Source organism: Dipteris shenzhenensis, chromosome 7 (genome assembly GCF_047967505.1).
Source record: "Dipteris shenzhenensis isolate YYH24624 ecotype China chromosome 7, Dip_SZ_1.0, whole genome shotgun sequence".
Classification (NCBI taxonomy): domain Eukaryota; kingdom Viridiplantae; phylum Streptophyta; class Polypodiopsida; order Gleicheniales; family Dipteridaceae; genus Dipteris; species Dipteris shenzhenensis.
In genome coordinates, this window is record NC_141602.1 from 19049295 (window position 1) to 19171190 (window position 121896).

At 44.7% G+C, this 121896-nt stretch overlaps 3 protein-coding genes across 4 annotated transcripts; 2 read left to right on the forward strand and 1 right to left on the reverse strand.

The window, feature by feature from the left end:
* Positions 1–7667: 7667 nt before the first annotated feature.
* On the reverse strand, positions 7668–29191 carry LOC147900053 (silicon efflux transporter LSI2-like). The gene is made up of 3 exons (XM_087377119.1): positions 27411–29191; positions 17599–17788; positions 7668–8306 (listed from the first exon to the last, which is right to left on the reverse strand). The coding sequence occupies exons 1-3, from the start codon at positions 28647–28649 to the stop codon at positions 8044–8046; spliced, it is 1692 nt and encodes a 563-aa protein (XP_087233245.1). The 5' UTR covers positions 28650–29191; the 3' UTR covers positions 7668–8043.
* A 30851-nt stretch (positions 29192–60042) lies between these two features.
* On the forward strand, positions 60043–105963 carry LOC147900054 (F-box protein At5g52880-like). 2 transcript variants are annotated; one of them, XM_087377603.1, is made up of 9 exons: positions 60043–60172; positions 60266–60391; positions 60837–60991; positions 61131–61265; positions 62266–62353; positions 73180–73376; positions 100153–100301; positions 105278–105425; positions 105544–105963. In XM_087377603.1, exons 1-9 carry the CDS (start codon positions 60123–60125, stop codon positions 105612–105614), a joined length of 1119 nt encoding a protein of 372 aa, XP_087233729.1. In that variant the 5' UTR covers positions 60043–60122; the 3' UTR covers positions 105615–105963. The 2 variants fall into 2 exon arrangements, with proteins under 2 accessions (XP_087233729.1, XP_087233730.1); XM_087377604.1 differs by lacking the exon at positions 61131–61265 and having other exon boundaries at positions 105544–105961.
* Positions 105964–119344: 13381 nt separating this feature from the next.
* LOC147900055 (putative GPI-anchored protein At4g28100) lies at positions 119345–121036 on the forward strand. Its single transcript, XM_087377306.1, has 2 exons — positions 119345–120383; positions 120545–121036. The coding sequence occupies exons 1-2, from the start codon at positions 119592–119594 to the stop codon at positions 120875–120877; spliced, it is 1125 nt and encodes a 374-aa protein (XP_087233432.1). The 5' UTR covers positions 119345–119591; the 3' UTR covers positions 120878–121036.
* Positions 121037–121896: the final 860 nt, after the last annotated feature.

Below are 121896 nucleotides of genomic sequence, written 5' to 3' on the forward strand. Positions count from 1 at the left end.
CTGTAAGTGTCCCTCCAAACTCGAAGGGACCGAGGTGGCCCCCGCATCCAACTGTCCCACATGATATGTGACCTCTCCCCCAGCTGAAGGCCCGAGGCATCTCTGACCTAATCGTTCCAGATGAGCTGCTGGCGGTCGATCTCCTCCTGACAGCTAGGAGGGGACTGGATGAGACTGAGACGGAGTCGCCTCCAAACCATGAGAAGGCTACGAATGAGCGGGGAGTGGGGGTGAGTGAGCGGTACAGAGGTGAAGATCCACCGGAGGGACGGTAGCCACTCTCCACCTCGGCGCGGGATGCAAGAACCGATCCCCTGCTGAAGTAACATCTTCCACGTTTGCCCCCCCGGGGTCAAACCGCGGATAACTAACTTGCCCAGTAGGGCCTGACTCTGAAGCTCAGGATCAATGACCCCCAAGCCACCCTCAGCATGACTGTCTGCCAGGCTACCCTGGCTCTGGTATCTCTGAGACCATCCCCCCCAGACCACAGGAAATTCCGGACCAACCTCCTGAGCTGTGCCACGCTGGATCTCGAGAAGCACCAACAGGAGGCCACATACCAGGAGAACCTGGTTGACTACAAGAGCACGACCTGCAAGAGAGAGCTTAGCAGTGCTCCAGAAAGCCAGCTTCCGTCGAATGGAATCTAGCACTGGGAGAAACTGCTGAGCTGGCGTGATGTCCAGGATGACCTGAAAGCCGAGATATCTGGCTGTCTGTCCCCGCGGGATCCATCTGAAACCCAAAAACCTCCCCCACTGTGAGCATGCCCCAGGGTTTGTGAGAAAACCAACTGATTTGTTCCAGTTGATTTTCGCACCGGCTGCCGAGTAGAAGACCTCTAAGGCCAGCCTCACCCTCTCCAACATCATCTCATCATCCTGAACGTACAGCGCTGTGTCATCTGCATACTCCGAGTCCAGGAGCTCCGTATCCTCCCTGATGGAAAGGCGAACACCCCGGATCCCGGTCAACCTCGCCCGAAGGTAGTATGTCATCGCCTCAGCGAAGAAGAGAAACAGGTAAGGAGCGAGGGGGCAACCCTGACGCACTGACCTCTCCAAACGAAATCGCCCTCCCATCCTGCCGCCGATGATGACCCTGCTGGAAGCTGTCCTGTATAACGCTGAGATACCCTGAATCCATCCTACTGGGAATCCTAGTCTCTCCAAAGTACCCTCCAGGAAGGACCAGTCCACTCGATCATAGGCCTTCTCAAAGTCGAGAAGTAGGATGGCTAAGTGCGACCCACTGTGCTGAGCCCACTCCGTCGCCTCTGAGAAGGTAAAGACATTATCCAGGATACTGCGATCCTAGACAAAGCCTGTCTGAGTGTCATGAATGAGGTCAGGAAGTAGAGGCCGAACTCTGGCGCTGATCATCTTGGCAAGGATTTTGTAGGCAGTGGTGAGAAGAGTGATCGGGCGCCACTGATAGATCTCCTGTCGGTCTCCTCCCTTCGAGATGAGGCAAATCAATCCCGAAGAGAGGCTCTCTGGCATATGTCCGCTGCTGAAAATCCTCTGGCTAGGAGGGGCTGATGGATCTGATCCCAGAAAGAGGTGAAGAAAGCGCGAGAGAGCCCATCCTCGCCAGGGCATTTCTGCCCATCGATGGCCATCAAGGCCTCCTGCATCTCAACAGTAGTGAACGGTGCCATCAACGTCGCCTGCATACTGGGCTGAACAAGGGGTGGAATATGCCTCCACACCTCCTCGCGGGAACGGCTAGTACAAGGGGCAAGCTGCTCCTGCTGGAAAAGAGTCCTGTAGAAGTCGGTAGCCAATCCCAAGACCTCTTCCGGATCTGTAACGATGTGCCCCTCCGCTGTCCTAAGACTCCGGAGCTGATCACCTGCTGCTGCCCTCTGGCCATGCGTCCTAAAGAACTCTCTGCTCATCCAGTCGCCCTTCCGAGCCCAGTAGGAGAGGGAGGCGTGATAAGAAAACTCTGAGCGGCGCTGGAGAGTCTCCTCAAGAAGGGCTCTGGCTCGAAGGGCTTGGATCCGAAGCTCCTCAGTCTCTCCAGGAGTCTGCCTCCTTCCCTACGGAAGCCCCACGAGAAGTCCAAGCTCCCGTGCCATTGGCGGAAGGACGGGTCTCTCCAGCTGTCCCTACCTCCTGTCGCGAAGATAAAGGAGTCCCAAGCGGACTGCTCTGCCTGAGCTATACCTGTAAACTCTAGTCCTCTGCCCTGCTGGTCCTCCAAAGTCTCCAGATTGTTGAAGTCACCTCCACCAACAATCCATGAATCCATGTCTGGGAGAATCTCTGTGAGTGTCCTCCAGAAAGTGGCTCTGCATCGGAGGTCTGTGGCTGCATAGATGTTGAGGATTCCTATTTTGGAGCCCTCCAACTCTAGGCCAACCCAGAGTGCACGGCCTGGGATCATCAACGTACCATGACCAAAAACTCCCTGGGCAAACGACTCGCAAACGGAAGTACAGACACCGCCACTCCTCCCCTGTGCACCGATCGAGGGCTCCCAATAAGTGTGAGAGCGTCCAGGGAGGATCTTCCCGCAGCTACGAGAATGGGCCACTGAAAGCTTATGCTCCTGGAGCAGGAGTATATCCAAGCGACCAATCACTGCTGGCTAAAGTTCCTGTCTCAAGATGAGCTTCCTAGGAGGTGCGAGAAGAATGAAAGCCGTTCACGTTCCAGGAGACAAGGTGTAAGCTCATGATGAGGACTGGTAGGCTGCGAACAACTGTCTGCTCACGGCTGATGTCGATGAAGAAGCTGGCATTTCAGAATGAAGGCGCTGACGCTTTTGAGAGGGTTTGGAGGGGGAGGCTGGGTCGTCCTGCCCGTTCTTCAAAACTTTTAGCAAAGGCGTGAGGCCTTTAGTGCCATGGACAAACGCTTTCTCGAGCCAACTCGAGATCTCTGAGGTAGTCATCCCGTAGAAGGCTCGGAGTTTCTGAGGAGTCCAGGCCTGACATCCTAGGGAAGGGGCCACGACAGAGGGGGCCTGAGGATCACAATCAATCTGAAGCGCTTGGCGGCGCAGCGCCACCGCAGGCGCACGTCACCCTCGGACCACTGAGTCTCGAGAAGCTATCCACCCGACGGGCCTATCCAGGAGCAAATCTGAGCGTGCGTCTGCTCTCTGAGAGCCTCCCAGACCGAGTCGTCTGTCCAAGTCTCGGTGCCGTCGCTGAGAAAGGTGAAAGCAAAGCTAGGGCCATCCCTCGGGGCCAAGGCTGCGATCTTCCCATCCGCCCCTTTACGGAGCAGGAAGATACTGATGTCGAGGCAAGCAGGGAAGGTCCTAAGGTCGGCCACATCCAAGTAATCCCAGGGACCAGATCTGTAGAAGTCGCGAGGAAGCTCTCTCTCCTGAAGCCGAGGCCCGCCAGAGTCTGCAACTGAGGGGGTCGGCCTAGCAGACAGGGAAGACTGCTCCAGGGGCGGTGTAGACTCGGGGTGCCCTGCCTGGGGTGCGGAAGGGGAAGGAGGCTAAGGGGTAGGCAACTCAGACTCCACGGAAGCGACTAGCAGGGGGGGCGGAGGAGGGGGAGTGGGGGCTGTCCGCGGCTGAGGAGCCATCGGTGCAGCTGACACTGCAAGAGAGCTGAGAGGGATGGGAGAGGGGGGATGGGCTAAAAGTGGGACTGGGGCTGAGTAGGAAGAGGAGGGAGCTGAAGAGGAAGAGGCGGGGGCTGATGCTACGGGTCGGGAAGAGGGGGCTGCGGCTGCGGAAGGGGCTGGGGCTGAGTGGAAGGGGGCTGGGGAGCCGAAGAGAGAGGGACCTAAGGCTGCAGAGGGCGGGCTACAGTCGAAGAAGAAGCTCTCCCAGGACCCTGGGGCAGCTGCCTGTCAGGTCTCTGAGGCGCTGCTGCAGGTTGGGTGACCTCTGCCTCCTTGCCTTTGTCAGAAAACTTCTTATTCTTTCCTCTTTTCCTTCTGACCTCGATCCAGCCGCCAGCCACCTCTGGACCGGACTCCGGCTGCCTCTGCTCCTCCTGACGTGGCTGCCCGGAGGGGGGGGAGGGGGCGGAGGGGGGGGGCGGGGGGGCCGAGAGGAACTGGAGAATTGTGGACAAGCAGTAGCCAGGTGCCCAAAGCCGTGACACCTCAGGCACTGGCCTGGCTGGCTGTCCTGTGACTACCATGCTCTGAGTAATGCTGCCAGCATCTGTCACGATCTCAATCACTGCAGGGTCGCAGGGTCTGCCACAGCCACACGGACTCGGGGAGCTCCTGCCGCAGTAACCGCGTCGACGAAAGTGTCATGCATCACCCAGCCAAAGTGGGAACCCAGGTCCCTAACTATCGGCCGCAGCAGCCGCAGCAGCAAGGTCTGGAAAAACTAGCGTCACTGGGTGGCGAGGTATGCGGAAACAAGCATCAAAGTCCGCTGTGCTGAATCCACGGTACCAAGGGACTATCATGATGATCTTTCCGTCCACAGATGTGGGGGAACCAGCAATCAGGCTGCTCGCAGCTTTCGCAGTGGAGAGTTTAAGCCAGAAGATGCCCCTTCCCATAAGGGCCACCTCCTCGATGTGGCTGTCCTCTAGCATGAGAGTGGACTGGAGCCAGTCCCTGATGGTTGATCTGGAGGGAGAGTGTCCAATGACTCTGCCATAGATGGAAGTAAGGGCAAAGTCATTGGCAACCTGTTGTACCCGAGACAACTGTTGCTCTGTCAAGATCACACGGTAGGCATCTGGAGAGGGAGGGTTCGGCTGGACCTCCGGTTCCGGGCAGGGAGCCCCCATACCGCCAAGACAAACTACGAGACCTTCGATGAAGAAGAGGCTGCCACCAAAAAAGGAGGGAAGATAGACGAGGGATGGAGCCTGGGTGTGACGGAAGAGGATGAGGCGAGACGAATCGAGGCGGGCGGGGGAAGCGGAGGCAAAGGCGGGGGCAGAGGCGAAAGGCGGAAGGGGACGGAGGGCGGAAGTCGGAGGCGAGAGCGGAGGCGGAGGTCGAAGGCGAGGGAGAGGGACAGCGGCAGAGGCGAGGGCGGAGGGCGGAGGGGCGAGGGCGAGGGGCAAGGGCGGAGGGCGGAGGGGCGAAAGGGGGGTGACGGGCGAGGGCGGAGGGCGAGGGGGGGGGGGGTGAAGGGCGAGGGGCGGGGCGAAAGGGCGGGGGGGCGAGGGGCGGAAGGGCGAGGGGCGAGGCGAGGGGCGAGGGCGTGGCGAGAGGCGAGGCGAGGCGAGGCGGAGGGGCGAGGCGAGGGGCGAGGTGAGGGGCGGGCGGAGGGGCGAGGCGAGGGGCGGGCGGAGGGGCGAGGCGAGGGGCGGGGGGGTGAGGGCGAGGGGCGAGGCGAGAGGTGAGGCGAGGAGGCGAGGGGCAGAGGGGCGAGGGGTGAGGGCGTGGAGGCAGGATGAGGCGAGGGGTGGGGGGGTGCGGCGAGGGCGAGGGGGGTACGGCGAGGGTGAGGGAGGGCAAGGGCGAGGGAGTGAGGCGGAGGAGGGTAGGGAGGTAGAGGCTGCGGGAGGGAGGGAGGGGGGCTCACAGGAGCTTGCTCAATTCTAATCTTTGGTCTTTCTTGACAACTAATGTCATAGATGGGGGGGGGGGCTCATCTCTAATTGTGACATTGCTAGCTCTATGACTCCATCATTGGTTCTACCGATTGTGATCTCATGTGGCTCTCGCAATCTCATAGTTTGATGTGTTGCCATATTGGTCATTCTAATTCTAACCCTTTTGCTTCTCATGTTGAGCCTTGCCCTTGCAATCCTAATTCTACTCTTTTGGACTCAATGGAAATCATATGTGAGAGATGCTTGACGCTCCCAAAAGTACTATGATCCAATCTTTGCTTGTATTCCAAGTGCATTTTCCCTTGGATATCTAACCCAAACATTATGAGAGCATTCAAGCAGGCATGAAGTCTAGGTTTGAAGAAGGGGAACATATAGTGTCTAGATATGTTTCTGAATGTTCATGCAGTTGTCCTTAGGAAGATCTAGATCAAGGTGTTATTCTTCTCCCATGATACCTATTCTACAACCCCACGTTACTCCATGTCTTTCTTATAAAATATGTTGAGGGATTCAAATCAAGAATAATGTCTTACGATCTTCATTATACTCTACTTCTCTAGACTTCTTCTCAACTAGAGACCATGGTCTACCTTCCATAAAGTGCAAATCATAGGTATTATCTATATTGGGGTGGTAGTTATGCATGTACCATGGCAAGATAACATTTGCAAATACATTCATTTTTTTGTCTATATTGGAGGAATATATTGCACAAACTATAAACATATTTAGAAACATAAGCCATGACTATTTTAAAAAAAAACTCTTTAAAACTCTAATCCTTTAAGAGAAAATAGGTTTCTTGAAGCATAACTATAGAAACGTACACAAACTAATCCTTTAAGAGAAAAAAAGTTTCTTAAAGCATAAATTTAGGAACATAACCAATAACTAGCTTAAGGAAACCTTAAGCTTTATTTATTATGTAAAGACAACTTTGATGTCTCACAATGTCTCAATAGACTGTGAATTTGCTCTATTTATAAGAGAAAAAAATGGCAACAATAATAATACCTAACGGTGTCTCGTCACAATGCCACGGGCAATAAAAGAGCTCTCTCTCTCTCTCTCTCTCTCTCTCTCTCTCAATGAATCCATAAAGCTAGTAAAAGAGACGAAGTCATAGGAAATGGTACTAGAAATGGAGTCTCAAGAGCCATTATATGTTGAGGCAAGAAAAGTTCAAGTCCTCCAAAGAAAACCATGTCATTCAATAAAAAGGAGTTTAAGAACCAACGGCGGCAACACGTGAGTTACCAGAATACAAAAACCTTAACTCTCATTATCTCTATCCAACCCCTCCCACACCTTTATAGAAACTAGTACTTGCCTCTAATGTTGGATGTAAGTGGTGATTGTTGCAAGCTTCTTCCTTGTGGATTGGGCAAGCCAAGAGTTGAAACCTGAGCTTGGAGTTCTCCTTTCTACTCTCTACCTTGTACATATGCTCTTAAGTCTTGCATCTAGATCCTGAGTTCATCAGTTTGGAAGGTGCATTGCACCTTGGTCTTGTATCTCCATTTTCAAGAATAAAGTGAGCTTGGATAAGGGAGGGGGGGCTGTCTTGGCCCCTCAATCATATTGCAATTTCCAATGATGTCACTTTGTGTTTAAGCTGTATTAAGTCTTAATTCCAACTTAATTGCAATCTCTTAAGTTTAAGCACATGTGATTGGTAACTCGCAATCATTTCATTCGAACGCCTCTGCAATATCTGTTGTCTGAATTGATAGAAAGCATCGAGTAGTTTACACAAATGGAAGGCCTGAAACACGCTAAACTTACATCTAGCAACTAGATCTTGACTGCCTTGACCAACTAGCACATTTGGGTCATTGATTGTTAAAAATCTATGTTTTCTCTGAACTTTAGCATTCCCCTTCCCTCCCACACTTCCTAGAAATCAGTCTTAAAAGGCATTTGCAGAAACACGGACAGCATATTAACATCAACTAGCTACTTTTTTTTCCAATGAAAAAACTATATACTTCTCAATTTGATCAAAACAAAAGCGGGACTAAAACTTATATTTTGCCCAAACTTTCAGGCTGAAATCAAAGGCAGAAAAAATGCAGAAAATGATAGGCTGCAACTACACGTCATGGTTGCCAAAGATTTCATTTGGCACCTCAGGATTGACTTACAAAAAATCTCTCAATAAAATGTAAATGTCTTTGAGTGATTGACCTTTGATCTCCGCTAACCTTGCCACATCTATTTTTCACACAAAAGGCAAAAGCATGATCTGTACTTGAGAAGTTTTTGCCAATTGACCTGCTGACTGAAATGAATGCGTATGCAAACTATGTGTTGTTGATATGAAATCAAATAGCATGTCAATATCAAGTACTAAGTCGATCATATATGATCTCAATAGTTAGATCATTGACCGACTATTTACCAGTGTCCTCTCTTTTTCTCAATGCTATAATCATCCTTTGCTTGTATGTACTTGCTTTCAAACAAGGACCTCTACATTCAATATTATCACACCACCTTTCAGTTGAAGTCACCAAGATAACAAATAAAATACTTCACCCTTTTATGAGAAAGAGGCCAATGGCAGCCACGATTAAAGTCGATGGAAAGCCAAAGATTAAATGACTCAAAAATGTGAGCTCATAACCGAGGAACTGTGCCTTGTTTGCTTGTTCGCTCACGATAAGGTTTGCAGCAGATCCAACTAACGTCAAGTTACCAGCGATCGTGCTTGCCCAAGCTAGAATGAGCCATGCCTTTGTCACACTTGCATGATGTAAGGCTGCTGATGCTGAAACTCGTGATCCCAGTAACAACACTGCAACATAAGATCACAAAAAATCAAGAGTTGCACATAAAAATTATGAACATTGTTAGAAACTACCTGTACAGAAGGAAAAGATGAAGGCATTAATCCACAATGAAGACCAGGGACCTTCTTGAAAGGCTTTCAGGTTCCTGTTAACTTGCATCACCTAATACAATAGATTGAATAAACTCTCAAGCCTGTACAAAAGAGCCATATAAATTCCTGTCGAATCTTAGTTCACCTCTATCTCAATGAGCAAAGCTTAGTAAGGCTTGTAAGATGTAGGGGATACCATGGTGGGAAGGATTTTAATAGCATAAATTTGATCCAAATTCTCACTAGCAGTTTGACAACTCTTGCAACTGCATATGGAATAGTCATCCAGTCTCCAGCTGCTGTATGGACCTTGATTACATCTCTCTACCAGGAGACATCTCTTGTTCTAGTGCATCTCCCAACATTTAGGAATTGATACAAGGAAATAAGGTATTAAATCGAGAAAGCAGCAGAGGTGGGTATTAATTTTTCCAGTAAAGATGCTAGAAGAGATTTTCTTTACTTCTTGTAGGGGTACTCTTTCAAAGAAGCTACGTACACGTCCCTCCGACTGCTAGCAGATGCTTAGGATTTGAGAGGGAAACAAAAGGATATTTTGGAGGGGATTACAGAGGTTCAGCCCATACTCTCAGTGCTCATGACTGGCTGCTTCGTACTACAACTGGTACCCTGTCCTGCTGTCCTCCTTACTCTCTCTCTCCCTCTCCCTCCGTCTCTCTCTCTCTCTCTGCCCCCCACACATTTAACACTATCTTCTCCCCACTCTTCAAATCTGTCCAGCTCCCCTCCTTGCCTTGATAGTGGAGGTATCAAAGCGGCCTCTGTATAACTACCATCCTTGCTCCTCCAGGATCCAACTCTACATCCATCAGTGCCACTTCAACCCCCTCAACTGTACCTTTGTTCCGTTAGGGCACTCTCTAGCATTGGGTATCATGGAAGTCACCTGCTACAGTTCCAACTACCACACTCATGTGCACAGCCACTCCACAAATTGAGCTGCATGCTCTAGTTATATGCTCGTCCACTCCAGCACCCTTTCACACCAACATTCACTTATTCATGTAGCAGTTCTAACTGTTTAGCACCTCTACTCAACACTCGCTCACACTCAGACAACCCCCCCCCAAGCTTCATTAAGAACAACAGTACCAAAGAGAGGGAGGGAAGAATATGCGACATCCCCCCTTGGGTCATCGTTTGTGAGTGTTAGCAGAGGATGCATGACAAACCCTACCAGGCTATTGCAAACCCTCACAATATCAAGGGTACAGCCAATTGAAGGGAGTAAGCTTGACCAACATGATACGCTGGCCTGTTATGCTACCACTTGTTCATAACATCCCTTAGGCAAGCGTTACACAAATGCGCAATGATTCTTGTGAATTGTAATGCCTTTCGATGTACTTGGCCATCAGTCTTCTGCCTTCATGAGTGCAAAGGGAGGCTAAGAGAGACGATCTGTCATTGAGTCTAACACTCAATAGTGTTATTACTTTACTACCCTATGAAATTGCAGGCCCAGTTTGTGGATGCCTTGTCCACAATGTTTCCGAAAATGGCCCAGACTCAAGCGCATGCATTTCAATAACCTGGCAATAGAATAGCCAACATATTGGGATGATGACCCATAATTCTCCAAGCTCACTGTTTGTGCATGAGGCCTTTGAGATAAGAAACTTGTGTCATTCAGGGATTGCACCCTTTTTTAGACTATGGTGTGAGAGATCATGAGCCTCCAACCAAAGCATGCCAAGGTGGATGAACCCAAGTACACTCACAAGCATAAATCAAAACTTAAGCAGAATACATGTGAGTACGTCCCCATGAAAAAGGATGATCAAGTTTCTGCCGGGAATGTTGGATACTTAGGAAACAGGGCTGCTATAGCCTTTGTCTCATGCCACTCAAGCAACCTGCCTATGCCAAGCCTTCTAGACAGATGTAAGCCAAGTTTGGCACAAAATCTAATGCTGTGGCATTAAACTTAGAAATTAAGAATAGCCATCACGCACAGAAGGAAAGGTCTAATTTATGCTTCAATTGGGAGGGACATGGTTAGGGTCAATATGATACTAGAGTTGCAGAAGGTGAGGAAGAGCTTCTGGAAACCCATCATATTCTTGAAATGAAGCAGAAGGTGAACAAAATGCAAGGCAATGTTCAGAATCTCAAGCTGGAAGCTATCCTATTCCTTTGACCATGTGGCACTACATGAGATCGTGATCAGGCATGTCACAACCTCACATCGAGGCTTGCAGCCATTGAGATTAACTATGGATTGTTGGCAGTTAAGATTGTCATGGACAGCACAAGATCAGTTGTGTTATCCGGATGCATGCATTCAAATCTCACATGATCACTAATACGTAGAAGGCTTGTTTGCATTGGACATGGACCACGTGTTGGATGAAACCATCAAGCAGGTTTTACTTGGATTTGAATATCATGACTCTCTGTTTCTGACACAAAAGCAAAACCGAGATGTTACAGGTTCTAACTAAATTTCCTTTAGTGACGATGTTAACATGCAACATCTAGCTTCAAATTTTGAAGATATATTTGCTAGTACGCCACATTAGTTGCCTTTAAAGAGAGATAGGGACCATAGCATTGTCCTAGAGCCTAGTAGCAAGCCACTTCAAAAACTCTAAGTCGACTCTCCAAGTTAGAAATGAAAAACGAAGCACAACAAGCCAAGAAGTTCTTGAGAAGGGTTTTGTCTCCAGTACATCTTTTTTTTCCATTCCACTGCTATTGGGAGAAAACAAATGGATCATACTCCATGTGCATCGTCTACATCAAGGCGCTTAAATTTCTTTAGATGGATCACAATTTATGAATTGCACGTGCAACCAAAAAAAGGTGTCTAGGTCATGACGGATAATGCTTTGAACTATTGGAGTATGGGGGGTCTTGTAATGCGAGAGTTTCCAACGATTGTTTGGACTCCACATGGGGAAGATCCCTCAAGTGAGCACAGTAGTGGAGGGTGCCATACACGTCGTGAAGTTCTTCAAGAAGAAACACAAGACATTGGCAATGTTCCTTAACAAACTCTCTCTATCCATCTCACATTGTATGTTATCCTCCCCCACATCCTCCTCATATGGGGGCTCACATGTGGGGAGGTGACCCTAATATCCCAACAATTGAGTCATTACCGTCATCGAGTTCAACATCCAAACTCTCTGCCGAAAACCTCCCCCGAAACCAAAATCTATGTCTATGGAAAGTCGACCACCTCCATCACAAAAACACTAGGTTGCTGGCCTAAATCCCTCTGAGATGCTAGACCACTTCTGCAACCTCACTACATGTGCTTACATGTGGTGGCTGGCTGTCCTTTTGGCTGCCCTATTTGGTGCCTTTTGTGCCTTTGGCTGGCCTTAATGCCCGTAAAATAGGGATTGCTGATAGCTGGTATGTTTGCCCCTAAAGTGGGGATTGTAGTTGCTTAACACCCCCTCTCAATTGCCAATTTGGAGGGGCAGACATTGTGTGCTTGGAGCTTTGTGTAGAGATGTCGACGTTGGTGGTGGCTATCCCTGCGAAATGCCCAAGAGATGCAATGCAAAAATGCAGAGAAGGTCACAAGAGGAGTGCCCTTGCAAGGGAATTGTTCACTTCCTCAAGTGCCTGAGTTACACGTATGATCAGCAAAAATAAGAACACTGTGAAGCTCGAGAGAATAAGCCACCCCCTCTCACCGCCGAAAGGTGGAGGAAAAACAAAAGTAAAGAACAAATATCTCGTAGCAGCACTGATAACCCAGAGATGGTGGGATTCCACCAAAGGAAGAGGTCGTAGCTGAACAGTGAGCCAGTGTGTGCCCGATCTTGGACCTCGGGAGAGAGGAGTCTATCCCCGCCTCCATGAATGTAGAAGATTCGAAACAACAGTCATCAAGACACATCTGAACAGAAAGGGTCCCGCCTAGGGAGAACTGGTAGATCCTGGAAGTCGATGCCGATGGAGATCTGGTAGAGGTGAAGGATCATGACCTCCTTGTTCGAAGGAATGGGAAGTGTCATGCCTGAAACCGAAAAGGGAGGGAGGGATGGGAGTAGAAGATGGAGGTTAGAAAGGGAGGGAGGGATGGGAGTAGAAGATGGAGTTCTCTCCCGTAGTGCGCAGTGGAATGAAGAGGAAACTGATATGTTCATAGGAGTGATGCTCCCCGTACCTATGTCCATGAAGAAGCAGGATCTTTAGATCACCAGAGATCTGGGGTCTTTAGATCACCATGGCTCTGATACCATATAGAGAAACGATAGGGTTTGTAGTGGAGCGATCAAAAATAGACGATACTCAGACACAACTGAAGAACGGAACTCAGAAAACATAGTGCCTGTCGGTAATATGAAAAACTGAATACAAGAACCTCAAGCCGTCGTGTCTCAAGGACCGTGGCTGAGGCGAATCAGAAAGATGATTCCATGTAGAGAAACTATAGAAAAAATAGCAGCAGAGGGAGCGAAACGCAGTCCTCCATGTAGCTCGATGATGAAGAAAAGGAGCTCATCTGGCTGTAGATTTGGAGGTGTATGAGCAGTAGAGGATGAGGAGATGTGGAAGCTTGCCAGGCAACAGTCAGGAGCAGATCTGGAGCAGCAGCTGGAGGTCCAGGGCTAGATCTGGAGGAGAGGAATAGAGAGACAGAGGAGTGGGGGCAGAACTGGAGCAGAGGAGGCAGAGAATGAGTTGGGGCAGGCTTAATAGCCAGTTCTGAAGCAGGAGGGGCTGCAGCAAAGGATGGAGGTGGTGAGGAGCAGCTGCAGGTCCTGTCACTGAGAGTGAGGGGGTAGGGAGTGTTTTATAGGCCTGACCCAGGAGGTCGGCCTGCTGGCCGGTCGGCCAGCTGGTCGGCCAGTTCCAGGTCGGCCATTTTTGTCCTTTCTGGCCACTTGTTTGGCCCTGCTGGCTGTCCTTTTGGCTGCCCTGTTTGATGCCTTTTGTGCCTTTGGCTGGCCTTAATGCCCCTAAAATAGGGATTGCTGATAGCTGGTATGTTTGCCCCTAAAGTGGGGATTGTAGTTGCTTAACAGGGTATTCCATTGAGGGATTTTCTGAATACTAAGTAATTCAAGAATTAGGGTTGATAGAAATTGCAACCCAAAAATTGGCCTTGAGGGGTTCAATTGATGGGGATGTTCGAACAATGATTCCTCGATCTCAACCTAAGATTTTGAGTTCAAGGATACTCAATAGATAAGGTTGATAGAATCATTTACCTTCAAGTACAGATTTTACCATGCTTGTGTACGCATGCTTGTGTACGGGATATGTCAACAGAACTAACTCTGAGGATTCACACGTTATTGGATTTCTCGAGGAGAATACTTGACGATATGTAACCTTGTTCAGATTGAGAGATTTACTTTCCTTGGGTTGATTATCAAAGATTGTGGCTTTGGCCTTAGATTTTCTTTGATTTGAATCTCATGGAAAGTATAGCACACTCAAACTGATAGTCAAACTGATAGTCAGAGTATAGTTATTGGCATGGACTCATCTTCACAGAGAGTTTTCGGGCTTTCTAGTGAACTCAGGAGTGAGTTCTTAGAGGAAGGGGAGCATGTCATGTGCATGGTGTACCTAGGGTTGGATACCAGGTTAACGTGGGTTACGGGATAGCATAGGGCTGAATGGCTATTTTTTGCCAAGTTTGCTATATATAGAGATTGATTCATATATAGTGCTCGCTTTATATGGAGGGAGCTATTCATAGCATTGTGCTGCTATCTATAGCAGGTTTCCTTCTATATAGAGGGAGGGCCAGTGCTATTGTGTAGATCAGTTGAGCGCTCCTCAACTGATGGATGGGGCTTGGACCCAGGCCGGGACTCTGGCCTTCTACATGGCGGATCATAGGTGGTGTATCGAAGGTCCTCTGGACAGGCTCAGGTGGTATGGGACGCTGGGTTAGATACGGGCCTATGGATGAGTCGAGCTGTAGCCCACGTGCTCAGGGGTGGTCGGGAGGATCGGGGCACCTGCACTATGATTCTGGTTGTATCGAGGACGAGATTCTAGGTCAATGATAGGGTCAGATCCTGTAGGGTCGTGTCACACGCTGAAGCCACCACAACACTGGACAATTCACAACGCCTTTCATGTGAGTTTGTTGAAACCTTTTCATGGAGATGAGCCTGAAGAGATGCTTGATGAGAAACAGCCTAAAGTGAAGGAACTCAATGAGATGTTGGTTCCAAAACACATCTTGGCACATTGTGAAAGGAAGTCAGAGGTAGAGTTTCCCGACAGAATCTAGTGTAAGTTTCAAAATATTCAGCACTGGATGCTAATTGGATGGAGGAAGGTGAATTGGCAGATTCACCTAAGGTATTGTAGCTCTACCTGGAAGCATTTCAGCTTGAGCCCACTACGGTGCAGGAGCAAAGGTCTGGAGCATTGCCTGATGCTTAGGAGGGGGGTAGCACCTCCACCCCTTCAAGACATCTAGAGGTCGCTTGGTGACACTACAGGTCTCACCCGAGCTGACAGTATTTCTTCCACGGGACTTCTATGATGAGTGTACTAGTCACTCCACACACGAGATGCATTGATATGTGGATGGACTCGCACGCTCTCCTAAACCATATTATCATTGCTCGTTGTATATTACAGATAATACCCAGTCTAATATGAGCTATTCATGCTTTTTTCCTTGTCGTTTATTTGCTGTAATTTTTTCAGCAACAAACCAGATAGTTCAATGCTTCAAGAGGGGGGTATGTCACAGGGACATGATTTTTGTTGTGCAAATAAACCCGAACACTGAAAACCCCTAAGGTTTGATGTATAGAGTAGGATCTAATCCTTAGGTGCACCCACTAGGCCCAAATGCTAGGGACGAGGCAAGAAGAATGGACACCAATTTGGGCAATAACAAAAGACATCCAAGTCAGCCAAAACAAACATCACACAATAACAAGAACACAATTCCAAACACAACTTGCAACTACTAGAACAATACATTGCTCGCAAAATCTAACATTAGATAGCCTTGCATACTATCACCTAAAAATCTCAAAGTAAATGCAAAAGTGCATATGGAAATGGTAAGACTATCAACAAGAAAAGCATAGAATCTAGCTATTCGAGAACTGCAGTAATACCACTTCTTGCTTTTAATTTTGCAAGGTTGCAAAGTTTCCTACGTATGTTATCTATGTACATGTGCTTGTGTTTTGAACATGTGATAGTACCGACTTTTTTGTTATAGAATTGGATCCAAATAATAGGAGTTTTCGTATATGTGTTTGTTCCTTTGCAAATGCCATCAAGTCCATTTACAAGTTTATCACTGATATCATAGTTACCAACACATAGCTCTATTATTGTCCCTATTTTAAATTGGAGCGTCTTATGGACTCTAGGTGTTTTTTGAGTGAGGGGTCATAAAGTTGGGCCCAAGGGAAACTAAAGTGTGTCATTCGTAAGAGGGTTAGGGGCTTTAATGAGCCACATGGAATCCCCTAAGTGCATGTGCTTACATGTGGTGACCTTTCTCTCTCTAGATTGAATCTCCTCTCTCTAGTCTTGGACCTTGGAAAGTTACGTGATCACGTACAAATGCTCTCTCTCTCTCTCCCGTTAAGATTGGCATGTGTTTTGAGGCTGCACACATCCCGAGGGCAATGATTGCTGGCTGTACGGACTGATTGCACACTCCCCTATGCACATTTATGAGTCGTATGGATTGTTCAACTGGTAGCACAAATTCCAAGGCACTAAATGGACAATTCTATGCAGACTGTACGGAAGATTCTACCTAGACTGTACGGCTGTTTGCACGTGCACGAATCTCAAGGCTGAATGGTTGCTTGTATGGACTGTGGTACGACTGAGTTCATGTTACCCAAGGCTGTATGGGCTGCTTGTGAGCATTGGCTCGTTTCCCAAGGATCTTTGGCTGATCGTACGATTCATTTGCCACACACTCTCCTACTCGTGATCCTCCTACATTCTCTCTGATTCCATCTCTCTCTCTCTCTCTCTCTCTCTCTCTCTCTCTCTCTCCTAGCTGCCCATTTCTCCTGCTAGTCTTTGCTCTGAATCTGCTGCCCTCTGGAGGTGAACTCTTCTTCATTTGCTCATGATTGAGGGTCACTGTGCACTGTTGGGGGCCTGGACTAGGGATAGGTGTGAGGGTAGAGCTCGCCCCTCTTCCAAGGACTGGGTACGGTTGTCCCTCATTTTGGTTTCCATTTGCTATTTTTGAAGCTTGTTGTTGCTTTTTGTTATTCGAAGTTTCCCCCTTGGCTCAAAATAAGTCTGCCTTGCCCACACAGAATTGCTCAAGTTTCTCAACAACATATGCCAAGCTCAAACTTCAAACTGCTTTGTGGAGGGATGCCTCTCATGACTTTACATGCTCTTCTCCCCAAATCTCCAAAGAAAGCAGCCATTGAACCGCCAGAGTAAAATAAAGAGTCGTGACACAGCCTTGACATTGGAATACCTTGGGGCTATCTGACCATATCGAATCTCTCTTTAATGATTGTTCTATGCTTATTGTTTCCCATTCTTGGAGATTGAAAGAGAGGTAGCCAACATAAAGAATACACTGGTAGGCTCTGTTTCATTTTGGCAATTCTTTATTTTCATTCAGATGTGCATGCTGTAATTATTTGAGGAAAACCTAGGGACTACCCTGACTCAAAGCTTTGTAACAGAATGTCGCCATATCCTTCCTTGGATCGATCTCATGTCTACCTCATTTCTCCTTAGTCTCTAATTTACAAGTGGCAAGTCAATCAATCCATGAACAACCAAGGATGCTCACGGTTTGCAAGGGTATCAACTGTCAACAGCTGCACATCCTAGTGTGCATGGTCTTGTTTATGGCACTAGATGTATCTTAGACTACACTCTTGGGGTTCAACAAGTCAAAGAGAAAGATAGAGGATCAAGCTCCATCAGTGGGGAAAAATGATGAAGGGGAACGAGATACAGATGACTGGTTTATGAAGGGTGCCTCAGCATCTCCATGGTGTTATCCCTAAAACAATGTCGTTGAAGGGCTTTAAGGCATAGTCCAACTGGAAACTCTGGGAAAACTTTGCTCATGACTATATACCAAGCCAGTCATCCGCAACTTTTATTAGCCAAGAATAGACAACACCTTTTCCCTCCAAGAGGTACAAATACATAATAAAAAGCAGAATAAAGGAACCACATTTCTCCTTGCTTGTTACTTGAATGATTCTATGAAAATCTCATTTGTTTGAAAACCCACCAGTCGGTACATTGGAGGCAACATTAGACAAAACAATCACAACCAGTGCAAGGACTATGATGCCACTAGTACTGGTGATGCGTGCATGTGGCTCTACAGCATTCCAGAATGTTCCAGGGATTCCTGTTGTGTTGAAACCATCCACAGTAATAAACATTCCTGCAAAAAAAACTAGAAGTGGGTATGACACCTGCATGAAATAAAATATGTCAGACAGCTTATGTTGATCTACTCTTCTCTAAAGATATGCCCCTCATATTTCTTATTTAAATGGCATAACTCTCTTACACTTAATCACTTTCTTTCCCTATTCTTTAAAGGCATGCCTCTCATGTCTCATTCGAATGGCATACCTCTCTTACACTTAATTATCTGCTTTCCCTATGAACTTTAATAACCTTTACAAGCAGTTTACATCATTTAAAAGTCTGAAGACTTGGGAACTTTAATTGCTTACAAGACAATTGTCTCCACCTAATTGATATTCACAGCACTTAAGTTTTTGGTAGCAAAAGGGTACAAAAGAAGCAGCCGTACACACCATTGTACCCAAAAAACAAGTGAATATCTGTTTCAATTGCTTATATCTGACTAAATGTTATGTATAGCACATAATTAACACAGAGACTACTACCAGAACATTACAAAAACATTATGTCGACCACGAAGTATATTATCGTGTCTGCTTCAAACCCAGCAAGAGTCTAGAGTGCCCAATAGCGAACCCAGGTAAAGAACAACTCAAAAGTCGGCCATCTAGGATAGATCCCAAACAACCAAAAAAGCTTGCCAAAAGAAGCCTGAGAAAATCTCATTCTCAATCTGTGCGGGAGGATGCCCAAGAAGCTCTGTGTCTCGGGGCAATGCCAAAAGATATGAGATACTGATTCCCTTGGAGCTAAACACTGATGACATATAAGCTGGAGCAATACGTCTGCATGATAAAAGCTTCCAGACGGAACAACCCCCAATAGAACAAGTCATAGAAAGACCTATTGGCATAGTGGAACCTTGGAGTGCCAAATCTGTTTTAATCTCTTTGTCCACCATTTGATAGGACGGTGTAAAGCCCAAATCTGATTGGCCCTGTCGGACACCCAGGGTGGTGATAGCAGAAACTTTATATAAAGAAGAGATTGTAATATGAGATAGCTTCAAAGGACGGATGGACGAGTATACGGGAAGAAGAGTCCAATCCTAAAGCATGTCTTGAAGTTCTAAAGGCGGTACAGGCTGAAATGGCTGAAGCATTCGAGTAATGACTTGCCATGACACTGAAATTTTGCCTGAGCAACATTGTCCCGCAAGGTCTTCATACAGCTTTTGTCATAATTATGAATAACTACTTGCATTCGTGTAACAAAAGCTTCCCAAGCAAAATCAATGCCAATGGCAGCCTATTGAGATAGTGGCTAAACCGCATCTTTAACCAGAGCCTTGTATGCTTCACGCTCAAAATAACTATTGTTAACAATAAGCAATCTTTTGTGCACAAGCATGTCATCAGGTATCTCATGCAGGCCAATCCTCAACTACAAAGGGGCATGATCAATATGTGTGAAAGTGTAATCCACCCATAAATTGACAGTGAGAAAATCATAGTGCTGAGGATCAATCCTATACCATTGGTCCAACCTAGCCCAATAAGTAGACTGAGCATTGTGTTGCAATGTGTAACCGAGCAGCATAGGCTATGATTCTTTCCACAGATCAATAAGCGGGCGCTGAGTCAATAAATTAGACCAATACTAAAGCTCAGAGGCTAACATGTGAGTGTGGCCTGAAGTATTGTCACCTGATTAAGGAGCATTATTAAAATCTCCACAAATGAAGACATGTTGCTTCCAGGGATGCATATCAGCCACCAGGAAAACCACACCTGAAAAAGTGTTCTCCTGCATAGCAAATATCATAACCAGAAAAATGCCCATGATGACCAGCATACATATGCTGATTATGCTCTTGCAATGCAACTATGTCAGGCTGCAATTGATGCAGGTATATCCAAACCAGCTTCCATTTCCTGGGATCACATAGACCCTGTACATTGAGAGTAAGACACTTTATGTATGACAACATATTTACAAAGTATTTACATGTGAGAACCCAAAAGATCAAGATTGCATTTCAACCTCACGATCCAACCCCCAACCCTGAGATGAAACTAATGTTTGTGGAGAAGATAAAAGAGCAGCCACTTCCTCTTCAAGAAAGAGAGTGCGGCTTGCCGTCACTGCAGCCCAAGTAATTCCAATCCCTGAATTTTCTTGTAGAGTGTTCCCACTCGAAGAGGACCATTCCAAGTACCTGAAGGAAGAGGTCTCCTTTTTGTCATAACTTTTCTTGGACTCTGCCAAGCTTTCTGCAAAGTTTTTTCCTTTACTTTCAATTGAGAAGTTGAAGGCATCGAGGCAGAAACATTTGCATTTAACGCAGCAGGAGCTTTCCCCTTTTCTTGAGCTGCATTTACTGGTTTGTTGGACGTATTCTTAGCTTAAGAGGAGGCAGGAGTATCCTTGGGATGCATAGCATCTAGAGGCATTTTGTGCAAGACCAGAGGGCATTGTGAAGCCATGTGCCCAAACTTCTTGCACTCAAAGCAGGCTCCTGCAAATAAACCCCATTTCAACTTGTAAAATGCACTGCCCATTGCAACATTATTAACCATAACAAGATATGAATCTGGAGTGGGATTATCTATATCCCACAAGATGCAAAACCTATTCGAGTTGCCATTTGTCCGTGGTGGACACACCACCTTCCCCAAAGAGGCTGCAATTTTTGGCAACAAGGAGGCAAGACATTGAGGGAAGTCCACATACAAGAAAGAAAGAAAGAAAGAAAGTTTATTAAAGTCTTCGGGAGACCGTGAAGGTCTATGAGACTAAAGATAACTGATACAATGAGCATAACGGTGGCGGTCTCAAAACGGGCCAGCCAACCATTTCTACAAAAAAGAGGTTATGAAGGACGGTGTGTCTAGTCCTGATACAAAAAATATGTGTCTACCTCCAGATGATACAAAAAAGAAGGGGGGGGCACCAAAAATGGGGCAGAGGGGGGAGATACAGTATATATGTGCAGGTGGTGATCGTCAGAGACCAATCATAGAGGGGCCGTCAAATGGGAGGTCGGAAAAAACCCTGCGATAGATGATTGGCCTCTGACGTCACGTGGCCTAGTCGAGCTCGGTCGTCGGGGGCGGCGGGTGGCCCTGTGGATGAGGGCAACGGTAACCCCGGTGGGGCGGGCAGAGAGCAGAGACGAGATGTCATGGGCCCGGATGTGTGAGTCTGTCCGCTGGAGCAGCTGTCGTGGCTTTGGCTCTCGCTCACGTCCGCGTCGTCGGCTAGATTGAGGAGAGGTATCCTGTGACTGGAAGAAATCAGTGATAGGCCGCTGGGTGTCCTCACGCTGTGTGTGCTGCTCGTGTCGCCGTGCTCGGAGAGAGGTATCTCGGTGGCAAGTCATCTTATTGTAAGAAAGTGGCTAGGCATCGCTGATCCAGGAACTGCAGCATGTGTGGAAGGGGGCCGAATCCCGTCGCGGAAGAGGCAGTGGTACCGGCCTCGAATGGCATAATAGATAGGACATCTGAAAGCAAAGTGCTCCTCCGACTCGAACTCCTGCAAGTCGCAAAGTGGGCAAAGGCGGTCCTCTCGTGGGATACCCTCTGCGCGTCCGCTCTCGATCCGTAATCAGTGTGACGAGACCCAAAACTGACCGAGGGAGATCCGGAGCGCATGTGGTAGATGAAGCTGTGTGTAACCCAGAGGTGTGATGAAGCCCTCCTGTGAGATCTGGAGGCAGTGTCGACGGTAGAAGTCGAGCTTCACAGGAAGCTCGGAGTGAAGAAACCATGTCCGCCAGGTGTGGAGCTGGAGCAGATTTGCTCGAATGAGCCAATTGATCTCCTGGTCAGTGGGGGAGAGGGGAGATGGTGGAGCGTCGAGGCTGTACTGAAAAGGAGGCAACCGGTCTAAGTCGAGGCCCAGTCGGGTGAATCAACTGGAAAGACAACTATACCAGCATCGCTGGTCCCCATCAACAGATGGCCATAGAGGAGGATAGGGCTAGCTAAGGTAGGCGGAGGCGACCGTCGGCGGAGGAGCTAAAATCCCTAACTCTGTGGAGATAGGTGATAGCCTGAAAAGCCGCATCAAGCTGTAGGGGTGAGGCGCCGAACTCTGCTAGAATGATCTGGTGTGGTACCGATGGTTTGCTACGGATCATCCGAGCAAACATCAGTATATCTGTAGGCGCTCGACTCGAGCCCACTCTGTGTCTGAAAGGTCGACTCTCCACCAAGGGCTACCGTATATGCCTGCTGGGCGGACCAAAGAATCAACAAGGAGAGACTTGGTCCGCGGGTCCTGGAAGTGGGAGTGGTAGCACTGTCGCTTCAGCCTGGCAAGAGCGGCGTATCCCCGACTGATCCTAACCTGCATGGCCGGGCGCATCGTGAAGATCGGGCCTGAGAAGACAACGCCCAAGTATATGTAAGAGTCAACTATCTCAATAGGATCGCCGCCGAAGAGGAACTGCTCTCGGTGCATAGCGGGTCTGGAAGTGTTGAAGATCATCACCTTGGTTTTCCCAAGGTTGACCTTTAAGTCGTGTGTATCACAAAACACCTGAAGTCCATCCAGGTGTCGCTGAAGACCAATAGCAGAAGAGGATAGTAGTACAACATCGTCTGCGTATAGGAGAATCTGGATGACAGCCTCCACAAGAGAGCAGCTTGCACCTCCGAGTGTCCTGATGGTGGTCTCGAGCTCGTCGATGTAGAGGCCAAATAGAGTCGGTGACAAGGGACATCCTTGTTTGACTCCGATAGTGCTCGTGATCTCTGGGGTCCAACTGGTGCCAATCCTGACCTGCCCCGTCACCTACTCATAGAGAGCTACTACTGCCCAGATAATCACCGAGTAGTAGCCTAACTCCTGCAAGCATCTCATGAGTCGGGCGCGGGGAACGGTGTCGAATGCCTTGCAGAAATCCACAAAGCAACAATATACTCTCTGTCTCCTGTGTCTCGCCTCCTCAATGATCCCTCTAAGTGTAAAAATGTGATCGTAAGTCGAGTGATCCGCCCTGAAGCCGGCCTGTCCGGATGCCCTGAGCCCCTGTACCTCTGCGCGAGCACTGACCTCGCCATCTAACACTGATGCATAGATCTTGGACATAACATGTCCAATCATGATGGTCCTGTAATTCCCTGGATCCATGGGATCTCTTGCTTTGTGGATGGGTGTGACAGTATTCAGGGTCCAGGCTCTGGGGAACCCGTGGCAGACAGCTTCATTGAACAGCGTTGCCAGGATGGGGGCTAGAGTTTTGATGCCATAGGCAACAAACTCTGTGCATAGGCCCTCATGATCCTTAGCTCGGCCGTTGTGAAGCTTATGCGCTGCGTGGGTGACTCCCTGGGTTGTGAAGAGGATACAAGAAGTGGGACGGGGGGTGGCTGAGAGGTCGGGAGGAGGCTGATCAGGGATATCATAGAGTGTACGTGCGTAGGAGTGTCAGAGGGAAGTGTCTGTGTGTGAGGGGGGAGGGGGATCGGCGTTCTAGGAATTTCCTCCAAAAATCCTTGGAGTTGCTACTAAACAGAATGTTCAATAGCGTATCCTCATTCTGGCGCAAGAAGGCTAGCTTCTTGCGACAGACTAGTCGACGATAATCCCTGGTGAGACGTGGGTTGGCCCTAGCGTTTCGCTGGGTCGTGAGTCGAAGTGTGCGGCGTAATGCTTTACACTCGTCATCATACCAACTGTTGCAAGGGGTGGAGTCAGCGGGTGGAGGGCGGGTGGACCAAGTAGTGGAAGGAAAAATGTGGCGGGCTGCATTGTGAAGGGAGTGGGTGATAAGGGTGGCTCGGTGATCTAGAGAGGGTATGGTATCTATGTGTCTGAGGAGGGAGGCTAGGTGGGCTGAGTAATCAAGTGAGAGGTTATGATCAAAGTGTATATCATGATAGGTAGTGTAGTGCGGGGTGTGGCTGGGAGGGGCTCGGGACGCAAGGATATGAAAGAACAGGTAAGTGTGATCAGCTCCTGGGGTGCAGTGCGGAAGTCAGTGATCTGTGGAGCTAAAGCAGGAGATCCCAGAATGTAGTCGACGACACTGGCTCCTCCGCCATGTGGGAAACATGTGAAACCAGAGGAGGCAGGCCACCAGTCTAGTCCATTGTAGATGACCAGATCATGTATACGTCCAAGGTCCAAAAGAGCCTGCCCATACCCAGTAACGGGAGCGCGACTGTCAGCCGAGGAACGGGGGAAGCCCGAGTCCTCTGTGTCCATCTCAGGTAATAGGACCAGATCTGAGAGGAAGTCCAGGAGTGATGTTTGATGTGCACCTGTCCTTGCATTGAAATCCCCAACTAGGAGGACCTTCTGGAGAACTCCATAATGTCTGAGTAGAGATCTAGATAGGGGGATACCCCCGTATCCTCACGAAGCATCCGTGCGAAATGTGACGTCTCAGGAGGAAAGTAGCAGACTGCAATAAAGAGGTCGCGTGTGGGGGGCATCGAAATCGGAGCCATAGGTAACGGGCATGGACATCCCGTCTAACCATGGATATCAAGCTCGTGAGCGCTGAACGAAGGAGTACTGTAACTCCGCCTGACCCTCGGACCCCCCAGTATATCTGGTCTCCTCACGGAATACTAACTCCCAGGTATAGCCACTGACCGAGGGGAGAGGGCGCTCGGGGCTCTGATGTGTCTCTGTATAGAAAACGATGTCGCATCCAGTGTATGACTCTGAGAAGTTCCCAGGATCAGACCATAGGATACCATTACAGTTCCATATGGTGCACGCCAAGGGTACTGTGTGCTGAGTCTGAATCTCATAGACCATGTCTCCCTATTTGGGGGGGAGTCTGCTACCATGTCTGGAGTACCTCGTGGGGCTCGACGGCGGGGGCCAACTAATAGGCGGCCATCTCGGACGACAGCCCACTTCCCCTCCTGACGGGCTACATCTCGTTGCTGAAGCAGGATGCGCCGCTCTTCCACCTGCATAGGTGTGAGATCCTCATCCATGAAGATAGTAGGGTGGTCCCGTAGTGTAGCACGCTGCCTGAGTGCTACAAGTCGAGCCTGAGTATCCCTAAATCGGATGATGAGTGACTGTGGGCGCGTTGGGTCCCGTCCTGTGCGCCATGCATGCTCGATCCCATGCTCGGCGAGGCCAAGGGTAGAGGTCACGAAAGCAATCGCGTCCGCTAAGGGGGTGAGTGAATCTGCGCAGGGGATACCTCGTACTCGGATGTTGAGAGCCTTACTGGCCCTCTGTTCCTGCTCGGCGATGGTGGCTGAAACTGCTGCTTTGGGTGCCCGTCTCGCAACGTCCACCCATCTGGTAGTCTCCGCAATAGCAGTCTGGATGGTAGCGATCCGCTCCTCCACCTCTGGTGTAGTGCGCGAGTGAGAGAGAACCTCCTGACGGAGGTGAGTGATCTCCTGGTGCATGCTCTGAATAAGCTGATCTTGTGCTACGGTATGATCCCGTAGTCAATGTAGCTCCGTAAAGATGTAATCTATCGTCTCATGTGAGACCCGAGAGGATGCGAACTGGGACATGACGTATGGCTGAGGGGGCGTGGGCGATAGGCTAGCTGTATATGGCAGAGGAGTGGAGAAAGGCTGCTGGGTGAGGGGAAGGGGGGACATAAGAGTGGTGGAGACAAAAGGGAGTTGTGTGGGGGGTGAGGAACTGTGACCCTCTCCTGTGGGGCACAGGCTGAGTGGTACACTGGTGGGGGAGGCAGTGGTCGGAGTGGAGATGATGGCTGCGGGAGAAAGAACTGCATTGGTGCCCATAGCACCCGATGTTTTCAGGACTCGTTGGCTGTCAATTGCTAATCCACTCCTGGAGATGCGCTTTGTGATCTCTCCCACAATTGGCTTCGGAGACTGTTTGGGTTTGTGGGCCATTGTAGGACTTGTTCAGGTGCACGATTTCCTGCAGAGGCAGATCTTGTTCAGCATTGCTGTAGGGGTGCGCAGTCCTGCGCAAGGCCAGTGGCAAGCCAAGGCTTGCAACAGACAAGGGCCCTCAGACCACGGGGCAGCAGGCCAAGCGCAAGCGAGGGTAGGCAGCAGGTCCCTACCTAGGCTGCGAGAGGGGGAGCGGGGCGAAGAGGCTACGAGAGGGGGGGTGGCGCAGAGGCTACGGGAGGGGGGGCAGAGCGGAGAGGCTACAGTAGGGGAGGGCACAACGGAGAGAGGGGGAGCGGGGAGAGGCTGCGAGAGGGGGAGGGAGAGCGGGGGGTGGCGCAGAGGCTACGGGAGGGGGTGGCGCAAAGGCTACGGGAGAGGGTGGGGCAGAGGCTACGGAAGGGGGGGGTGGCGCAGAGGCTACGGAAGGGGGTGGCGCAGAGGCTACGGGAGGGGGGGTGGCGCAGAGGCTACGGGAGGGGGGGGTGGGGCAGAGGCTACGGGAGGAGGGGGTGGTGCAGAGGCTACAGGAGGGGGGGTGAGGATGAAGAAAAACGGAATTCAACTGAAGGAGGCTGAAAAACCAGTCCAAAATCTCAACAAAGGGAGAAGATGAGAGAGAAAACCACACATGTGAAGTTTAGAAGGCCCAGGAAGGTCCAGGAATGGCAAAGGAGCATGTAGAAGGCACTAGAGCCACCTGGAACTCTAGGGGGGCCACTGAAGGTACATGCTAGAGGGCCCATTAAAAATGCCACATCATCATTTCCCAACAACCACTCTTTTAATTCCTTGGAATGCCTTGGACCTAGGGATTAATTACACTTATGTGCTAGGCACCATGCCGCGTTTAATTACACATTATTAAGCCCACGCTTGGACTTTTAAAACCAAAGTTGTCACAGTCTTGTAGTACATTAAAGTACTTAGAATTTCACGCCCCCCGTGGTGCAGAGGTACAGGAGCTGACAGCAGCAGACATGTCAGTCCTAACAGATCGGCATGCTGATGTGGCAGGTCGATGCAGGCAGCAGTTGGGGTCAGCAGCAGGTCAGCCAGTCTGTAGCAGCGATTGACATCAGCCCAGCCCTATAAGGAGCCATTTGCTCCTATTTCTGGATAAGGAAGTACAGCAGCAGTACCAGGAGCCTCTGTAGCTCCAGCAGCAGCAGACATAGTCAGTTCCAGAGGGTTTTATTAAAACAACTCAAATTTCACATACATACTTACGTACAGAAACACACAAATAAGCAATCTTAATCTGATTTTCACATAGTACCTACATGTGTATAATTGCGTACAGAACCACATAAATAAACGATAGATACATCAGTCAAATATGCCCACACAGGCACACACTCATATACACATACAACCCATGCACCCCCCACGTCCATACACGGACATGCACATATGATAATTACGTACAGAAAAACATAAATAAACAATACAAACTTGATTTTCACATACATACTACTTATAACTACGTGCAGAAACACATAAATTAACAATAGATACATACAGTAGTATATGCCCGCACACCCATGTACACACACAACCCCACCCACCCACACCCATGACCCCCCACAGATCTATGCATGGGCATACGCATGCACGCACACACATACTGACAGCAATAAGTGTTGAAAACAGTTTTACAGCTTTAATAGAAAGTTCTTCTCTAGTTGAAAACAGCAAGTAAACATCTGATTGAAATTTGGCAATACGTCTCAAGATTATATAAAAATAAAGAAACGTTGAAAATTAGAATAGGAACGAAAAAAAGTGGTACTCAGGCATTTCGAAACTAGGAATTAAAGTGCCTGAAATGTATATTTATTTACTTTTGACTGTGGCCGAGCACCTTTTCAAGGTTGGGTCCAGCATCCCGGAAATCGAGAGCCATGAGAGCAACTGCAGCTGTGATAGCACTCCATGATAAATTCAGTCCATAAAGAAGTGCTGCAAGCATGGCAGCTGTCACAAAGTACACGGCACCCTTCCAGAGCCTTCTCTTCCACTTCTGATATGCAGTCATTTTCTCTGGAAAAAGAGAACAAGAAGATTCACTCCTTGAAAGAGGCGTTGGGCGGCTCTGTTCATCAGGCTTCAGCGCAGGTGACTTTGATGCACATGTGATTGGTGAAGTAGAGTCTCCTAGGACAGAATCTCTTTGGTCATGTAGCCTGCCCAAGTTCACTCTTTGTAAAGCATTGGATTCGTGTGCTGGTTCAGAGTCTGGAGGAGGATAATTGTTGCTTTCTTTTGTGTTTTCTCCTGCTGGAGAACCAAGGCCTTGAACTGTAGCTTCTGAAGGTGGATAGTTGTCGTCTTCATCAGATGCATTCGCATGACAGATCTCTCTTGAGCTTCGAAGACTTTCGGTGTCAAAGGGTGCCCAAGGAGAGGCAGTCAGCTGGTCTTTACCTTCACTATTCATAACAGAGTTTATTGCTCCTCCCTCCAAGTCTTCAATTGGGCGGAGTTGCCTCCAATAAATCAAAAGTAAAAGAATTGTGTTTACCAAAACTCCCAGAATCATGGAAGGAAGTAGACCAACCAAAAATTTCCCGAAAGAAATACTGCTCTGCACTGCTATAACCAGGTTCTGTGGGTTTCCTATGGGCGTTGCTGAAGAACCGATGTTGGCACTGGTTGCAAGCGCTATAAGGAAAGGCTTGGGAGGCAAATTCTTCTGCCTGCATAGCTTCAAAACGAATTCTGTCAATACTAAACAGCAAGTATCGTTAGTAAACAGGGCGCTTGCAATTGCACTAAGCACGCAGACTCTGCACATGAGATCCTTCCCTCCTGTGCTTTTCCATGAAAGTACATTCCCCAAGTAGCGGAACATATCAGCTCTCTCCAGGTATACGCTCACTACCATTGTGCCAAACAAAAGGCCCAAAATAGAAAGATCGACAGAGTCATATGCCTCGCTTGGAGACAAGACTTGAAATACCACAGTAAGAACAGCACCAGAAACGGCTCCTGCGGTGCGTCCGATGGGAAGAAGTTTGAAGGATGGAAAGACAGCTAGCACCCAAAACACTAAAAAAGCAAAGGTCCCCAGAACCACCGTCCGTGTCGATGCTAGCCCCATCTGTCAAGAGTAGCCTTGACAGAAAATCTTGGAATGGTTCTCTCAGCAAGCACACATTCACAAACAGAAAGAATCTCCACAAAGTCTTTAATCAATCGCCGGAATGACACCAGTGCGAGAAGCAGGTTGAAAAGGCTAAGAACGGAGGGGAGCGTGAGGATTGCAGTAGACAAGGAAGCTAGAGGCCACTTTGTGGAGGCATGCAAGAACGTGAGAAGCTGCAACAGCTGAGGCTGTTACGACATGGACTCGTTTCGAAATGGGCAAGCTTCGCATGTGACACACAGCACATGCGCAATTGCAGAGAAGTTAGGAAGAAGTGGAAGAAGGTACGTGTGATGCAGCCATAAGCAATGAAGAGGAGGGATCTTGGAAAGGGACAGGTCGATTGAGAAGAGTAATTAATCACGTAGCAAGGGTGCGATGCGAAATGGCTGGAAGGCTGGCAAGAAAGGGCCGGACGAAGGAGGGAAAGTGCGTGCAGAGAAGGTGGGGAGAGGAAGAAAGTGAGTGCGGGCGAGAAAACTTTGTGAGGTGATATGGAGATGTGAGCAACCTTGAGTGTTCTTGAGTAGAGTATGTATACAGTTGTACGAAGAAGACGACGACAGTTGCTGCAAGTAGAATATCATCACCAAGAAGAAGAAGACGATGATGATGAAGAAGAAGAAGAAGAAGAATATATTGCATCAGCTCACTGTAACTCAATTCTAAAGTCTAACGTACCAAACGCCGTACTTCCACCAACAATCACCCAACTGTCCCATCCCTCCCTACAGTCCCTAGAGTCCCCACTTGTCGCCAGCACACTTCTCACACAACATTTTTCTCAACTCTGTTTTCACAGAAGCATGTTTTAACTTCACTCCACCAGTCGCGACGCCCTCACCCCGTCGATCCTAGTGAGCTAGCTGCCTCTCAGCTTATGCGACGACGAGTTGCCTCTTCGCCCGCATTCGGGGATGCTACTTGCCTATCATCACGAGCAGCATGCTCTTCTTGTAGCTGTTGAGAACAAGTGCACACCACCCAACCTCGCCCTTTGAGAAGCATAGCAGCAACTGCCTACCAACTTAGGCCTCAAGCAACGTGCCCTTCTATAATTGGCCATGCGTGTGTGTGAGAGAGGGCGGGTACACACTGCTCAGTGCAAGAGAAGGGGCGGCACTTTGGGGTTGCACACCAAGTGGACAACACTACGGAAGTAGTAATGACACTTCAAGACAATAGATAGCTTGTGGATGCTTCTTCTTAGGCAAGATCTCGATTCAAATCAGGCCATTTTATGCATGGGTCGGGGATGGACACGCAATTGAGGGTGCCCAATCTCCTAGGCACCCCCCATTTTAAGGAATGAATGAATCACAAGTGTGGACGTGGCAGCTACATCAAAATGTTTGGTGTGTAAACACCTTAGGGGAAAAAAAGAAAAAAAGAAAAAAAAAGATAACTAAAAAGTCTAGGAACACGCTGACAAGAGTCTTCTTTCCCTGGACACACCACCGGAGCTCCACCCCTTCCAAATTCTCGAGTACAGCTTCCATCTCCATCACCAATATCCATGTCACTTGTAAGCGGTGATGCAAAGGTCCAGATGCCACTCCCATAGCATAGCAAAGATAAAAGACATTGCACCCTCCTATTGAGGTCCCCATGGACCCTTGTATCACAAATCAAGCTTTACACATGTCATCACAAGCTTTACGCATGTCATCAACTCCCTTACAAATCAAACTTTACAAGTGTCTTTGCCACATTCGCTAACCTCTTCAGATTGGCTATTCCAATGATGGCGGCCTCACTAAAGGAGTCTACATAAAGCTTGGCACGGGATTGCAGGGTTCCAATTGGCTACCCTCTTCGATTGCGCTTTGAGGTTTTCTATTTATAGCGTCCAATTTGAAGCTATGAGTAAGCAAATACATTGGGATTTTCCTCTAACACCACATGCACGTAAACTCTGGCAACCAACCACACTTCAAAATGATGTGTGCACTTTTGCCCTTACCTTGCTTGCTTGTGTCACATGCTCCCTTTTATTTCTTGATCCATCATGCGTAGGAGCAATACACAATCTTGTGTTGCCGATGACTACTTGGCATGTGGATTAAAAAAGGCTATCTCGAACTCAATTCATCGAATCACTACTATATTTTCCACTATACAAAAAAAGGAAGTAATATCCCATACGAATGAATGATAGGTAAGTGAAACGGTTGCATATTTTCTTGGAGGGAACTGAAAAACGTAGCCATTTCTTTATCCATCACATGGGATAAACAAGGACATTAATGGTCGATGCAAAAGAAGTATTACACTTCCACCTATGAAGAAGGCTGTTTTCAATGTAGAAATAAGGAAGAAAGAAGTTACTTCTAAGTTTAAAGAGCCAAAAAGAAAATAGGAAAATTCCTACACTACACACATTATTATAGATTAAACATCCCGTTACACACTTGTCTTTAATATTTGCTACATTGTCAATTACATGCCAACATTTCTCATGTCAAACTAAGGGGCGTCTCACATGCACTAGAGCTCCCATTCATAGTGGCATTGAAGGGGCATAACTTTTTTTTAAATGCTAAGATGTAATTCAAGCTTACATTTTTGAGATAATGTTCATGAATTTTAAAGGAAGATTTTTAGTGTTGGGCTAATGAAGCAGGGATAGGTCTAGTTTTTAGTGGCGTTGAAGGGGCATGGCTCATTTTTAAAGCAAAGATATCCTGATCAGAAGTAAGAGTTGTCATCTCTTCTCATATGTTGAGGGAAAACCATAGAGAAAACATTTAAAATAGGAGGTATCACCCATAAGGGACCTACCAATTCATAAGGAATGGGGTAAAGAGATGCTACAAAAAGGATGTTAACAAACAACTAAAGAGAAAGTTTAAGGTCATAATGGTAGGGCATAATATGATAGCTTGCATAATGCAAAAGCTTAGAAAGTGTTGATCGGGTGAAAGTATCAAAAATTTGATATTATGGGTGTGATGTTACAAAAGAAAGATGGGTGGTTCAAAAGTACTTTGTCTATAATTTGTTTAATGGAATTGCAAATTCGAAGGGGGTATTGAACCATAAGAACAAAGAGATGAATTGCGTATAAGTTAAGTCAAGAATTAAAGCCAACATAAGAAAAGGAGTGGTAATGACATTTGTGCAAAGATATACAATTCTTGATATGTGTAAAACAATGACACACAACTACATGTTAATGACTTTGTATACGAATACAAAAAAAGTACTTATCACCTTGCTATAGTCAGAATCCTCCTAGCCCCATTATATGAAAATATTTAGGTACCCTCAAACTTGCTCTTCTTTCTTTATCTCATTGACTAAAGGTATAATGTTATCACCTCCTCCACACATGATATCTAAACCACTGATCTTGACTCTAGAGAGTAAAGACACATAAAATTAGAGGAGTCCATTCATGATAAACAAAATGCATCCAATTTACAATGTGTAAACCTTGTGTCCTTTGCATAAATTTCAAAATATTGTAAAACAAACAGATCTACAATAAAGAGATCTCATTCTCAAGGGTTTTTCGATCAATCATCAAAATTCGTTAATCAGTCACTTAGATGGTACCATTAAAACGATATTAATGGCACATGAGAAGCAACTCAACAATGCAAATAGAGGAGAGCATGATGATACCATCAGATGAGGAAGCTTCAGGCAACCATAGAGACATGTAAGAATATGAAAAGTTTTGACACTTGAGACTTTTACATTATGGTGCTTCCTCAAAATGGGCAAAGCTTTTCATGTATTGGAGCACATGTGCAATTGGATAGATTAGGAGATTCATGAAGCTAGATGGTGATGCCACAAGAAATCCAAATGCAAAAATCTTCAAAGACGATGGCTTGATTTGTGAGAAAGAAGACGTGATCAGCAATGCAACACAAAAAAAGTAAGTTTGAAGAAGAAAAAGAAGAAGACAATTATAACAATATATAATAGTAAGCTAGCAAGTATGTATGGCATATTGAAGTTATATAGTGAGGGTTTTCCAACCCTAGTAGCTAAGGGGCAAACTACCAAGATTTCCCTCACATCAGAGGTGCCATGTTAAGATTCTCAACATTGGATACAACATCCAGCTAGATTAAAAACAATAAAGTTTTTAATGTGACTCATGATTGCAAGTGGAGACACGAAAAAAAAATAGAGAATGAGGGGTTTCAAGTTGAGTTGGGCTCAACTCTTGCTGGATATGAGGGTTCGAGGGGTTCGCCCCAATCCGATGACCCATGATTGCTAGTTAATCCCCACCTACATTTAACCAAAAGCATGAATGACTCCCACAAACTTTACATTCTTGATGCCATTGCATAGCAGAGATAAAGATTTCACACCTTGTTCTTGAGTCCTCCATCCCACTCCATATGCTTATATAGCTTCCCCAAAAAATCAAGCTTTATACATGTCTTTGCCACATCACCTAGCATGTTTTTCCAATAAGAAAACCTCATTAAGGGGTTTGCAACAAAATTTGGTTAGGAATTGTAGGCTTCTTATTTGTTGCTCCCTTTAGATGCACTCTAAGGTTCTAATCTGGTGTTTATAGTCATAGTTCCAAGTTTTAAAGCTACATATGATTGCTCCATGACAAAGGTGCATTATGGTTTCTCTAAGGCCACAAGCCAAACATGATTCAAATAGAGTGTGTGCATAAGTGTGTGCATGGCCCATAAATTTATTATCTTGGGCCCTTCCATTTCTTGCTTGTGTTGCATGCAACTTCTCCTACATGTTTGTTTCCTAACCTATCAAACACACGAGGGGTATATAATCTTGTGTTTCCCGTAGCTATCTTCTTAGCACACGGGCTCAAAAGGTTGTGCTAATGTCATAATTCTCCATACCAAATATATTGATTTGTAACATAACAAGATTGGCATGTGCATATGATCTTATTTCCTCCTTTGCTAAAAATTCATCGAATCACCACTATGTTTTCCCCTACACATGAAAAGGAAGTAATATGCCATACAAATGAATGATAGGTAAGTGGACTTGTTGCATATGTTTATTCCAGTAAAGAGGAAAAATATAGTCATTTTCTTCATCAACAAGGACACTGTTAATGCAAAAGAAGCATACACTACCACCCTGTGTAGAAGCATGTTATCTAAATGTAAATGAGAAAGAAAGAAGCTACCTCCAACTAAGTGCCAAAAAGAAAATAGGGGGATTTCTATTGTTGTGGATTACAGGTCAAGATGCACCTATGTTTTTTATATTTGGTGCATCACCTATTAAATTGCAACAACACTTTTTGTGTCAAATTAAGGGCATCTTCACATGCACTGGAGCTTCCTTTTATTTTAAGATTACATTCATGAATTTTTTTTAAAGACATTTGTAAGGAAAATGCTAGGAAACTAATCAAGTAATGATAAGTCTAGTTTCTATTGGTATGGAAGGGGCACAACTCATTTTTCTTGAAAGTGCAAAACAATGACACACAAGTACATGTTACCCAGTTTGTGTACGAATACAAAAATAGTTGTTGTCACCTTAGTATAATCAAAATCCTCCTAGCCCCATTGTATGAATATATATAGGGAAATGTTGCAAATTTCCTCTCTTTATCTCACTATTTAAATGTATGAACGTGTCACTCCTTTGTAAATGATATATTTATCTCAATATTAAAAGGTATAAACCTATCACTCCTTCGTACATGATATCTAAACCAATAATCTTGAATCTTGATACTAAAGACACGCAAAATAAGAGGATTCCATCCATGATAAACAAATTGCGTTCACTTTTGCAATGTGTAAGCCTTATGTTTTTTTGTGTGATATTCAAAACATTGTGAAATGGTTACATCTATAAACAAATAAATCTCCTTTTCAAGTTTTTGACTTTCTAGGGCCATCACTCCTACAATAAAGGCCTTTTAATTTTTGGTAACTTCATGCTCAAGTAAGGGGAAGAAGGACATCAATTTAAAAAAGTAAAGGTGAAATCTTCACCTCACCCACCGACCCCTTCTTGTTGATGTCGCAAGTGGATTGGACCACAATCAATAATCATGGATTAAAGATTAGACCACATTGAATAAGCATGGATTTAACTACATGGGATTCGAGAAGAATGTGAGAACATCCAAAAATCAAACCATGGATTTTATATGATTATGCGATGATCAAATCTACTTCTCAAATTTTATAAACAAGGGATAACAAACTCTCTGGATGTGCCTCTATGGATATCTTGCAAAATACAAAAGAGAATTTCATTTTAAGCTTTAAAAATATGCTTGCATCAAGTTTTCAAAATATGATAATTAACTTCATATTGGTTATCTATTTGCATTTCAATTTTGCATGTTCTTCAAGTGTCCAACATTACCATCACTTAAAGTATAAAGTATGCCTTATACACTCACATCAATGCCCTTTACACTTGGTCGAAAAGCTCAAAGTGGAGCACCAAATTTATATTCTAGATTTTGTGGGATTGATATGAAGACTAAAGGCTAATGAACAAAATTTTGCATATTACTAGATCTCAACAACAAGAGCTTAATATTATTCAAACACGTTATAAAGGCTCAAAATATGATTTGTATAGCCTTTTTTAAAGCTTTTGTGAGTATATTTTGCATATGAGTAACTTGCAAAAGCCATTGGAATGAGGATCGATATTCAGGTTCAAACCAAACTTACTAGAGCATGAAAACCTATCTTCCTTTCATCCGTCTTTCAAGCCTTCACATATGTTTGGATTGCTTTCACAATTCTTTTGTCAGTTTGATATAAGCATTCATTTTCTTTTCTTTTCAAACAAGCTTTGGTGGATTTTGTCCATCTATAAGCTTCCTTCATGGGGAATGAGGTAATACAATAAGTACATTTGTATTGAATCCTAACTTTTGATGTCTAACATGATAATCTCTTATTAGTTTGACAGAGAAGAGACAGAGATTTGGATCCACCTACATTTACATGTTAATAAGAAATGGAATTGACTTTTGCAATGAGAAGGAGAATTAGACATGCATTTGCAAACCCTCTAACATAGCTTACAAATACACTAAGGTTGTTGATGGTTTGTGATGCATCTTTAGTACCAAAGCAATTGGAAGTATAGACTACAGAAACAATGATGTGTCACCAAAATTGAAACAATAGTTTTAAAATATGTCAAAATCAAGTGGAACTAATGTTAATTGAATCATTTTGTGCCTATCATGTGACTTTAGACCACTTAGTTTTTCATTTGAAATAAGGAGCCCTTTAAGTTATGCATGTACCCAGTTGGGGTTTTCATATCCATAATAATGCCCTTCACCCAGGTCTCTTCTACTTTTGTCAACACCCATGGTGCCATTGGTAAAATCACCTTGCTAGCATGGTTTTGTTTTGGATAGAAGGCTAAGTTTTCATCACTTTCAAGTCAACTTGTGCTTGTGGGTTGTCTCTATCCTTAGCCATAAGTTTCCACAAACTTTTTGACACGTTTTTTAATATATGCATTGGGTGCAACAAATATGTGACTTTATGTTGCCCTAGTAAGGAAGAGTGTAAAATATGGAAAGACGTTGAATGCCGAGTGGGGGTGTTTGGACTTCTGGATCATGCCAAAGCTGCTTCCAATCATCGAATTTCATGTTTGGAGGAATAGGAGCTATTTTTGCCTCCCCAAAAGATGGATCCAGACAATATGGATGATCTATATGAAGAAACTTCTTGTGTCTTGTGCTTCTCATATACACCTTTGAAAGATCTTTTGAGTACCAATTGCACAAACTGCTCACAAACTGGCTCCACAATTTGGACATGCAAAAGTATCCAAACATTTGGAGACTAAGAAGGAAGATAGTCCAAGGGAGGACAAAGGAAAAGTGAAGATTGAGGAGATCAATGTAGATGATAGTGACAATGACATTCTCTTCATGTCTAGTCTACCTGTAGTGCTGCTTACATTTCAGATGATGCATATTCCTAGGATTGGATTTCGGATTCTGGTGCCTCATTCCATGTTACTCCCCATAGGGAATGGTTCTCCATTTATGACAGTGGAAAGATAGGTTGTGTGCATCTTGGAAATAACTATGCATGTAACATAGTGGGAGTAGGTGACATAAAGTTTTCTTTTGCAAATGGGTCTGATTTTTATTTTGAAAAATGTGAGACATGTGCCTAACTAACCAAGAGTCTCATTTCAATGGGTCAGCTAGATGATCGTGGCTTTCTAACCACCTTTGGCTTTCAGAGTTGGAAAAATAAGAAGGGCTCTACGGTTTTGGCAAGAGGTGCCAAGTGTGGGACATTGTATCCCTTACATGTATCAGGGGTGTCTGATCATGCTGTTACAATAAGTGAGCAGTCAAGTACTTCTTTGTGGCATTGCCAATTAGGGCACATGAGCCTGAATGGAATGAAAATCTTATGCCGTTTGGGTTATGTACCGCATTTGAGTTTTTCAGATCTTGAATTTTGTGAGCACTGTCTCTATGGGAAACAGACTAAATTAGCCCATAAAAGAAGGGGAAAGAAAGAGCTTGAAAGGCTTGATTTGGTGCATTCAGACGTATGTGGTCCCATGCCCACGATCATTAGGCGAGGCTAAATACTATGTGACATTCATTGTTGATGCAACTACGAAAGTGTGGGCTTATGCTATGGCTCAGAAGAGCGATGTGTTTGAGGTATTTCAGAAATGGTTGGCTTTGGTTGAAAATTAGTCAGGTGGAATGCTTAAATGCCTACAAGCTGACAATGGTGGAGAGTATATCTCTCATGACTTTTAACATTTCTGTGATACACGTGGGATCAAGAGGGAGCTCACGTCCCCTCATACTCTAGAGCAAAATCCAGTTGCAGAATAGATGAACCGCACCATTCAAGAAAGGTTGCAATGTATGCTTTCCAATGCAAGTTTTTTCTGGTGGTTTTTGGGCTTAGGCAGTGAAGACTACATTGCATGTGATCAATAGATCACCTAGTAAGAGTTTGGATGGTGGTATTCCCTAAGAATAATGGAGTGGCAAGAAGCCCTCTTACTCTCATGTGCATATATTTGGGTGTGAGGCATACGTACATGTGTCAAAAGAGCTTCGAAAGAAGCTAGATCCTAAGTCTAGGAAATGCATCTTTCTAGGGTATGGTGAAAGTGGAGAGATTAGCTATCGTCTCTGGGATCCAGAACCAAAGAAGATCATACAAAGACATAATGTGTTCTTCAATGAGCAAAAGATGCATGAGACACCCATGAGGGATGTGGAAATGAGGAGTATCACTTTCCAGGATGTGAAACCACCCACATATATTGATGATAGACAACAAGCTATCCATGCACCGAATGTGCAAGAAATGGTGCCACCAGGTACTCCCATAGGTACACAATCAAGGGTGGATGATGCATCATCTATTGGTGTAAATGATGAGCCAAATATGGTTGATATGCAGGCGGGACAACAAGCTTAAATTCCCTCGAATAGATCAACTAGAATGTCTAGACCACTTGATAGATTTGTTCCAGGGGCAGACTATATGATGATTGTGGGGAGCCTTCTTGCTATAGAGAGGCTATGATGCGCAAGGATTAGTGTAAGTGGGAGTATTCTATGCAATCAAAGATGAGTTCACTCATGAAGAATTAGACTTGGGACTTGGTTTCTTTCCCACATCGAAAGAAAGCATTGCCATGTAAATGGGTCTACAAGATGAAGGTCACAGGTGATGATGTGCCTAAGTACAAGGCCAATTTGGTTCCTAAAGGGTTCAAGCAAGAGAAGGGTGTGGACTTTAATGAGATATTCTCTTTGATTGTGAAGATGACCACAATTAGATGCATACTTGGACTTGTGGCAGCAGAGGATATGGAGCTTATGTAGATCGATGTCAAGACAGCTTTCTTGCATGGGGATCTGCATGAGGAAATTTACATGGCACATTCAGAAGGCTTTGACGAAAAGGTCAAATAACATTTGGTTTGCAAGCTGAAAAAGAGTCTCTATGGCCTTAAGCAAGCACCTAGAGAATGGTATCAGAAGTTTGATGCTTTCATTCGGTCCCAGGGTTTCAAAAGAAGTGATATTGATCACTGCCTCTACACCATTAGGACTAAGGATAATACCCTGATACTCCTGGCACTTTATGTGGATGATATGCTATTGGCTAGCAAGAACACTTATGAGCTTATGCATTGAAGGCCAAGTTGCATGAGGCCTTTGACATGAAGAATTTAGGACCTGCAGGTCATATTCTTAGTATGCGCATAACACGTGACTGGAGTATGTTACAATTTACATTAGTGTTGTAGCATTTCAGGCAGTAAGTACTCCATTGCCTCCATATGTGAAACTGAGTCAGAAAAATAGTCCCAAATTAGATGAGGAGAGGGCCATGATGGCCAAGGTTTCTTATGCATCAATGGTTCAATGTCTTATGTATGCTATGGTAGCTACTACATTGGACATTGCATTTGTAGTAGGCGTTGTTAGCCGGTATATGGCTAATCTTGAAAAGAGGCATTGGGAGGTAGTTAAGTGCATCATGAGGTACATGAAGGGTACCAAGGAGATGTGCATCTGCTTTGGAAGAGGAGAGATGCATGTACTTGGGTACATAGATTCAAACTATGTAGGGCATGTGGATAGCAAGAGATCCACTTCTGGGTATGTGTTCACCTTTGCAGGTGGTACAGTGTGGTGGATGTCTCACACACAGAAGTGCATTGCTTTGTCTACCATAGAGGCTGAATATATTATAGCCACAAAGGGTTACAAGGAGGCTATATGGCTTGGATAGCTAGTGGGACGCTTGGGGATTCCTATAGGTATACCGACATTGCATAGTGATTCCATGAGTGCCATTCAGCTAGCACAAAGTCTGATCTTTCATGCAAAGACCAAACACATTGAGGTCAGGTACCACTTCATCAGGGAGGTACTTAAGAACAAGCGCATAGAGCTTGTCAAGCTTCATACTAATGATAACCCTATAGATATGTTGACGAAGAGTCTATCTAGGCAGCGATTTAAGTATTATCGTGTATTGATGGGCATGGGATAGTATGCTCATCGGTTGTTCTCCCTTAAAGGCACATTGGCCGAGGTTGTGGGGTTAAAGGCCCCTATGTCTAGGTAACCCTTATTATCCCTTAAAGGAACATTGGCCTCTAAGTGGGAGGTTGTGGGATTAAAGGCCCCTATGTCTAGGTAACCCTAGTTATACACATGTACATTATACTCAAACATATAAATAAGATCATATAGAAGTTTAGGGTGATCTTATACTTTGCTCCTTCTCTCCCTTCCTATAGGTCTCCATTGTGCTCACATCTTTCTCCCTTTGCACTCTATTGTGTAACAGGATCAAGGAAGGGAGAGATGCAGGCACACCTAGAGAGTAGATGATGCATGCCAGAGGAGATGGAAATAGAAGAGCATTTCTTGTATAACTTCCTAGGCTACTATGATATTTCGGGATGATACCACTACCTCTTTCAAGAGGGACTTGTCCTTGAACCACTCTTTTGCTGATTTGCTTACATGACCAAGTCTACATTGGCCTCTACTTGATCAAGATGTGATGGCATAGAGAGACCCTATTGAGGTAGATTAGGTAGTAACATAAGATGATAGCATTGTAGGAGACCAAGATAGACAAACCATATTGAGATGTCATGGAATTCTCTGCATTTGAGTCAACCCCAAGACATAGTGGAGTAGAGGAGGAGCTAGGCCTGACATGAGGGCAAGGTGGATCAATACGAAGAGATAACATGAAGCTATGGAGCCAAAGATGCAAAGGCCAAGCATGACATAGAGGCTAACTAGAACACACATCGTTGGAGCCAAAGTTTCAAGCTTGATATTGCTCACCAGACATAGAGATCCATGACCACACCTTCCACCACAATGAGAGATGAATAAACATGATATATCTTGCTGCTCATTAGAGAACTACCATGGCACCTGGTTTGTATTTTGAGTTTTGTTTTTGAGTCTTGACTTCGAGTATTGCAATTCTTAACTTAGCATAGCACTCAACAAGGTTCCTTAACTTCCATCCACAGTGGCTTGTATGAGTTACCCTTAGATTGTATTTGTCTCATAGGCCCACGAGGCCTTTCGAAGACATCTCTCTCTCTCTCTCTCTCTCTAACCAACGTGTAGGTTATTACGGGTAGCCTTATTTGAATTCATGATTTTAGTGGCCAAGGGAGATTAGAGATGCCATTATGCTAAAAAATGCAAATGTTTGTGATTCCTGGAATTAATATGGGCACATTGCCACCTTTTCTATAATCTTGAGGACTTAATATGGATCTCCACCTTTTCAAAATAATCTCTAGCCCAGATCTATTATGCTCACTTATCATGATCTAAAGCAGGTCATTTGGAGGATTTCATACATATCCCCATGGACACCACCAAGTGAGGTTTTGATGAAGCTGAGCTTTGATAGAGAGCATTGTCTATAACATCAATGGAGGATTTCATTAACCCTCTTGGCTACATCCACATCCATATTTCCTCCACATTTTGAGGATCTAGATCAAGCATCTTTTTGTTTCTTCTCAGAGACTATGCATTGAGACTAGATGGGTTGAGACTAGATTAGTTGACCACATCCCTTGGGAGGGCCGCATTTTGCACTTTATTTGACATGTAAGAGGTTGATTCAAAGGAGAAACTTTGTTTTAGGTGTCCTATGTACTATGTTATAGGATCCAAGGCCATCACCATTGTCTATTTAGAGATCTAAGGTCATCACCAATGTCTATTTACAGATGGATTTAGACCCCTCTGAGCCTCCTGGTTCATCCAAACCAATGAGATGGGTAGCAATTTTTCTTCATGAGGACTTACAACACAAAGACCAACTACTTAGGATATAGAGACAAGACATGAGGCCTAGTTTCTGTTAAGTCAAGTGGCATAGAACAACATTTCTAAGGGAGATGATGTAGCTAAGACTTAGAGGTGATGACATGACAATCTTGCTAGTGCATTGACCCACACATGAGCCTTGGAGGTCCTCCCTCTATGTTTGTTGACTTGAGGAAACTTTCCACAAGTGGTTTGACAGTGGCACTTGTTTGGCAATAAGCTACTACAAGGTAGCCACCACAAAGGACTATTTAGGTCGACTCACCAATAGTGCTCCATTATTAGGTTTTACCTCCCAACAATGCCAGCCTTCACCTAAGCCACTATCCATCTAGACCCTCTTGTCCATTGTTAGCTAGACAATAGACTTGGCCCCTCAAAGAGCATATAGAGGACTTATCACATAGGTGCACAGCAGGGATTTTCATCCCCATGCCTCCCCATAGCTCTCCATGGATTTTCCTCTGCTCACTGATATGATATAATGTGAATGCCATGTGTACGCCACACCCTATGGTGACATCATGTTTTGTATCTCCTTTCGATTTTTTTAATTTTATTTTTTGGGCAAAAAATATTTTTTGTATTAGCATAAACAAATGTACATGATTCTCCTGATACAACTCAATCTTGTGAAATGGTTCAACAGCATATAGAACCATTTCTAGATACAACTGAGTATAGTCTTTCGAGCATGCAAAAAAAAAGAGGAGTAAAATAACAGAAGTGGGAGAACATCGTGTAGAAGGGGCATCTGGTAAGGCCGATCATTTGACAAGTAACAAGGGTGCAATAGCATCAACATGGCTAGCAAGAAATGTAATAGAGGCATCATCAATTAAGGGAGGACATCAACCATTGGTTCACTTGGACTCTGAAGTAGATTCCAAAGATCCATTGGTACTCATCTTCGTGTCCATGGATCTTCGTGCAAAGTATATCTTGGTCTTGATTGTATAATTGAATGACTTGGGCTAATCTAGTCCTTTCCAGTCATTAGCCAATCCAACATCAATGATTCAGAAGATAATTGATCATGGTTAAAATGAAAGGCATTGTGGGCAATCCAGATGAACCAAAAGCACATTTGCTCTAGTTGCTATCCACATAGCCTGCTTAATTTTAGCTGCATCACCCAACAAAATAGATTTCCAATTAATGGGATCTCCTACTAGCATCTACGTGATTTTCCACACTTTCCTGGCATGTGGGCAGCCACAAAAAGGTGAAAGACATCTTCCTGTTTCCCTGAGCAACACCTGCATTGTCCATCCCCTTTACCAATCCTCAAGCTTTTGGAGTTAGTCCACATAGCCTTATGAATAATAAGCCAAAGCAACGTAGACATTTTTTCCTAAATGTCTTTATTTCAAATTTTGAGAAATCTGTGTTTCCAGTAGATTTGACCATCATGGATGTTCCAACATACATTTAGAGTCCTGTAAACTTCCACTATGTCATCGAAGGGAGTAGGGATAGGGAGCAAGTGGGTACAGCCAACCCAGCTGAACTCATGGTCATATAACATCACTGTTCCTCCCTTCCATTGCATATTAGCATACCACAAATTAATACGCTCTCTTATCAATCTGGCGTGTTGATTGGAAAGATGAAATTCCCATTTGATATCTACCCATGCTTTCCATCGTCTCTGTTCACCATGCTACAATTGACCCCAACATTGTAGGCCTTTCTTGAAAAGAGCCCAAGCTATTCTGAAGTCCTCATCACCCAGAGAAGCAAACCTATGCATCGAAGATACCCGAATGGAATCCAAGGCCATGAAAGATCCCTTACCCAAAAAATTGATCTGAGATTTAATTGTTTCTAAAGCCACCCTATGAGCCCAAAGCTAGCTGCCTTTAGTAAAGCATGGTTTCAGGTTAATGACTACATATAGTTTAGGGTAGTGCTTTTATCTTCTTTCCCTAAAGGGGCATACTTGGGAAAAAATCCTAGCAAGGAGCTATGCCCAATCTTGCTCTGGACTCTGACTAAAGGTTTGATAATCCACATGGTAGCTAGCTTCGCAGCAAATAACTAAATATTCTTGACACCAAGACCCCCTTCTACCTTAGGCCTAGTATAAAAATCCCACTTTACTTTGGGTATTATGGTACTACCCCCATAAAAAGAATCAACATTTAGAGATAAGTTGAGATAGGCCCTTACTACTAGGGTGCCAGCAAGACAGGAAAAAAATGGAGATAGGGTAAAGGCAGTAATTTAGAACCATCCTCTTGCCCACTAGGTTAGCCTAAAATCCCTTCCACTTTCAAGCTTAGTGCAAAATTTGTCCTAAACCCACTCCCACCTATCTTTCATGTTGATCCTGAATCCCATCAAGATACCCAAGAGTTTGAAAACTTTGCCATGAGTTTGAGTGTGACAACCAAGAGAATCAAGAAGAGGCTACTATTGGCCACTAAGAGTGGTGTATCCCATTTTGATATTATTAATGAGTGAGCCAGATGCAAAAGGTGTTTAAGCACTCCATGACTGCTCCAACCTCATGTACACTATTTGTGGGAGTCAGGCTAGTATCATCTGCGAATTGTTGACTAACTAGATGTTTTCTAGAGGGGAGCTCAATGCCTTGAATTGTGCCTTGTTCCACTCCCTCCACTAAGAGATAGCTGAGAGAGACTGCTACAATTCAAATAGGAGAGGAGCAATTGGACAACCTTGCCTGATAGAACATTTGAGAGAAAAAGGAGTGGACATTACCTCATTAACAGAGATTTTAGTGGATGCATTGGATAAAATAAGTTTTATAAATGATACATAATTTGGCCCCATACCCAAATCCTGTAGGGTAAGGACAAGAAAGTCCCAATCTAAACGGATAATACACCTTATCAAAACCTACTTTTATAAAACAGATGTCTTGCTTTATGTCCCTTGCATATTGATAGCCTTCCCACAGATTGATAATGGCTTCCAACAGGTGTCAATCTTTAATGAACCCTTTCTGCTGAGGTAGAATCCATCTATCCTTTTTCTCATGAATCCTAAGTGCTAGGGCCTTCACTATAATCTTATAGCTATAGTTAAGCATTGTGAGCGGGCACTAATTCTTAAGTAAATCCATCATGCCACACTTAGGGATGAGTTTAATGATGTTGCCATTGAGATGTTTAGGTAGCTGTTGGTTAGGAAGACTCTCCTGCCAAACCGCAAGGAGATGAGAACCCACAACCTCCCAGAAGGTTTTGTAGAACTCAAAGGAAGACCATCTTCCCCAGGGGTCTTCCCATCTTTCATAGACATGATGGCATCGTTTAGCTCTTTCTCGTCGGGGCCTCAAGCTGGGCATGTTCATAATTTTGGACTCGGGCCTTCCTGGTCCTCCTGCATTTGTCTCGAGCTAGGAAAATCTCTAGTGTGACAAGTATAGAAGGCGAGAGCAACTTTTGAAAATAAGAAGTGACGAAGTGAACATTCTTAGTCTCACTTTGAGCCCACTAGGAATCCATGACCTCCAAAAAAGGAATATCCTCCCTGGATTTCTTACATCTAATTAGATTGAAGACTTCCTTGGTTGGTCTATCCATTTTCCTAGCCCACCAATCTCTTAAATAGATCTCGTATCTTGCAATCTAGCACTTTCCAACCTTGGTAAATTAGCATTAGCTTGTAGCAATTTTGATTGAGCACTAACACATCCCTTTCTCACCTTTAGCTCTATAGCCTCAATAGTCTCCTTAATCCTGTCTAACATATGGGCCCTTATTGCTGCTCTGTGCTATGTTGCATCCTTTAGTATCTACTACGTTTCATTTACTACATGTTGCCAAAAATCATAAGCAGTTTGATCGCCATCTAGTTTACTCCAGATCTTACTGATTTGGCTTTGCACTGACTTTATATGAAAAAGGTTGGGATCAACCTTGAACCAAGATGATAATTTTTTACCATGGCCAAAATCACATTTAAGCATAACAAGTTTGTGATCAAAGAGAAAAACATTAGAAAAAGTATGGACATCAACTTTGGAAGTATTAAGTAAAAGAAAGTGACACGTAGAATCTGTCAAGGTGGGCTTCTCAAGTGACATGTAGAATCTGTCAAGGTGGGCTTCTCATCTATAATCTCCAACTTGTCTGTTGGACCAAGTGAACTCGCCAATAGAGTCAGGGATGTGACCAATTCGAGGGAGTCCTTAAGGTCATCCCATGTCTACAATTATGCACCCATTACTAGAGTGCCCATGTCCTTGCATATATCCTTTCTGAACTCTAACATATTGAAGTCTCGGATCAAGAAGGAATTTCCATCTAGCTCCTCTATTGTTTGCCAAGCAGAGACGCATCCTGAGCATTAGTGGGAGCATAAACTAAGACCACCTAGAAGCAAAAAACACTGACCATTTATTCGTAATGCAAAAGGATGCCAAAGGCTATGCATCCATTTCCAGCCTCATGATCCGTGAAAAACCACTTTCTTCTCTTATCTATAATTTTAATATAAACTAAAGGTCCATTTTTGTACATTTGACCTCTTGCAAAGATAAAAATGTGGGAGAGAGGAGATACTCTTTCAACCACCTAGAGATCAACCCCCCTCTAGTATGGTCAATTAGTCCACACTCATTGAGTGTAAGAAAGACATTGATTTATTTAACATGCTTCTTTTGCCCCTTTTTGACCCTGGGGATAGGGCTCATAGGAACTACAATAGGGTCCTTAGCATGAGTTGAGCCACAAATTTCCCTTTGACAATAATGTTCTGCTCTACGCTCGGGTGGGGAAGAATCTCCTCTTCTGAGTCTGCCTCCTTAGAAAGCATATCATCACTCTTCAGCACCTCATCCTCAAAGTCCTTAGACTAGCCCTCACCCATTTCACTCTTGGGTTTTTCAATAACCATATCCTCTAGTGGCGTGACCTCGAGCATTAAAAGAGTTGTTGACAAGTAGAGCAAGAACATCCGGACGAGAAAAATTTCTATTACCAACATGCGCTTTGTATATAGTGACCTCTTTTCTAGCCAACTTCTGGGAAGAAACAGAAGGATCTTGTTCAGTCAGGGGAGGGAAGGTATCTTTGGTGATCCCATTTCTAGCCAACTTCTAAGAAGAACCAAAAGGGGCTTGCTCGAATGGGAGAGGCGAGGTGCTCTTTTGCTACCCACTTATCCCATGTAGAAGTCACAAGTGGGTTTGTTGGAGTTTTAGATTTAGATTTCTTGAGGGGACATCTTTTCACCGTGTGACTTGACAAGCCCCACAGAAAACACGAATTTGAAAGATTTTTTTAAATCGGGGGTTGTTCTTTTACAATGTCTCCTCTTCTATTGAGTAGTAACAAGGTCTCTAAGAGGTCTTCAACAAGGTTGAGTTGCACACAAACTTGAGGATTTCTCCTCAGGTTAATAAATTGTTCCCTCTTGACACTTAAAACATTTCCCAAGGATTCGCAAAGCAATGCCGCTTGGTTGAAAAGAGAGAACGGTAAGTCTGGGAGTTCTACCCACACAAGCAGCTTGGTAGAATGGGGCATGTCAGAATTGAAAAAAGGAGACCACCTCTCCAAATAAAGAGGTTGGTTCCTTATAGTCCAAAGACCATGTTGACCTGACCTTAGACATGTCTTCTGGGCTATCAAATAGAAAGATGAAGTATCCTCTAGACAGAAAGCACACATTCAGGTTGTTCCTTGTAATCATGTGACCACCTTCATTTCCACCTCTACTAGTACCCCGCTCATCATTGGTGGGAGGTCATATTGATTGCATGCTTTTTGGAGCTTGTCAAGTTGTTTCTTCCATAGTTGGCATTTTCTCTTTTGATGGCCTCCGTTTTCGCAAACTTATCATATTGCATTAGTGCTCTTGAGTCTGTCCCCTTGGTAGGTCTTCAGATCTCCTTTTCTAAGTTGTGGATTTTGACCATTCTTTTGTGCTTGTTGAACTAGCGCTCTTTGGTGGTGTGGCTTGAGTAATTGCAAATGTTACAATACGTGCCTAACCTACACTCATTTGCTATATGGCCACCTACCTTACACTTGCGGCACCCTACTTCACCCTTTTCTTGGGTGCCTCTTTTAAAAGTTTTCTAGCTCCTCTTTTTTAAACTTTGTGTCTATTTTCATTACCTATTTGTCTTTGTCCTGGAATAGCTTTTTCTTCTTTCTTTAGGGTTTAACATTACCTTTCTCAAATGCAATCTCTCTATGGAGCAATCTTTCTTTAGGGTTCAACATTACTTTTCTCAATCGCAATCTCTCCAGGGAGCAATATGTTTATGTCTTCATTGGGTAGGTTACCTCCATCTCATGAAACTCTATGCCATTAATGAGGCACACTCATCAACAAGGATTGTAATGACCTTTCAACTAATGCATTTCTTAGATGATTGGTTAGCACCATCATTTGTGCCTCAAAGTCATACATGGTTCACCTGCCCATTGATTTCATTCGTTGAGCTTCAACATGCATCTTCCTTGTTGAATTCATGTTGCAACCTCTTCGAGAATGTAGCTTCCAACTCATCCCATGTTGCAAAGTGCTCATCAAGATACTAGTCATACCACTCAATGGATTTGTCACAAATGTGGTGGGGAAGTACATTAAATACCCCTCCTCTATATTGACTTACACAATTGTAGCCATTCATAAGAAACTTTGAAGATGAAATTGGGAATTCTCTCCTTCTCATCCCATGTATTTGTAGAATTTTATTTGTGTTTTGGTCCTCTTTCTACCTCCATATATCCTTGGTGGACTCGGAGGTGGCCTAGTTCCAAACATGTCGATTATGGCTTATGCTACTAAATTCAATCTTGCCCTTGTGATATTTGTGACTTGACAAAATTCACTAAAGGGTGGATATTTGACTCTTGTTAACCTGTCTAACCACCCCATCTGGGTAGGCATTCTGGTAACACCGACAAGTCTGACCATTAGAGTCACCCTACCTCTGACAAGCCTTTAAGGCATAGTCAAGAGGCGGCCATTGTTCAATTGTTCAAGAGGGCGGCCATTATTCAATGCAGCGGTGCCCCTAGTTATGATGGCACTGCCTATGTGACCATAGCAATTTTAGGATACGGTGAGCTAATTCAAGCCCCACGGCACCTTATAATGATCGTTGTGGGAAGTAGAAATTAAAAGGGGCAGCTTCCCCCTCTTTGTAAGTTGATGATTCCAAACTTCTAAAATACAAGTAACCTTACTCAGTCAGGACTCGTCGATTGAGTCGTAGCACTCCGCGTGGGTACTTTGAGCGTTATATTCTTCAAGTTCTGCATTCTCACTTCCAACCTTCTCTTTGTTTATTCTTGTTGTGTTTCTTTTAAGTACTATGATTCAAGCAACCTGATTTGATTCTGTACCAGTTAATGCCCAATCGTCGTTTCTCGGCTCACGATCATGGTTTAGAGAAATGCCAGGTTAACATAGGAGTCAAATCCCATTAGCACTTTGGCAACATGATCGTTAATCTTTCCTACTATGCTTTTGTGTCTGCATGATTACGCTTTCCTATAGTACATGTCTGCATGAGAAGATTGCTATCGAAACCGTGAACTGCATCACTCTTAGGATTTCCATGAGTCTATGGACTCTGAGGAATCCAATAGCAGTGCTCTCATAGTTGATGAGCATTCTGATGATTCTAGCTCTCTTCTCTCGCATTTTCCTACAATCACATCAAGTTGTATTCCCATTGTGCCTTTGTATCCTTCGCCGATCATCTTTCATTGTTTACCCATTCGTGTACACGCTTGATGCCCAATCATGACAATCAAGTACCCCAAGTTCTCTAACTTCCTTGAAGAGGATGCTGATGCTCGCATGATGTTTATTGCAAGTGTGTGGTAGGCCAATGTTTCAGTGGTGCAACAAACGGAAGCCGTCATAATGTCAATGTTCCTAGCTTTACTCCATAGTAGCGCTATGATTTGGGCTATGCAATATGCCATTACCCCATTCCTAGACTTTGATACCCTTCGTGCAACCTTTTTGCTTTGCTACTGCATTGAAAAGGTTGTGGTTCATGTCCTCATGGATCTTGGATGCATGGACTAAAGAGATCTCAGATTGGACGACTATGTCGCCAAGTTTGGCACCCTCTCTAGTTGTCTGCCACAAGCACAATGCCCTGCCCCAAAAATATTGAATTCATACTCGGTGCATGGGCTGAACCATAAACTGAAATAAGTGGTTGTGTCTTTAGACATGGCAGCATTGAACTTTGACTAACTTGTTGATAGTGCCCACCATGCTGATCCACACCAAGTGTGAACCATCAACCTAAATAGCTGACCACAACTCTAATGATAGTAGTGAAGAAGAAAGAGCTCGCAAACATTGTGAGTGCAAAAGATTGCTCAAGGAAACCAAGACATCGTCCATAGAATGTGGTCTCGCTAACCCCCACTTACTTGAAGATGACACTGAAGCCTCACCTCAATTGCATCATGGTGTTTAGTGCTCCAAATGACATAACACTAGCCATGGAGCAGAAGAATGTGGCCTCAACTAGTTATGGTGTGCCATATGCCAAATGGCAGCTCACATGATTGATGCATGTAGGTATAATGCCTGTTGTACACCACCCCTACCCCAGGCAAACCACGACCGTAGCTCCAATTCAACTAATGGCAATAGCCACCTCAAAGCCCACCACTGATGCCAGACCCTATCTCCCTCGCCAAAGATCCCCTCATGGTCCTCTAGGCTAGATCATTTGTTACTATTGTCATGTGTTGGGTCAAGAGCGAGTGTGAGCTGCTCAAGAAACACCAGGTAGAAAGAGCCACATTGCATGTGCACATTCCTATGGTTTTTGGGCTGAGGCAATGAAGACTGCAGTGCATGTGATCAATAGATCACCTAGCAAGAGTTTGGATGGTGGTATTCCTGAAGAGGCATGGAGTGGCAAGAAACCCTCTTACTCTCATTTGCGTATATTTGGGTGTGAGGCATATGCACATGTGCCAAAAGAGCTTCTAGATCCTAAGTCTAGGAAATGCATCTTTCTGGGTTATGGTGAAAGTGGAGAGATGGGCTGTCGTCTCTGGGATCTAGAAGCATAGAAAATCATATGAATGCATGATGTGGTCTTCAATGAGAAGAAGATGCATAAGACACCCATGGGGGATGTGGAAATGAGGAGAATCAATTTCCAGGATGTGAATCCACCCGCATATGTTGATAGTAGACAGCAAGTTGTCCATGCACCGAATGTGCAGGATATGGTGCCACCAGGTACTCCCACAAGTACATAATCAAGGGCAGATGATGGATCATCTATTGGTGGCAATGATGAGGCAAATGTGGTTGATATGCAGGCGGGACAGCAAGCTGAAATGCCCTTGAGAAGAACATCTAGAGTGTCTAGACCGCCTAAGAGATTTGTTCTAGGGGTAGACTATGTGATGCTTACTGATTATGGGGAGCCTTCTTGCTATAGAGAGGCTATGATGCACGAGGATCGATGCAAGTGGGAGTATGCTATGCAATCAGAGATGAGTTCACTCATAAAGAATAAGACTTGGGACTTGGTTTCTCAACCACATGGAAAGAAAGCATTGCCATGTAAATGGGTCTACAAGATGAAGGTGATGATGTGCCTAAGTACAAGGCCCGTTTCATTGCTAAAGGGTTCAAGCAAGAGAAGGGTGTGGACTTTAATGAGATATTCTCTCCAGTTGTGTAGATGACCACACTTAGATGTGTACTTGGACTTGTGGCAATAGAGGATATGGAGCTTATGCAAATGGATGTCAAGACAACTTTCTTGCATGGGGATTTGCATGAGGAAATTTACATGGTACAACCGGAAGGCTTTGAAGAAAAGGGCAAAGAGCATTTGGTTTGCAAGCTAAAAAAGAGTCTCCATGGCCTTAAGCAAGACCTAGAGAATGTTATTACAAGTTTGATACTTTCATTCGAACCCAAGGTTTCAAAAGAAGTGAGATTGATCACTGCCTCTATGCTAAAAGGGCTAAGGATAATAGCCTGATACTCTTGGCACTTTATGTGGATGATATGTTATTGGCTAGCAAGAACACTTATGAGCTTGATGCATTGAAGGCCAAGTTGCATGAGGCCTTTGACATGAAGGATTTGGGACCTACAGGTCATATTCTTGGTATGCGCATCACGCATGATCGGCGTAGGAAACTCCTTTGGCTTTCACAGAAGGAGTATGTTAGAAAAGTGTTGCAGCGTTTCAAAATGGAGGGGGGGGGGCAGTAAGTACTCCATTGCCTCCATATGTGAAACTGAGTCAGGCAGATAGTCCCAAATCAGATGAGGAGAGGGCCGTGATGGCTAAGGTTCCTTATGCATTAGCGGTTGCGAGTCTTATGTATGCTATGATAGCTACTAGACCGGACACTGCATTTGCATTGGGAGTTGTTAGCTGGTATGTGTATCTGCTTTGGTAGAGGAGAGATGCGTGTATTTGGATACACAGATTCAGACTATGCAGGGCATGTGGATAGCAGGAGATCCACTTCTGGTTATGTGTTCACCTTTGCAGGTGGTGCAGCGTCGTGGATGTCTCGCTAACAGAAGTGTGTTTCTTTGTCTACCACAGAGGCTGAGTATGTTGCAAGCCATAGAGGGTTGCAAGGAGGCTATATGGCTTGATCGGCTAGTGAGAGACTTGGGGATTCATACAGGTGTATCGACATTGCATAGTGATTCCATGAGTGCTATTCAACTAGCACGGAATTTGGTCTTTAATGCAAAGACCAAACACATTGAGGTCAAGTACCATTTTATCAGGGAGGTACTTGAGGACAAGCGCATAGAGCTTGTCAAGGTTCATACAGATGATAACCCTGCAGATATGTTGACAAAGAGTCTACCTAGTCAACGGTTTGAGTATTATCGGGTGTTGATGGGCATTAGTATGCTCATTGGTTGTTCTCCCTTAAAGGCACATTGGCCTTTAAGTGGGAGGTTGTGGGGGTTAAAGGCCAGTGTACCTTAACCCTGGTTATGTACAATACTCAAACACATATATATATGGATGACATAGAAGATTAGGGTGTTCTACACCCACTAAAACTTGTGTGACTCTCTCTCCTAGCTCTCCCTCTCTCTCTCTCACCTTCTTCCATTCCACTTCCATTGTTGAGATCTCTCACACCATTTACTATGCCTAGGAAAATGGCCAGGTGGGATCCTCCAACAAGATCATGATGACAATCCTAAAGAGAATTGTTAACAACGAGAAACACACAGATTTGGACCAAAAACTATATTTGGTCCTACAAGCTTTTCGAATAGTATATAAGGTAGGGATAGGCCTCACCCCTTTGAAGATAGTCTATGGAATTGAAGCGGTGGTGCCCATGGAGTACTTGGTTACAAGCCTCTGGATCACAGTCACGGAACGACAAAGCCCGAAGGAGTCGCTCACACACCGCATAGAATAATTGAAACAACTCAACAAGACTATATTCATTGAAGCGGTGGTGCCCATGGAGTACTTGGTTACAAGCCTCTGGATCGCAGTCACGGAACGACGAAGCCCGAAGGAGTCGCTCACACACCGCATAGAATAATTGAAAGAACTCAACAAGACTATATTCATTGCTGCCCATACTATCAATATAGTGCAGTGTCGTCGGAAGAAATGGGTCGACCGCCCTGCAAAGAACCAAATGTTCAATGAGAAGGACGCAGTGTTCTGTTCCGCCGATCGAGACAGGGCCCCTACCCTGGCAAGTTGAGGTTCCACTAAGCTGGAACGTACTGGAATGTGCATCACTACTATGCTAGCACGTTTTTGCTCAGCACGCTTCAAGGCAAACTTTTCAAAAATCTCATTAATGGATACCATCTTAGGCCTTATTTTGGCTCTATGCCATCATATCCCTTCCTTAAGAAATTGGAAGATGAGCCAATCATAATGGCCGCATGTGTGGATTTACTTTGGTCAAGTACTATGTCACCAAGTGATAGGACGTGCTCCAACTTAACTGCAATTCATGCCATCATCACCTGACATGCATGCAAACGACTCCTTGCCCTTGCATGCCCCTTTTTCCTTAGCGTCCCTCATTCTCTAGGTCATTCGTAACCCTGTTCATCACAATTCTTCTCTTCGTGATTTCTTGCACTTTGCCTCCAATCCTTCCAGCTCCAATCACGGTGACTTACACTCGCTATTGACGTTCAACACTCCCGCACATGTGGTTAATGACTGGCTCAAGGAAACATGTCTTAAAGGTGCAACAAAAGTGACAGTCTGCATACTATGGATAATAATGCCTCATGCAATCAGGCTGCTCTTCCCTACTTAGCACCACTTCCTCCACCAATATTGCTGATTCCACCAGCCATTGCGCCTTGCCAGCATGTGCCTCTAGTGCCAAGTCTCAGCAGCCCACATTGCAAAGCCAAAGATTGCCAGATGACACTTAGTCTTTTATGTAGTGGGTGTTGCAGCTTCTCCAACTACAGATAGCTGACATTGTACACCCCCTCAAAGATCCAAGTGCTCTTGGTTCATCTTCTGGCTACTTGTTGATAAGGCCCTCTTCAATTGCCTTGCTTGCTTCTTCAATGGCTTTGCAAGCTCTGGAATGATGCGAAAGAACATGCGATGATGTGTAGTCAGAAGCAGCCTCCTCCCCATGGGGTTAGCCCGAAGGGAAATGGTGCGACGCAAGAGCATCTTCCAAGTATTTAGGAGAATAGTGCGAAGGAGCACCTTCACATGCCTCCTGCATCGGTTCTCCTACATCAAGCATCTTCTGAGTCATTATTTGGGTTCTCAGCATTAGTTATGCCATAAATTGATGCCAATTCATTTTTCTATCAGTCTTGTTGTTAATATAGGTTTAGCTCCCCTTTAAGGCATCTAACTTCTCCCCGGGCCTTGTGGATTCTCAAATTTTTAAACTGTTCCCTTGGGGGTGCCAAAGAGGTAACTGGTCCAACCACCTTGACCAGGTAGGTGTTCCAGTAACACCTGCAGGTCCGACTATCATAGTCACCTAACCTAGAGCCGCCTCTAACAGGCCTTTAAGGCTCAGTCAAGAGGGAAAACATTGTTCAATGCAACGGTAGCCCTACTTATTATGGCACCGCCCACACAATCATATCTGTTTTAGGATATGGTGAGTTAAGTCAAACCCCATGGCACCTTACAATGGCCATTGGTAGGAAGTAGACTTTAAAAGGGGCACCTTGCCCCTCTTTGTATGTTGTTGATTCCAAACTTCTGAAATACAAATGACCTTGCTTAGTCAGGAGGACCCATTGCTTGAGTCGTAGCACTCTGCGGGGGTACTTTGAGCACTGTATTCTTCAAGTTCTGCATTCTAGCTTCTAACCTTGCCCGATCTGCTTGCTTCGTTTCCCAGCTCGCGGTTGTGGGGTTTAGAGAAATGTTGTATCAATATGACCGGTTAATATAGTAGACAAATCCCATTAACAACTCTCTTGGCCATCCCATTCTTCCTCTCTAGAATAGCCCTGAATAAAGCTCCATGTCTTGCAATTTTGGGTATGTTTGGCAAGCAACATCATACTTGGTGCTTGGATGTAGAGAATTGAACATTATCTTAACATGGGGTTGAGCTATTTTTGGCAAAACCATACAAAGATGGGTGATTGAGTGAGTGCATGACATGGCAAGTATTGCAAGGGAATCGATATGCAATCCAAGTACAAAAGCCAAACACTTGTATTAGAATAAAGTGGCTCAGCCCATTATAAATAGTCATAGAGGCAAAAGTGCTTGGGCAATGAGGAGTTGTATGCAATTCTCACAGTCACTCACCTCAGCCCGAGGCACAACTATCACTTAAGAGCAACACACTTCATCAAGGTCTAGGACTTCCACATAGACTCTCTAAACTAGACAACTTGAACAAACCCATTCTACATTGGTCTCCTCAAATAATCTATGACTCTCTCTAGACTTGGTGGTTATGTAAATTGACTTTATATTTCTTGCATGGGATCATAAATGAACCGTTGGCTCTGGTTGGACCAAATGCATGGCCTCCTTGAGTTTTCCTTGGCCATATGGAAACTCATCAGTTGGGTACATGGAAGGTGGAACCGTGGTGCTGGTTGCCTAGAAGTTGGGTTGGCAGTTGTGCTGCCCGTAGTCAACATTTTGCTTCAACTCTCAGCTTCCTCCATGTCCACATGGATGTGTAACAATGTCATCAGCTAGCATGAATGAGATAGTGTTCAAAACTTGGAGGCCAAAATTTCCTCATCAACTTTTTGATCTACTCTAAGGTCCACAACTTGTCCTAGAGGGCAACATTTTTTGCCCATAGCCTAACATTCGTAGCTTGCATCTAAGCAAGCTCTTCTAAAGATATAGGATCTATTGTTTCAATGGGGGTGGACTTGAGTTCCTTGATTGTTTGCCTTTGTGCTTTCATCCATTTGGGTGTTTTTGTGAGATCATCTTCAGCATTTTGCATGGAAGTCTAATTTTATTATAGCTAAATGACCAAAGCCATGTGCTTTGCGTGTAATCCATCATGGCTCTCAAATAAGGTGGCGAAGGTTACCTGCAATGGTAATACTCCAGTTGTATTTTATTGAAGGCCACCTGCTAGCTGGAGAGGTCTTGAGCTGGTGGGAACTACAAAACATTTGGGAGGGACCCAAAGCTTGACAACATGATGGAGGATACAAAGGACAATGCCTCCTTCATTTCGGAGTGTGCACCGAATTCTCCATAGTTCCACATGAGCTAACCCTACTTCTTTAAAGAAAAATAAATCATGATCCCTCACCCATTCTAAACCTGCTTAGTGGGAGGTTGTTGGGGTTGAGGCTTGAGATGCAAAGTCTCTCCATACTTAGGCTTAGACCCAGGGTTCTTTTGATTACTTGGCTAGTCAACAATAGCCTAGCCTTTATTTATAGGAATAGGTTGCTTGGAAATAGCCTCATTGCTTGTCAGCACCTATGTTATTGCTAGTTTGGCTACTCAGATGTAGCTTGTTCTTCTTCATGCTACTTGGAGGTAGTATGTTCTTCATCTCAACGTGGTGGTATCTTCCTTATCTAGTCACTTGGATGTGATTTCCTTGTCTCCCTCACCACCTTGGTCATCCTCGATAAGAGACTCTATTGATGTATGTATTGGGAGGTGGAGGATTGCAAAGGGATCAGCTTGTCTTGGCTTGATTTTGGTTCCTTGTGAATGGGCATATCTATTATAGGGGCAAGGTTGGTAGGAGTGGGCTTGGGGCCAAAAGTAGGAGGCACATCAGTGGATGAGGTTTGTAGGAGTCAGAATTAGAGGCAAAGGGTGAGAAGGGGAGGGGCCAAGAAATCCACGAGGGAGAGGTGCAAGACACGGTACCTCTAACTGAAATCAAGATGGTAATGAAGCATGCAAAGTCGAGGCCCAAGCTTGAGCTTGGCCTTTAGTGACCACTTGTAGTTGCATATCAAAGCTCTTGGCAAACACACACCATGGTCTTCCCATTTGGGGAATTTCTCTGCTGACATTATGTCTAGGAAATGTTCTTGACACTCTTCTTCGGCCCTATGAACTCCAATAAGAACATGAAGAATGGCTAAATTTGTCATCGAAGCAATGATCTCAATGATAACAACTCCCTATCCTCCTCTTCCACCTTTGCTAGGTGAACTGCTGTCAGTACCTCATTTATGGAATCCCGTTGATCCTTGGGTTTCAGCTATGCACTCGTGGCCACCTTACAAATATTCCTTGCCACTATGTGGCTCCTTTATCTTCACCTTCCAGTTTGGCTACTTGCTCCCATCTAGTTTGTCATTGGCCCCAACGATTGCGTAGGAACAAATGATGCATCGTATTGCCATTAGAGAAAGCCACCTACAGAGACCAATGATATCTTAAAGAGAGTAGAATGTGAGGGAGAATTGGCTATGAGGCCTATGGAAGAGATGACTCTTGCCCTTAAACTTGCAACATAAGCCACATTTTTTGCCTTGTAATATTTTTGGGACACCATGTGTCTGTCAAACCTATTGTAATAAAATTCTTGTTCAAAAATAAAATTATTGAGCTTGAAAGCATTTATAATTTGAAAAGATGCCATTTATGTTATGGATGTATAGCCATTTATATTATGGAAAGATTGCAACATTTGAAAGCATTTATCCAATATTGCAACATGTACATTTTGTTAAATTAAAGTAATTTTGTTATAACTTATTTTGCATAGCATATGTAACAATTTCCATCTTACATGGGATATGTAACATCTTCATCTTTCATCGAGCATATTGGATGTGATACTATCGGCAATAATATTGCAAATATTGTCGGTAATATAGTATTACCGCCGATTTAAATACCGACGGTAATATAAACCACTGAGAGAATTAATATTACCATCGGTAATATGCTTATTAGTGTCGGTTATATGAGTACTACCGGTGGTAGTTTTATCTGGTTTCTTGGTGATTTTTTCATGTAAACAATGTGATCACATTGTTTTCACACTACTTTAAAGAGTAATTAACGAACGCTAATAACCCATTAATGCAAACGTGAAAACGTGAACGTAATCCTTGATTGAAAGGGTTACTTTTGTTCTTCTTAAACAAATGTGAAACAGGTAAATACAAATGGATTAAGCTCATACAAGTGTGAAAAATCTGAACTGATACATACAAATGAATTAAGTTCACGAACTTGCCTTGAAGCATTCATAAGTATCTTTATTGATAATGGCATTTTCATATTGAACATAGGTGGTCTTTCATCCGAACCATTCTTATACAAAATGGTGGTATGTGCTCCATGTCGATGTGCAAAGTAAATTGGCTTTTGAAGAAAAAGGTGTGGATACAAAGATGCTTCAAATCGATGCATTATTTGCTAGAAAAAAAGGTGTAAGTCACGATTCATCACCTTATGAGGGAACCGTGAATAGGCGGTGGAGATGTGATCCGGTTGGCTGTGACATACACCTCACCATCAAAGAATAAGGTATTAGTTTCTACAGATCTTGATGCTATAGGAGAGCTAGGGATGGAGCTAGAGATAGACCTCTTTATAATTATGGACTTGGTTGAAGATGTAGGCCTTGAGGTAAATACGGCTTCTTCATTAATTTATCATGGAGAGGCCTTTTCATGGTTTGCCCTTTAACTTATACTTACACTATGTCAATTCATTTCACCGTTTGATTGAACATACAGAGGTATTTCAACTCAAGTTAGAGGTATTTCAACCCAAACTTGATGTGGAAGTGGTCACAATTTTTAAACTATCAAATGATAACAACTCCAGAGAAATATTTTTTGGGGTGTTTTTTAAAAGTGTTTTTAGAAAAGGATTTGGACTCTCAATGCTAGTAAGAAGCTAGCATTGCTCATCAATATATACTTTGGTATTGATGTCAAAACTATTGTTGGTACCTTGGTGTCTATTGAACATATTGATGGTGATAAATAAATCGACATCAATATCAAAGATATTATCATCATATATATGGGTGATATATCAACTACTATATAAAAGAATGTGCTTATGCTTGAGTTTGTCTTATAAACTATTTGAAAATTATCTTTCCACTATTGCATTGCATATGTTAGTAGGCTTTTGGAAAGCTTTAAAAAATCTTGGGTAGCCATCTTTAGATCCGTTTATTGCAACCAGAGGACTTGTGCAATTGTATGGATAATTGATCTAAGCTTTGAAAATCTACAAGTGTACTAATGAATAGTAGCATAGCCAGTAGATAGGACTGATAGATAGGTATAAGAGCACCCATTGTGTGTGATGGTGAGGAAGCCAAATTATTTGAGTCTCAATGGCATAAAAACCAATTGCCAAACGACACACAGAAGTCTTGAATGGACCATCATAGTCCAAAGCGCATTTTAGAAAGGTTCCAAAGTAACACCACCAACTAATGTGGACATTAGCTACCTAACTATGTATGTTTCTCCTGGGCCTTGGTTTCAAAAGTCTAAGGGTCTTTGCCACACAGCTTCATTCAAGTCCAAGGGTCTTTGTCACAAAGAGGGGACAAAGGTATTTCCCTTAGGTGTGCAAAATGTAGCATGGGAAATAGCACTCCATGGTCTAGACCTCAAAAGTGCTATTTCACCTACCCTTGACAACCATTAATTTGATGCTTCTCAACTATCGATGTGACATTTCATTATTGCCCTCTCTCATTCCCTTGGATTGTTATGTTCTGCATTGACGGAAAAAAGTTCAATATATGCTCTTCCAAGGGAAAAACATCCAAAAAAGCCATCCTTCCCCTCTTTTCCCCCTCAAGACCCTAAAGCCTTATGACATTGTGATAGTCTTGTGGAAAATAAGAAATCCAATGCCAAGGTGGCATATAGTCCCCAAACTTTCGTCAAGGTCGCTTGTCCGACCGGCCGATCAAGGCAGCCAGAAGTGCCTCCTCAAAAAACAGGTGGACTAGAGAGAGTGGGTACCCATCCCTCCCAGCTTCCCTTGACGGCCATAAGAAAGGGCCAAGTGTCGCCCTTTTTCAGATCACCCGGCCTTGGAATCGAAGAAGCTGATTGTGCCACGTGGCATTGCAAATGTTTATAAGTCTCCGTCTATTTCTTCGTTGTTCGTAGCATCATCCTCAGCATTCGCTCTTTTTTTTTTGTTTTTGGGAACAAGCATATCCCACATGCAGCAGCGATATCGAGAATTAGGGTTGGAAGCTGCACTCTCTCGCCAGTAAGTACCTCATTTCCTTTCTTTGATTTCTCCATCTCCTGTTTTCCACACTTTTCATGGCCAGTTTCTGCCTCCCTTCGATCGATTTTGCAGTCTTGACTATGCCTCTGCTTGCAACGAGTTGGCTGCCATCCTCAAAGGTGGCTACGCATTCGCTCCCAAGCAGCTGCAAGCCATCATTTTCAACGATGTGCTCGCCGCTATCCGCTTTTTGCCCGAGTAAGTTTCTGCCGGCCTTCCTATATTTGGGACGCTTTAATTCAAGTTTGTGTAACTATGGATCATGCCGATAGAGTCACACATCTCCCTCTCCCTGTTGGAATTACTTTTGTAGCATTTGATCTGATGCTTAATTTGAGGCTAACCAACTTATTTGAAAATAACATATGATCTGGCAAACAGGCGTATCTATTCCTAGTGCACCTGTATTGCGCCCTTGAGAAACTGGCTATCGTTTAAAGAACTTTTTGTTGCATATTGCAACGTTCGCGTCAATAAAGAAAATTTGGAAAGAAATCTAGTCTATGAAGGAAACCTCTACTTTTAAGAAGTATTATGTAATCGAAGCGGCTGTTCGTTTTTGCAGTTCTGTTGTGTTTGTGAATGGCAAGCCATTTTTGTGTTGAGAACGCGCCTTCAACTAGCTATCGTTTGTTTAAAACAGATTAGAGACAAACCAGCAATTGTCTGCTGCGAACTTAGTTGTGCAGGCGGCAGAGAATGTACTACCTCGGCAGAAGAAAGCCCTGGCTTTGAGCGAGTTCAAGCATGCTGCAGTTACACAACGGAGACGTTGCAAAAGTAGATCTGTTCAAGAAGGTCTGTCGTTACGCTCACAGTATAACTATGCATTTATTTAACGTTCCTGTGGGCTCAAACTCTCTGGTGAGAAATTGAAAGTTGCAGCCCAATTAACTAGCATTAGTTTTTTTAATAGCATTGTTTGTGGGAATTCCAGTGGGAACGCATACTTATGAGGAGGTGAATATCAAGTTGCACATTGCCATACTTCCAATGTGCAGGTCCCGGCACATTCCACAAAGTCCAATGTTTTCAATTTATGACTTCCTGTACTTTCAACAAAGGAACGCTGGTCAGGCAGTCATCTGACACTCTCACGTACTAACTGAACCTAGCCAGTCTTGCGTGCCACTTTTTACATCAATCTTGGCTACAGTTTTTTTTGGCTGCACAAAAACTGTCTTTCTCACGGAACCTTTTTGCAGACTATTTGTACTGATCTCCAAAATTCTGAGAGATGGAAAGGGAGGCAGGCACCGGAAAGAAGACATATTGGGTCGTAGGCCTAGAGATGTTAATGCCACCTAATGCGTATATACTTGTGAGATGATTCAATATACATGAACATGAATTCTCCTAAGTTATATCTTTTTTTTTTCCCAAGAGAAAAGTTCTAACTTATATCTTGCGTGAATTCGGCCCTTTGTTCCCAAACACTGGCTTCACCTTTTGGCAGTAGATCCACCACTCATCATCTTTACTACTACTTGATTCTGATTGTCATCATACTTCTCATCTAATATTTCAGCAACTCGTTTCTGTCGCAGCTAGCAGCTAAACAGACTACTCAACCGGGTTACAAAAGACAAAATATATAAGTAAAATCGATGACTAGCTCATTATGGTCCCCAACCAGGCTTGTTCACGGCTGGTCACATCATAAAACTAATTGGCTGCTCCAACACACAATCACCTGTGTAATAGATTTTGGAAATTCATAGAACATCTCCACAAACCTGCATGTCTTTCTTACATGTCACCAATCATCCTGATATTTGTCTAGTATCGATAGTCACCAATTCGCCTGATAAATGTTTAATATTGATTGTCACCAATTAGCCTGATAAACGTTTAGTATTGATTGCTTGGCCTCAAGCAGAGGTTTCAAGCCCTAGCAATTTATACATACAGGTGATTCAATATACTCAGTTCAATATACTCAGTGTGCCTGAATTGGTTTTTGAGATTTTTGTTGTGTTCTTCTTTAAATACATGTTTGTCAATTAACTTACGTATCACATCTCTTGAGCATGCAATTTTTGAATTTAATTTTCCTTTCATGTGTGTGTCAGGATGTTTTGAGTTTTCAAAGGACATTCTCATTCATGTTTTTGGGTTTTTGGATGCTCGATCCCTAGCCATAGTGGCTGCTGTCTCCAGGTATGTGAAAATACAAGGAGCTTTGTAATAATCAATTAAAATTCTGGCCACAGCTTTGCAACTCTCTTGATGTGCTGGTAGAGCTGTTGGTGCAACTCAACTGAAAGTTGAGCCAATAGAATTTTCATACTCTTCAATTCGGAGACCAGGAGTATTACAATAGAAAGCTTGTACTGTTATAAATTAATGCAGATTGAAAGTTGCTGTCTTCTTGTTAGTGTATGAGCTCCCCCCCGGACCCACCCTTCACTTTTTCTCCTGCTTTCTGCTATATCTCTATGAGTATTATGAAGAGCATGCTTGAGCAACATGTTGCGATGGAAGGTGAGCCCTAAATTGCAACTAGAAACAAATAGACGGGGGTAGGACTCCTGGGAATCACCTAACCCTTGAAGGCATTACCCTCCCACTTATAGGGGGCTTTAATTACCCTAAAAAATTTCTTTTGTACTAAATGAGGCAGGCCTTATCCTGAAATCTGTTTATGAGTTATTGATCATAACTATAGTCCTCTACCCCTTGTTGAGTAATGTACTTTCTGATTACAACTAACAGTCCTACTGCTGTACACTCGTTTGAGCAGTTAGAATACTACTGCTTACGTGGATTTAAAAAAGACGAATAAACGATTCCACCAGTGTTTAGTAGTTCCCAACAAAGAGTTCTTTAGGGACTGTACATCAGGACATAAAGTTATAGAAATACAGCCAGTTAATGGTAACATCAAAGGCTGCTATGGAGTAGGTAGTCCAAAGGCACTGCCTAGACTAACATTTCCATGATGCATGCAAAAAACAAGGGGTTGCCAATACGTTCCTTTCTGAAATAAAAGTCCTGGACTTCAGAGAGAATGATTGTCCCTTTTAAATATACTCAGGATCTGAGCCCCCGAACCAGGAGAGAACAGGGCTTGACCTGGATGTGTAGGTCCATATTAGGTTCGAGGGAGCAAATGCCTGTGTGCACCTTGTTGGGACTGTTTTGGATGCTTCTGATGAGGGCTTGACAGGCCATGTAGGATTGATCTTTTGGAAAAGTCACCTCCCCATATGTAGGAGAGCATTGTTGTAACATATGGTGGAAGAAGAGAGCGAGTGAGAAGCAAGGGTGAAGACACACTTGGGCACAAGATCTGTTGATGGTGATTAATGCAAGTATAAGTCTCTTTTTGTAGACTTCAGTAGCCTGTCCTACGTGAGGTCACTAGACTTTCACATCACATAGGAATCGAATCTAATCTAAGACTCGTTCAACTTCCCACTTGCTGAAGTGTCTTCACACCCACAAGACTCTAGTGAGGGACACTCACTCTAGTACTCTAAGGAATCGCACACATAGGATTTGATATCCAACTCCCTTCGAAGCTAGGGTGAGAAGACTAGGATGAGACCTTCATAAGGTTTAAGGTATGGGCCCACTATTGCTCCTCACTGAGACAACCCCTGCATTGTAATGACATGAGTACCTAGTAGTACCCAAATTAGTATGCTAATTGGAAAGTCCATCTAGCAAATGGGAAAATTTCTCCATGGACTCTATTATTGGATACCTAGGACACAGAGGGGCCATGACTCTGTGTGGGTAATTGTAGATTGGTTGACCAAGATGGCTTACTTTATTCCAACCAATGAAAAAGGTTAAAACTCCATAACTATCTGGGCTATTTGTGGAGCATATTTATATATTGTATAGGCTACTTGTCGGTATTGTTAATGATCGGGATAGCAAATTTAATAGCCATTTTTGGAGGGTTGTGTTTATGAGGTTGTTAAATTCTTTGAATATGAGCACTGCAAATCATCCACAATGTGATGGCCAAACTGAAAGGGTCAACCAAGTCATTGAGGATATGCTTCGAGTATATGTTAGTAAATGGCAAACTAATTGGGAACAATAAAGGACTCAAATGGAAAAAATATACTATTGAAGATGGCTACAAGGGTAGAGTATGTGTCCTAGATAAAATGACATTAGGTGCCAAATTCTTTTTGAGTGTCATGATAGTTTGAGTGCTGGACACCCGAAATTCAAAAGACGTATGTGCTTTTGAAGAGGAAATTCTTTTGGCTTGGAATAGATAAGGACGTCCAAGACTATGTATTGAAGTGCCAAAAATGCCAGGTCAATAAGGCTAAACGCTATAAGGTTCAGATGGCTCTGAAATCAGAGACATATTGAGTGAGATAGGAAGGAAAAAGGGTTATGTTAAGTTATAGGTCAATGCATAGGGGCAAAAGGGGATTAGAATAATTAAAGTGTAGGAAGAGGGGTCAAGGAACCTTAGAAACCCTAGTACCTAAGGTCTAAAGGTTAACCTAGGTCTTAGGGAGAATCGAAGGGGCACATTTAATGAGATGTGACCACTCGTATGGTCACATCCCATCTTCCACCCCTTCTATTGGAAGGAGGCTCCTGTCTCATAGGAAGAATAGTACGGGCACATAGGATAGGTCCTACGCACGTAGGTAGGTCAGCCTAGAGTAGGAAATGAATAGGATAGGGAAAGAAATACCCACCATAGAGGTCACGGGGGCGCTTACTACAGCTTCAAAGCTGTAGTAGGGCCTGTAACTCAGCCATAGAGTCATAGGATGGAGGGAAATTATAGATTTAGAGACGAACCTGGAAAATCTGTTTATTACGTGCACTCTCATGGCAAGCCGGTAAGAGGCTTGACCTTCACAGCCATACAACCACCTTAACAACCCCCTGTGGACAAATCCCTTTTGCTCTAGGCAGGGTATAGAAGATATCATGAAGCCTTTTGAGGGCAAGGCGCGCACACAATCATTTTTGGCACATACACAAAATATTCATTTCATGCTAATGCAAGGGCAGAGGATCATTATTGACAAACAGAGGTAAACTAGAAAGCCCAAAATCCAGGACCATCTTCCCCAGTAGAAAGATATGCCATGACAGAGAGAGCATTGTCTGGTGGGTGTTAGCTTCTTGGTTGGACTCTAGGTAGTGGCTTGCTTAGAATCTTTGCAATGTTTGTTGCTAGACCATAGAAGAATTATAACTCGATTGTGTGAGGCCTTCCCCACCTTAAGAATAGGTGAAATCGTGCCAATGAAGCCATTAAGGCCCAAGAAGGATCCATTGGACAACCAGCCCATCAGCATGAAAAAGCTTGTAAGACCAGAGTCAACCAGATGGTTGACCACGTGTCAAAAATCCAAGAAAGTCTTCAAACTTTAGAAAGATTAGGTTACAGAAATTCATCGCCATCGCATGATAGCCCGTCGAAGAATCCGGTCTTGCAGGAGTTAAACGACGAACAAGGGCTTTGTTGCAAGACGTCGCTTCTGATACTGATAGAAACTCAGATAGCAGCCAGTCGGCTCTAGATGACGAGCAACAGTGGAACGGCTGTTCTGGAAGGATGTCAAGATAGCATGTGTAAGTAGACGTTGAAACATAGTCGACTGCACATGAACAGCCCGATCAAGTCCAATAAATAAAAGCAGGTTATAGGTTAGCAACCGTGAGAAGATCGGCAGCTTCCAAGAGAGGGTTGTTGAGGCAGAAAAGCGATGGCATGACAATCTTCAGAGCAGCTAAGCATAAAAAAGATTGACGGGCCAGCGTACCTCATTTGCGTGGCTACCATTACGTTCAGAAATGTGATACCCCTCCAAAACTTTCAACACTAAGTGGCAAGAATCCTTAGCATCGAGCATGAAATGATACTGATGCTTGCTGCAGCAGAAGATGACTGCGTGGCATCTAGATGATGCTCCACGAGATAGACAAAATAATGCTTCCGAGTCAATATGAAATACAGGAAGATATCTCCAGCTGTAATGAAGGAGTCGCAAGCAAATCTCCTCCTCTTGCTGGTATTGCGATAATTCTTTCTATCTTAAATGGTGCGTTGCCCTATCAGCTAGATTTAGATGCTCGTTTGGGAGAGACTAAAATGAAATCGTTTAGACTTCACAAGCAGTTGTAGCTTGAATGAAGAGATTTTGGACTACTTTTTGATTAGCCTTCTCCTTTAGTGCTAGCCTTCTTCATGGCTGAGTCTGCCCTTCACCTCCGGAGTGCCGACAGAAACTCAGTACGAAGACTTTGTGTAAATGGATGCTCAAGTATGTGTGGGTGTGTGGATTTGTATGTGTGAGAGCATATTTTTATACGATGGTCTATCCCCATTGTTGGGCATTGATGATGTCAGTGGGGATGTCATAGTAGCTAGTCCCTGCTATGTGTGATGGAGTATATGGTTTTCAATCTTATGAGTGCTATCGTGAGATTGAAACTACACTATGTTGTTTTTAGAGGATGAGTTTGGGAATCTTCTTGGATTCGTCTAGGTATATGCTTCTGCCGTATTAGCGGACATGCAAATTTCACCTTGTGAAGTTTTCGTCCAAGTTGCGGCCTGTTGGTATTGCGATAATTCTTTCTATCTTAAATGGTGCGTTGCCCTATCAGCTAGATTTAGATGCTCGTTTGGGAGAGACTCAAATGAGATCATCTAGACTTGACAAGCAGTTGTAGCTTGAATGAAGAGATTTTGGACTACTTTTTGATTAGCCTTCTCCTTTAGTGCTAGCCTTCGTCATGGCTAAGTTTGCCCTTCACCTCCGGAGTGCCGATAGAAACTCAATACGAAGACTTTTTATAAATGGATGCTCAAGTATGTGTGGGTGTGTGGATTTGTATGTGAGAGCATATTTTTATACTATGGTCTACCCCACTGTTGGGCGTTGATGGCGTCAGTGGGGATGTCATAGTAGCTAGTCCCTGCGATGCGTGATGGAGTTTATGGTTTTCAATCTTATGAGTGACTATCGTGAGATTGAAACTGCACTATGTTGTGTTTTTAGAGGATGAGTTTGGGAATCTTCTAGGTATATCTCCTCATCTAGAACGACATCATAAGCTTAAGGTTCTTCTTCAAAGTAACAACGCAGCTTCAAGGTCAGTAGAAGTGCATAGCAGGTGATTTAGGAGCAGCTCATGGGCGATAGAATTTACTGAAAATTGGTGATGGCTCCTCCAAGCATGGCGATGATGCTCACGTAGAAAGGAATCACAACAGATTTTGGTGAAAGGTGTGTTGTAACAAAAAACTCGAACATCAGAAGTAAGGTGAAGTATATGATGAGAGGAGACATCATAGTAGGCTAGGGACAATCCACCTGCTCTGATACCATTTGGTGGAAGGAGAGAGCGGATTGAGAAGCAAGAGTTAAGAGACATGTGGGCACACTGGTACAGGTAAGCACAAGATCTGTTGATGATGCAAGTACAAGTTTCTTTTTGTAGGCTTGAGTAGCCTTCTCTTTGACCTCACCGGTGAGGTCACTAGACTTTCACTTCACATAGGAATCTACTCAAATAGGAAGTTGGTCTTCGCCATTTGTTGGCATCACTACATAGGGAAGAGCAGAAGCGGCCTACAGATGCTTGGATTCAGGAGCGCCTTGCTGCAGCAAGGGTTCATCAGCAGATAGTGTTAGATCAAAGAGATTTCAAGCACACGAGTTGGACTCAGGTGGGAGGTAGAGTCAATAAAGTCTTCTTCTCTACTCTAGGCATGAGACATAGTAGAGAGAGTGTCTCATAGCTTGTTGACTCAGAGTGGTATTGCAGTCCCATGCTGATGCCATAGCCAGTGAGATTTATGCCTCCTCATTTTGGGAAGCTTCAGATTGGGCTATGTAGAGCAACCAGAGGCTAGCCATTCTACTCTTGAAATTTGAGACAGCATATGACAAGGTAGAGTGGGATTTCTCGGAGGGCACTTGAAACCGGCCCTCAATAACAAAAGGGCAGTGATCTTCTGCTACTCAGTCATAAACTTCATAAATAGCCACAATGCAAGCTTCAGTCACTTTAACCACTTAGCACAACTTAGAAACAAACTTCAACAACACCAAAGGTGAGGCGAGAATGCCCCTGCTCAATGAAAATTGTACACAGTGCACCCACTGGCCCCAAATGCCTTGGCGCCCCTTATGGTATTCATTTAATGCTGCTGAATGGAAATGCTTTACAACAAGGGTTCAATCCTCCACTGTTCCTCTCTGCAATCCTCTACTTGTCTTCAAGCCATCTAATCCAAGTGCACCACTAGAATTCCCACTGGCAAGGCAAACTCAGGCATTTTAGACAGTGAGTTGGGAGATGACACTGCTGTTTTTTTGGATGCCACTTCTCATAATCGTCCGTCAGGGACGCCCTTCCAGCTCCTTGCCCGTTTTTATTTGTGGCTAAAGTCATGAGTATCTTTCTTAGTTCTCAAGTTGATATTTGTGGACTAAGGTTTTCCTTGAGAGGAATGAGGAGCTTTTAGACAGTGAGTTGGGAGATGACACCGCTGTTTTTTTGGATGCCACTTCTCATAATCTCAATTATTTTAGGGCATCCTTGGATTTATTTTTTACTCCACATTAATTGAAATAAATCTAATGTCTTTTGGATTAGTGACGAGGACACTCCGGATTGGGGAGCTAATTTTGGTTTTATGTGGATTTAGAGGTCATGTCTCCATCAGGTACTTTGGATGCCAGGTTAGTATGTGTGTATCTCTTCTCTTGTGTTGGAGAGCATCAGGAGGAAGAAACTCCCTTTTTGGAGTTCGGCCAAACTTGACCTTGCTTTCAGGGTAGGTTCTGTTGGTCATGGCATGGTTTGTCTGCTTCTTGTTGGTGCCGTTCTAGGGATTGCATCACTCAGCTTAAGAGGCCTATAAGGAAATTTCTATGGAGTGGACTAGATGGTACAACAGATGCTATAGCCAGGGTGACTTGGAAGATTTCAATTCTCCCCGCGCGGGAAGGGGTCTTAATATCATTGATCCTGACTTGCGGTGCAGGGCTTTGCTTTGCAAGGTTGTGGTCAGGGGACTTATTGCCTACGTAAGAGCCATGGAAAGATTTCTTTATTTGTTGCATATAGTCTTGTACTCCTTTGGGTACATGGAGTTTTCTTCCCCAATAGCTCGAGGAGGTTGAGCGTGGTCGCTCACTTGATAGTAGCATCAAGATGCAAGAGATTGAGGAGGCCATCCTAGAGACATGGTGAGAGGCTTGGTAAGATTCCAAATGTCACAAACCCTCTGGGCAGTCCTCTAGGATAGGAGTTCGTCTGAGAGTCTTCTACTTATAGCATGACCACGACGAGCCTTACTTCATCTTCTTAAGCATTGGATCGAGTGGATTACCTAGATGGAGTAGAGCATGGGGTTAGGGATCCTGAGGATGACGGAGTCTTAGATGTAGTGGTGTGGTAGAGAATTATAGTTGTTGGCGGTTGGGGTAGAGTTGGACCATCAACTCAACCCCCTTTTTGGTGTGGACAAGATTACTCTAGGTGGTGTCTCTGGTTATGGGGGGGAGACCCTTGCGTGGGGTGCAATGGGATCTGCATTCTCATGGACCAAGGAATTTGCTGGTTGTGTAGTCCTCTAGCTTGGTTGCTAGCAGTAGGATTAGAACTAATATCTTCAGGGCTCATCTTTGGTGGAAGATCAATGGAGTGCTTTCTATCCGAGTAAATTGAGGTGTGGCAGCTTCGACCGCGTTCCTTGTGGGGAGGACTCTAACTGAAGTTGTGTCCTTATACCCGATGCCATCTTGTTTGCATTTGGTTTCTTGTATTTGCATTGGTTTGTCTTTTGTTAGTACTGCCCTGTAGGCAGTGCTTTTCTGGCACTTTTGAAAAAAAGTGCCCCTCTAGTTGTGAGTGATCTCTCTCTCTCTCTCTCTCTCTCTCTCTCTCTCTCTCAAATCAACTTGTCCGTCTCTCTCCTTTAGGAGCCAGTACCTCTTCGTACCTCTGCGTACAGCCCGTTAGCAGCCCTTTGCCTCAGCCCGTCAACTTGTTAGCAGCCCTCCACATGTCAGCCCTTTGCCTCAACCAGCAGTTACCTCGGCTAGCAGCAAACACACTAACCCTAACCCCGAGTTGGGTGACACCCCCAACTCAACCCGGGGCGTTAGGTTAAGCTAGGGGGTTCAACAGACAGCCAATTATGGATTGGCCTACCCTCTCCTCCAAGTCCCCCTCAACTCCTTCAACCTCCATCAGGACTCGGTCTCTCCATATCCACCGAATTAACAACAAGAAGGCTCAGAACGACCCATTATTGGGCAACAAGATCAGATTTTTTATCTGCAGCAGGCAGTGAGAGAGCTACGATTGGAACTGACAGAAGTAAAGGCTCAACTTCACATTCTGGAAGGGCCTGGTAAGCAGGCAGTGCTACTCTCTACAGTCGAAGATCTTGTTCACATTGAAGTACAAACTGCTAAGAAGGAATTGACTGTGGAAGTGGACACCAAAGCAAGTAAGTCTGATATTCAAGTAGAGATTAAAGAACACGAAGCTAGATGTGATAATGCACTGAAGATTAGAATAGGGGGACTCCCAGAAGATTGGTACAAAGAGGACACATATAGTGAAATATTGACAAAGATCAAAGCAAGCTTGCCCAACATTGAATGGGTGGATGATGATTCGCAGGATGATGACGACTCCAGGCTAGCTTCTATAATGCACTATAAAGGTCATGCAATCCTTACACTGAAGTCAAAAGATATGCGGATCAAGCTTCTTTGACAATCTTACAAGTTGAAGGGTACCGGAGTATGGATAGCAGAGGAGCTTACACAAGCTCAACTCAAGAATAAGGCAACTGAATTAGCTAAAGTCAGGGCTGCCAGAAAGGATGGAAAATGGACAGTTTAATGTGAAGGCATAGCCCTAATCAGAGAGTTTAAATCAAAACCAAAAGACTCTTAGTCTTAAAATGATGTATGTGTGTTTACTCTTTCAGACTATTATGTAGGTACTCTAAAATAATGGGGGTTGCGTTTGCACTCCTTGGGAGCTGCCATGTGCCCTCCCTAAAGCAGAGGTACTAGAGGGTTTCTTGCTGTCCCATAGACCTTTTGGTCTCTAGTGGACATTAATAGACTCTCTTTCTTTCTCTCTCTCTCTCTCTCTCTCTCTCTCTCTCTCTCTCTTCCCAAATCAACTCGTCCCTCTAAGTATAGTGCTCACGAGTATTTGTACTCGCTTGTTTTCTTCGGTTGGCATTCGTTTTATTAAATAATTTATTGTATTAGGTTCTTTCAGCGAAACGGGATCCAAAGGGCGGTTAATATAACCAGCAAAAGCACTCTTTTGCAATTGTCCAGAAACCAGCCAACTGAATATCCAATTCATAGGCACTTCTGTCCTGCTATGCAATCAGTCCATGTCTCAGATAGACATCACAGTTCAGTGCAAAATTCCATGGCAACCCTTATCAAGTATCTGGCTGTTCAATTCTAACCTGGCAGCTCCAAAGGAGTCCTGGTAGGATAGAAACCAACCAAGTCTGTCCTGGAAGCTCTAAAAGCGTCCTGGCTGGATAGAAACCAACCAAGTCTGTCCTGGTAGGTCGAAAAGAGTCCTGGCAAGATAGAAACCAACCAAGTTTGTCCTGGCAGCTTGAAAAGAGTCCTGGCCGGATAGAAACCAACCAAGTCTGTCCTGGCAGCTCGAAAAGAGTCCTGGTAGGATAGAAACCAACCAAGTCTGTCCTGGCAGCTCTAAAAGAGTCCTGGCAAGATAGAAACCAACTAAGTCTGTCCTGGCAGCTCTAAAAGAGTCCTGGCAGGACAGGGTTCAGCAAAACAACCAACCCTGGCTGTGGCACACGGAAAGGTTATCTGTAGCAAGGAAAAAGCTTCTGAAGGTTTTGAGGCCTCTGTTGGGCTTCTGGGAAGAAGGCAACTTTTCAGGAGGCTCTGGAAACCCTGGAACAACTTTAGACAAGCAGACGACTTCTCTTTTGGCAGCTTTCAGGCACCCCACAATAGATGGCGAATCTTCCTGGCTGCACCCAGCAGCCCTGCAATTGATTACAAATCACCTTGGCTGCTCTAAGCAGTCCTGCATCTGATTGCGAATCACCTTGGCTGCTCCCTATCTGAAAACAAATTTCTGTGCTGACTGAAACGAAACTCCCTGGTAGGTCCCTGACTAAAAGACGAAATTCCCTGGCAGGTCCCTAACTGAAAAACGGAATTCCCTGGCAGGTTCCTGACTGAAAACGAATTATTCTGGAGGCTCCCTGGCACAAAAATGAATTCTTTTGGAGGCTCCTAGCACAAAAACGAATTCTTTTGGAGGCTCCCGGCACAAAAACGAATTCGTTTTGGAGCTTTTGGCAGCCTTGGCAGCTTTCAAACAGCACACAGACTGCTTTGGTATTAAAAAATCAGCAAGGCGATTTGTTAGAACAGCCCTAGGGCACTTTCCTAGCTCACATGTGACTTGCATCTTTTTGCCTTCCTTTGGTCCAGAAAACTGCCTAAAAGCAAATTTTGACTTTTCTGCTTGCTTCCCAAGCCAGCTCGCTAAACGTCGCCCATGGAGCTATTTTTAGCAGTGGGGTTTCAACCCTTCTCTTGACCTTAAGCTCTTTGCCTAGGACCACGGAATTAATTGCACTGAAGTGGCCTTTTTAACACTTTTAATCAATTTGAGGCTAGAACCGTCATCACCATAAATTCCTAAGATTTCGAAAGCTTTCGAAACTAGATGGCAGCTTACGCTTGGGTACACATGAGAACGTATGCGTAGCTTTGCATACTAAATTATTGTATTTTATTTTTATTTTTCTCTTCTATTCTTAGTTTCATTTCATATCTCTGATCGACCCCCTTCTTCCCTTGCCTCTTTTTCTCTCTTCTTTGTTCTTTTCTTGTTTCATAAAATTTTCATTTGTAAGATTGACGTATGAAGGTGTATGTATACTCAACCATTGTTAAGAGATATTTTAGCCAATTCTTTCTCAATAATCTAACCGTTTGTTTCAGATCATGGAGTCTAGCGGCAAGTGATGAATTACTTTGGAAAGCTCAATTTTTATTTCATTTTGGAGATTCAAATTTAGGCTTTGCCAAAGTTGGCAAGCTTGTTGTTGGCGATAAAGGAACAACTTGCATCATTTCTGGGAAGTCTATAAATGATCACACTGTTAGTTGGAGGATGATGTTTGGGAGCTACGTAAAAAGTATGTATCTAGAACCTTGCTTGCTTTGTTCTATTTCAATAGAAATATGCTCACAGAAGTAGTTTCTCCTTTTTGTGTGCGTAGGAGATGTGCATTTGTGTTTTTGTGTGTGTGTGTGTGTGAGAGAGAGAGAGAGAGAGAGAGAGAGAGAGAGAGAGAAAGAAAAAGAAAGAAAGAAAGTTTGTTAAAGTCTTCGGAAGACCGATGGGTCTATGAGACTGTGAAAATCCTGATACAACAAGCTGTGGTAGTGGAGCTACTGAAATATGTGTAGCTGTAGTAGATCCTCATGGATAACCTGGTTGACCTTGTGTGATAAGAGGGGAGAAAACGGAGCATCCATGTTGTACTAGAAGGGAGGTAGTCTATCCATGTGGAGCCCCAATCGCTCAAACCATCTCTCTGTAGATGCATACTAGCACCTTTGGTCTCCTTCTGCTACAAGTGCCATAGAAGTGGATAGAGCTATCCATGGTAGCCTTCTACGCCCCGAGGTATAATCCCCATGTTCCCTAACTCGGTACATATATGTGATGACCTGAAATGCAGCATCTAGCTGTAAAGGGGGTGACCCAAACTTCGTCTGAATGATCTGGTGAGGAACAGATGACTTACCACGAATCATCCGTGATAACATGAGAACCTGTAGTCGCGCCACACGGGCCCACTTTGTATCCGACAAATCTGGCCCCTAACAAGGGTTGTCGTACATCCCCGCTGGGCGAACCAAGGAGTCAAAAAGCAACCCCTTGGTGCGTGGATCCTGAGAGTGTGAGCGGAAGCACTGCCTCTCTAGTCTGGCCAATGAAGCATACCCTCTACTCAAGCGTGCCTGCACCGCGGGTCTCATAGTGAAGTTGGGTCCGGAGAAGATAACCCCAAGATAAGTGTATGATGAAACTATCTCAATAGATGACCCCGCAAATGTGAATTGCTCCTGACGCATGATGGCTCGAGATGTATTGAAGATCATGACCTTGGTTTTACCTAGGTTGACCTTCAAATCATGAGACTCACAAAAGGATTGTAGTGCGTCTAGGTGTCTCTGAAGCCCCTCTGCTGAGGAAGACAAGAGAGCCATGTCACTCGCATAGAGCAGAATGTGGATCAGCGTGCCCGCAAGAGAGCAACCTACATCCCCCTGTGTCTGCATCACTGTCTCAAGCTCGTCAATGTAGAGACCAAACAAGGTAGGCGACAAAGGACACCCTTGTTTGACCGTGATGGTGCTCATGATCTCGTCTGTCCACCCGGATCTTGCCCGAACTCTGCTAGAAACTCTCTTGTAAAGTGCCATGACAACCCAAATGATCTCCTGGTCATAGCCCAAGTCCTGTAGGCGCCATATGAGGCGGGCTCTCGGAACCGTGTCAAATGCTTTGCGGAAATCCACAAAGCAATAATAAACCCTGTGCTTCCGTGACCTCGCCCTCGATGATACATCTGAGCGTGAGGATGTGGTCCATGGTTCCATGATCACGTCAGAATCCCTAGCCTGTCCTGCTGCTCTAAGTCCTTGACACTCTGCAAGTTTGCTAACCTTGGAGTCAAGTACTGATGTATAAATCTTGGACATGACATGTCCAATCATAATGGTCCTGTAGTTCTCCGGGCTCATGGGATCTCTTGCCTTGTGGATGGGTGAGATAGTGTTAATGGTCCAAGTGTGTGGAAATCCCAAAGAGACAGCTTCATTAAAAAGCTTTGCTAAGATTGGGGCTAGGAGGTTAATCCCATATGCAATGAAATCAGTACATAGCCCCTCATGATCCTTCGCTTGGCCATTATGAAGTTTCATTACGGCATCCTTTACCCCTCCTCTAGTCTAGTGAAGAGGGTGCAAGATGTGGGACGAGGCATGTGTGAGGTTAGGGACTGGCTGATTTGGGATGTCATAAAGTGTGCGTGCATAATCAAACCAAATCTGAGTGTCAGTGAGTGGCGGAGGGGACCGTCCTTCTAGAAATCTCCACCAGAAGTCCTTAGAGTTGTTACTAAACAAAATGTTCAGTAGCTCCTCCTCGTTCCGACGAACGAAGTCTAGTTTCTTCCTCCTTACCAATCTACGGTATTCGCGTAGCGTATCTGGTGCGCTTGAAAGACTGTTTTTGGTTTCGAATCTGAGTTGACGACGGCGCAAAGCCTTACACTCATCATCGTACCAACTATTACAGGGTACGGTTCCAGGGGGTGGTGGGCGGGTGGTGTAGGGGAAAGCGTGAATGGCAGCCTCATGTAGTGAGCGGGTGTCTCATCATCACCTCGGATCTCTCTGGCAAAGTGGGAGGTCTCAGGGGGGAAGTAGCAAACTGCGACAAACAGATCCCGGCTGTCCGTGTGTCGAATCTGGATCCAAAGAATCTGGAATGTGTATCTCTTTGCTCTACTGAAATAGTCCCCCGAAGTGTGGATCTGAAAAGGACTGCAACTCCACCTGAACCTCGAACTCCTCCTGTACCCCTCGTCTCAGCTCTGTAGGTAGACTCCCATGTATACCCGTTGACTATTGGAAGAGGGCGCTCTAGACTCTGATGTGTCTCTGTATAAAAGACTATGTTGTGGCCTGTATAGGATTCCGAGAAGTTCCCTGGTTCTGACCATAAGGTACCATTACAGTTCCAAATGGTGCAGGACAGGGTCTCGGATATTTGAGTCTCAGAGACCGTGCCTCCCTATGTAGGGGAGGGGGAAGGTGCCCTACAGGGGGGCCTGTAAGAAGTCGTCCCTCTCGTACCACTGCCCACTTCCCCTTCTTCGAAAGACCTCATGGGTCTATGGGACAAAGTACACACCAAAAAATTGCAGATACATCTGGATACTCAAAGAATTGAGGCAGCGCTCGAGGCAGCTCAGCCCCAATTATTTAGATGCATGACTAAATACTAATAGTATCTTAGAAAAACGGCTTGGATAACATCAATTTAAGACCTAGAGTCTTTGGGTTTAGATTGAAATCTCGAATCAAAGCCTATCCATCTTGGTAGACTGCCCATTTACCTTCCTTGCGTGCTTCCTTCACTTTTGTGAGTTCGACGTGTCTTTGTTTGAGCTAGGTTGGAGTGAGCTCCTCAGATATCCAATTCTTGTACCCTTTAGCTTTTGTTTGTCTGAGAATCTTGACTCTTGCTGCCCTCTCATTGAAGTGTACCTGCACTTGTGTTCCTTTTTGAGTAACTTTTCTTATGTTGTCTTCATCTCGATATTTATTTCTTGAGGCATAATATCCTATCTTCTATAAGGCCCTCCTCCCTGTCTCCAATACATCCATCTTGCAACCCCCCGATGGCGCAGTATCATCTTATTTTGTACTCTGGTTTGCTGCTCTTTAACCTCCATGTATAAATCAGATTTATTGACTTTGTTATTGACATTTGCAGTCATCTTCTGCTTGATAGAACTACTTGAGTTGTGATCATTTCCTTCACCGTGGATACCAGCTGAGGTGTTGGTGGAGATTAAGTGCATTTGTGCAGCACTTCTTGAATAATTCCTGCTTGCCTTTCCCTTCCATATCATTGTTTGTCCTTTCTAGAGCTATGATTCTAAGCTCGAGCTCACATATTTCGTGTTGCAAATAGTAGATGTGCTCTTGCGGGTCTGTCATGCTTACAAGCTTTCTGTGTTGCAGATGTGTCTTTCCATACGGAGAGGGCGTCTTTGAGAAGATGTACGGGAGGGAAGTGAAGCTGCAATATCAGAATATGAGGGCTTACTTGGGATCAAAGCGAAGGTCTTCATCTTAGGGAACTCCATGTTGATGGCTTGTGTAAGCTGACAAGCCCCTTTGCTGATATTAACGCCCAGGCTTGGCTAGGGGTTCTATCCCAGCCTGGAGTTGTCCTCCCCCCTAGGGTTTGATGCTGGAGTGTGTAATCCCGTTGGACTATGTAACACCGGCGGCTAGGGTTATGATGGCAGGATTGGCTAGGGCTGGTGGTGACGGTTGGTCAGGGTTGGCGGGGTTGGCAACGATGACTGAGCGGTGTGGGTTCTGGGTTGAGAGGCTGAGTGGAGCGGAGAGACTAGACGACTAGGCGGGTGAGGGCTGAGGCGGTGGACGGATGGGTTGGCTGAGCGACAACAGACGAGCAGAGGCTATGGACGGATTGAGCGACGATGGATGAGCAGAGGTGGCCTGAGCTACGATGACTGGCGGGCTGTACGCGCTCGCAAGAAAGAAAGTTTATTAAAGTCTATTAAAGTCCTAACCCGTGCTAGAAAAGTGTGTGTAGACATAGTGAGTGATATCATAGTACATGTCCAGCATAAACCTATGCAGCCATCCTGGCATCATCATCCTCATGTGGAGACACAATCTGATCCAATACAGTACAATAGGCATATAGAACATCAAGACACACCCAACGGCGAACTAGGCAGTGCAGTCAGGAAGCCCGTAATGGATGGCTGTTTGCGATTTGGATAAGTAACCTATTGTGCCCTCCTAGCCGCTATTTGACGTATGACGAGCGCCATTCTAACCTCGGTCGGTTGCACCCCAAGCTTGAAGAGAGAGATGTCAGTGAGTGTGATCGGTGTGTTTGTCCTCTGCCTGGTGTGTCGCATCTTGATCTCAAGTTCTCTGCCTCTCCTGCTAGCCGTGACTAAGATAGCAACCTGCTCTGCTTGGAAGAACTCTATGATCGTACTCTGGGATGGGTTGGGCACGGTCCCTTGCTCTTGTGTCCTCCATTTGATGAGACGATCTCTATGTCGGACTGCCTCGTGAATAGAAGCTGCCAGACATCTTTGGTCTAAGTATAGGAGTCGTCTGGAGAGGCCCTCGAATCCTTCTCTGAAAAGGCAATGGTATCGTCCATCTCATAGTAGACTGGGCAACAGAAAAGAAAGTTCTCCTCTGACTCCACCTCATGGCGCTCACACAATGTGTAGATACGACTCACCCTGGGTATCCCCTCTGCACGCCCACTCTTGATACGGAGTCGATGCGATGACATGTAAATGTCCAAGGGCAATCCTGAATGAATGTGGTAGATGGATCTGGGTGTACCTTGGTGGGATGATGAAACCCTCTGCTGAAATGTGCAAGCAGTAGTCCCGATAGAAACTGAGCTTTAGAGGGAGCTCTGCTTGTGCTAGCTAGGTCCTGAATGTGTGTAGCTGTAGAAGACCCTCCCGGATGATTGGGTTGAATTTGTTGCCCCGAAATGGGACAAATGGAGCGTCAATGCTGTATTGGAAGGGTGGCAGCTTGTCTATATGAAAACCCAATCTCTCAAACCACCCGCATGTGCGTGCATACCGAGATCTTTGATCACCCTGAGCTGCTAGTGCCATAGAAGATGCTAGTGCCAACCAAGGTAACCTGCGTCGCCCTATGCGCACTCGGTAGAGATAAGTGATTGTTTGGAATGCCGCATCTAATTGCAGAGGAGATGCCCCAAACTCAGCCTGGATGATCTGATGAGGGACAGATGGCTTGCTGCGTATCATCCGTGAGAGTAGGAGAGCCTATAATCTCTCCACTCGAGTCCACTCTGTGTCGAAGAGGTTTGGTCCCAACAAGTGCTACCATACATGCCCGCAGGTCGGACCAAGGAGTCGAAAAGGAGAACCTTGGTCCGGGGGTCGTGAAAGTGCGAGTGGAAGCACTCTCTCTCCAGTCGGGCCAGGGAAGTGTAACGTCTACTCAGGCGGGCCTGCATCGCCGGTCTCATCGTGAAGATAAGTCCTGACAACAGAACCCCCAAGTATGTGTATGATGAAACGATCTCTACTGGTGCCCCGTCAAAAGTAAATTACTCTCTGTGTGCGGCTGCTCTGAATGTTGGAAAGGTCACCTCCCCATTTGTAAGCCCCCATATGAGGAGAGCATGGGGGGGGGGACTAGGTTCTGAGAGAAGGCCACATGGGCAGCACTATGGCTGCCATGGGGGCAAAGATCAAAACAGGCTGCGATGATCTAGCGCTGACGTCAGCCTGTGTAGGGACTAGTACAGGGCTGACATGTGGCAGTACTGGGCTGGCAGGTACCAGAACAGGAGGCAGAAACAGCAGGATAGGGTGGCACAGCGTAGATGACAGGGATGGAGGTCTTGGAGGGCCAGCCATCTAGCCCAAGGAGCGGTCAATGAGGGCTGCCCTTGAGGACTAAACTGCAGGAAAGTATGGGCTAGAAAAGCCCTGGTTTTATAGCCCCTGGAGGGGCAGTTTTGAGAGCCCTTAAAGGGCTGGACCAGCAACAGACTGGTCGGCCAGAATGAGCATGTCTGGTCGGTTTTTGCAGCATCCCTTGGGGGCCTATAAAAGGAGGGCCTCCAGGCCCTCATTCATCAACTTCTGGAGCAGCCAGTCCACCAGCAGGAGCAGCAGCAGGGCTATCTTTGGGCCTATGCACAGGAGGAGGAAGAGACCTTGAAGCTGCAGACCTAGCTCACAGGAGGCTGCCCATCTAGGCTGTACCCAGGCAGTAAGGTGGAGAAGAACATTCTGGACAGAGAATCTACTACGCTCGAGGTGGAGCACGCGGACTCAGGGCTCTAGAAGAGACTAGCAGATAGAGAAGGACCTTTGGTAAGATCAGAGGACCACATCATTGGTGGGACTTTGAATCTCTCTCTTTTGTTGTGTCCATAGTTTTGGACGGAAATATATTGTTTTGGTGGATTCTATATCTGGCTATGTCTACTGTCTATTTCTTGATCTGCACATCTATGTGATGCACATTAAGTAAAGAAGTTTGCGATTCCACTCCCCCACACGCACTGTGTGAGCTTCTCTCAGTCTTCCGCTGTGCGCACCCTCTGTTCGTTGATTTCTAACACTAAAGGTGCTGAAGATCATAACCTTGGTTTTACCCAGGTTGACCCTCAAGTCATGAGACTGGCTAAAATCCAGCAGTGCATCTAGATGTCTCTGGAGCCCCTCAGGAGACGAGGATAATAGCACCACATCATCAGCATACAAAAGGATCTGGAGTAAGTAACCGGCGAGAGAACAACCAGCACCTCCTAGTGTCCTCACGAAAGACATAAGCTCGTTTATGTAGAGGCCAAATAAGGTTGGTGAGAGTGGACAACCTTGTTTGACCCCAATGGTGCTCAGGATCTCATATGTCCATCTGTCCCCCCGTCCGAACCCGCCATAAACCCTCTCATAAAGTGCCATAGCAGCCCAAACTATCTCTGGCCCATACCCAGCTCCTGTAACCTTCTGATGAGGCGTGCTCGAGGTACTGTATCAAAGGCTTTGCGGAAATCCACAAAGCAGCAATTTATCCTTTGTCTCCGTGTCCTGGCCTCCTCTATGACACTCCTAAGTGTCAGGATATGATCCATGGTCCCGTGGTCACGTCGAAAGCCTACCTGCCCATCTACTATGAGTCCCTACATCTCTGCATAGCGACTGACCTCCATATCTAGCACCGAAGCATATGACATGCTCGATCATAATGGTCCTGTAGTTACTTGCATCCATGGGACCCCCTACCTTGTGGATAGGTGTGATAGTGTTGAGGGTCCAAGTGTGTGGGAAGCTGAGACAAACTGCTTCATTAAATAGCTTTTGCCAGGATAGGGGCTAGGGTATCAATGCCGTATGCAACAAACTCGGTGCATAATCCCTCATGATTCTTCGCTTGGCCATTATGAAGCTTCATGTGACCACATCTTTGATTCCCCTTTTAGTGAAAAGATTGCAAGAGGTAGGTCATGGTATGTGCGAGAGATCCGGTGTGGGCTGCTCGAGGATGTTAGAGTGTAGTTGTGCCAAACTTGAGTGTCTGTGAGTGGTGAGGGGGACCGCCGTTCAAGAAACCATTGCCAAAAGTCTTTGGAATTATTACTGAAGAGGATGTTCAGTAATTCATTCTCGTTTTGGTGAACAAAGTTTTGTTTCTTTTGGCGAACTAGACGACGATACTCGCGGAACGTGTTTGGTTCACTTGGTAGGCCATGTTGGGATTTGAGTCGGAGTTGTCGGCGAAGAGCCTTACACTCCTCATCGTACCACCTATTACATGGCATAGAACCTAAAGGCGGTGGATGATTAGAACATGTGGTGTGTGGGAATGCGTGGAGGATAGCTTTGTGCAGTGATCGGCTAATCAACATGGCCCAGTCCTCTAGGAGGGGTATGTGGTCAATACAGGTGAGTAAAGTGTAAATCTATGCGGAGTATATGGGTGAGAGGTTGTGCTCAAAGTGTATGTCGTGATAGGTAGTGTAGGTGGGTGGTGTGGTGAGTGGTAGAGCAAGGTGGGGAGTGGTAAATTTGAAGAAGAGACACAGGTGGTGGTGGTGAAACGGAGAATTCTGTGATATGTGATGTTAAGGTAGGAGATCCCAAGATGTTATCAACTATGCTAGACCCCTGGAAAGCAAGTAAAGTCACTTGAGGAGGGCCATCGCTGAAGACCATTATAGACAATGAGATCGTGTGCCATGTCTGTAAGAAGTGATAGGGGCCCGTGTATAAGCAGACACTCGTGATATGTCAGCGTTAGCCAGATCTATGTTCGGAAGTTATACAACATCCTCTCGAAAATCTTGTAGTGGCACCTGGCATGCTCCTGTCCTCGCGTTGAAGTCCCCCACTAGGAGAACATCTCTGTGGCTCGAGAGATCCATGATATCATGATAGAGGGGTGTATATGGTGATGTCTCAAACTCCTCCCGTATTGCCCTGGCAAATGTGAGGTCTCTGGTGGGAAGTAGCAGGTTGCTATGAAGAGATCATGGTTATTAGTGTGTCGTAGTCAGATCCAAAGAAACCTAGAGTGTGAATCTCTCCTGTCCACTGAGATCGCCCAAGTAAGAGATGATCTATATAAGACTGCTGCTCCTGATCCCCGTACTCCGCCTGTCTCCCTCGTCTCCACCTTGTAAGCTGACTCCCAAGTGTATCCACTGCCCACCGATAAGGGGCGCTCTGGGCTCTGATGTGTCTCTGTGTAGAAGACTATGTCTTTCCTTGTGTATGACTCTGAAAAATTCCCAGGCTCAAACCAGAGGGTACCATTACAATCTTTAAGTATCTTGAGTCTCATAGACCTTGCCCCCTATGTGGAAGAGCGGTCAAGTGATCGGCGGGGTCCGGTAATGAGACGTCCATCCCACACTATTGCCCACTTTCCCTCTTTGCGAGCTGCATCACGCAGCTACAAAAGGGCATGTGTCTCCCCTATCCGTAAAGGAGTCAGGTCCTCATCCATAGATATAGTGGGGTGATCCTGTAGAGCCGATCTATGACGCAAAGCTGCCAGTCGTGCGTCCCTGAGCATATAACAAGAGGGTGCTCTAGCCAGGTGGAGGGCTAAAGGGTAGGAGGCAGCCAAGGCGGAGCAGGCAGCCGGATTGGAGGAGGGGCCAGGAGAGGCAGAGCAGGAGCCCAAGACGAGGGGCGACGGGAGGTGGGAAAGGCCTAGGCGGAGGGACAACGGAAGGCGTAAAGCCTAGGTGGAGGGCGGAGTAGGGAGGCCTAGGCGGAGGGCAGAGTAGGAGGTGGGATCATGGAGTAGGGAGGCGGAGGGCGGCGTAGCAAGGAGGTGGGTGGGCGGAGCAGCAGGGAGGCGGGTGGGCGGAGCAGCAGGAGGCGGGTGGGGCAATAGGCGGAGCGGGAGCTGCAACAGCAGCAACATGGCGGAGGGGAGGAGCAGCTGGCGAAGCAGGAGCTGCAGCAACAGTGCGGGTGGAGGGCTGAGTAGCAGCACGGGTGGAGGCAGCAGCTCAGGCGGAGAGAGAAAGAAAGAAGGATATATTAACGTCCACGGGAGGCCTCGCGGGCCTATGGGACAAAGTACACAGAAAAGCGAACTCATACAAGCCTCAGTGGGCTGAAGCAAAGGGCACGCTAGGACCCTTGCTGAGTACTAATCTATGCTAACAAAGTCATAATCATGAATAGAAATAGTCAACTGTAATTGCATAGTGGGCCAGATCAATCTATCCAATATCAGTAACAAACTGAAAAACAAGTCAGTATTGGCACTGGGACTCAGAATAGAATCAGAAACCGAAGCCTGGTACAGTGATGGCTCTCTGGTGGGATGCGAAGATGTCTCGTATCTGTTTCTGTCGAGCTGTCTCGCGGTGCGGTGGGGGATGCCGTCTCCTCGTTCTCTGGACTCTTTGATCTATGTTCAGAGTGACTTTTCGTCTTTGTCGATCCCCCCTGAGGAAAGCTGTGATAGGTCAGACCTCAATAGAGTGTACTCTGGGGACTCTCTGTCGCGCATGTGGTCTCTGCATCGGTACTGTGCTGGCTGCTCATCCAGACTGCTCTCTCATGTCGGCTGGCTCCTCCTCCTCCACTCCACTGTGTTCTGGGGCTGACTTAAATGTATAGAAGTTTGTGACGTGTCGCTGTGCCCGGTCATCCTCTATATCCTGTGGTGGTCTGGCCATCCCCTACTGCTCTCTGATTTGTCGTAGAAGTGCCATGGGAAAAGAAAAATGGGAGAAAGCCATGGATGAATAAATGGATGCCTTGGAAGCAAATGCTACATGGGAATTGGTGGTAGAGACAGTGGTAGCGCCCTCGGATCTCGTAGTAGGCTGGGCAAACACAAAGAAAATTCTCCTCTGTCTCAACCGCCCCCAGTGTACATACCGTGCAGACCCGTTGCTCTGTGGGTATACTTGCTGCTCTCCTTGCCTCGATCCTCAGCTGATGGGACGAAACCCACATCTGACCAATGGCAATCCTCAGTGCATGGGGGACTCCTCTGTCCTCGAGATACTGGGGTCTGATGATGAATCCCTCCTCTAATACTCTCAGGAAGTGGTTGTGTTAAAACTGGGTCTTGGTGGGGAGCTCCCAGTCCTCCCCCCAAGTCCGGGATGTATGAAGGTGGAGGAGGTCTAACCGTATGATACGGTTGATCTCATCTCGCGGGATCGACTCAAGAGGCGCATCCATGCTGTACTGAAAGGGGGGAAGCCTGTCCATCTGGATACCGTGCCTGGCAAACCAAGTGGATATGTGTGCATACCATGTGTGCGCCCCGCTCTCTGCTAGTCGTCTGGATGACTCTAGGGCTAACCTCGGAAGTCTCCAGTGAGGTAAGTCCCAGACTCTGTGGATGACAGTCATTGTTTGAAAGATGGCATCAACTTGGAGAGGTGTCATGGCGAACTCTGCCTATACTATCTCATGTGGGACTAAGGGCTTACATCGGATCATCCCAGACCCCATTGTCACTTGTAGCGGCTCGAAGCCCCTCCAATGTGTCCTCGGAAGATCGCATCCCCAGAACGATGTTGCATACATGGCAGTCAGTCGCACTTGTGTGTAAAAAAGCTAGTCCTTCGTCGGTGGATCTTGGAAGTGCGCCTAGAAGCACTGTCGCTCTAGTCTAGCCAAAGCACTATGCCCTCGTGTGAGCCATGCCTGGGCTGCATGGGTCATTGTGAAGATGGGTCCTGTGAAGATTGCTCACAAATATGTGTACGACTGCACTATCTCCACTGGCTTGCCACGATAGGTGAAACTAAGTCGACGAATCACTGCTCGTGAGGTGTTGAAGATCATAACCTTAGTTTTCCCAAGGTTGACCGTCAGGTCTGTCTCTATACAAAACACCTTAATGCCTCTAGGTCTCTCTGCAGCCCCTCTGCCGAAGAGGATATAAAGACTATATCATCAACATATAGCAATATCTGTACGAGGAGATCACCTAGTAATGAACCCTCGCCCCCTAGGCGATCTATGAAAGTTGTGATCTCATCGATGTAGAGTCCAAAGAGAGTCGAGGAGAGAGGGAAGCCCTCCTTCACCCCAATGGTGCTCTTGACTATATCATCAACATATAGCAATATCTGTATGAGGAGATCACCTAGTAATGAACCCTCGTCCCCTAGGCGATCTATGAAAGATGTGATCTCATCGATGTAGAGTCCAAAGAGAGTCGGGGAGAGAGGGCAGCCCTGCTTCACTCCAATGGTGCTCTTGACCCAATCCGATAGACCGACAGGAGCACGGACCCTACCTCTAACTGACTCATATAGGCTCATCACACCCCAGATCAATGTCTTTGGAATCTGCATCTCTTGTAGTCTCCCGATCATGCAGGATCGGGGACAGTGTCGAAAGTCTTACGAAAGTCTACGAAACATTTGTAGACTTTCTGATGTCTGAACCTCTCCTCCTCAATGACAGTCCTCAGGGTGAAAACGTGGTCTAGAGTAGAGTGCTACCTCCTGAATCCTGCCTACCCTAGTGCTCATTGCCCCCGTGCCTGTGTATGGCTGCTGATCTCCCTCTCTAGTATTGATCCATAGATCTTGGCCAATGTGTGGCCAATCATGAGGGTGCAATAGTTCCTGGTGTCCATGAGGTCTCCTGCTTTGAGAGAGAGAGAGAGAGAGAGAGAGAAGAAGAAGAAGAAGAAGAATATATTATCGTCCTCTGAAGACCAAAACCGGCCTATGGGACCTGAGCAATACAATATCACAAGTACATGAAAGCTCCTCCCGAAGATGGGAGGGTGGAAAGAGAAACCACCTTCTAGGATTCAGGTGGATTCCTATGCTTGAAGAGCTTATACACAAATGTTCCTAAAGCTGAAGGTGACCCTTTATGCAGCAAATCAGCCAGTTTGTTATGTCCCTCAAGGAGGTGATTGAACTCTTCCCTAATGTGTGCATAGTGAGGGCATATCATTACCATGTGTTCTTCTGTTTCAACCATACCTTGATCACATAGTTGGCATATTCTACTCTCCCTTGGCATCTTTTTCCATCCCCCTGTTTCTATTTGCAGCTGGTGTGATCGGGTGCGAAGTGAGGCTAAAGCCCTCCGTTTATGCACTGCTATAGGTGTACATATGTACTTCTGCGTTGTTGTCTCCCTTCTTGTATAAATTGACCAATATTCGGGGTTGATATATGTGCGATAGTACTCAAATTTATCTTTGTTTTCTGCTGTTTGCCATTTCCTGTGTAGTGCATTCAGCAGGTCATAATGAAAAGCCTCTTCATCAATCTCCTCTGAAGAGTAGTTTAAATACTCTTCTATTTCCCACTTCTTGAACCATTTTTTTAGGTCCTGTGCCCATCCGGATGTCAAAATCTTGCCCTTGTTTGTCTTTTGAAGCTTCTGACTTTCATTCCATGCTCTCTTTGGTAGCCTTTCATTATCCATGCACTTGACCTTTGTGATGTATCTGAGTACTCTCTTCAGAGCATGTAGCTCTATGGGTATACATCCTGTCTCTAGGAGTAACAAAGAGTATGGTGTAGTAGCCTTGATGCCCAGGTGCCTCCTAATGAAAGACTTTTGCATTTTCTCTATCTCATTCCACGTTGATGGAGATATACTCCCACCCCATACCTCTACTCCGTAGAGTACTGTCTGTATCACATATGCCCCAAAGATCATATTTCGTACTTGCCACCTTCTCGTATTGCTATTGTTGCACTCATTTTCAAATTGGAAGTATTTTGCCCATCCTGCATCAAGTCTCCGTTGCACACAGCTGTTCCATCTATTATTGGCGGGGATTTCAATACCCAAGTATTTGAATGAGTGCACTGTCTCAATGGGTTGTCCTTTATATAAGATTTGGAGGGGGCTGCTTGGCTGTATAGTCTTGACTATCATGAGTTTAGTTTTGTTGACATTAATAGCCATCCCACTCTCTGCACAAAATATGCTGAAGATATCCATCATTTTTTGCATCTTACTTTCACTATCAGTGAAAACAACCACATCATCTGCGTAAAGAAGCAACCAAATCACGAGACCTGCTAGATGAGGGCTGTATAACTCATCTTTACATGCTTCTTCATTCACCAACTCCTCAAGTCTATCAATGCATAGGCCGAACAAAGTGGGTGAGAGCGGACATCCTTGTTTTACCCCCATATTACTATAGAACTCTTGTGACATCCCATCCTTACATTTTAGTTGACATTTTACTTTCTCATAAAGTCTAAAGACAGCAAACCTTATTTCCTCGGGCACCCCTATGCATTCCATTCTCTCCCATAGCACATCCCTAGGCACTGTATCAAATGCCTTCTTAAAGTCAATGAAACAACAGAAGAGTGGCTTCCCCTTGAGGCGGCTTTCCTCCATCAAAACTCGAAGAGTGACTAGGTGATCCACTGTACAGTGTTTTGGTCTGAAACCAGCTTGTCCCATTGCTCTTTTATTTTCTTTCTCTGCCCAAGCACTCAATTTTGCCTCTACTATTGTGCTATATAGTTTGGCTAGAGTGGAACATACCATAATTGTTCTGTAATTTGTTAATTGATTGCGGTCACCCCCTTTGTAGATTGGTTTGATCCAATTCTCTTGCCATTCTGTTGGGAAACCATTCATCAAAGCCTGATTTAGTGCCATTGCTATGTGCCTTTGCGTGTGCTCATTGGTCCACTTAATGAGTTCAGCCACTAGGTGTAGAGTGTCTGCTGCCTTTCCATTTACCATTTTCTTGAGGCCATCTTGTACATCTTTCAATGAGAAAAGACCCTGAGTATTACTGCTGAGAGGTATGCTCACCATGGGCCGAGCCTTGGGATGTGTGTAGAGCTGTTGAGCATATTCCAGCATCTGTGTTTCTGTAAAATCTCCCATAATGTCATTTGACCTTTGTTTAATTCCTTTCCATGCTCTTCTAGGATGCTTGATAAAATCAATTGCATCAGTCCATTCCTTGTTCACAATATGTGCACGTCTTTTTTTACGTGTAAGTGCATGGAGCTGTTTCTCAGCTGCTCTTTTCTCATCCCCCATTGGGATCCCCTTTAGTGCATTCCTAGCTGCCTTGCACTCAGCATCAAACCAAACATTGTATGGTAGCCCTTTCTTGCATTCTTTATTGCTCTTTTTGTACCCCAAAACTGACTTGGCTGTAGTGAGAATAGCATTTTTCAATTCTGTCCACCCAATTTTCTGTTTTCCCAGCAGACACGTCTCTAGAGTTTCAGCGTACTCCACCTTCTTTGCCTCATTTATATGATAGTTGCCTTCAACTGTTTTGCGCTCTTCTAAAGTTGCCTTGGCAAGTAATATATTAAGCTCCACATATAGTGGTGTGTGATCTGAATCAGGGGACTTTGAGCCAAGTGAGAAATTGTGAATGAGATGGCAAGCTTCCAAACCAATCAATGCATAGTCGATCACACTAGCCCCTCCACTGGCAGGGAAACAAGTAGGGGTATTTGATTTTGGGAAAAGGGCTGTGCCATTCACCACCAACATGTGCATTCCATTCATCAATTGCTCCAATGTCCTACCACGTGCATTCACTTCCTTATCCTTCGAGCATCTACACCAAATGGGGTCAATGTCTATCTCATGTTCCTTGATGTATTCTTGCTGAGTGGGATAGTGAAACTGTAGATCTCCTATCCGTGCATTGAAATCACCAATGAGCAAAACATTTCCTTTTTTGTTGAACATAGCTATATCCAAGCACAGGTCTCCAAGTGGCTGGGTTGGGTCAACCTCATGTCTTTGGTAGAAGGGAGATTCTCTATGAGGAATGTAGCACCCTGCAATGTAAAGTGGTGAGTGCATTCCTTTTACCATGATCCATATGAAGCGTTTGTGGATGTCATCTTTGGCTATGGAAATCATGTCTTGTATATGCTCCTTGTATATGCATGCTACCCCTCCTTGCCCTCGTAGGCCAACTTGCTTTTGCCAGATGGAGTGCACCACGTATCCATTAATTTTAGGAATTCTGCATATGTCCCTTTCCCAAGTCTCTGCGAGAAAAATAATGTCTGCATCATGCATAACTTCATTCAATCCAGCCCCTTTATGCCAAGGGAAACCTCTACAATTCCAAAACATGATCTTCAACTTCTTTTGGGTTCCATAGGCCGCGTGTTCCTAGAGGGCCTGTTCAGCTCCTTGCTCTTTTTTTTTGATTCGGGCCTCATACATACGTCTCCTTTCTTCTTGCTGCTTGGGGGTGCGGTCTTCTGTCACGTAGAAAGATGTTCCCTTTAAGTAAATCTTGCTGCTGTCCAAAATGATTTCTCTCTTGCGCGGGTCAAGCATGGTGCAAACAATTGCTCGTTGACTCGAATTTTCATCTCTCTTTCTCCCTACTCTGTGTGCCCCAAAAACCACAACCTCTTGCATGGCAAAGTGCTCCACAAAAAAGTCCCCTACATCCTTTGCAAGTGAGAGGGGTGTTTCCTTTTCTTTTTCTACTAGACCTCGTATGACAATGTTCTGTGATCTTTTTTCTCTCTCTCTATACTCATCAACATCTATCTTATCTTCTGATTTTTCCCCCTTGTCTAGATGTGCATCTGGCGAGGCATGTCCATTTACTATATTTGCCCATGTCACTGAGGTGTTTGTCTGTGGCTTGCATTCTATTTGAGGCTGTGGTGCCGTATTTTCTTTCATCTTTTCCAAAGTCTGTTCCAGCTCACATAATTTTTCCTCTTGACTGATATTTTTTTCCTCCAAACTGTTTATGGAGCTCTCTTGTATGGCCACCTTTTGCTCCAAATCTTTATTTCTGTACTGTAAGTGTTGGCACTTCAAAGAGAGTGCATGTATCTCTTGCTGTTGGCGATCCAATGTGCTTTGCAGAGCTGTTAGAAACGCCCAAATTCCAGATTCATTAGGAAAATTGTCTATTGTAGCTCCTTGCACTGACATGAGCGGGGCTGCTAAAATGTTTCCTTGAACAGGAATAAAAGGGACTGCTTGTCCATCTAAAATGGTGGGGGGTGGCTCATCTCCGACTGTCATTTGCAGAGTACCTGTTTTAGTTGGTGTTAGAGAAAAAGAGTTTTTCATACTTGTACTTCCTGCAGAGCTCTTCGTCATTGGAGTGGAGGCTGCTGCCAAACCACTCCTGTTGACTCTTTTGTTGAGAGTGTTGGACGCCAGGATGAAGACTGGCGACGCGCGCGATAGAAAACAGGTGCACCTGATATCACAACAGCATGCTACGTGCTGGAGTGTAAAGGGATCCTGACGGGCAACCGCGTTGGAGTTTTACCCCCTTTCGGAGCTGATGGTGGCCTCAGATTTTTGATCTGAATTGAGCAACTACCTGGAACTTCTTTCGCGATCGCCGCGCGCGGCAAATAACAGGAGCCACCGGGTACACAGCAGGGCTAGAGATGGGGGACGCAGAAGGATCCTGACGGTCAACCGCGTTGGGGTTTTACCCCCCATTCGGAGCTGTTGGTGCAGTCCAAATCGCCATCAGAGAGAGAGAGGGAGGGGGGGGGCAGGTTAGGAAGGGAGGGGGCGGGGGGGCAGGTTAGGAAGGGGGGGGGCAGGTTACGAAGAGGAGGAGGGAGGGGAAGGGAAGGGCTGGGAGGGAGGGGAGAGGGGTGCAGGACGGACATTTTCCTGTTTCCCCATTGCCATGCTGAGAGAGAGAGAGAGAGAGGGAGAGAGGTATTAACGTTTGCAAGAGGCCTTGCAGGCCTATGCGACAGAGTGCAAAACCAAAAGGTAACTCATACAAGCCACTAGGGGCTGAAGCAAAGGGCTCATTAAGGCCCTTGCTGAGTGCTAAAGTGCTAAGCTAGTGAACAAATTAGTAGAGTGGCGAAATACCTCAAAAGAGTATTAGGTGCTCAGAGCTAACGTCCGAAGTACATGCCTAGGTTCGATATATCCAAGTAACCTGGGGGAGGAGCTCTCGTATCTATGTCTGTCGAGCTGTCTCTTGCTACGGTGGAGGGCGTGGTCTCCTCGATCTTTGGATCCGGTGGGCTACATCAAGGGTGACGCCTCGTCTTTCGTGGTCACCTCTGAGGAGGGCTGAAATAGGCGGAACTACGATCGTGCTTGCTCTGGTCCCTCTCCGTGTCGCACGTGGAGTGCGTGCCTCTCATCTGGCAGCATCATGGCGGGGACTCCTATTGCTTGTCCATGATGCTCTCATCTCATCAAGTTCCTCTCCTTCAGCCTCACTGGTAGCTGACTTAGATGCATAGAAATCTATAACAAGTGTTTGTGCTCTGTCAATCTCGGTGGCCTGTGGCATCAATCCCTGTTGCTCTCGGGTCTGGCAGTGATATTGCCCTCGGATTTCAAAGTAGTCTGGACAGACACATAGAAAGTGCTCCTCTATCTTAATCTCCTCCATCAGGCATAGTGCACAGATCCTCTGCTCTCGTGGTATGCCTGTAGCTCTCCCTGCCTCGATCCGCAGCTGATGTGACGAGACTCGCAACCAATTGACCGATGGCGATCTCAATGCATGTGAGACTCTCCCATCCTCAAGGTACTGAGGTCTGCTGACGAGACCATGCTTCGAAACCCTCAGGAAGTGGCCATGGTAGAACTGGATCTTGGTGGGAACTCCTCCCCCCCCCCCCCCCCCAAAGCCCTAGGGTCCAACCGTGTGATACGGTTGATCTCATCTCGTGGGATCATCTCGGGTGGTGCATCCATGCTGTACTGAAAGGGGAGAAGTTTGTCCATCTGAATGCCGTGACTACCAAACCATGTAGACACCCGTGCGTACCATGCTGTATCAACACCGCTTTGTGCTAGCCGCCCGGAAGACTCTAATGCTAGTCTTGGTAATCTCCATTAGGGTAAGGCCCAAACTCTGTGGAGGAAAGTCACTGTCTGAAAGATGGCATCAACCTGGAGAGGGGTCATGGTGAACTCTGCTTGTATGATCTGATGGAGACTGAGGGCTTGCTCTGAATCATCGTAGATCCCATAATCACCTATAGCCTCTCAAATCTCTTCCACTCTGTCGCTGAAATATCACTCCCCCAGAAAGGTTCTGCATACATGGGAGTCGGTCTCACCAGCATGTCGAAAAGCCAACTCTTCGTCGAAGGGTCTTGGAAGCATTGATTCTCTAGTCTGTCCAAAGCACCTCGTCCTCGTGTGAGTCATGCCGTACCTACATGGGTCATCATGAAACCTGGTCCAGTGAACACAACCCCCAAGTATGTGTAAGATTGCACTATCTCGACTGGCTCGTCTCGGTATGTGAAACTATGGCGGGATACTGCTTGGGAGGTATTGACACCAAGGAGGAGAGTGTCCCCCTGTCTAGAAAGCTTTGTGATGTCATCATGGATGGTCTCATATGGGCTGTGCTCGTCAGTGGTGACTTCTCGTGCATAGGAGGATGTGTCTGGGGGAAAGTAACACACTACAATGAAAATCGGGTGTGTCTTTGGTAGCTGAACTCGCACCCACATGTGTCGTGCGTGCTCCTTTCTCTGGATCACAGATATGAGTGGTCTCAGATTTGCTGTGAAAAGGACAGCCACACCTCCCAAACCCCATACCCCACTGTCTCCTCTCATCTCCTTCCTGTGGGCTGATTCCCAAATATATCCCGTCATTGTTGGCAGCCCTCTTTCCGGGCTTTCATGGGTCTCGGTGTAGAAGATCCTGTCTCTGTCGGTGTATGTTTCCAAGAAAACCCCCGGGTCTGACCAAGGGGTACCATCTGCAGTCCCACACTGCCATTCTCAACTCCTGGTTCTGACACCGTCATGTGCTGTCCACCTCCCCTTCTTCTCTTTCTTCTCTTTCCTCCCGTTCTGCTCTCTCTATAATGATCACTTTCCCGTCTCTGTAGACAGCCCATTTACCTGCATCTCTTGCTGCCATAACACCATCCATGTAGACGAAATATATTATCGATAACAAATCCGCTACTTGTGGGACACTAACAGACTCCCTAGTTGAAATGAAGTGAGCCATCTTGGTAGGACATGCAACCACCACAAGGATAAAATATATAAAGTCCATGGAAATGCCCTCCTATTTGGTTGATAGTATCTTCAAAGGTTGCAAAAGGCTAGGTGAGTTTACCCACTTTGCCTTGACACGAGAAATGTGCACACACATCTATAATTGTGAAGTACACACGAGTTAAGAAGTTTGATTTCATAGTGAAATACTTCTGCGTGTAATTTATAGGCTCATCTATTAGTCTTCTGCGCGGAATACCCTCTAGTGGGATTTCCATTTTCTAACAGCTTGGCGGCCGCTCAAGTCAAGCTAGTTTACAAAAAATACATTCAAAGGATTGTGATCCACATCCACGTGAAACTCTGACCCATACAGGTAATGCCTTCATGCTTTCAAAGCATGAATAACAACGTACAACCAGCGTTCATGAGTTGAGAGGGAGAAAGCTTTTTGCGCCTATCGTTCCCTGTTGGAGAAGAACTGCAATGCCACTTGCAATGATGATATTTTTAGCACTGGACCTGAGGCCACTATCCTCTTTACAGTGTTAAAACTCCTTGTTAATTCTGTCCCCACACAAAAGTTACTTTATCTGTAGTTAGCTCAATCAAAGGCAATACTATCTCGGAATATCCTTCACATTGAAATGCTACTCTATTGAGTTCTCCAGTGGCTACTAGTGAACATGGACTTGACCTAAGGCTGAGAGACTGACCTATGTAGCTCGTGCTTGATTGTCCTTGGATGAGGGCTCACAAGGGGTCGCGTTGTAACAGAGGGTGACTTTTACTTAGCCTAAAAGTTAGTGGAAAGGCCTTTATGGGCTTATAAGTGTTTTTCCTTTCGTTAGGGGATACCATAAGTTGCCACGTGGCATCCTAGGATATGCAATATTGTTTTGTACTCACCTGGGCCATACCTATATAAGGGCCCTAGTTGTATGCAACGGGACTGCTCCTAACTGACAGTAAACACCACTAAATTGGTAGAATATGCAGGAAAGTTATAGTGAAGTACCTTTAGGAAAAAAGGTAGGAGTGGAAGTCATGGGCTGGGCCTACAACAAAGACTTGTGAGGGGCTGCACAAGGACAGGAGGAATCGATCCTTATTAGAATTCAGTTGAGTAATGGAACTCTTGCTGTGTATTCTATTTCAGTAATGAAGTACAAATCATGAATAAATGCCAAGTACAACTAGGGCCCTTATATAGGTATGGCCCAGGTGAGTACAAAACAATATTGCATATGGGATTACCTCCTAGGATGCCATGTGGCAACTCATGGTATCCCCTAAAGAAAGGAAAAACACTTACAAGCCCATAAAGGCCTTTCCACTAACTTTTAGCCTAAGTAAAAGTCCTCCTCTGTTACAATCCTCCCTTTTCAAATAGAAATTTGTCCTCAAATTTGAAAAGGCTGTAACCTGGATATACAATTCTCCTTGTAAACCTGAATAGCTCAATTCTGGTCATTTCTGCTGAACAATGAAGTATTTTAGTCAAATACCTCCCTGCAGGCATGCTGACCTGTAAATGGATCATATAATATTCCCAAGAAACCAAGCAACAGAGTGGAAGAGCTATGCTGTCCAATATAACAGATCTGATAATATAATCCAGTGAGAGACATGCTGATCTGAAAAAAATAGTGAATGCTGGCTGCAACATATCCATATATGCCATATAGCAAAAGAAAATCAGATCTGTCCATAAAGATGCAAATTTGGCCATAGAAATCAGCTAAGCAAATGAGGGTACTGCTCCACAATTGTAGATGGCTGCCAAGAAGACTCCTCATCAGGTAGACCTCTCCATTTGATAAAATATTCCATGTAGGACTTGTTCCTCAACACATGATCTCTAAATCCCAGGATCTTCTCAGGTATATACTCAATCTGGCCCTCTTCATCCATAGGAGGAGCTCTTCCATAACTTGCTCCTTAGGTCCGCAAATATTTCTTGAGAAGTGACGCATGGAATACTTTGTGTATTCTAGAGGATGATGGAAGCTCCAACTCATAAGCCACTTCCCCAACTTTCCTCAAAACCTTGTAAGGTCCATAATACCTATGAGCAAGTTTAACATTGGTATTACCTTTCAAAGAAGCATGCATTGACTTATGTAATCTGAGAAACACATAATCCCCTTCTTCAAAATGAAGATCTCTCCTATGCTCATCAACATAATCCTTCATCCTTGCTTGGGCCCTTATTATATTATCTTTACATTGCTGTAATAGAGCAGTCATGTGAGCCAAATCATCCTTGGCTTGCTGGCTGGTCAATGCTTGATCATTGAGATACTCTTCTTGAATGCCATGGATCCAATCTTTATAAACCTCAGTAAGCACAAGCCCATATACTGGAAAGAGAATCTGCCACAATATTTTCTTTGCCCATCTTGTAATCTATGTCAAAGTCATAGTTTTGCACAATGGATAGCCATCTCCTTTGCTTGGGTGATAGAGAAGACTGAGATAGAAAATATCTGAGAGTCTTATGATTAGTCTTGACCTTGAAATGGCTGCCATAGATGTAGTGGTGCCACTTTTCGATTGCATGAAGTATTGCCAACATCTCTTGGTCATAAATGTGGAAACTTGACTCCTTGTCATCCAATTTCCGACTTTCAAAGGCAATAACTCCATGACTCTGCTTTAGAACAGCTCCAATACCCCTTCCACTAGCATCAGCCTCAATTATAAAAGGTTGAGAGAAATCAGGACATACCAAGATTACCCATGGCCACTAGTAGAAGGGTTGTAGCAAACCCTTGATATGTATCTGGCAGCCCATTCAATGTGGTACTGACAAGCTGAGAATTTGGCACCACCTCATCAATATTGGCAAGTTGTTCTATGAGGTTCTTGACCTTTGTCAAGTATGCATCCATAGAGTCACCTTCATTCATGATGACTTCCTACAATTGCCTTCTTAAATATGCAACACGTGCCTCATTGCAAATCTGATAAAGAGAAGCCAATTTGTCCCAAGCATCCTTTGCTGTCCTGCATGACTGGATGTGTGGAATAATGATTCTCTTGCATGATAAAGCAATACAGGAATGTGCATTTGCATCTCTTGCATCCCATCTTGTTTGTTCCTGAGTTGGAGGAGCAGCAACAGGGGTGCTAGAGGATAAAGCATCAGGAGGAGTACCCTCTGCAGAGGGACCAGCAGTAGGAGCAGCCACTGTAGCATTGGCTGGTCTCGGATCAACTCCAGAAACAATGTTCCAAAAATGCCTTGCAACAAGAATATGTTTCATGAGATAAGACCACATCGGGTAGTTGGTGCCATCCAACTTATCATCTTCACGAAGAATGCCAAATAAATCATGATTGTTGCCAGCCATTGCAAATGGGATACCCTGAAAAGAAAAGACCGGAAAACACAAAAGCCTCAAGGCTATCATTGCAAAGAGCTGGCTGTCCAAAAATGACAGCAAATGTCTGCAAGTGAATGTCCTGCAAATTTCCAGCCCAAATCAAAGGGCAAATGCAAATTTGACCCAAATGTGACTGTGCCAAGTAATGACCACTGCAAAAATCAGCAAATCTGGCAAAAGCCCCAAATGTAATGAGGGCAAAAAAGCCAAAAAGAGGGCATATACATAAAAGCCTCAAATTTTGCTGAGATTTTGCAAATGTGACCCAATGTCTTGCAATCTGACCCAATGTCTTGCAAATGTGACCCAATGTCCTGCAATCTGAAGAAGAAATTGCAATCCAAATCCCAAAGCTGCAATGTCTTGCAAAAAATTGCAACCAAAAGAAGGGAAATGAACTGAAAAACCCCAAATTTGCCAATGTCTTGCAAAAGCCCCAAAACTACAAAATCGAAGCCTGAATGCAAAAGCCCCAAATGTCAGCAAAAAATTGCAGATCTGTTGCAATGTCTGCTCCGGACGATACGGAATGTACAGAATAGTACAGCCGATACGGAACTGTACGGACGTCGGAGTACGAAAATGTACGGAAATCGAAAACTGTATGAAATCGAAAATTGTACGAAAATAAAAAATTGCACGGATATCTGTACAATTGTACGAGTAGTACAGAAATCCGTACAATTGTACGGACATGTTCGGACGCGCTATACGGACGGCCGCATGGAAACGTACGAACATAGAATTTTATTTTTTCCCCGACAGTTGATGGGTCGTACGGATAGCAGGTTAGGGGGTCATGTCGGAGCTATGCGGGAGCTGGAGCTGGAAGCAAGAAGCTAGGAGTAGGGAGCAGGTCTGGGAAGGAAGTGCTCTGATACCACTGTAGGCTCACGGAAGCAAAAGGATTTACAAGAGTGGAGCAAGAAGTGGAAGCTGTCACATCAACTAGTGTAATGAAAATGAAAGTACAAAGTACTATAAAAGAGAACCCTAGGACTAGTGTCCTAGTGGTACCACTAGTACTAGGTGTCATAAGACACTAAAAGTACTAGGTGACCTAAGTGCCAATAACTAAAGCTACATGGCACATACCAGGGCCCAGAGGGCATCAATACGACCGAGAGAAGATGGCCCATCATCATCATCATCATTTGAGCCCCAAATGCTAGTCTTGCCCTAATTTCGCAGGTCAACTTTCTGAGAGAAAACTTGAAATTTCCCACTTGATTAGGCGATCCTTACGCTAAGAATGAACCATAGAGCCAATCAAGAGTACATTACACCTGGATTGCAAGAAATTGCCTAGAACTTTTGGCAAATAACAATCCTATGCTAGCTGTTGCAACTGAATTTCGAATTTCTCAGTAACAAAAATCAGATCAATATCAAACTTTATCAGTTGCATCCATGGAGTTGGGCGACCATATGCACTAAAGCTGACCCGAAATGGAGCTGTACATCTGAAATTCGCAGCAGTTCTTCCATGCCAGCCAGTCGAAATTGCTCATAACTCCTCCAAACAGTCTAGAATCACCACCAGACTTCAGGAGCAGCCTTAGGAGATTAGGGCGAACAGATCAAGCCAAGAATGACTTAATTTGGTGCAGGAAAACAGCAGATCGTCACTTTCTTCACTTTCTTGCGCCAGAGAGAAAACCCCTTCAATGTTGACTCAATCCTCCACCATTTTAGGATTCTCGTACATAGAAATGATCAGGGAAGCAAGAGCTTTCCACTGATGCAAGAAGCCCCAAATTCTGAGCACTTGGAAAATCAGGGTTTCCCAGAGCCTGCCATGTGGCAGGTGCCAACAGAGAGCATTTCTGGTGCTGAATTTTTGCACAGAGGTAGGCCCTAGGCTCAAGAGTAGATGCTCCAATTTTCAAGGTGATTGGGCAAAAATTTCCCACAAATTCCAACGAAAAGTGCTCTGAAACCAATGCAACAGGACTGCTCCTAATTGACAGTAAACACCACTAAATTGGTAGAATATGCAGGAAAGTTAGAGTAGTGAAGTACCTTATGTTTTAGGAAAAAAGGTAGGAGTGGAAGGTCATGGGTTGGACCTACAACAGAGACTTGTGAGGGGCTGCACAAGGACAGGAGGAATCAATCCTTATTAGAATTCAGCTGAGTAATGGAATTGTTGCTGTGTATTCTATTTCAGTAATGAAGTACAAATCATGAATAAATGCCAAGTACAACTAGGGCCCTTATATAGGTATGGCCCAGGTGAGTACAAAACAATATTGCATATGGGATTACCTCCTAGGATGCCACGTGGCAACCTCTGTTACATGCGGCATACGACAAAATCGCCTATTAGGAATCTGTAAGCACTTGTTGATGTAGCCAACGTGTTGCATTACACCCAAGTGCAGGGGTGCATGTGACAACAGAGATGAACCAGCTCCAACCTAAGGCAAAACTGAGTGTCTTTCATAAAAATATGCAACTAGCTCCAAAAACCCTTCCAAATGAGGTGTGATCAACAAAACCAGCCTCAGCCCGTCAGAAAACAGGTTCCTCTGTGGAATCTAAAAAACAGCTCGTACAGTTGTAGAGAGCCTCCAGAGTAGCAAAAACAGGTTCGATGTTGCCTTGGAATGCATGCAGTAGTGAGAAAACAGTTGGAACAGTCTGAGAACAGCCTTCAGAAGAACAAAAACAGGTTCAACCCACTTCAAAAAACCACTAGAGGGCTGAAGCAGATATTCAAAGCTGTTGCATGTCAAAAAACAGCTCCAAACAAGGTTAAAACCAGTTGACTACCAAGGAAACTGTTTCGAAAAAGTAGTCCAGGCTTGTAGGAGCAGTCGCCTATGCAAGGAGAGGCTCTAGGAGCTCTTAGAAGTTGAAAAACGGGCTGCTGTTTGCAAAAGCGAGATCTGGCTCCACTTTCTTTGCGATAAAAGTTGGTTTTATGCCATAGAATTGCTCCACGGGTGTGGGGGAGGTGTTGGTAACCTGTTTTGGTACCAAATGTGGGATACAGAAGCGAGAGTACGCGAGACAATGAAGCTGAACTGAAATTGCAGCAACAAGAATGAAGTACAGGACTAGGGTAGTCATATAGACAAAAGCCTAGGATGGACCCTAACTAGGGTCAAAACATTGTGTGGTGACTAACCCACCCACAAACTCAACTTCTAACTGAGGTTGGGGGGGAAACCCTAATAAAGGCAAAAAGTCTATCCCCTTATTACATAACATTGGCCAATCACTATTTTAAGATTCTGATATTGTCTTCCATTTGGTGTTTTGCACTCTTGGTTGTACTAGTGAGCAATCCTCCTCCCTTGCCCTTTGGAAAGCATTTGGAAAGCATTTGTGGGCAGTAATTCTGTCAGACATTTGTCCATCTCATCGTAGGTGCAAGGCATTTGCCCTTGAGATTGATTTCTCTAATTCCTTATTACAAACATGGGCCTTTACTGTTCATCTTCAGACGTGGGGTGTGTGTCACATGTTTGTGGTTTCGTGTAGAGTGGGTCTTGTCCCTTCTATTCGGAGGGAGAGGGTCTTGTAGATTTCATAGTCGCCCCTGTGATCTTGAAGTATTTCAGTATGTGTCTTTCATTTGGGCTGATTACCATGTCACACTTGAGCCCTAGGGTTGTGCATGTGTGGGCTTCCGTGTTTCCAAAAAGAGTGGTGTGGAGAGAGAGAGAGAGAGAGAGAGAGAGTCTCTTTAATGTTTTGTGGCTTATTTGTTACTACATAAAAACCCTATCTTGTGAATCTCATAAGTGTGCTAATTTTGACCAGAACATCCTCTACGTTGGTTTATGTCCAATAGAGCTTTTTGCACGACATGTGATTCTTTTCTATGGCTGGAGGATTCATGCAAGGTTGCTCCGGTTTGTTCACTATCTCAAAGTCGGCATCATAGGATGATGCCAATGGTGCCATTTCAAGTAATCCCTTGATCTATTTGCTCTTACCTTTTGGCAAGGGAGTTCAATAAGTTATGTTGGATAAAAAGTGTCAAAACATAATATGAATGCATTGAGTAGCAATGATTGGTGAGAAAAATCATTTTGTGACACTATCATCTAATCTTTTCAAGAGAAGAAATGGAAAAAATTGCTCTATTATATACCATAATCGTCGCCTCTTTGGGATTTTGGATCTAGGTAGGTTAGTATCATCGAGCATGTGTTCAACATCGAAGTGGGGAGAATTTTTTTTTTCTAGTCCTAGGTACAAATTGTTTTCTGGTGAATTTAGTGTTAAATATTTTAATTTGAATCTTTTACTCTTTTGTTTTGTCTCCTTGGCTATTATTGTGGTTTTTGTAATAGCAATTCGACTAAACAAATATATTATACAACCTGCAAACAACCGCGTTCTATGGACAATGAATGTACTTACTATGCATTAATAACAAATGCAATTGGAGAGAAATCTAGCGCTTCAGGGATACTATCTTACATTGTAACCCTTGCCCCAAGAAAGTATGCATTTTAGAAGGAAGAATGTGGAATTGAGAGGAGGATAAAGGGTTGCGAGGTGCACTAAATGAAATATGTCAAAAAATAGATGCATTAAAGTGAAAGGTTACTTGAGATACACAAAAATTGAGACTGTAAATTTAAAATCTCATAAACTAGACATGCCTAGATAAGGACTATAAAGTGCAAGATCACATAGAAGGAAGATTATTTTGACACTTGACAGTGTATTGAGCAGTTAGATGAATGAATTATTGAGGAAGAATGTAAGATAAAGAAAGAGCTATCAATATTAGGTATAATAAAAGAAACAAGAGAAACTTGATGAGATGCTTGACGAATTCTTCTGCAGCACCAATTGCTCATATTTGAGGTGTGGTGACAAAATTTTTGAAGGGTGGGATAGAAGTGGGAAAAGCCTAAGGCACCTTATAGTTAAGATTCAAGGAGCTGAAACAAAGAGGGTTTTATAGTTTGAAGGACCAATTATTGTGGTAAAGGAAGAGATATTGTGGAGTGCAAACAAGGGAAGGTTGCATTTATTAAAGATGGAAGAGTAGGGTAATACACAATGTAAAGGGAAATTTTGATAGGGCTTAGGGACTGCATAGATTGAGGATATAGATATGGAATAAGGAAGGTTGGTCTATAGACAAGACCCTAACTTGAGATGAGGCTGGAATGTAAGTTCATGTATATCTAGCACTAGAAATATGCTAACACCTAGGTAATGAAATTCCAAAAATATGAGGGCATGCAAAGGCCTTCATATTGCCTGCTACATTAGGGAAAGATAGGATGATTCAGTAAGGTCTTGAAAAAGGATCCGCATAATTAATTTCTCTAGTGAGACATAAGGATCATGAGGGAAAGTATTCATGGCAGCTTGCAAGTTTGCACCTCCATAAGCCCCCACTTACAATAACAACATGCATCTTTAAAAGAGAGCCCTTTTTTGCATATGGGAAAAGGCATCCAAGTTTATTCAGGACAAGGGATAAGTCTCTGATAAATATCAAACAAGGCCCCAAAAATCGTGGAAGAAAATAATCCCCAAAAATCGTGGAAGAAAATAATCGAACTTATGGAAGTGTGAGAATTGGAGGGGACAGTAAAAATGTGGAGCTAAGCTGAATTGAAGTTGCTAGAATCAAGTACAAAATTGTTGTCAATGTAACAAAACCCTAGTGTGAGTTAAAAATTACTCAACCACTAACTCAACTACTAATTGTGGTTAGGGGGGAAAAACTTAGAAGGAAAAAGTGCCCCTAACCCTCCTAACTAATTAATGCATTGGCCATTTTTTAGATATTACAATATTTTCAACAACCCCTAGCAGTGGCAATGTCTTGGTGTACAAGGAATGGTCTCAATCACTAAAGGAGTAAGCCCAAAAGCTTTACGGAAAGCTTCAAACTTTACTTTGGATAGGGCCTTGGTGAAAAGATATGCAACCTTCTGATGTGACCAAGCAGGATCTGACTTTCAAGACATACCTACAAAAATTCAGGGATCGACAGACTCGTATTACAAAGATGGATCCTATTAGCCCGTTGGGTTTCTTCGTAGTTCGATTACCCGATTCATATAGGTTTTAGGTGAAGAATAACAAAAGCTCTACCTTGAAGGAGGCCATTCGTTTTGCGTGCATATATGATGATACAATGGCCTCAACCAATAAGACATACGACTGAGATGTAACGAAAGAACAAAAGAAAGTTCTTTCATCCAGCTTCTAGCTTGGGAGAAGAGAAATTTTCTGATGCACCTTCTCAGAAAAAGCTAAAACCGACTAAAGGCAGCAAGGAGTGCTTCCTTCGACCGCTTTGGCTTCGGAAGGAAGGGTGATGTTTTATTTGTGAGGAGTGTGGACACACTCGGGTGGATTGTCTGAAGAAGCAAGGAACCTCACAAGGACCGCTACCAAAGCTCAAATCGGGACAATCTCCCAAGTCAAAGATAGCCTCTCAGACTACTTTGACACGTATTTTTGTTAATTTCCTCACACGCCCTCATTCTTGTGATTGTTCTTTTAATAATTCACTGTTTGGCCCTCATGATCTCTACCGAGCTTATGGAGAGATCAAAGGGACACGGATTCGTATTCTTTTTGACCAAGCTAGTTCTTGCAATTTTGTCGACCACAAACTTGTACAGAAACTACAGTTGACTACGCACCTAGTGATCATACCTATGAGGTGCAGCTTCTAGCTTTGGGATCACAAGGTGAATCGCCTTCCAATCAAGGTTCAAGCCTACGAGGATATTTTGGAGACTTGTTATGCACTTAGATAATTATATCTGTGTCTGGTACCGATGATTCAATTGTGGTTGAACATCTTTAATTAAAGAAGTTAAACGATTTTAATGATGCATTTTCCGAACAGCTGCCGGAAGGGTTACCTCCAAAAAGGGCAGTGGGTCATCGCACAGATTTAGTCCTAGGTGCTCAACCTATCAGTGTACCACCTTATAGGATGAGCCAGTTAGAGGAGGACGAGTTAGCTCAGCAACTTTAAAATTATTTGAAGTTGGGGTATATACGCCTAAGCAAGTCACCCTGGGGTGCTGCCGTTCTTCTGAGAAAAAAGAAAGATGGCTCATGGAGAATGTGTGTGGACTATAAAAGATTAAATAAAGTAACAAGTAAGAATAAGTATCATGACTTAATTGACAGATTGGCTGGAGCGAAGTATTCCACTAAGATTGATTTAGGTACTGGATATCACCAGCCGTATTTATGTGAAACATATTGAAAGGACAGCCTTTTGGACTAGGTATGGTCATTACGAGTTTCTCGTATTACCTTTTGGATTGACCAATGCTCCCGCAATCTTCTAGCAGATGATGAATGACTTGTTCCAAGAGTACCTGGGCAAGTTTGTTGTTGTGTGTCCTTGGATGATATCTCAGTTTACAACAAGACTTTAGAGGACCATATTGGTCATCTCAGGATCGTCTTAATTCTATTAAGACAGAATAGGTTTATGCTAAGCTTAGTAAATGTGATTTCTTTATGAAACAGATCATTTACTTAGGACACAAGATTTCTCGCGAACATGTTTGCATTGATGAAGATCATATTCAAAAGGTTCTGACTTGGCCTATACCTCAGACAGTGAAGCAACATCGCTCTTTCCTAGGATTTCTTGTATTTTTAATTGACTCACGCACAAAAATGACAACTCGAAAAGCCCAAGATTTGTCATAAGGATCATCATTCTCATTAAGTTTAGTTGGGGCGTAGAGCAGCGTGAATTTCTTCTGTCGCAGGGATTCCTTTGCCTCGTCTTCAACTGCAAGATTAGCATGATGCTTCTCTTGCTCTTTTTTCGATCTTTGTGAAGCAGCTGGCCCCAACTTCTTACAATATTTTCACTGGGTCCTTTTACCTTTCTTCCACTTGGCGTTTGTGGTGACAAAGGCTTTGTCAACATCTGAGGTTGTGCTAAGATCATCCTTGTTTCTCCTGTCCTTCTCAAAGAGCAGAGCAACAAGGTCTTTGTGGAACACATGGGTAGCTGGATATCCTAACCTAAGGATGTGGATCATAATATGGGATCAGCTTGTCCACATAGGTCTGAAGATCTATCCTTGAGCCCATATTTGCTCAAGTTTTCCTGCTTAATGCTTCTAAAACATCATGCAAATAGTTTGCCACTTCTCAAGTAAAAGCATCTTGGGTCATTAGCGCAAACCTTGAGTAGGTGGTTGACTTTCCTTGATGTGGCTACGCTTATCACTCTTCCCAAAGAAACATTCACCGTTTAAGATTTTGTGGCATACCTTCTTCACAATTTTATCCGCAATAAATCTCAGAGGCCTTTACCAAATGACGGACATTGTCCTTATAATTGGTTGCCTCTTTCCTGCCATATGCTTTGGTGCCTTGTAGGACACAATAAAGTACCCATAATGGGTGGACATCTTTCCTGATACATATGCTATGCATCCGCTATACCCTTGGACCAAAGGCAAAATCCTCCCTCTTTGACAGAAACTCTGTTGTAGTATGCTAGTCGAGCACTATGTGAGCTTACATTCTGTTCATGGGTTTTCATGAGATGTGAAAACATCCCATGATTAGCAAGGTCATGAAGGATGAGATGGCACAGCACTGCCTGCTATAGGGGCTTCATACATGCAAAGAGCTGACAGTACAGTGAGTGCACGTAGGTTATTAAATTCGTTTTTTCTGGAAGAACTGGCTACGTGAAGTGCAGGGGCGAGGAATTGGCAAAGCAGCAGTCAGCACAGCAGGAATGCTGGCTGTTACACCATGGAAAAGGGTATCGGCACTTAACTGAGGCTGTGGAATACCAACTTGTTCAGGCACTGCATGGTCCTCACACACAATTTCAAAGCCACACCTGTTTGTACAATTTCAAGGATTATTTTCCAATCAGCAAGATGAAATCTAATCTGTACTATTGTTTCAGGTTTTACACTTCGTGCTCAAGGACAGTTCGACATTGAGCTCATCATCAAGCAGCGACAGTGACTCTGAAAATGATGCCTCTAAAGTTGGACACAAGCGGGTTTCCAAGCTATGGGCATTTCCTAAACTTCAGTCTGAGACTATTGCTGGTAAGGCATATCACATGACACCCTAGTAGGGTATACTATTTGGTGATACTCAGGTTGATCACTATTGAACATGCTGGCATAAAAACTGTTCCTGCTAACTTCACTTCATACGTTGTAGAATCACCGAAGATTGGGGAGGGACAATTTTCAGCAGTGTTGGAGAAGGTGAGTGGACTGCAAATCAGTTGAGGCTGAGTGCATTGTGAAAGTCCTGTTAGTGGCTCAGAAACAGCAGAAGTCCTCGGGAAAGTGGTTTTTATTTGTGGGTTTCCTCAAAACAGACTTGACCAGAGCAGCAGCCGTAATATGATGTCAGCTAAAACTGTCTAACATTGATCTTGTATATACAGAACATAGCGCTTCATTAATATAGTCAATTTACTTTTTGAGAAGGATGTGGACTCTTTATCAAAGGAAAAATTTTTCAATCTGTTTTTCATTCTTCAAACATAAACAATGTGGAAATCAGCTTCTCAATGAGGGCATATTTCTGACGCATCACAAAAAATAGACTCTTTGCAATGTAATGTTTCAAAATATTTTTTTGGCTCATTAATGTCACGATCAGGGCCAACACAACTCGTGACACCATTGGCCCATTGATAGGTTTCCCATTTAACCTGCTCACCATTTTCTTCAGTTTATTTGGCTTATTAATGTCACGATCAAGGCCAACACAACTCATGACACCATTGTCCCATTGATAGTTTTCCTCTTTGATCTAGAACTCATTTTGTTCCGATCAGTAGATGGATTCAGCTCGAATTGCTAGGCTTTTCTTGGATTCTCCCTTGGAGTCATTAAGGGTTTGTAACGACTATGATTGCAAGTAATGGTCTTTAATTTGGTCATCACATCTTGCTTTATTCTTGGCTTTCCTTTACTTTTGTGTTTCTTTAGGGCTTAATTTCCACTTTTGAATACATGCAATAAAGACATGGGGATTTTTCATACTTGCATCAATTGCACATATGTGATATTGTAGAACTCAACCATTAGTCTCTTCAATTGTTCAAGATCTACAAAAATATTATTCCAAGCATTATATGTAGCGCTTCCCTTTTCACTTTCATATACACTTTCGAATGAAAATATTGTCCAATGAACTTATCAATTTCTTGGTTGAGAAGACCTCATTCCTTCCACACTTGTGCTGGTGTTGGTAACAGCACACGTTTTATCCGTTGATCTTTTAATATTGATGACACAACTTTAAAAATTGAAGCATTTATATCCTTTTTTGCTCACTTCGCTCACATCAAGAGTCTCTTGAATTTTAGTGACACCAAAATTCACCAAATGTGCAATTTATTCTCAAAATGTTAGAATATAATATTATGAACTTTCTAGAAAGAGAGAGCAATACAAAAGAGTAAACAAGATCAAACTTGTAGTCAAAATCAATACATAGTCATGCATAGGACATGGACATAACTAAGCAAATTAGATTTTTCTTTTTTAAATGCTACAAAAGAAGAAAGATTGACTAGGATTTTGAAAAAAAAATCTTCTCGATATTACTAAGTCATCATTTTGGAGACGATGTGTTGGTTAATTTAGATGGGAGGAATGGCCTAATGGATGGTTCGATTGTTGACGCTCTTCCTTACCATATCTGACTCTCCCTTAGCATCACAACAATCAATATACATAAAGCTCTCTCTCAATGCATCACCATTCTCTCTCTCTCTCTCTCTCTCTCTTAGAATCGACAGAGAGATGTGGAGGTGGTTGCTACACTTTGTTAATTCCCCACTAAGGTGATTTCTCCTAGATATTCCACACTAAACTTTGTTGGTCCTTGTTTAGTTTATCCCTTCCATGACAATCATATAAGTTTGCAACATTGAAAATAGGATTGATTTTCATGTTTGGAGATAGCTCTATCATATAAGCATTTGGTCCACTATTCTTCAAATTGCAAGGGCCAATCTTTCTCTTTGCAAGCTTATTACACTCACCTTCTAGATATCTTTCTTTGCCCAAGTAATCTCATACAATATCTCCTCCAAATTCTCTTCTTCTCTTGCTTGCAAAATCCTTAGATTTCAAAATTTTCTCTTCTACACTTTGTTAATTCCTACTATAGGCAAAGATCTTTGCTACAGTCATACTTGCAATACAATCTTTACTACTAGAGACAAATTCACCTTGTACCAACTATGTATCCCAAAACTTTGAATGTCTTCCTAATGTCTTAGCTTACTTCCTAAACTTCTATTCACCACTTTAGTTTGTCCATTGCAATGAGCTTAGTAAAGGGCACCCCGCATTTAAGCAAGGAATATTTGGCATTTGAAGACCATTCCACTACACAAACACTGTTTCTATTGGATTCCAAGTCTTAGGTGGACAAACAAACATGTTAATGACAACACTTAAACATCTCGCCCCCCCCCCCCCTTTGACTTGGGGAGAAAGAGACAAAGCTTGCCCATAATTTTGCTTTAGGGAAGAGACACATTTTGATAGAAGAGTTTATCTCTATGATGAATACACTTGGTCACTCCTAGAACATGTACGAGCTCCTATAGGAGTGACTCCCCCTTGGCCATTCTTCTTTACAGAGTAAGAATGGGTAGATATGCCTACCCACAACATATGGGTTTAGCAAGCATTTTTGGATAGCAACTGTGATCCCCTTTGGAAAGTAACAAAATACAAGTGGGCTACTATTGCATTCCATGACAAGATGCTCTGGCATACAGCCACCACCAAAAAATAGCTTTTGCAGGACAATGAGATGCTATTGTGCACCATCCGATCTCCAAACAAAGTATAGCAATTCGGAAGGACCTAACAAAACAAGGCACATGGCATTGTGGTGTCCATTGCTGTGTAAAGAGTGTTAATTAATGCATTGGACAAAAGCAACAATAGGTAGACCAAAGGCGCTTGAGCAAGAAAATGTGCGCTCGAGGGAGGAGGTCACACAAGGGGAGACACTACATGAGGACAATGCATAGCTTCAAGTAAAGATGGAGAGGTATGAGCAACTCTAGCAACCCGATGAACACCTCGATTGCCTACATTGTAGACAACCACCAGATCATGATGGAGCTAGTGGTTCAGCGGGTGGCCAACAACAGTCCACTCCGAAAGAGCAAGCTGGAACCTCAAACCCATGTTCCTCAGTCAAGGGAAGGATTTCGTAGGAGAAGGGGCCAGAAAGGGTCACAGCCCAAACACTCTTATTATTACATTCTAATAAGGAGACTCATTCTGAGTGGACAGTACTACATACGGACAAGGGGGCGCTATTTTGAACTAGCACGTTCCCCTCCTCGACCACCACCTATAGATCAAGCCATGCCTTCTCAACCACTGGTCTGGCCATGATCGTCCAATCAATGAACGCGTTGCTGACTCCAAGGATTCAATCCACGAGCATTTGCCTTTAAACAATTCCTAGTCCCTACCATTTCATGAGGACATGGGCAAGGATAGCCGAGGCAAGATGTTGACCCTCAGTCAGGCCAACTAGTACTCGATCATCAAGCATCAAGCATGGATAGCAAGAGCGGCAGTCAAGCACCGTTTTGCAACAATGGGTGTCGATGATTTTGGGGTATCAACCTATCGAGTAGTAGCGAGCGCACTGAGTGCATGCTAAAATGGAAGGTAGTTCTTAGGTAGAAGTTAAGTTGTAATAGGCAGGGAAGGATGAGAGAGCAGTGTGTTGAGGTCTCCTCCTCCGACTTAGGTTGATAGGTTAGGGAGTGTTCATTGTTGCAAGCTAAGGTGGCTTGGTTGTACATGATGATTCTGATTGAATGAATGAGCAATAGTCTCTCTTCTTGGTTTTCCACTTTTTGTGTTTCATTAAGTGTTAAGTGTGGATAATAACTCGGTTTTTCCCCATCATCACGCAGTTCTTTCCTGTTAGCTAACCCCAACCTCCGAGTATTATTTGTTGGCATCTATTTGCACCTGAGCATCCTTACCTTAGGATTGCAAGAGCAAGCATCTTCATGAGGCACAGCACCAGGTTGGGAACTAACCTGAGTGTTTTGAGTTAGCGGGGTGAGTGAAAATGAGCATCAATGGTCATGACACAAACCAAGCTATGAGAACAATTCTCCAAGCCAAAACTACAAATCTAGTTCTAAAGCTGGACATATTCCAACTAGGGACAAAAATAGAGCTCTATACATGTGTCAAAGGAAAAAGGGTGGGAAACTAAACATAGTCATAGCCGAGCTTATGAGCAAGACTCAAAGCATAATCCTAGAAACAGGGCATAATGACAACAGTCACTATTGGGATGAGGGATAGTTAGTCCACTATCAATGAACCAAACATTGAGTGTTGTACCAATACAGGGGTGCAGCCATATACACCATCAATGACTGAGGTCAGCATTACTAAAGGTTCTAGTGGTTAGCACGAGTGCCAATGCCTTCATCTACAAAGGGATGTTGCCACCATGAGCATGTACACACAAGGGAATGTCACCACCACCATGAAGATGACCCCAAAGCTGAGGAAGTAGTAGAGAAACCCCAAGTCTCCTATTGTTAAAGTCAAACTAGTTGCTCCAATCAAAGAAAATTTTGGTATTTTAAGGGGAATGAAGATGAAGACCTTTACAATCACTTGCAAAGTTTCCTGTGAGTTTGCCATATCAATGGTGTTGTAACCAAGGAGGAGTATTTTCTATGTGCACATACTAAGGCAGCTCACAACTCATTCAACCAATTTCCTGTTGGTTCATTTTAGAATGCATTTCTCATAGGAGGGTTGGTAGAGCTATTTAATGTGCTGGAAATACATCTCTACCTCTATGAGGGAGTTTTCAAGTAGATATTTGACCAGTCAGAGAAGTTGGGTAAAATATGAGGGTAGCTAAGACATACTTGAGGTGTTGACCGTTGCCGTCCATAGATCTCGTCGACCATTGCCATCTGATTATCATGGTGCTGCCATAACAGTACCCTGCCATTCATTACCATAACTGTATCCCACCCACCATCGCCATCCATAAATCTTGTTGACCTCCATCATTCGATTATCACAATGGTCACTGCCATAACAATACCCCATCGGTCACTGCCATAATAATATCCCCCCAATCGTCACCATAACCATATCTTGTCGACCGTCGCCATCCATAGATCCCAGCGACTGTCACCTTATGCCATCCCGTAGATCGTGGGGATAGCAAAATCTATATAAAGGAGCCCTATCCCATCGGGTCATTGCCATAGCAATTTCCCCTAGACTCTATCCAAATTCTATCAAAATTCTCACAACTCCTTGCTCTCTTCCACACAACAATCCAGCAATCGGTTTATGTCCTCAAACTCTTCCTCTTCCACCGATTCCCTCATCACTCGGTTGCCCTCATTCTTCCCCATGTATCCAGAGGATGAATTCTTTGAGTTTGAGACGGAGCTTGACCTCCTATTCCGCAGGCCACCGGTCCCTCCAACTCACAAAGTACACCCTCGGCCACAATCCGCATGCCCTCTGAATTTCTAGTTGAGGATTTACAAGCAAAGGAGGAAGTATCTATGCAACAGGCCACCCAGGAGGGTCTTACAAAAATAGGCACATCCCCCTTAAAGACGTCAAGAAAGCGCACCTCGACTCCCACACAAGGAGAGTACAAAGTCGTGCGCTCACAAATGCACTTGCCACTTGGGGAGGCATGGCTCCAACAACTAGATGAATGTGCCATCCACTCTCACTATACATACAAGGGGCATGATTATACCCTCCACTACCACACAATAGTAGCTTATGTGGCACTAAAGGAGCTGGTAGTGCAAGGCACACTAGTAGTGGCAAGGTCTGAGCTCAATGGTGGCCGATCGCCTTTCGTGCCACTTGGACATGAGGCTCCAACATAAATGTGGGCATTCTTTGAGATACAATGGGCAATCCCCACTTCTACCACCTCAATCAAAATGTGGTATGGGCTAGCCTGCCTATCGTCAGTGACAAGTATGCAATGAAGAAGAAGATGCACGAGGCTCTCAACAAAATCTACCACTACCATCCACTAGAAAAGCAAAGGGTGCATCCTTTTCATAGAGATTATCAAGCCGGAGGTGGAAAGACATAACAAGGGCCCTTGGTTGACACAAGTAAGGCACATCGACCACCACCACTCAATCATGCTGAATATTTTGTTGCGACTAGCAGAATCCCAAGTCACGAACAAGGAAGATTACTTCTGTGATCAAAGTGGGAGGACCTCAAAACACATGGAGAGGTCATCAGCAATCCGATGCTATACATGCCAATTCTCTACCACATGATGCAATAGCATTCGCCTATTGGCTATGGGTTGGCCAAAAAGTTAGCCACGGGACCGGCAGTAGTAGAGCAAGAAGAATAAGAGGTCAAGCCAAAGCGAGCAAGAACAGAGCCCAGTGCTGCTCTGGCCAGTCATCTTGTGCAACCAGACCCAAGTCAGTTGCTTGCGCAATACGAGGATTGCCAAATGCAGGCATTCCTAAGCCATTAACTACGACTTGAGCAAGCGGATAATCAAGACAAGGGCAAAAGGGTACAACAAGAGCCCATCTTGGTGGATGACCTCCCATGTGATGAGACAGTCATGATTGGTCTCCACCCAAGAGCCCAAGCTATTCCGATAACCCCAGGTATCGACTTCAACAATGGACCATCCTCAAGAGACCACCTCCTTTGTCACCGACACCTCCTCCTCTCCATGGGCAAGCCTCACAGAGGCTCTACAATTTTACAGTGCACCCCACTATTGGGCACCAAGTGGCTATAGCCACATGTGATAGTTGAACAGCTCTCTCATGCCAACTAGATAGAGTAGAACTTATTTGAAGCAATGGCACGGCTCCCACAGGTGGCACATACAATTCTCTAGAGGAGGCAAGAACAAGCCTCACAACTCTTAGCAACCCTCCTCCAGGCACAGCTCTTCGCACATGACATCCACACCATGGTGGTTGCCACCCAAGCCACAGATAGAGTAGAGGAGTACCAAACAAAAGCTGAGGAGCATTAGAGCAAAAGGTGCAGGTTGATGCACAACGCGTCAGGACTCAGGAGAACTACAAAGTGGTCTCTTGGTGGATGACCTCCCATGTGACAAGAAGACAGTCATGATTGGTCTCCACATAGGAGCCCAAGCTATTCTGATAACCCTGGCTACGCCCCAGTGGCTGCGCCCAGGTCTCGGCCTCAACAATGGACCATCCTCAAGAGACCACCTCCTTTGTCACCGACACCTTCTCCTCTCCATGGACAAGCCTCACAGAGGCTCTAGAGTTTTGTAGTGCACCCCACTATCGAGCACCAAGTGGCTATAGCCACATGTGACAGTTGAATAGCTCTCTCATGCTGACCAGATAGAGTAGAACTTATTCAAAGAAATGGCACAACTCCCACAGGTGGAACATACAATTCTCTAGAGGAGGCAAGAACAAGCCTCACAACTCTTAGCAACCCTCCTCCAGGCACAGCTCTCCACACATGACATCCACACCATGATGGTCACCACCCAAGCCAGAGGGCAAATGACACTAGATAGAGTAGAGGAGTACCAAACAAAAGCTGAGGAGCATTAGAGCAAAAGGTGTAGGTTGATGCACAACACATCAAGACTCAAGAGAACTACAAAGTTCACCAGATCCAAACATTACAGGATCTCTTGGCACAGGAACGAGCATTGACAGTGTCCCTGCAGGAGCAGAATGAGCGGCAGTGTACCCCAGGTCTCCTAGAAGTCTCAAGGTTAGAAGACAGTGAGCAACAAGAATTTTGGATGTACAGGGAGGTCTTTGCACAATTAGCCACATACACACTTGCACCACACACTATCCCCCAAACACTCCAAATGCACTTCGATGCACTCCGTGCACAAAATCTTATATTCCACCTAGATCTCATAGCCCCACTCCCTCCTAACACACTCCAAACCATCCTCCGCTACAATCCCCATCACTGCCATCCCGCCATGTCCTATTTTTCATTAGATCTTCAGCCATCTAGCCTCTCTGGATCCCATAAGAAATTGATTTGCCAAAGACAAGATTGGAAATGGAGGGTACTTGTGACTCCATCCTTGACAAATATTTTACCTTGTATTGAGTTCTTAGCTTATGAATTATAGTAAAGGTGAACTCTTGGAGTAGCAACATCCACCTCATCCTTGGCCTTGGGAAACCATAGTTATAACACCAAATTCCACATAGAGTTTCTTGGTCCATGGGTGGAGGGAAGGCAAGGAGATTCCTATCAAACCACAATCTCAACAAAGACAAACATACATTGTCTCAAAGTAGTTTGGGTTGGGAATACTAGAAAGCATTGTGTGAATGCATGACCAATAAGGCTTCTCATCCTCAAGTAGCAACTTTGAGAGCTAAAGTATGGACAAAGGTAGATGCATTGATAAAATTGCTTTGCCAGGTTCAAATCGATGAGATGTATTATGAAAGGTTCAGGATGGCTGTGAAAGAGTTTATGCAATTAATGGTGAAAGCATGGGGGGAGTCACACATTATGCATTACATAGTAATCTTGGCACCATCATATATTTAGCACTTGCTTTATAAACAATTTTTGTCTGCTGAAATGATTCTCATCATGTTTTCACTATATTCTCTATGCACACGGACCATGGTTTGTACAAAATTGGGGCCCTTTGTCCATTTGGAATACACAAGGCATGGAGAAGTCACACTATAGAGCGAAGGTAGCCTACTTCAAGAACTCAAGGCATGGTGGTGGTGTCAGTCGCAGCAATACATTGCATGAGATGTTCGACTGGTTTTTTAAATGTTTACTAGGAAGGACTTTGAAGTCTGAAAAGGCAAAGGCATTAGAACTTGCAAAAGCAGTTCAAATTGTATCAAAAAATAGAAGGCATATTGCTTGGAAAGCATCCATAGGGAGTCAAGGAGTTGCACATTGGTTGTTGCAAGCTAGAGTGAGAGAAGGGAGCAGATGGGTCCAACCACCAATAGAAGCTATGGTGTAATTGTATACAAATATGAAATAAATATATTGCTTATTTTGACCACAATTTGTGTACTCTCTTTAATTTTGACCACAATTTTTATACTCATACGACGTTGGGGAAAGTGGGGACATGGTAAAGGAGGGGGGAGAGAAGGGAGGGGCGGGGGGTGGGGCAAGGGGAGGGGTGGAGTGGTAGCAAGGGTGGGGGGAGGGAGGGATGGGGGAGGGTGATGGGTGTGGGCGGGGCAAGTAGGGGGAGGGCAATGGGGGGGGAGGGCAACGAGGGTGGGGGGGTTGGAGGGGTTAGGGCGGGGCAGGGGGCACGATGAAACGTTAAATGTAATTAAAAGGGATGTCAAATCATGATGCGCCTATATAAAACATTAAAAAAAACCCTAACTCTCATTATTCAATGGCAAGAGTGAAGAACACTGCTAGACCCACTGGACACCGCCTCCATGCTTCCTCCATGGCATCTGTGCACACAAACCTACCCACCACCTCCATGGCATCTATGCACACAAACCTACCCGAGTCCGAGGGCACCTCCCTTGACTCTCATGAGCCCTCCCCCAACTCTTGTGAGGTCTCCCAGTACTCTCGTGAGCCCTCCCCCAACTCTCCTAAGCATGAGCCTTCCCCTCAGCCTTCCCCCCAGCCTTCCCCTCGGCCTTCCCCTCAGCATGAACCCCAAGAGCATCAGCCTTCCCCTTAGCCTTCCCAGGCTATCTTTCTTCTTGGCTAGTTTGAGTACATCGAGAATAGGGGTCTTTGAATCCCCTAGTGGACTCCTAGATATAAATCTAGTTGCAACAGCACTAATATCCTCCTCTCCTACTACCAAAGACATAGCTGTTGCCGTCAATGCCCTGCCATGAATGTTCGATCCAAAGGCTAGCCAGGTGGTGTACCAAAATGACTTTGTCAACATTACGAGTAATGTTGGAGTATTCGATAGCGCACGACAAAGCCTTGCACTTCAACAGCTCCGAAGGACCTCGAGGAGAAAATTTGCTAGGAAAGACCATGATATGCTCTACGACTTTGCCAAGGTAATGGGCCAAAGAATGATCTCACCCAAATGCGCTACGAACATTACCCCATCGAGATGAGAATTCATCAAGCTCAAACGCATCCTGCAACAATTCAACAAACATTAGAAGACCGATAAAACAAATTATACCGAAAGAACATCAAAATAAAAAATATTGTTCGAACTTACCCACTACAGCATCATTGGCTTCTATCCCTTCCTCATTTGCAATGTTGATGGAACCAGGTGTTCCATTTGGGAGGTGGACGCTTTCTCTTGACCTGTGTTAGAGATGGAAGCTTCTGCATGAGAGGTTTGTGCATTGTATATGGACATGTCTGCATCCCTCATTGAAACCAGCGTCGTCAAAGGAAAGTCTTCCATTGTCTGGTCTTTGGTACCTAAAACCCTGGGACCTTTGACACTTGTGTCAACATTGAACCCCAATAGGACTTTGAGTGCCTCATCCTCTCGTAGTCCAAAAAGAATCTCTATGTCATAAAGGAATATGTACTCTTCTCCATCGATGATGAGGGGGGACAAGGACCATAATTCAAAGTCTGGGTCAACGGTCTCCGATGTAGATTCTTGCTCTACTGGGGGCTCTTGAAGTAGGCTCAATGCTTGAGCTGCTTCCATCTCCTCTATTGGATCATCAAGACTCTCTTTCATGTAGATGTCCGAGTCTAGTCTAGGGACGACCAGATCAGCAGTTCTACTAGAGGGGGTGCTAGACGATGAGGCTTCTTCCTCTAAATTTCCTTCTTGGAGAAGGAAGATGAATGTCATCTCCCATGAAAGGAATTTGGTGCCTGTATTTCCTGTGATCCCTATGTCTAGGATGTCTTAAACTTCGATTGTTTTGTCTTGTAAGTTGTCATAAAGGCGGGCCAAGCGCTTTACAAACTTGGGTTCCTCTACGAATAGATACTTTATGTAATCTATGGGAACCCATCTCTTTGAAGAGTGGTCAAGGGTAGAGGCAAAATTTGAGAAATTATCTTGCATGTAAAGGATGAGATCTGAGGTCATCCTTGGCTCGCATATATGTGCCTAGGACATCTAAAGTCCTATCAAACACTAAAAATAGCTCTTCCTCACGATTTGCAAATGTAGTTCATGAGATGAAGTCATGGAACACAGTTCTAGCTGAATCCATGGCAAATAGCAATTGATGGAGGGAGTAACTTCTAAGGATGGGAGTTTCTATGGCTCTCTAAATGTGAAAGTGAGAATGTGATGTAAAAAGGACTCTTACCCCTTAATATATAAAAAAACCCTAAAAATTAAAATTAATTATAAAATCCCCAAATTTTTTGAAAAACATTTACCATGAATTGAAAGGAGAAAACATTAAAAGAAATAACATTTTAATTTAATTGTCCATCATCTTTTAAAGCAATAACTAGGATTTGACAGACAAAAAATTAAATGCTGCACTAGTCAACAAACACATTGTTAGCAATCTTCAAAGTTGTAGGAGGAATGAAATTAGCACTATGCATGCACTTCTCCACACGGCAGCTGATCTTACCACCATTTAAGATAAAGTAGAAGGACTCTGACATGTCGTCCTCCATGACCAATAGGTGTTCTCGCACATCCCTTAGACTCCAATGCGATGTGACATTCACATTCTTGACATCTCCATCTTCAACATTAATAGAAAAACTTACCCCCGTATTGTCTTCATCATTAGAGTCTAGGGGAAGCCACCGGCCATTCGTTTTCTTCCAGTGCCTATACTGGAAAGCTAAATACTTTATTTGGCATGACAAATGGTATCTAATAACCACATTGTCTTTACACGCGTGACATTGAAACACATCACCCTTTTGGTTGCTTGACCTAGTTCCCCAATTCATCCCAAGTAAATCTTCAGGAGGATTTTCATCTACACGCTTGCAGGACCACATAGTTTTTGTTCTATGCATATGTATATTTTGAAATAAAGAAGCAAAAATGTGCAAAGGCATAAACCAAGATAACCTTGCCCATTTGGATCCAAATGTAAAGTTCATGGCCATGCCCACATCCATTGCAATCTTGTCCTTACACGATTGCAATGTCCTCGAGTCCACATTGCTGCAATCCATCTCTTGAAGTTATGGTGGTGCAATGGTTTGCAGACGGCCATAGCAAGATGATGTCGTTGTGGAGTGATGTATGTTGCATTATACCAATACACCTTCTTCATTCGCAAGGAGGCCAACTTCTCCCCGGCATGCATTTGCTTACCTAAATCCTCATGAATCGTAGTGAACTTGCCTATGAATGATTCAACTCATTTCCACTCCTCGAGGTCCGAAGGGAAAACATCTACCACCATGAATAAGAGCTCTTAGAAACCAAACACAAAATTTCCAAATGGATTCATTACACTTACAGGTGAAAAGGTTACATAGATAGAAAGACTCATAGTGTGATGGTATCCTAGATTGATTGAATGATGGAGGAAGCCGCATCTCTTTTCCCATGTAAACATGTTGCACTTTTGCAAGCCATCGTTTCTTCCCAAGCTTGAACTTCAAGATGTGCCCCTTCCACTCATGCAAGATGTCACCTCTTTTGCTCTTGGGAAGCTTATGTGGACCTTTGGCCGATCCTTTCATCCTATCTAGTCATTTAAGCTGTAGATGCAAGGGACCACTCATCCAATGCATTTCTGGTGGTGGAAGACACAAGAGGTCACATCATTGCGTGGTCTTGTAGCCTTTCTCCTCACCATGCTTGCAGAGGTTGCAACAGCAAGAATGGGACTCCTACACAAGGCAATGCAGCTCCAACAGAGCCACAAAAGAGGGAGAAGGAGAGGGACAGAGTAGCAACAACAAAGGCACATGAGAGGGACAGAGCAGCTTTAATAGAGGCACAAAAGAGGGAGAAGGAGAGGGACAGAGCAACAACAATAGAGGCACGAGAGAGGGAGAAGGAGAGGGACAGAGCAACAGCAATAGAGGCACAGGAGGGGGAGAAGGAGAGGGATAGAGCAGCTCCAACAGAGGCACATGAGAGGGAGAGGAGAGAGAGAGAGAGAGAGAGAGAGAGAGAGAGAGAGAGCTACAGCAAGCAGGCTAGAGCAGGAGGGAGCAGAGAAAGATGGGGAAGAGGGGAAATGCGTGGGATTTGGTTCAAATGTGAGTGATTTGGCAGGCTGGACTAGAACAGTGGGGGGCAGAGGCCCTAGAAAGAGGGAGGGGAGAAGAAAAATTCGCCATCTGGGCCCTACCATCCCATTGAATGTAGTTTTGGGCTCATGTGGGGGAGGTGCACTTGGTAGGAGGGTCAAACATGGGTTAAGATGGGGGGGGGGGGGATGGTTCGAGTGGTCCCTAGTGTAAGGGGAGCAACCAATAGGGGCTCTCTACAGGCCTGCCCACCCTCCACCTCAACATACCATTGCCCCACACCTTCTAGCACTCTCATTAGTACACCTCAAAATACTCTCTATCCCTTAAAATTAGGAAACACTAATTGGAGGCCCTTTTGAGATTCTCCCCTAATGACGTCACACTGCAATGGAAGTCCTCCGAAATGAGGCTTGGCTACCGCGTCTGTAAACCTAGCCTTGGTCCTAGTAATAAGACTCAGACTCCCGAGGAGTGTTGACCAAAAACATTTTCGAGTAGTACTAATAGTAAAACCTTGCACTTAAAAATTTACAAGATCTGTTCAAGATTTTGCAAGTTTTTTTCACTAAAATATAACCTCAAAAGCACAAATTAAAAGGCCTTGTTTCCCAAAATTTAAGGGTTTTTTTTTGCTAGATGTAACAATTCATGTGAGAAGAAACCTCGAAGAATAGTGGGGTTATGAGAGGAAATTGATTAAGGGAATAATGGGAGTGGTGGTGTACAGGTGAGGATAGGCGACAAGAGACTCACGTGCAAACAGACACACTCACACACAAACACACAAAAACACAAACACACTCCACTGATGTCCGTGAGTTTTGTTGTAGCTGCTGCCAATTGAGCGGTGCCTCATCAGTCCTTCACTCTTCATCACTCAAATCAACGTGCGCTGGCTTTTTGTCCCCAAACACCTCATCACCTTCTTCTGCCTTGCATCGTCCTCAACTTCTGATCCCTTCGACTAGCATCTCCTCCTCCCAGCTGCTTGTAGCTAGCGAGGATTTGTAGCTGGCCGCGACGAGCTCCATATTGTCCAATTCTCTCCTAGCTATGCCTTCTTCCACCTTCTTCTTCATTACTTCGCTCTTGCTTTCCTGCATCCTCTCCCTGACCCCAGCAGCTGCTTCAGAAAGCTCTCGTGAGATTGCCTCAGCCTTACCGGCCCGAGCTCTCAATCAGCACATAGATTTTTACGGTTTCGGCAGCACCATCCCTGCGGCTCCTGTGCAATCGCAGGCCAGCAGCTGCTCTTTCGACCTCAATGATCAGCTGCTTGGGGGCTTGAGTACGGCTTGTATGGTAGGCGTGATGGATAGGAAACGGTGTTGCCCGGTTCTGGCAGCGTGGCTGATGGCAGCCAGATCTAAGGTTGCACTGCAGCCGCCGCTTCCGCAAGAGCCAGGAATGCCGCTCCTTCCTGACGACTCATTAGTCTGCATCGCGAGCATGAAAGCCGCTTTGGAGTCCCGTGGATTTTATCTAACGGCGCCCAACAATACCTGCGATGTGGTAACCTGTTTCTGCGGCATCCGGTTGAATGAGATTACGGTATCGAGCTGTCCTCTAACATTCTCGGATCATCAGAGCAACTCTTCCTCTCTTCAGCCCATATCCTCTTCATTAAATAATAGTGTGAGTTCCATATTGCCAACTGAGCCGTCTGAATCGAATGAACATATGCCACTAGAGCCCTCTAATCCTAACAATAACGGCAACTCCACTACACCCAGCGTGCCTTCTGTGATTAGCACAAATGGATCGTCTTTGTTTCGAGGCTTGGCAGCAAATTGCACTGATCACTCCTACAGAGGTTGCACAAAGTGTTTAAGGACCCTTCTAAAGGTAATTTTGATGATAAACGTTACCTTTCGTTTGAATGTCTTCAACGGCTTGCAATTGGGTGATTCCAAGCTGATATGATGCTACGACGCGAGTGGGTAGTCCTTTCCTCGCCTGCTATCTACGAGTCCAGTTTTGCTGAGCTTTTGCTGGCTACATTGCAGGAAGTTACCAGCTCATCGGCTAGGAGATCAGGTGTCAGCAACTCCTCCGTGGAAACTATGCACTGTGAGCTGATCGGATTAATGTGGCTGCTTGACACAAACAAAACTTTCTACATCCCCACAGTGTCTGCTGTCCTCAGGGCTCTTATGTTCAATGAACGTCCAACGAAAGCACCTAAGTGTAGTTCGGATGCGGCCAACATGCCGCTGGCTCTCGATTATTCGGAAATTTTACTCTCCCGAGCACACCACGTCGTTCCTTCCCAAAACTGGATATGCTGTCTGATCGTCGTTGTTTTACTCTCTCACACAATTTTAGCATTTTTGTTTTGATCAATGTATATGGCAATGCAGCCCCATGCTGGCGGAAAAGTTGTAAACTAAATGTTAAATAGGAAAAGCTGGAAGGTTAATGCTAAGAGCTATATGCAGCTCCTAATTTTTGGGTAAGAATGTCAGCAATATCCTCACTCATCGTTTTGCATGGATCTCGGAGTGGCTGCGGAGTTGAAATTAATGTAAATGATGATATACAACATGCTGTGCAGTGTGTCGTAAACAACAGAAAGTTAAGAATCTTTTGGAGGGAGAGAGAGAGAGAGAGAGAGAGAGAGAGAGAACATGGCACAGTGCACTAGTACAGGTCCGAGCTTCGAGGCCGCCACCAAATTCCGCATTCTGAAAAGGGAACTGGGCCCTGGGGTGACTGTGGACACACCGACTCTGAGCAGTGAGAACTGCGCTTGTTAGACGAGGTGTCTATTTCTCGATGCGTGAGCCACAAATCGACGAGCTCAAAAGCTGAGAGATTCGCAAGAAAGGGGTCAAAAAAGCCGTGTACGTTGAATGAGCATGCAAAGATGAGCACTGAGAGACAGCAGAAGTGTCGGAGGGAGAGAGTAGATGAACGGATGGAGGGTCGATGGCCGTTCGATGGAGTGGATTGAGTGAGTGAGTGGATCCCCAAGACTTTTGTGTTTTCCTTGTTGGACTACTTTTTGTCGAACTTTGATATGAGCTACGTTTCCCCATTCCATGCAAGTGCGAGAAAATCCATGCAAGTTCTAGAGAAACACATACTAGCACACCTTTTCATAACTCCCCTCCCAAGTTTTTTACATGAATCTCGACGTTTTTTCTAACATAACCACTTCACACCCTACCAAAAGATGTCACCTTGGTTGCAAACTCACTTCACCATTGGACACACCAAAATTTGGGGGGTCAATGATTGAGGTTTGAAGCACTTCTACAAAATAGACCATTGATGGCTTACCAGTAGTCCAATTAGTGTTGTGACGGGCCTTTAACATAATTGTAGTAACACCTATCCTTTCCAATCAGCCAATGAG

Coding starts and splice junctions, on each gene's coding strand:
- LOC147900053 (XM_087377119.1), bottom strand. CDS start 28,649: ATGGGGCTAGCATCGACACGGACGGTGGTTCTGGGGACCTTTGCTTTT. Junction 17,789..27,410: donor CTGGACCCAACCTTGAAAAG/GTGCTCGGCCAC, acceptor TATTTCATGCAG/GTGTCATACCCACTTCTAGT. Junction 8,307..17,598: donor TGCCTCCAATGTACCGACTG/GTGGGTTTTCAA, acceptor CTTATGTTGCAG/TGTTGTTACTGGGATCACGA.
- LOC147900054 (XM_087377603.1), top strand. CDS start 60,123: ATGCAGCAGCGATATCGAGAATTAGGGTTGGAAGCTGCACTCTCTCGC. Junction 60,392..60,836: donor GCTATCCGCTTTTTGCCCGA/GTAAGTTTCTGC, acceptor TGTTTAAAACAG/ATTAGAGACAAACCAGCAAT. Junction 62,354..73,179: donor ATAGTGGCTGCTGTCTCCAG/GTATGTGAAAAT, acceptor CGTTTGTTTCAG/ATCATGGAGTCTAGCGGCAA.
- LOC147900055 (XM_087377306.1), top strand. CDS start 119,592: ATGCCTTCTTCCACCTTCTTCTTCATTACTTCGCTCTTGCTTTCCTGC. Junction 120,384..120,544: donor GTTTAAGGACCCTTCTAAAG/GTAATTTTGATG, acceptor GCTACATTGCAG/GAAGTTACCAGCTCATCGGC.